At 39.7% G+C, this 142,732-nt stretch overlaps 4 protein-coding genes across 4 annotated transcripts; 2 read left to right on the top strand and 2 right to left on the bottom strand.

Annotated features, from left to right (window-relative positions):
* Window positions 1–23,240: 23,240 nt before the first annotated feature.
* GAN (gigaxonin) lies at window positions 23,241–52,586 on the bottom strand. The gene is made up of 11 exons (XM_062586403.1): window positions 52,420–52,586; window positions 39,997–40,111; window positions 38,810–39,160; window positions 38,119–38,336; window positions 36,967–37,088; window positions 36,397–36,509; window positions 35,199–35,348; window positions 33,929–34,065; window positions 33,222–33,350; window positions 25,905–26,014; window positions 23,241–25,096 (listed from the first exon to the last, which is right to left on the bottom strand). Exons 1-11 carry the CDS (start codon window positions 52,584–52,586, stop codon window positions 24,915–24,917), a joined length of 1,794 nt encoding a protein of 597 aa, XP_062442387.1. The 3' UTR covers window positions 23,241–24,914.
* A 2,471-nt stretch (window positions 52,587–55,057) lies between these two features.
* On the bottom strand, window positions 55,058–72,811 carry BCO1 (beta-carotene oxygenase 1). Its single transcript, XM_062586670.1, has 11 exons — window positions 72,688–72,811; window positions 69,582–69,710; window positions 67,753–67,882; window positions 66,463–66,610; window positions 65,384–65,531; window positions 64,131–64,351; window positions 63,073–63,330; window positions 61,448–61,550; window positions 60,259–60,353; window positions 57,878–57,989; window positions 55,058–57,170 (listed from the first exon to the last, which is right to left on the bottom strand). The coding sequence occupies exons 1-11, from the start codon at window positions 72,749–72,751 to the stop codon at window positions 56,998–57,000; spliced, it is 1,581 nt and encodes a 526-aa protein (XP_062442654.1). The 5' UTR covers window positions 72,752–72,811; the 3' UTR covers window positions 55,058–56,997.
* A 10,838-nt stretch (window positions 72,812–83,649) lies between these two features.
* Window positions 83,650–125,981, top strand: LOC134146436 (polycystin-1-like protein 2). The gene is made up of 43 exons (XM_062586858.1): window positions 83,650–84,103; window positions 84,656–84,820; window positions 88,257–88,442; window positions 89,269–89,379; window positions 89,807–89,954; window positions 90,627–90,862; window positions 91,529–91,933; window positions 92,800–92,898; window positions 93,660–93,709; window positions 94,482–94,599; window positions 95,275–95,482; window positions 96,218–96,338; window positions 96,925–97,066; window positions 97,555–97,755; window positions 97,969–98,114; window positions 98,957–99,151; window positions 100,439–100,564; window positions 101,586–101,768; window positions 103,369–103,493; window positions 104,293–104,419; window positions 105,574–105,708; window positions 106,444–106,669; window positions 107,077–107,270; window positions 107,715–107,945; window positions 108,635–108,736; window positions 108,951–109,129; window positions 109,656–109,802; window positions 110,328–110,527; window positions 110,672–110,898; window positions 111,489–111,705; window positions 112,304–112,532; window positions 113,325–113,556; window positions 114,005–114,101; window positions 115,602–115,742; window positions 116,418–116,603; window positions 117,522–117,849; window positions 118,869–119,002; window positions 119,909–120,036; window positions 120,377–120,537; window positions 121,962–122,172; window positions 123,631–123,732; window positions 124,852–124,983; window positions 125,871–125,981. The coding sequence occupies exons 1-43, from the start codon at window positions 83,650–83,652 to the stop codon at window positions 125,979–125,981; spliced, it is 7,596 nt and encodes a 2,531-aa protein (XP_062442842.1).
* A 651-nt stretch (window positions 125,982–126,632) lies between these two features.
* GCSH (glycine cleavage system protein H) lies at window positions 126,633–133,474 on the top strand. Its single transcript, XM_062586796.1, has 5 exons — window positions 126,633–126,771; window positions 130,122–130,201; window positions 130,965–131,028; window positions 132,595–132,726; window positions 133,345–133,474. Exons 1-5 carry the CDS (start codon window positions 126,642–126,644, stop codon window positions 133,440–133,442), a joined length of 504 nt encoding a protein of 167 aa, XP_062442780.1. The 5' UTR covers window positions 126,633–126,641; the 3' UTR covers window positions 133,443–133,474.
* The last annotated feature ends 9,258 nt before the right edge of the window (window positions 133,475–142,732 follow it).

Genomic DNA, 142,732 nt, shown 5'->3' with positions numbered 1-142,732 from the left:
TGATGTACTGTGCAGGAAGGGGCAAGTAGAGCTAATAGAATTGGTTTAACAGGGAACATTCAAAGGCATCATATCACACAAATGACAATTCAGTATAAGCGTACTGAAGATTTAGGTGAATCCCACAGTTCAGCATCGTTTATGGCGATCGCAGTTAGCTTCGCAGTAAGTGGGGGGTAACCAAGTACCAGTCATGACTGAATTGCAGCATTTCCTAACGCTGCCCACCCCAAGGACCGTGAGCATTCAGGGAGAAGCATGTTCGACACACCAGGAACTCTGTTCTGGGAATAATTCTTGACATGAAAGTGCACAAGAAATACAGTGTTCTGTTTCCTAAACCGCACAGGATGCAACCCACTGGGAAGGAAGCCATTTCAAGGTCAGAGAACCAGCTCGGTGTTAATGGATTTGAGCACCTGTAAACGAATATCCAAAGGAGAGTTATTGCAATCATGGCAGGCTCCTTAGTTTGTTTTCATATTTTTAAGAAAGTAAAAAAGAAGGCAGGGACTACCCAGAGCAATCAGAAGTCAGAGTTTAGGGATGCAATTCCTGGAATCACTCATTGCTTGGGAACAGGGAACGATTTTGGGAAAAACTGCTATGCCGTTTTCACACTGATGTCGGTTGTGGAAGCAGATGGGTTAACACTTGGTACGCAGCAGCGTTTGCCATTTCTTAGGTCAGGCCAATTAGTCCGAAACAGTGAATAAAGAGGTAGCACCTTTAATTGCTGCTGCTGCCACTGCTTTTCCAAAATACTCTCCTATGGGCATTGAAGTGTCGTTTTTCTTCATCCACCAGCAAAACTGCAGCCTTAACCCATCTGCCTGTCTCTCTGTGTGTGCATCTGGGTAATTAAATAAACGCTTCTGGGTGTTGATTTACGTCATTGTATTTCTATATAAGCCTGTCTCTGCGAGCAGGGTGGTGGTTGTCCGTGAGCGTGCATTGCTTGTGGTGTGTGCATGTGTGTGTCTGCTCCTGTGTGTGCCCGAATGTGGTTTTGTTTAAAAAAAAATCCCTAGAAAAAGCAGACATTTCATGATGTTGTTAGTTAAAACCAAAGAAAGGAAGGAGGAGACAGTAAGGGATAATTTACTGAGAAAAAGGGGTAGATTTGGCTACAGTTAATGATCTTCCTCAGTGTGGGAGATGGGGGAGTTTATTCCACACATCAAAATGTCCCAAGAGGGGATCATATAGATCATGCTGGAAGAGATGGAAACAGTAAATTATCTAAAGGCTGACAAAGCAACGGAGCCAGACGTAACTGGATCCTGAAGGATGAAAGCAGGGAGGGAAAACCCAAGGTATGCCTGAGATTCCCTTGGAAACTGTAATAGAGGTAGGGAAAATGATTTCTAAGCCATATCAGTGAGATAGATCTTTAGAATATTGGATTAACTTTGAAGCTGCAACCCCCTTCCAGCTGCAGAGCCAGCTTGCAGGGAAGAGGTATTCTGAGTCAGAAAACAGAACAAAAGAATGGTTGAAATCCAAGTAAGTGCAAAGTTTCCCAGCTTTCCAGCAGCCATTGAAAATAAAGTCTTACTAATGGCCCAGGAACATCTTTCTAACATGAGTCTCCTCCAACCAGCAGCAAAAGAGCTCCTACTCATTTTCCAGCTCCATTGCCCACACCCCTTTGCACAGGTAAAGCTTTGCAGATTGATTTGCTGCATTAAATAAGTGTGGGCCCAGCTCCCCCCGACCCTTGCTGCACTGCTCGGCCAGTTCGAGGGCAGCATGAACAACCAGACGCAGGGGCACCCACGCCTGTAAGCACGAGGCAACAGCAGTGCCCAGAGCCTGGGTATAAGACATGTTCCATTTTGAGCAAGAAAAAGATAATTCATATTTTGGAAGCTGGTACACATCCTAAATAGCTAACTACAGAGTTTTCTGCACCTATTCAACAGATGTGTCTGGATACACCAGAAGGCATAAATTTTTGTTGCTGGCAGCCAGGTTTTCAAAGGACAGCAATTCTGCTTACACCTAACTTGCATCGGTACTTGTTAACCAGATGCTGTGCTGTGAACACAAAACTGCATGTGGAGGTGCTGGGTCCTCAGTGGCATTTTGGCTGTGATCCGATGGCTGGGAAGTACCTGGGACACCTTCTATATATCCTCTATTTGCAGAGGGACTCACCGACTCTTCTACTCAATACAGCTCTTCTCGATCACACCATTACCTACAAGCAACATCAGCTATGGCTGTCACGTGCATTTCTGAGGTGAGGTTAAAAAAAAAATGAAGAACTGAGGTCTTGGATCCTGCATACAGTTCTTGAAAAACTGCTTGATGAAAACATTTACTGCAGCAAAATAAGCACGCCCCGGTGCAAATAAAGAAAAACGTGACTCCAACCCCGAGCCAGCCGGTGATTTACAAACTAGCTCCTCTACAGCAGCTCGCACTAACACAACCCCTGGATGGTTACGTCCATGCTGATTCTTTCTAGGACAGTTCCCAGGTAAGTGTCCCCTAGCCTGACGCGCGGAAGCAGCAGCCCCGCGCGGTGCCGGGCGCGCAGCCGCGGTGCGAGGCCACCAGGCCGTTCCCGGCCCCTCGTCCCCCGCGTTATGCCGTGCTGATGTGTCATCCGGAGCTATTGTTTTTAACAGGAAGCAAGTTTGGCCGCCTCCGTAATTTAGACCGTGGGCAATAAGCAGGGGTGTGGTGTGCAGAGCAAACAACGCCGGATTAGCAGCCCTCTGCGCTTCTGCACAAGGTCTCAGCGCGGCCGGGACCCGCAGGATCTCGCCCCGCGTTGGCTACGGCTTCTCCTCGTGACCACGGCCAAGGGTCGGAGACCTGTCTGTCCCCCGGCTTTTAAACTAGGGATCAAAGACAAAACAGGCCCTCTCTGACAGACCTTTCCAAGCTATGCATCTTGAAATGAGATTATGAGAGAAAATTAAGAACAGTCTTCTCCTTTCAATAGGTCTTTAAAAACAATAAGCAGGCTTTACTGTAAATTCATTTATTTACCCTCTGCACGCCAATTCCCAAGCTGATATCTCCTGTGCGTACCAGAGATATATATAGCTCTAAATGTGGCAAGAACACAGAAAGATTTTATTCATTTTGCATAAGGACAGCAACTTTTTTTTTTTTTTTTTTTTTTCCCTCCAGGAAGAAGCCACATCAGAGAAGCAGTTAAAGAAATACAATGGAGTAAATAAAATCCAAATCATATTTAGCTCATAGGAGGTGACAAATATTAGTCAGGTTGACTACTGCCTAACTGGAAGTCAGTTGGATACCATGGTTAAAATCAGTACAAAAATACAGAAAATACAAGAGAGAGCATGTATTCAAGATGACCAGCTAAAAAACATTTTGTTGTTTATTACCAGGATTTTTTAAAGCTTGTTCTGAACATAAGCAATGTAAGCTACCTTACGTAAGTACCTAAGTACCTTTAGATACGAAAGGTATCTAAAGCCAAAGCCTGGCCTGCGTTCCTCTGAAATTGCCTATGCCATCTGATGTGCATCTCCAGAACAGCTGGAAACATCCCTTGCCTTGGCTATCTCACACACTGATGGTAGGACTCTTAATGACAAAGACAAAAATCCTGAGCCCCGTCCTGCCAGATGATGCCCTCCGGGTGCTCCAGCCTTGGCCCTGCTGTACTTGGTGGCAGCCACCATGGAGCTGGTCTCCACAGCAGCAGGCGCTGGGAGGGCAGCCTGGACAGAGCAGGTGTTAGCAGAGGAGCCCTGGAGCTAAGTTTCCTTTTAAAAACCAAAACCTGTGACATATTGGCCAGAATCACTGAGACCTAGACGTCAGTGCAGCAGTGTGTATTAGCCCAGGAGTCAGCTCAAAGACAAGGATGAGGTAGACATAGATGTTCAAATCCCTGGACCCAGACATCCTTCTGAATGTAAGACTTCATATGCAGCGCTGAGCTTTGCAGTGATGCCCTAGATCTATCCTGTAATCAAACACATTTTAATTCACTCATAAGGCAGAAGTGCCTCCTCTCACCAAGCTCTCCCTTCACAGCTCTTCTTCTGGGTCATCCCTGCCCACAGGGCAAATCAGTGCTGAACGAGGGTCATCTCCATTCCCAAGCAGCAGCGAATCCACCCACCCTGCCTGCAGACAGTAAGGAGAGCTGGCTGTTTGAGAGGGAGAAAGCAAGAGACAGATTTTCTAACCTATTTTTGACAGCTTTTCTTTAAGGAAGCCACAGAATCTCTCACGCTTAGGCAATTGATAAAATTGCCTCCTTTGTTCAGCAGCAGAGCAGAAAGGACATCTAACCAGAACGACTGGAACACAACTTCAAGAGTTATTAAAATTTGCAAGCATTTGCAGTCACTTAAGTGCACTCTATCAAATGAACATATAATTATCAAATGATTCTCCACCTCTCCTTGGTTATTGGGGTTAAGTGAAAGCAAGGGATTACACTGCACACCTGAGAAAAAAGCATGTAGAAAGCAGCTCGAGATCCATTAGAACTTGCTGTACTAACAGAGCTGTCTGCAGTCACGAGTTCCTTCTCCAAGACCATGAACAGCGTAAAGTGCTTGAGGGGACTCCTTGTTTGCCTAGTGACAGATTTGGGATGAGATTTTGGTTACAAGCAGTGCGTGATCACCACTGGAGCACCTCTTCCCTGCTATACACACACACACACACACACACACACACACAAATGTTGTGATCATCCTGTGTGCTTTTACAAAAGAAGAGTGACCTACAAAACCCCAGCATTTTGTATCTCGAGTGGCGGGCCAACGCAACCTACATAACGAGTCATTGGGAAACAGAAGTATCAGGCTCCTGGGATCTCCTCCTCAGCACAGACCTGCAAATACACCGGCATAATTTGCATTCCACAGCTTGCCTTGCAGAAGCTGTAGATGAAAATCAGGCTTGGCACGTCTGGGATAACTGAGCAACGTTCAGCTGCTGAGCAATGACCCAGCTGGGAAACCACATACCTGTCCAAATTCAAGTGGGCAAGTCACTTTGAGCAAGATAGTTACTTGCCAGCCCGGGGAGGCTAGCGCAAGATAAACTAAGGTCTGAACGCACAGCGCATAATCTACTCCAAACACGGGCAGCGCAAACAGCCCGGCTGCTCTCCGAGCACTGGATGGAGCTTGCCCCCGTGCTCCAGCGTGTGGCTTTTCAGCCGTAGCAGGCGCAAGCAGCTGGGGAGGGGGCTGCATGATTATAAGGAAAGCTACACTGAATTTGGGAGCAGAGAGCATGGCCAAAGCACTTTTCACAGAAACCTCAGTGGGAGCACCAAGCTGCAGCTTGGGACGAAGGAAGCGTGGACCTGTCTCCTAGCTTAGTGCCTCTGCAGCAGAGGACGGGACACAACCTCTGGCTCCTTTTAGGTCTCAGGACACAAATCACAGCTGCCCCTTCCTTATTCCCGCAAGGCACGTACCTGCGTGAGGCTGCTGGCTCCTTCTCCAGCATGACAACAGTGAAGAGCTTAAGGGAAGCATTTTGGGGGTTCACTAATGGTGACCCTGAGCTACAGCTTTTTTTTTTTTTTTTTTTTTTTTTTTTTTTTTTTTAAGGAAAAAAGATGGGGGAGGAGGGAGAAACAGGCCAGGGTCTAGGCAGAGAGGCAGCGACCCGGACAGCCAGCAACGCTAACAACTCCGACGAGACTTCCCCATCCCCAGCAGCCGCATGACCGGAGTGCTCATACCGAAAGACCGTTGGGGAAGTGAGACCTGGCACAGCGTGCAAACAGCGCTCGACCGGCCGCGCTGCAGCAGGGGCTGCGCTACGCCTCCGAGCGAGGAGGTGGCGGAGGACAGCGCGGAGGCTCAGGCTATGCCACACAACCTCCTGGCGGCTGAGTGCTCTAGTCCCTGCTCTGGCTTTCACAGTGTCCTCAACATCGTGAGCCCATGAATTTTTGGAAGACACCAGGACTGCTGCGTGCCTCGGGGGATCCCCGCTGCACTGCACGAGGGGGCCCTCCGAGCCTCTGCCATCCAGCAACAAAACCGGCATTCAGGCACAGTTCATCTCCTGCGGCGAGGGGAGGTTTGCCTGCAGTTTGCATAACTCACTTTGGGTGAGAAGCCTCCGAGGAGGGTCTGGGATATTTGTTACAATCTAGCCTTGCAAATGCAAATTGAATTGCGTGAACCTACTGAAGCGGCTCGCTTAAACATGTAGGGGCAGGGACGCAGGCTCCCTCGAGGAAGCAGAAGCACCTCGAACACAGGGGTATGTACCCAAGGCTCGTGTCCGCAGAGAACGCTGCACAGTTTCCGCTGAGAAGTAGAAGAGGATTAAGATGACCAAAAGAGCAACGACAGCGAGGAGGGAGGGCCAACGTGCTGGAACAGCTTCGTCTCGTTCACATCTCCTCCTCCCAGCAATGTCACTGGGTATTGAAGCATTAAGGGCGAGATCTCCTTGTGTTGTCCTGGGGCCTGCGGGAACACAAGATACTTGTCTGCCCCTACAGCCAGGGACAAATATTGGAGCAGGAATAGTGCAAAAAATTGTGCTTATCTCACCAAAGAAGTCAGCAGGCTTTTCCAAACGCAAGTAGCTGAAGACAAAGCCCTTTTGGTCCCAAAGTTACCAGTGCTCTGTACTGGTGGCATTTTCTCCCTTCCCCTAGTCCACACCTGGACTTGGTGCCCCCCCAAAACACGTCCGGAGCTCTCACAGGTACTCGCAGAGCCTGCTGGCAAGGGGTGACAGCCCGACAGTCGTTACTGACGGACGCCTCCGGCCACCAGCCTGTGACATGGCAGCTCTGTTTTCTCCTGTCTAGAAATAGGCAATAGGCTGGAGTACATCCTCCGAAGCACGAGCCAACTTTGAAGTCAGGAGATCAGGGCACAGCCTTGAATGACTTTCTGGTACCCGGAAAAACCTCTCTCTCTGGCTTGCCAATAGCTGCAGATAAAGCGCAGAGAAAAGCAGGGACCAGAACTGGGGGCACCAAGAACCAATTTGTAGTCCTCCTTGCTGGTCCGTTTGTCTCCACCTCGGCCGCTTTTCTAATAACGGCTCAGCAGCGCTGTCACCGCCGACTCCGCTGCGCACAGCTCGGTCCCGATCACGGGCCAGTGGGCTGCTCTCCGCCAGGCCAAGCACGAACAGCAATGGACTGCGGTGAGCAGGGACTTTTAGATGCTGTTCTGGCATCGAAAAATAATATTCTCCAGACAGAACCACTAGCTTTGTGATATTTTTTGGTGCTTAGAAGATTTAAGCTACCAAGACTTCAACTTAAAAGAAAAAAAAAGTTTGTGTAGCAAAAGCAGATAGAACATACGTAAAGATTTGAAAGCAAGGAGAGAAAAGGGCAGAACCTGAGATGAAGACTTGTGTTGTTGCCAGGGTTCAAGAGTTTCACAGAAATTAGGTAGCCTCTGGTTACAGGATGATTTTGCTTTTATACCTTTTAAACCTCAAGTTCTTAGAAGTTTTCAGTTGTAGAAAAATGTAAGAAAATGGTAAGAGCTTGAGCTCCACAATGCAACTCAAAACTTCTGATATTTACGAATATTTTCAATTTATTTTTAGGGTATATTTGTGATTTTGGCGACACTCCTGATTTACTGAGACTGCAGTGCAGAAACACTAAATCTACTTTGTGCTTTGGGCAAACCACTTAATCATTCTATGATTCATGGCATCCAGTGCTAAGAGAAGAGTCTATTATGTTAAACTTATCACATATGCAAGCTTTGTTTTGCCAATCAGGACTGTGCCAGGAAAGTGCAAATACCAAAAGATTATAGGCAATGGTACCGGGTGTAGCAATAAGGATGATCTTGATAATTATGTACCTCCGAGAGAGAAGAGAAACTTGTTTTGACTTGCAAATGGAATAAACCTGTCATAGCTGTGATAGGAGTCACCTCGACTGGCAAGAACTAGTTTTTTTTCAAGTCTCTTTAATAAACTGGTACCGTAGGGGCGAGGTGGAAGAACCCAGGAGAAGCTCTGCTGAGCATGCGCTCCCTTTACCCTCCACATTTTCAGATTTCTTGACCTGTTCTGCTTTTGAGCTAGTGTCGTTCTAGGTCCAAACATTGCTTCCTCGTTTAGCTGTCTGCTACACTCACACTGGCTCTCAGCGAAGTCAGACCAATGATTTCACAAATAACAAGCACAGTTGTAAATGTGTTTAACTGGGGCCTTAATCTGCATCCTCAGTGCTGCTTACACGTGCAGAACCCAGGGTCACCCCCCAAATCCACTTTACAGTAATATTTATATCACTATTCACTATATCACTATATCACAATATTTATATGTTGGAAATAAGGTGTGATTTAGCCAAGGATATTACATGGAAGATTCTCTCCTTCCAGATGTTCTCTAAGAAGTAGCACAGGGATGGACATCATGATGGCTCTCCCCCCATTATTCTAATAATAGAGCAAAAACCAAAAAGCACCTCTCATCTCAAAGCAGGGGCTGAGGCACTGCCATTTTAATCACGTCAGCCCCGATGAACAGGTTCGGTTAAGGAAAAAGAGCCCTGAAACTGGAGCGGGCAGTTGATAGTAAACAGTAGGAAAATATTACATTTCTGTTTGTGTCAGTCATCAGGTTAATACCTGCCGGATATAAAACGACATTCAGCACGGAAAAGTAGGGAAACATTGAAAATGTTGCGCTGAGCAGCGGTACGTTTGGTTCTGAAGCTGAGCTGAACGCAGCCACGTCTCTAACTCACAAAAAGTATCACGGGCACCTACTGCCGTTACCGCACCAAGCCGTAAGGAGCGCAGGGACCTAACCTGAGCTCAGTCTAACCTGAGCCAACGTGCCGCAGCCGACGGGTTCGTTTCAGAATGTTCTTCCTCAGCCCTTTCCTGGTCTCATTTCTTAACATGTGGGTTACACAATTATTCAGCTGCAAACCAGTTTTTTTCATTTTAGCTTGCACAACCTTCCTGTTCTCTTTAAAAGCATACAAGGTAGGTTTTTTTTGCTGTTGTTGTTGTTGTTCTTAATACTTTCATTGAAATAATAAGATGATGATGGAAAATTCCAGGGAGCAGTTACAAAAACGAGAGGGCCGGATTACTGCGCATCAAAGGGAAGCCGCATTTGCTAACTGCTCCATTTTACATGCGTGTGATTCACCGCCCTCTTCACGAAAATGGAAAAATGATTTAGGAATTGCTCAGGTCCCAACAAAAATAAACTAATACGAACAACCTAATTTCCATGAAAACGGGCCGGTCTCCAAAGCATCTGCCAGGACCAGACAACATTGTGTTCTCAGCTTCCCTTTGCTGGCTCTTCAAAGCAGGTAGAGCCAGAAACGCTCCTGCGCCTCCCGGCAAGCTTTAAGATGTGGTATGAGGCTGTCACAGCTAAGGGAATTCCACGTTTCTCCCTGAATATTTCATGCTATTACAGCGAAAAGAGCAGCACAGACGTAGCCGAGACTTCGGCGCTGTCCCAGTTTGGGGAACCGAGAGCGCTATTAAAAGCGACACGAGAGCAGCTACGATCCAGCTGCCGATCAGCCAGATCACCGAAATGCCGTCCGCAAGCGGGAAGGCGTCAGCCGGCGCGACGTCCGGGCCCTCGGGGTGCCTGGAGCGCCTGCCCGCAGCGCCTTCCCCGGGCGCTGCTAAACCTCAGCGAAGAAAAAACCAACCCAGGGCAGGAGCAGGCAGCAGGGAGGGAGGAATCGGGGGACGACGACGGGAGAGCCCGGAGGGGCGGGAGGAGGTCTCGGTCTCGCACAAAACCTGTCTCGCCCGTCCCGCAGCGGCCAACGCCGAGCCGCCGTCGCGAGCGGGCGTCCCTCGGCCGCGGGCAGGGAGGGAGCCAAGCGCAACCGCCTGCGCCGAGCTGCCGCGCGCCCGGGCACGGCGGGGCAGAGCCCGCGGCCGCCCGGCTCCGAAACGGCGGCTGCAGGGGCGCCCGCTGCGCGCGGCCGAGGGGAACGTATCCGGCCTCCTTCTGATCAAAGCAACTAAGTCAAAAAGCAGCCAAATATCGCAGCCGCCTGACGCACGGCTCGCTCCAGAGGCGGGAGGGTGGGGTGGAGGAGCGGGAGGGGAATCTGCTTTGCTCTTCAAGACAGAGGACATCAAAGCTGCCCTGAAAATTTAAGAGCCGCTGGACAGACTCTTAATATATTAATAAAAAGCAAAACATGGATCAGTTTCAAAGTGCTCTTTCCCGAACACAGGAGGGGTAAACACGTTGCATGCAATGGAAAAACACTGCACGGCTGGCATTTAATATTTTTTACCTGTGACCCTGGACTGATGTCTATTTAACTCCCTGGTTTAATCTGACAACATGTCTCAGCAAGAAAAACCCTTTCAGGGTTTGGAAAGAAGTTGGAAAAAACTAAAGTCATGCTCAACACTTCCCCTTCCCTGGAGAGATAGGAGTGCTGCTTGCCCTTTCCTGACGATAAGCATATCCTGGTGGTTAAAAATATATCTGCTCTTACCGTAAGTTCTCCATTAGCCAGCTCCTTCAGCCCAGCCCACAGTGTTGGGGTTCACGATTCCTCAGAGGCTCCATGTGACCGAGCCTGGCCTGCACGAGTCCAAATACGCTGGAGAAAAAGCAAAAAATAACAGCGCTGATGCTGTTGCCGTTGGCTTCACCTGGAACAGCGTTGAGATCTGTCCAATGGCAGCAACAACACCCATCCCAAGCTACTTTGTTCCCTCCCCAGGACCCCACGGACTCGACATTAATTTTCACTCCAGCTTTACAGCAGCTTCTAAACAAAAAGTAAAGGATCGTATGGAATTCTGCACAGCGGCGTTGTTTCAGTTAATTCCCCCATTTCCAGTTATCACTCCGCCAAAGGGCTGAATTTGCAACGCAGTAGAAAGACAGGCTCATCGCTGGATTTGGGGGGCCAGGATCAATTACCTGTTCGGCCAAAGGCTATGGCTGCTGCCCGGATTCTCCGCTTTTCCACATCTCCTTCTTTCTTTTCTTCACCTGGGAAAATCAGCCTGGTGAAAGCCCATCCTGATGCCAGAAGCCTGTGAAGGACATGATACCTCCTCTCGCTGAGCAGGATCGGCCCCTGGGAAGAGCCTGTCTCAGCAAACCAGAGGCTGCTCCATGCATCCAGAAACCTTCACACCAGCAAACCTTCACCAGCCACATCATCTCGCTTTGCACCTTCCTGCCAAGAGAAAGCTGGAGAGACACTGCTTGCTCAGGCTGGAGCAGAAGTCCTGCCACCAGCTGCTCCAGGCCAACAGTGGGCAATCGGCTCTGCAATTCCTTGTGGCACAGACATCGCTGGAGTCACAAGCCCTACTGCAGACATTCAGTACGCAGCCTTGGCAAACATCTTGCAGCCAAAGAGGGCCAGGGACACCTTGCTCCTAGCAACATGCATGGAGAGCCTCAGCTGAAAGTTCTCTTGGTTTACGGAACTGTGCATAATTTATTTTATGATATTTTAGAAAAAAAAATAAGAGGGAAAAGAGGAAGAAAAGGAAACTTCAGGTTGTATCTCCTCTGCGGACAAAAGGTAAAGGAAACCAAGCAGCAGCCCTTTTCCCTTTCTGTTAGAATTCCAGGCTGTGGAATAAAGATAAATCCAAATGCAACCTCCCCTCTTTGTTTCCAGTGCTCAGTGAGACAGGAGAGATATGGCAGAGCCTATCTACGCAGCAATAACCATAGGAACACCAGCAACAAAGGTAAATCAACACTGGATTCCCTATCATCAAGCTCATGTTTGCACTGGAGGCCTCAGGCTCCGTCACCAAGTTGGCTAGCAGTTCAAGGCCTGGGTTTCACTTTGGTATGGCTTTTGCACCAATCAATGCAAAAGTTTTTATTGAATAAATATCCACCATCCCCTCCTGCTCCCAACATTTGCTTTAAAATATGCACACTGAGTTCACACACCTGGTTTTGGCTCTGTTTTGAAGCTGCAGCATTGCCTTCCCACCTCACGCTCCTCACCCAAACTAGCCTAAAACCTCTGCTTTTCTCAGCCTCCTGCCTCATGTCTGGCCTTGCCTCAACATCCTTTTATTTAGGAGAAAGCAGAGCGCTCGTGGTGAAATCATGCACCTTCCTGAAGGTCAAGAGCACAGGACTACTGCAGCGGCCACGCTTACCGCTGTGGTCATGCTCCCTGCTGTAACCACCAGCCCCCGCATCACTCCCACAAGTAGACGCAGCCTTTACTCTGCCCCTTCTCCATCAGCAGCGGCAGCAAGGGCAGCAGTGACAGCTAAACCAGTAACGGGACACGCATGGCACCAAGGAAGCACGCTGCCCAATTTGAGTTGCAGCTACTTGCTATCTTAAAAAAGCCCAGATCTTCGGACTTGCAGGGGTTGTGTGTGCACGCCATAGTGCAGCACTCGAGGGTTGCCAAAGAGCTGGCAGCCCTGGAATGAGCTATTTGGACCTGCCCTTGGGAGCAGTTATGCTTCGAGTACTTTTTTTTTTCCTCGTTTTTAAAGGTCACACGAAAGCAGCAGTATTTGGGAGGAGGACTAACAGACGTGACTGCAGCGGGGAGCGGAGACCTTGAAGCGACCATTTGGGGTTCTCGGAAGCCCTCCAAGCTTTTACAGATGAACAGGAGCTTCTTCCCACTTCGTTTCTCCCGAGGTGCCGTCACGGCTCGCCTGCAACACGGCTTTAGTGCCAGGCAGAGCGGAGCGGGCTGCTCCCGCCTCCCTTGATTTCCCTCGCCTTTCCTCCTTTATTTCCTTTGGGTTTTCCCCTTTGATTAAACTTCTGGCATGTAGGTACGTTTAATAATAAAACAGAAAACCCTTGGGATATGGTATTTATAAAGTCTACTACATTTTTTCATTCTTAATAAGACCTTGAGAGAAAGTCTCAAGCTACGTTCTTCCTTCTTTTTAAAATAGAAAGGAAAGTCATAAGAAGCAGTTACCAAGTTTTCAAACCATCAGTGTTTTATTTGGTTAGTTTATTAAACATCTTTAAGACAATTAATTTTGGTCTGTACCCTTCTATAAAATAATTCAAGTTCTCAACAAACCTCCAATACATAAAGCAAAGTTACTTTACCATACGCAAATTTCAGATCAAAATACAACACTCTGTTTTCTTACACTTATAAAACCCGGTCAAATACAAACGACATTAAAAAAGATAAAACACTTTCACTGATCCTTGGTACAATATTACAGCACAATTTGCACAGTGGCAACTAAGTCCCCAAAGCACAATTTCAAATACTTTTAAAAAGGGAACCTCCCTTTACTCACCCAACATTACACTGAACATGTAAACAAAGCAAGTGCTACTTAATCCAGGAAAAGTCTCATGTCCCTTTTTGTATCATGCATGAGCCACAAAACAATTCTGCAAGAGAGGTTACCAACAAGCAACCAAGCAGTTTTCTGCTTTGCTGTTACAATTTTGTGTAGGATTACTCCATGAAAATAAATGGATGGAGGTGGACCAGACTCTGCACTGGGCAATTTATGGCAACTAAAGCAGACCAAGAAATGTTTTTTTCTAATCCTAGATCACAAAGCTCTTATTTTTTTCCCCCCTATGGGTACAATCTGAATAACCATCTCTTTCTTCACTTTCAAGGTATCTAATCTAGTCACAGAGTGTTTTCAGTTGTTAAGAGTTTGTTCCACTGCAAAACCCAGTGTTTCGGCAGTAGGTCACAAAGTGCCATTAAAATTGCATGTTTTTCTTCAATTGTGAGAATATACAGTAGCATGCAATGTTAATCTGTTACTACGCCTAAGAGCTGCACTTCGGCTGCCCTATGACTGATGTGGGATCTCCTACTAAATAAAAACGGCAAACAAAATTAAAATCCATACATAAGATGATAAAACCAAAGTGGCAGTTGACAAACGCTCTTGGGGAGGTTTCTACTCAGCAAGACTTACAGTAACACCTCGAGAGAGAAGTAAAGTCACAGCAATAGAAGGTCTCACTGATCAAACCCAGGTTCTGCTTTGCATAGGCAGCCAAGGCAATTGCACACACTGATGGAAAAGTGCAACTAAAAGCGTATTTTAGCCTGCAGTTCTGCAAACTCCATCTTGGCTTTTTCCCCTCTTCTCAGAACACCAACTCGGCTTCCAACTCAACTGTAAGTTCAACTACTTCAGTTTCAGCTAGCGTGAGAATGCGCACAGAATTAAATGGAAAAATATAACAGTTCTAACTTCTCTGCCCTCCTCCCCCCAAACTCATGTGGTATCCACTACGTTATCATACCTATTCTGGAATTTGTATCTGCTAACATTAGCACTGTCTTGATCAACTGAAGGAGATATTGCATACTGCACAAGTAGTATATATTTAAGTTATGCTTGAGTGTAAACAATATAGGATGGAAAAAATAAGTTTAAAAACACCCTAGTGAGGTACAGCAAAAACCTAATTTGCTAATTTAGGTATTTTAAGTGCAATACTTAACCACACACTGCCCTTTTCAAAAAAAAAAAAAAAAAAAAAAAACTCTCTCCATAGTTAAGCTACACTACTGTGATTATTCCCTGTAAAGCTACATACCCATACTATCACTCACTACATTGGCTTTATACATATATTTGTGGGGGGAAAATAATCTACAGGGTTAATTAAAATCTTCATAGTATTCAAAAGGAATGATAGTAAAGGGATCAACCATGGAAAATGTGGTAATATACATTTTAAAAATATTACCAATAATTTGTAACACAAAACAGCAAGTACATTTTGAAAAATGCATAGAAACCCTGTCAATACAAAAATCCCCACTAAAATTACAGAACTAAACATTTTTAATTTTATGTGCTTTTTTCTATAAAGGCCACTTTGACGTACAAATACAAAAGAATTTATATATTTTTTTCCAAAATAAATAATCTGTTTCTCAATTAAAAATACTGAATACGGAAGCATAACGAACTTCCCACATGCCAACAGCTCATCTGGGCTGGCTACTTCCAAAAAAGAAAATCTCCAAATATTTTTAATAAACAAAAGGAATCAAAGACACCTTCAGACTTAGTTCTGCCGCGAGGAGGCCGGGGTTAGGAACGGGATAGCCTGAACCCTTCGCACCGTACGAGCGAGGGAGCGATACACAGACATCTGAAGAGAGATTTGCTGTTCACATCCCGCATCTCGCACTAAAATCCCTTTTCAAGTCAGGTAAATTAATCAACGATAACCTGAATTAAGAAAGGCAAAACAGTAAACAGATTTAGGAAAAAGAAGCAGGTCCAAGCGAGGTCCAAAAGGGGGTTGTTTAAATGCCAATATAAGCAAACCGCTCGAACGAACGCACGCGAACGCGGTGAAGGAGGCAGGTGGTGGCAGACCAGGAGAGAGGAGCTACGCACAGGATGCGGAGCCGGGGGAAATAACGCATGGATTTTACTAGTATTTAACCGGGGAAAGACGACGAGCTCACAAAGACAGAACAAACTTCACTAAGGAAAACGAAGCAGAGGGAGAACGAAGAACCCTTAGCAGCGGCCGGGACCGCGCGGGCGCTCGTCTCCGGAGCGCGGCGGAAGCAACACGAACGCCGGCGCGCGAGCAGCGGAAGCGAAGACTTCGGCCGCACTCGAGACGGCAAGAACGTGCTTTACCGTCGGCACCAGGCACACGGCTGAACCCAACGTCCACCCGGAGGCACCCAGCCAAAACCTGAGGAGCCTCAGGCCCTCGGCGCCGAGGGAACCACGCAAGCGGATTCGCGGCGGCCAGGGCGGACGTGCCCCGGGCGGCACGTCCCTCACGGCGAGCACACCAACCGCACCGCGCCGCGGGGCGAAGAGCGCGGACAACAGCGGGCGAGACTCAGCCCGGGTGCAAGATGCAGAGGAGGGCAGAGCATCTCACGCGAGGAAACAGCATTTCTTTCTTTCGGAGGCAAGACGATCTCTCTGGCGCCGGCGGCCAGCCCCTGCGGATCGCTACTTACTAAGCAACGACCGGGATGCCAGTCTGAAACCGTGGAATTAGCTAATTGCTACAGCTCCCTGGTTTATGCCTTACATTTATGCACGGTTCATACAGTACTTGCTACACTTAAAGTTGACAGGAGCTGCTACCTAGTATTTTAGGCAAAAATTTCCACATAGCATATTTCTTGTTTTGCCTTTGCAAACAAAACCAGAAAAAAGGCAGCTGTTTCCCACCTCATTCTGGATCATAAGGCCTTTTACAGTTAGGAAGCTTCCTTATAAAGAAAAAAAAAAACATTTTTCATTACGTACTGAATTCTCAAAAAAACAGCACAAACCATGAGCTGGTTATCAGCTTGCATTGTTATTTTAATAATTCAAGCACAGTGTAAGGAATCAAAAAATGTCAAAATAGCACCTTTAGGAGCAGGAAAAAAGCCAAGCAGTTTCTTGTTTTATTCTTCAAGCTGTGCAAAACCTGTATTCTTGAAGGTCTCAAAGAAATGGAGAAAAGTATGATCTCAGATCTAGAAGGCAAGTATGTATTTGGATAGCTTTTCTGTGCAGATGTGTAACAGGGAACTCCACACACAGAGTCCCGATTAGACATTACACAAATCACTGAGGCTCTCTACTGAGATAACGGGTCAAGTTCACATGAAAAAGCAATGCAGAGCAGGGAGAAGACTTTTTTTTTTAAAAGACATTTTCCAACTTAAAAATTATCCAGACAGTCTTTCAATTGCTTCTTTCATTTAGAAGTGTAGCAGTTGCGTTCAAGCAATACAAAAGTTTTATTTTTTTACAGCAGCTGCAGGTCAACCTTGGCTTTTCCTCTAGAAACATGCATTTAAAATGAAATTAAAGTAAACCGTCCTTGAACAATGGCATCACTCTGCCTCGCTTCTTGTTTGGTTTTAGTGTTTTATTGAAGGACAAAACACAGTTTAAAAAAAAATAGATGAAAGGGGTAAGTGGCTGAGAACAGGGGCTTTCCTCCATAGACAGAAAGGCAAAGTCTTCCAGCCACAAACAAAACCCACGCAGGGGAGACTACTACATGTGCTGTACATAGGGGATTCCTTACATCTGTTCAGCTGATCTCTAACCTGCCACATTAGTTTTATAAGCTTGATGAAAAGTCGTTTCACCATCCATTGAGCACTCTCCCTACGTATGTCAAGCACAACTAAAGGATGCAAAGCCATGGGGAAAGCTAGCGCATGGGAAGATCAGATTCAAGGCAGACTTCCTCAAACCACAGTGGTTCTTCCTTGGATCCTATCGCACATGGAAAGCTATGGATTCAGAAGCAAGTTTGGGGCAGGAGTTGTGTTAACAGCACTGTTAGCAAAAGAGGCTGAGAGCGCTGGGGTAGTTCAGCCTGCAAAAGAGAAAGTTCAGAGAGGTCTTCTCAACACGCATAAAGATAGGGGACAGTAAGGAGGCCGAGGCCAGACTTCTCAGCAGTGCCAAGAAACCGGAGGAGACACAATGGGCACAAACCAAAACACAGAAAGTTCTGTCTGAATAAAAGACTTTTGGGGTTCCCCCCCAGCTTTTTTTAAACTGTGCAGGTGGTTGAACACTGGAGCAGGTTGCTCAGAGAGGTAGCAGAGTCTCCATCCATGAAGCTGGATCATCCAACCAGATGATCTCCAGCCGTTCCTACCAACCCCAACTAGTCTGGGATTCAGTGAAAATGATAAAAGCAAAGAACAAAACAAGTGAGGGTGGGAGGCAGTGGGATGTGGTGGGGTACGCCCACCAAGCTGCATCTTTGGTTCCCCAGGGTTGTGACAAGTGTTGCAGGGCACAGTTCTCAACCACTGGCTTGAGACGCTCCTCTGGCAACACCCCCACCACTTCCAAGTGGCAAGGGCAGCAGAAGTGGCAGCAATTACACCAGCTCTGTGCCAAAACGAACAGCCTCCTGCCCCATCAGATGTACAGAGCAAGGCTGTATGCAGCATAAGGAGAATCTTGTCCTTTTACTGATAATTTTCCTCCCCTCTAACACAGCAAAATTAATGCTACCTTTTAGAAGACCACCAGAATACAGCTTAAATCAATTAAGCTAAGCTATCAACATAACACTTACAATATATTGCAAAATAAAACACAAACTCTTAAAGTTTCTGCTACAATAATCAGTTATTAGATTTGGGAATTTAGGGAAGGAGGAAAAAATCCACAAGCCTGGCTTTGACTTAAGCTTCCTCTACCTCTTCACCCTCCAAGCAAGCAAAAGCTGGAACAAATCCCCAATTTCTGTAACATCCAAAAGACTCTTTGACTGATTAACAGTCACCACCAAAATTTATGACCAGGTCCAGCAGAGTTTATGAGAAGGTGCCTAAGAGGGCACTCCTTGGCCTCCTTTCAGAACAAAACATTAATGAGAGACTTTAAAGAACATGTCTAACTTGACCACCTGACCAGATACCTGTTCTTGTTCTAATAAATAGACTGCTTTTTTAAAAATTAAAAATAACAGAACAAGTAACAAAAATGTATTTTTCAGTTAATATGGGTAGATTAATAAAGCAGACACAGGCTAGCAGAAGCTTTAACACACAAGATCATTAAGTTGAGGGAAAAAAAAAATCAAAGAACTGTCAATGATGATTTTTGTAGCATGCTGCCTATTGCATACAGAAATGTAGACTTTCCAGAATAGCCCTTGCTTTTATCAGGTGTAATATTCTTCCAGAGTTGATTTTTCCTATTCTGAAATTAGGTAAAAGTGCTAGTATGCTAACAGAATTTGCAGACATGAAATTATACCTGCAAAAACAGCCCACTGCAGAGCCTGCTTAAGTGATATCCAACAAGCTCTGATGAGGTTTAAAAAGTACAGATGAAAGAAACTGCCCTTGACAGAAAGAGAAGATATATTACCTGGAAAGGAGAAAGGAGAGAAGACAAGGGAAAAAAAAAATCAAGGGCATCCAGTGGCAATTCAGAAGCCAGAGTATTAAAAAAAAATCATGTTTTATCAATAAAATAATAGACATTATTTATATTGAGGATGTATCTTCCTATCTTATTGTTATAAAATCCATCAGCTTTTACAAGGGCTCAGTATATTCTCATTTCATTACGTAATTTCAAGGGCACTAGTAAGCAATTGCATCGAGCACGTCCACTTACTGAAGCACTCTAGCAGGTATGTGTCATTCATATGAAACCCTGCAAAAATACTGGGCAACAACACTTAATCTAGTGCATGGAAAAGTTTCAACCTTCAAGCTCATTTTTCTAGCCATTTCAATAAATTATTTCACATAACCTTCAAATATTAATCCTAAATAAATCTTACCCTGTACATATTATGGTTACTTTTATAATAAGCAGCTATCTAGAATAAGCTATTTTAAGATATTCTGAAAAATCTTTAGTTCTTATTGCCAACAAATTTATAATATATTACCTGTTGGTAGCAGCTTAAAGTTTAATTCCTCCATTACATTAAATCCATTTTAGCAGATGTTTATTTAGTTAGGCACTTAGAAAGGTTTTTATCTATTCTTTCAGCTTATCTGTAATCAAAAATTTAAAGGAATTGATTACTCAAGTACAATAGTAGTTAAATTACAGACAGTCATGCAGGACACGGCCGATCTAGAGCTGTCACTTCAAAGCCTGGCTGCAATACTTCTTACAGTAAGAAATTTCTCAAGAACTACCCCAGAGCTAGAGAGCACAGAGACGCATACTCAGGATGCTCAACCTATCGATAAGTTTCAGAGCATGTGGATGTGACCTCTAAAGAAAAAAGGAAAGAGTGGTGCTTCACCTGAATCTGCCTGGCTTTGCAGCCGTATCACCTTTTATCGGGTTGACTTCCCACTCTTAAGAGATTAGCGCGCTCCCTTTTTCCTTTCAAAAGTGGTATGCCACAGAAACACAGATCCTACTGATGCAGCTTTTAACTGCAACAGCAAGTACAGAAGAACAACAGAAAAGGGCAAACATCTGAAGGCTACAGTAGTCATGCCTGACTTACAGGCTGTAACTCACCCTATCTCAACATCAAAAGAAAAAAAAACTAACCTAGAATCAGTAGCTTCTAACTGCAGAACAAACACCTACATAATGAACAGCCTAGGAGAAGTTGTTTAAACACTCCAAAGAGTTATGAGAAACAAAGCCCTGATGCTTACATCAGAGGCAGAAAGGATCCATACCCTAAATTAAACAATACTCCTTGGAAAGCCTCCCTGTGAGGGGCACAAAAATATATCAAAGTTACTGTCTTAACTACGCCTGTGTCCCTGGTCTTATTCACATTTCCTGAGACATCTCTCTCCTTCTGCAGATAAGAATAGTTCAAATGAACTGCACTTTATCTAAATATTTATAACTTTAAATATTGAAAACTATCATCAGCTGCCATTTATTATATGCTTGCATGGCACTAGTGTGCTAATAAAGAGCAAAGTGTCTGTATGCATCACATGGAGTGATGTTTCAAGGCAGCTGTGAAGAGTAACACAAACCTGCAGAAGAATATTAAATCAAAAATCCAAAACAAAAGCAAAGACGATATGGAAAGATTTACAGTGATTTAAGCAGCATTCATTTAAAGAACCACCACTACTCTTTTCAGAACACAGTGAATTTTAAGCACCTCTGTATTTTAACAGAAGAGTTAAATCATTGTTACATATAGAGGAAAACATAAGTTTGGCACTTGTAACAGCTCTTGCTTGTTATTGCATCCCGCACTTTGCGTGGCAAATGTGTATTATCAAAAAAAAAAAACATTCAGACTGTACAAAGACAGTATTTATGCAACTGACTTAAAAAACCGTCAATCAAAATGGGCAAAAAAACCCCCAAATCCTAAAGCCCTCACTTTTGTTCTTGTGCATTTACCAGTCATGCAGGGACAAGAAAATATTGCAAAGAGAAAATTCAGCTGCCTGGTGTTTTCCAGAAGAGGAATTTATAAAGAAAGCCAGGCATTTCAGCAGCTTTGATGAAAATGCTCCTATTTTCAGCAATAATTTTGATTCAGAAGGTAAACTGCATGAGTTTTGTGCCATCAAAAGCAAAAGGGATAGAGCTTGCCTGCAATGGTTAGCAAGCCGATTTGGTAAATCTGCATTCATTTTCAGATTTACCACTTCTCTGGTATAATCTCCTATCAGCTTGGGTTCAGTTCAAAGACAAGGGGCCCTCAAAGCTACTGCAAGTCACTTGACCAGGAACACTCAAGTTAAAACAGCATTTTCACAATAAGTAAAACTTGAGGAATAGCTGATAAAACATTTAAAGACAGACCAACCAACCTCACTGTGGTCTAACAAAACAAAAAGCTCTACAGGACGTCCCTTCCTCAGGGCTAGAAAAAGCAAAGCAGATGTGAGTCTGAAGTCCAGGCCAACACTGAACACTCAGCAGCACAAGTCTCTCAACTCAGGTTGGTCAAGGCACAGACACCAAGCCCACTGCATGTCTCTTCCAGTTCTGGTAGGACCCCTGGAATGAAACCTAAAAGTTTCGTTTCATGAGTATTTTTGTGCATTATACTTCTACTTCCGTTTTGAGAAGCACAGCAGTAATTACCTTCTGTGCAAAGGAGCTACAAGACTACACATGTAAAACAAGCACGGAGGACACTGTTGTGTCTGTATGATATTTTCCATTTGTAAGGCTAATTTTTTCCTTTATCCTTAAGTTCACAATTTTCTTTTCCCAAAGTCATCTGTGGCACATATAGAAAGGAAGAAAGGAAGGAAAAAAAATCAATTTTTTGCAGAAATTATGGTTAGAACTGGAGTGAGGTGGGGGAAGAGAGGCTCCACTACTGCCATCTTCTAGGCCCCATGTGCGCAAAGCGAGCGGCTCTCAAGTGATAAACACACTGGCCTCAAGAACTTCTTTCAACGCCATGGTGACCCCATGGTCCCTAACTAGGTAAACCTCTGTTTCTAAATCCTGCTTCAAACTAGGAGGGAACCAAAACCTGATTATTTCACTTCCTAAAAAGGTGTGCTCATCACTGGGATCGTGGATTAAGAGCTGGACAGAGACAGATGTACGCTCACCAGACCCTAAAAGGTGCATCCCTTCTTTCCCACACACAACTACAAGCTAGGCTAGATCATCCCCATAGACAAAGCAGTCTGAGGACCATCTCCTACCTAGGCTGCAACATAAGAAGGGGTCAGAGCAACCCAGCAATATGGAGATGCAGATAGTTTCCTCCCAGCTCCTCGGCAGCAGCGCAGGCTCACTGATGGTATGCTGCCACCCAAAGGCAGCAGTGTGGCCTCCCATCCTGCTCTACTGCTTCACGTTCATCTCCCTCTGCCCTGACCCTCACGTTCCCATCCTCGCACCAGCTCTCTGGGAGCTGATGCAGCTCATCAGCTCTGACAAAAACCCTCCGCACAAAACCCCAAGTCCCCAGACTCTAAGCAACTTCAAGCTCTAGCAGAGTTAGGCAGGTAGTCGAGCAAGGCAGAGTCTAGAATCACTGATTAATCCATACTGGAAATCTGGTTCAACTCCTTGCTTTAAGCAGGACCAAGGAAGTCAATTTTGAGACTGAATGAGTACTAAACCTTCAACTTACATACCCGAAACTTAAGATGATAGTGTCTCTGGAGACTTGCTCCCAATCTCCAATCTTGAAAGCAAGCTATAGGAGTATATGCATGCTATGAAATTAAACCTGCAACTTTTCCAAGTGACAAGATTTAAGCTTCTTGGTCAAGTCTGAGTGCATTAGCAACACACTCCAATTACCAGCAGATTTTTATTTTATTTTTTTTTTTAAAGAAAACCTACCCCTAATCCTACTTGAAGTGTAAACATTTAGTTCACTAACTTTAACTGCAAAACACTGCTAATGTATAGATAATTTGTTATTATGTGCATTTATTATTTAGTTTTCCTGGATGCTGAATGCCCTCAAATGTCCTGGGGAGCTACAAGGACTTGGAGATAGCAGCCTGCAATATTTTAAACAACATTTTCAGAAGTTTTTAAGCTACTTAGAAAATTAAGCTCAAAAGTGAGATAGATACTTGGAAATATTTAATCCAGTCACTTTTGAACATGGGATTTCAGCACTTACTTAGTGAAAAAAAAAAAATCAATGCAAAATTTTCAAAAAAGGGATGTTTTACAGATAAGCTAACAGCACTTGAGATTTATTTCACAAGACAGCTGAAGGTAGAAATTCACATTTCTGTAGTAAAGCACTATATATAAATTTAAAATCTTAAGACATATATACACATCAAGTTTACTGCAATGCATAAACATATATAATTTCTAATATACCAACTAATATAGGTCAGAAAACTGATGTATATAGTTCAAGTCTTGCAGCACTTCAGCATTACAAAAAAATAATAAATAAATAGTGGTCAGTGGGTTAGCTGCTGCCCCCTTCCGACCTCACCCAGCTCAGAACCAGGGTAATTCTAGCTAGGAATCAGCATTATGGAAGGATTATGAGCAGGAGTAAGTTTTAGAATGTCTCTTAAAGGAATATTTAAATATCATTATTTTGTGCTAATGTGGAATTGTATCTCAGCAGATCAATAATGATTCAATGAAAGCGACAAACATTTACACTAACAAAACTGAGGGCAAAAATTAGCTTCTAAGGTCCACAAAGTTGCAGAATGGAAAGTACTACATGTGATTATAATACTGGTAATATAAAGTCTCTTTTTTCTGATGGGCACGAGATTTCGATTCTATTTCCATCTCATTTTCTTTTTTTTAATAAATATGTTATATCCCACCTATCACAAACAACAACAAAGCAAGAAGTGAGGTAAAATGTTCTACCAGCCGATCTTTACTATAAGTCAATTAAATATCACTACTGATGCAAACAAGACTTAAGAAATAAAACGCAAGATGCTAAATTCTTCACTACAACCACACCATAAAACCCCACTTTCAAAGTTAAACAGTAGTAAACAAGACTTTGTACCTTAGCATAGAAATCATTAGTAAACCAGCTTTTGATCCCAATTTAAAGTTGCTGTACAATTTTCCTTAATTGATGGTCCAAAAATCATGTTTTCTGAAAAACAAATATATCGTTGTCACATGCCACCTTTGTTCTAATAAAGATAAAATCCTACAACCCTCAGTCTTAAAAACTCTACTCTTAGCAAATCATCTGACGTAAAAAGGAACACAACCTACTTTAATTTGTCAAGTTTTGTTGCCTTTTACCAAGAGCAGCAATTGTCGTGAACCTTTCCAATTACTTTTACTTCAAGAAAATAGCCTCCAAAATCCAAAGAAATGCATGCCACCCATCTGTACACCAGTGCGTCAGGCTATTCAAATGACAGCATAGAAAAGAGTTTACTTATCTGTAGTGTATTGTATCTGTTTTAGATTAGTCCATTTTAAATATATTAAAAATATTCTTAGGAATGAAAACATTGCAAATGAATGAAAAACATATGTACACCTCCACCATTTTTAGGCACAGACCTTATCTTTTAAGGAAGGACTAGAAATAAATGGTGCAACAACCAACATCTCCTATTGCATTACAGTCAAACAACAGTCTTTGCAGTATACCAGAGAGGTTGGTTTTCATATAGCTTCTGTGCATTATAGCTATCCAGTCCAAAATTGCACATTTATTCTTTGCATTTCCCCCAAGGGGAACTGATATTTAAATCCTTTTCGCTTTCAATAAACTTCGTCAAAGGAATACCGATTCCCACCAGTTTCAGACACAAAGAAACTCCTTCGACAACACAGTTTAAACTAAATGGTTAGGGCTGAAGGTGTTTCCTTATCTCATTTTTATATCTCTTCTTTAATGTATACGTAGAGTTATTTGTCCCCAAAACATGAACTGAGACTCAAGCTTTTTAAGCATTTAAAACAAAAACAGTTACCATACCAAAGCACAGCATACAGTGTAAGTTTCAGTTGCAATTTCTCAGCTTTTCCTTTATATAGAGCTATATTATGGTGGACTGTGTGGAATTCTTCCAGTCTCCTCCACTTCCGGCACAGGAATCATGGAGAATGTACACGAATGCGGAATAATCCTTGTTGAAGCTGCAGTCGAAAGAGTTTGCAGTTTGCAATCCGCAAAGCCGCGCAGCCGGTACGGCGAAGGTCTGACTGAAGCAGTGGCTTAGTGCGCTGCCAGGTTCCCGTGCTTCTTTTAAATTCTCTAACATAGTCATAGTTTGTACCTAAACACACAAAGAATGAAAAAAAATATTTAAAGCATACTGTAGCTACCAGCACATTTAACCTCTAGTAAGGCAAACACTTATTACTAGAGCAAACTAGAGCACACACACTATCTCAAATCAATTTTTGGATATATTGTTGAAGCTATTTTCAAAAGAAAACAGGTGTTTCTTATCTACTAAAAAACACTAGATTTTGAATTTGCTTTTTCATATTTTGTAGAAAGCCCCATATACATACACACACATATATCCATGTATAGCCATGAAAGCAAGTAGAGTCTTTCAAACATTTCCTACAGTATGTGGCCTGCACTGAAAGCTATGAGGGAGGAGAACTGAATACATGTGTAAGTACACCTGTGTATGACTGGGACTGAGAGTCAAGAGCTGCTATCATCTTTGTGCAAGCCACAGAATAACACCTACAAAATACAGAACCAGCTGCTCACCATTGAGAAGGTGGGAGAAACAACCACAGTCACTAACTTTTTTTCCTTACATTTAAACAAACGCAATACTACACTGTTCATCTCAATGTTTTTTCTCCTCTCCTTTGTAGTACTAATCAAAGACAGACTTACAATACTGGACTTTTTCAAAAAAAAAAAATCAATGTACAAAACATATGTGCACATTTCTGTAGATCTAGCGTACCTCCCCTCAGGACAACAGCACTGGAACAAAATATAGTTCAGAATTACAAAGAATTAAAGTCTTAGCCTTTAATTTCAAAAATCATTGGCACCAAGTATTTAAAAGACTCAAAGACAACAAGCAACAGGAAATTAATAGTTCTAATTCTAACCTGTATCAAGATCTCCAATCACATAAATGCTGGCTCCAATAGGCACAGCTCCATACACGAAAGAAGAGCTAGTTGGGATACATAAGTTCTGGTCGTTCAGATAAATCCACCTGTAAAAATAAAGTAGGATTTTCATATGTTATCTTTTATTGGATACAAAAAAAAAATCCATATTCTTATTCCAGCTGTCCTCTTTGAACAAAAAGCAGAGCATACAAGTTAATTTTCTATGTAAAAGTTGGGAATGTTGTCTAGCTGATCAGGCCTTTTAGCCAGTAAAAACAAATAGTACTGCTATTTGGAAAGTTTAGGATACTTTATTTTGAGGTTACTTTATTTCAGAATTGGTCCACTCATCTGTGTAATCTATCTGGAATAAATTTTTCTTGCAGCCACCCAGTATGCTCTTCTGGAGGCCACTGGGCATACAGGAGTGCCTTTTCTGCAATAGCTGTGACAGTCAATTTTCCCTACAGGGAAAGTTTTAGGCAATTTTGTCTTAAAATCAGTATAGCCATAAAAGCATAGAAATCTTAATAGTACATAGCAGGGGAAATAACACGTTGCTATAGCAAGGCCTTATTATTAAGCAGTGCCTTCCCCCATATAATTCCCTGACTTCTTTAATTGTATTTTGTCAGAGACAAGAAATCCCATGTGCAGAGAAAGAATGCAGCACTTGGCAATACTTAATTTTAAGCAAGGGCTAGAAGATTGAAACTTTGTGTTAAGGGATTTGAGGAAAGAAAAGAAAAAGTCCATTCTTTAGAACTGAAGCAGAACTTCCCAGCCGCATATCAGACTCTTTTCAGTTGCTTCCTAGCTCCTACTGAAATCTTAAAAATCCCTTATGTTCACTTTAGAGATGCCTCCATTTCAGCACTAAATCAGCTTGATCTTCCCACAGAGTGAAAAACAGTTTTCCATGTTGAAGCCCTTGGAAACCAGCTAAGTATGCATTTATCATCCCTGTGTGAGTCATTTTATAAAGACGGCCCATTTATCTAGATGTGTCAGTGTCCTCCTTATGGCTTTGAAACAAATTTCTGCAGACTGCTGCTGCACTTCTGCAGATGTTTGCATAGTTACTATTTACAGACCTTTAAGACATAAAATCAAAACCATTTTAGGTGACCCCTCCTGGAGGGGGTCCAATATTTTAATAATATACAGAGAATAGAGAAATTTGAAAAACCTTTTATAAGTGTCACATGTATTTTCATTGCCATACCTGGTTAATTTGAGGAAAAAGTTAGGAAATACCCTCAAGAAAACTGCTGACCCTTGAAAATCCTGTATCATCTTAATGCATGACTCAGAAATAAGCCTCTTTTCTGACACTGAAGGAGATGTTGATACATAGCCATTATCTTGGAGAGATCAATTTTTAAAGGCCAAATTAGAGGATAAGCTGTCAGCCGCTTTGTCAGTGCTACACAGGGAAGGATCAGGAGTCTGCAGAAAGCACGAGAACGCACGTAGCTGCTGCAGAGAACAAAAGATGAACTAACAATGGGGAAAGAGAGTCTTCTGTAGTCATTCAGAAAGTCTGTTACATGCTAAAGCGTGTTTTGCTGTGTATCATCAGCTTTTTCCCCTTCCTGGGGGAAGGGGACACAGTCAATACTTTCACTGCATCCCAGCACCACCAAATTACCTGCATTTAGTTGAATAAATGGCAAAGAGGAAGAGGGGAAAAAAAACAGGACCCTATCAGAGAAGAAAAAAAGCACGGAATAAGACGAGTGTGCCGAGCTTCAGCACACAGCACAGTGAGGAGTTGTCACACTGAAGATCAAAACCTGTTTCTTACTCTGAGGAGCTGGAAATCATATGAACTTTGGGAGTTTGCCTGCACTAGATACTCATGGATTCAGAGTTTAAACGAACAGAAACACAGCTCAAGACCCAGGCACTTTGTTACTGCATATCAAGAAGAGAAAAAAATCAAAGCATCTGTAGTTGCTTGTGAAAATTTCATTCTCAATCTTTCTCAGCACATACGCTTTAAGAACAGCCCCAACTTTTCAGGAATGCTTACAGCGGTTTTAGCAGTTAAAACTCGGAAGGAACAAAGACAGGAAGGGCGAGGGGTCACGTTTCATCAGAGCTTGACTGCGCTCCAGCTTAATGTGGGCTGATCATTTGCCTACTGCTTGAGCAGTATGGAAAAAACACATGACGACAAGAAAGCTGGAGTCTTCAGGAATTTGAAAGCTCTTTCCGCAGCACAGCTGTCCTGCACGCTTCCCTGGGATGGCTCTACCAGAATGAACTTGAGAAGAACAGAGGAGGTGGCACATTCCTTTGTAACCACAGACAGAAATGGTCAATATGAAACCGAAATGGGCCTCCTCTGAAATCAGAGGGGGGAAGAATCCCTAATTTTTCTTGTTTTGAAGTGGTATAAAGTAAAAATCCATCCAAAGAACTACAATAAGCAAGATAGTAACTGTTTTACTTTCACATGAGAAGTAAACCAGAGAGGCAGCATAGAAGAACCAGCCTATTTCGGACACATCACCTTAAGTTCATACCAGCTGTGTCAAAGCCTACAAATGAATGGAAATCTTTTGAGTGGTCCTCCTACTGACATGCTACCAGACAGCCAGCTTGTTTTCTCATTGCATTTGCATAGGTAGCATTTCCTTTGGATGAGGTTCCTGTGCACTGCATGGTAGCATCTCTGTAGTTACAAATACTATGCTACAAGATCATTTAACTTACTATTTACATACTGTTTAGAGAGTTTCTGTGGTGTTCCAGTAGCAAAGAGAATTATTTTAAGTGGTGTTTAGCAAGTACTGCTCCTGAACAAGCATCTCATTTCTTCTCTCCCCCCCCAAAAACAAAACAAAACAAAAAAAAAAAAAACAAAAAAACCAATATGCTGCAAAATTTGGTAAGTGATTTTGAACCAGGAGCTAGTAGAAAGAAGGTCTACCCCACATTTACAGAACACCAGTGAAATGCGGCAGTAGCTCTATTCAAGGACAGAGCGTCACCAGTAGTTTTATCATGCATTTACAAAAATCCTACAGGCAATTTGTACTCTATTAGGGATTTCCAAATATCCAAACTGAAAAGAAAAAAAGCATGTACAGACATCATCCAGCTGTCCACACATCTATGTGAAATGCAAAGGCATGTCATATGTTATAAACTCTGGCTGAAAGACTAAGCCAAGGAGATCTTCAACACATACTTAAGGCTTCCTGTTTTCTATGGACTAAGCAAATATTGGATCACTGAGCCAAGATCACCCTTTTGCTGTCCTTGTCTCCCCCTTTCCACTTTTTTTTTTTTTTTTTTTTTTTTTAAGAATAATTCTTAGCTTGATGACTACTTTAAAACCAGGAGGTAACGTACACAAAGTTTAATCCATAGCCACTGAAGAATGTGCATCCTGAAAACTTGCATTAATTGAAAAAAAATCAGATACAGATCATTTCAATTTTATGAGAATTATTTACTGTATTATCTGTCCACATTTCATGTATATGCTGGTATTATGACTCATTTTGTTAATTACTTTTTATGGTGCAGTTTAACAAAAGTCTCAATGTTTATTATTAAAATAGCGTGAAGTTCTTTGCATCTTCCTCATCTTCAAAAACATCTGTGCCATGGTTAAGGATAACAATTCCAAAAAGACTACACTGTGAAATATTCTGGAATAAACTACTATCAGACTGAATTATGTTAAACAAATTAAGCTTCAGTTCTTTAATCCAATCCAAAGGATGTTTATGCTGTTTTGTATAAATTAATATATTTCTACATCAATATCAGTATAAATACTTATACACTAAGTAAAACCTGTAACTTCAGTTCTTTGTTCTAGACATCCCAGAGTTCACAGTGCTAAATTCTGCATTTTCAAGCAACAAGATCTAGAGATTAGAGTGTCACAGAACTGTAAGGCACATGCACGATCTTCATCTTTGTTTTTTTTTTTATATATACAAATGCACTACTATACATAATTGTAAACTAACAAGATCCGATGGCTGAACTCCGTACAAAAAATTCTGTTCAAGAAAATGAACAGTCCCAAAGTTTCTTATAGGCAGCTAAAAAAAAAATATATAGGCTGAAAAAGTCTGCAGTTCATTATGAACACAATTATGCAGTACTTGGTAAGTTATCAATGCAAAAGAGTAAGTTAGAAAAACAATGCACACAGAAAATCCACTGTGGAGTTTGTTTTGTGAGCCTTTCTGGATGGATATATGCTGGATGTATACTGTGCTTTTGGCCCAGTGGTACTAAACAATCTAACATACTGCTCCTTTCCACAAATCTTCTCTTTTAACCCAGTACTTCAGACTTTTGCCAATCATATGCACATGCACTATCAACGTGTTATTTCAGCTTCAATTAGATGGTTCCATTATCATTCTTTTCCTTAACTAGAAAAAAAAAAAGATCATATTCTTTAGAATCTCAGGTGCTTATTTGCTTCATGTACTATCTGACTTTTTGTAGTTCTCTTCAAAGCAAGAGGAAATTAGTGTTACTTGTACCAGAAACTTACTGAGGAAGCAAACAAAATGTCTAGTAATGAATTAAGCACCTAAAAACTGCCTAATATTAATTTAAGATGAAGAATCAATCTTTGTATATATCATATTAACCATGCATATTGAAAAGGTATTATCCACTTGTAAAAAAGTTTATAGCATCACTTATGCTTTATTCAGAGCTGAGCAATGATGCATTGGTGACCCTGCTGAGCAGGGAGGCTGGGCTGGATGATCTCCAGAGGTCCCTTCCAACCTTACTGATTCTATGATTCTATGATTGCAGAGCACACTCAATGCAAGTAGAATTACTTAACTACTCAGTTGCCCCTGCCCCAGCATTTAGCATATGATATTCACAGATTTGAGATGCATATTATTTTGAGTAAAGGGTGAAAGCTAAATAAAGTGATTTAATTTGTACTCTGTTATTTCTGAATCAGTTTAAGAAATAAGAGTCATGTTTTTCAGAAACAGTCACCTTGCCCTCATTTGATGCTCCCAGCCCACTACTATAATCAAATTATGACACTTTCCCATCTCAGTCTTAGTGCAAAGAAAAAGAGTACCATCATGAGAACAGAAAGAATTTTGTCTTGATATTGGCAGGGGAATATTTTGTAGTGAGTTCCCTTTTGGGATTATTTTCCCTCCTCCCCAAGGAGGTACAACTGCTCAGGTTTCAAAATCACCATCATGGCTGGGGTGTTCTGCTTGCACAGATGTATCTAAAATAATCTGAAACTCAGGATAATTGTTAGTCCTCCTGAGTAAGAGCTAACACTATCAAACAACATGGTAACACAGCACCCTCTTCTGGTAACTAATACCACTTCAGGAGCTGAAACCAGTGGACCTTCAAAAACATAAAAATGGGAGTTATAAAGCCAGAGTATCAGCATTACCAGAGACAAAGCCTGGATATCTCAGCAGCCCTCAACACATGCTTCCTCCAGTCCGTAGAGTCAGATTACTTGCCTCCATCTCACCTTCCTCTGTGCCAGCACAATTCACAGGCCATTCACATGCTATACAGGGTGCTACATTTCAATAAAAACAGTTACCTATCTTAAATTTGCATCTATCAACAGGTGTCAGGGGAGGAAAAAGAGGCACCAACCCAAGACCAATTGGTCTGGTATATTTAAGGAAGATTGACAGTTGTAGGGAAAGAAATATGACACCTCCAAAAATACCAATACCATGATTTTTACCACCATTCAAGAGCTGAAGCAATTGCATTTGTAGTATATCTTTACATGAATCTAGGAACACCTCTAGGATGCCACCAAGTTAAAAAAAGTAATTATATTCGAAATACTGCCAGCTACACAACTGCATTGCAGGCAGTAGGTGGCAGTGAGAACTCACTGACATCAAGGCTGGGACTTTCAAACTTCTGCTAAATTACACTTTAGGAAAGATTAATCTGTAGCAACCAAGGAGACTAGAAATTTACAGCCACTGGTAAGAATCTTGAGCTATATACCACCTTTCAAAAAACACAGCCAGTCTGGAAATATTTCAAGCAAATCAATTAGAAACAGCAACTGGGATGCAGGGAAGCATTTCCTGCCAGAACTCTTTCCTTCTGGGAGAACTGTTGTCCAGAAGTTTATTTGCTTTAGTATTTCTCCACATCCCCAAAGGATGAGAAATCACTATAGAACATGAGGAACAATAAGCTATCTTATCTGCCTGCTTCCTCTAGTCACATTGAAAGAAGCTGGAGGAGAAGAGATACTCTTCAATTACAGCTGTTTATTTTTGACACTACTTGGAACAGAGAAGATTTTCATACAGAAATTGAAGTCTCTTTACAACCACATCTTATGAGAAAATCATATCATAAACTTACACCCTATTTTCAGGTGCTTTCATAAAGATCGGTCATATATTGGTCTTTATTTTGTAAAACAAACATTGATCTCCTTCACTGTCAACAATCCTTGAAATATCTGACAGCAAAGTCTTATTTCAATGTAGTTTATAAATAAAGACATCCAATTTATAGTTACACTCAGGAAGAAAGCTTGGGAGGTATCAAAGCTTGTTTATTAGGCCTGGAAAATAAGCCAAACTACATGCAAAAATTTGTCTAATATAAATTATGTTTCAAATAGTTACCACATGTATTAAAATCCACCTTAGGCTTTATTACAAGAGCCAGGAGATAACAAATGTCATGAGAAACAGATTCAAAGCAAACACAAGGAGATTAGCCATGCACAGTGTGTAGAGATAACTGAGGAATGCACAGCACCCACAGCATCATTCCTATGACAAAAGCCTACATGGATTCAAACAGCCATCACATGAGTGCTAGGAACAGAAATCCATGAAACAGCTTTGTTCCAGCAGCTCTAGCTCAGGAGCTACCTAAGCTGCAAGTCTCTTGGAACAGGCTTGGATCAGAGGGAAGTATTGCTATATGTTCTTACACTTCTCCACAAGCATGAGTAAAGGGTGGGTGACAGCAGTGTTGTGAACTTCAGAAAACTGCAGAGCACAGGGGAAGAGCCAGACAAACCACTTTTAGAGTCACTGTTTTCCTCCCGTTCAGGGACAGACAGGATGTGTGACAGGGCCACCATGGAAAGTCAAGAGCCTAGCACAATGCCTTAGAGGCACAGTATGACCCAGTAGGGGTGTTAAAAGGTAAAATGAGCAGTAGAGATGCACAGTAAAGGTCTAATACGCCTTTAAGTGTTTTATATGCTTTTCAGTGGAGGTGAAACGGTCAGATCAGTATCTAAATTATGTATCTCCTATGTTAATAGCTGCAGCTAGTTACCTTTTAAACTCATCGTGATAGAATTCAGATTTGCATGTCACCATCTCACTGGCTTGACTGTCATCACGACTTCTGACTCCGCCAAACACGTAAAGCTCAGAGGCAACTCCGCAGGCTACTGCACCAAATCTGAGAAGCCAAATCAGAAAACAAACCTGTAAAGTATCTGAACCATTCTACATAACCTTTTGAACTTTCTCCATTCTGGGCAGCTTACATATTCAACAACATTAGATGAGTCACAGATATGAACTCTAAGCTAGACCATGCAAAAGAATGGAACAATAAGCATTTATCTGTGGACAAAATTTTGACATTTCACTTGAACTACAATTTTCAGTTTTTGTTCTGCATCAGGGCAGTATTCCTTGTAACATCAGGATGTATTTAAAACTCTGACACATTACTCAGCCACATCTTGGCATTCCCGTGACTCGGAAAGACATGGTGAAACTCAAGTAGTCCTTAACAGAGATCTTAAGTATCCTTCAGAGAAGCAAAGACTTCTCTCCTTACCAGAGGACCAGCACTTCAGCATTAAGAACTGTACAGGTTATCAAGTATACACTGATACAACACTAATGACAGCAACAATAAACTTTTTTTAAAAAGTAAAAATAAGTCTTTAAGTACACTTTTCTAACTGTTTTGGAAGGTTCTAACTGAATATATTCTTTTAATCTAGATTTATTTCCATTTTCACCCACCTTCTCTCTTTTAGAGGACAGATTGCTGTCCATTGCTGAGTCCGAGGGTCATAACATTCCACAGATTCAAAGAGTTTTCCATAGGAGCCTCCACCCATTGCATAGATTTTCTTCTTCATAGCTGCATAGCAGCCAATCTTGAATGAAGGAGGGGGGGGGGGGAAAATACACCTAAAGTTGCACGTAATATCAAGAACTCAAAACTAAAGAATCTTGTTTAAAGTGTTAAGTGTCAGAAAAATCTTGTCAGGAAGCCTAATCAAAATAAATAAAACAATCTAAGTAATAAGGCAGAGAAGAGGAGAAGAGTCTTAATTAAGTTCATAATCATATTGTAAATAGAATTTTTAAGCAAAGAACAGTCTCTAAGCACAAGGGCAGAGGTGGGGGAAGGTTAGTTCAGATTTCTTTACCAGGTTTCTCTTTCAATTCAGAAAGAAATGAGCTTAAAACTGCTCCTTTTAACTGGCTAACCAACATAGGCTTTACACTAGTGACTACCACTCTGAACATTAGGTCATTTATTATCAAACCAAAGGGAAGAAGACATAATAAAACTAGATTAAAGTATTGCTCATGTTGTGCAATGCTGTTACAGTTCAAATTGCACAATGTTGTCTTCAGTTTAATTTCTCTTTATCATCTGCTCTGTGACAAGTCTCCAAAAAACTCTGGCTGCATAAAAATTTCTTTTCATTTTCTCTGCAGTGAACAGCAATGAAATCAACTATACAGCCTTAAATCATTAGTTCTTTAAATGTTTACTTGTCTGTCAGTGTAGATGCAACATTTTTTCCTTAACATTTATTTTTGCTTCTGAAGAAGCAGCAAAGCAATCAAGAGCCATTCAGAGTGAGATAGGAGGACAACAAAAGTTGAACAAGCACTGAGAAGACTAGAAGTATCTTCCTTCTGCCACTTCAGGACTTAGCACTATAGACTGATCTCTGGGAGGAGGAGGGGGGTAGTCATTAAAAAAAAAAAAAAAAAAAAAATCCTAGTGGTAGTTTAAAACTTGGGCGGGGTAAAACGAGGAGCAAGGCAGAAAGTGAGAGCGGGGCTCGGACTTCCACACCGCATCGCGCACAACACTGCCCGTGAAAATTGTAAGCAGCAGTTATGTATTGCTACAAAGCTGCTCTCTTTCATCTCAATTTGAACAGTATTTGTTGCAGTTTTTACTAGAAACAAAGGGTCAAAATCTACATTGGCCTTAACTGTTTAACAATAAATAATGCTATAAAATATGATCATGCAATGCAGTTCTTACCTTTCTAACCATGGTCAAGTCTGGCTGCTTGGTCCAGGTCCGCTTATAAATATCATAACTCTCCATAGAGATTAGTTCCCTTTCACCATCCTCACCTCCCAGAATATACAGAATTCCATCAATTTCTACCACTCCAAAATTATGTCGTGCCTAAGGAATAAAGTCAACATTGTACTGATTTATTTACAACAGCAACTATGTTTTACCATCTTTTTTTACCATCTTTTTTTTTTTTTTTACCATCTGCATCTTATCTGCAGCATTGCTGAGACTCCACCTTTTTTGTTTAAAAAGAAAAAAAAGCAGCATCTAGAAATTTTTAAAATGTTATTCTAAAGAAAATAGAATTCAAACAGATGAAATAGCAAAACCAAAAGCAACCACACAGAAATCCAGAAGCAGTGCTTGGCTGCGTTTCAGTTTTGCATAGTACTGGTCTACTAGATGAAGCTGCTGCTGTCAAAATTTGGACCCATAATTCTGCAGAAAGGCACCTCTACTACTTTACAGTGTAGGAGCACATCACTCACAGTCTTAATCATAGCTAATAGGAAAAACAATGCATCATAAAGAAAACCCATAGTTGTAGTTAAATGCAAGTTCAGCCCTATGCCAACAACTGTCTTAGCTGAAGAAAAACTACAGTTCATTAAAAACCTACATTGATTTAAGAAAATAAAACAAGGTACATTAAAGGATATATGCTTACATATAATAAACTGTTACTGGAATGCAAACATGAAAAGGAAAACATCAGTTCAAAAAATTAAATATAAATGACTGTACAAGCCAAATTCTGTAGTCCTCTGTCCACTTCTGCTTAGTCCACCCCCTAATTATGTATTATATACGTAATTCTCTTATACATAACACAGAGGGGAAATATGTATACTTTTTTTAAAAAGGTCAGTATACAGAAAACATTAAGGACACTACATGATCAATTCAACATGTAATTCACAAAATTCTGTAGTTCAGCTTTACAGCTAGCTCTTGTCCAATAGGAAGTATTTTCTACATCCTATATTCATCATTGGACCAAAAGCAAATATAAGAAATAAAGAGAAGGCAGTCTGCACCATGATTTTGAATGAATAAGATGCAAATGACTGGAGGCTCAGAATAAAATTTTGCAGAAGCAATCGAACATTTTGCCAAAGTGAAAAATTAAATCTCAAGAGTTAGATAGTGATCTTGCCTCGTTCATTGGTGGCAGGGAACTCCACGAATTGGAATCTGGATCATACTTCTCTCCAGAGCTTAGCGTTGCCTTGTTTTCATCCTGACCACCAAGCACAAATAAAAATCCTTCTGTAAAAACAAAATACGTGATCTTAAAAACAGGATTCATACCTGTGCACTCAGCAAGACCACAAGACCTGTTAGCTGCACCTTAGAATTCATTAAGAGACTCAGATTGGTCACAGGTCAAACTCTGGACTGGAGGAGGTAAAGCTCCAGTCTATCACTGCAGAGAGAGAGTTCAACAAATTCAGTGATGTAGCAACTAACTACATCTTACTTAATACATAAAATGTTCCTGGAGAGACAAACATAGTAGACTCCTGCAAAATACGGAACTTATTTTATAACGTTCAGATGCAAGAGATTATCACAGAATAAAGCAGCATTCTCGGCAGACAAATCAGCAAGAAATAACCCCAATGTCATTAATCTCGAGGAAAAAAATTATGAAGTGTATCTCAGATTTGGAGGTATTGGCAGATTTCCACACTATTGGCCTTACAAACACAAGGTTCCCCTTTACCTGCTGACAATACTCCATGGTTGATCCGTGGAATACTCATAGGAGCAAGTTCAATCCAGAGCTGCCTGTTGGGATCGTAAAGAGGACACATGCACCGCATCACTGAGGTGGGTTTCCTTGACCTGAATGCAGGAAGGGAAGGTGGAAGGAAAAAAAGGAGTACATAGAGAAACAGACATAAATTTACTAGTTAATTGTTAGCACCTTCGCCTGAAATACACATGATTTAATACACATTCATAAAATGTAGCACTTCCCTGGTAAAGAGGAGTTTTAATAAGTTTGCCCTGCAGGTTAAACATGCATAAATGTAATTGTGTACAGTTTGGAGACATAAAAAGCAGGTGCACCTCATTCTTACTGTATCTGTCCATAATATAAAATTTTTAAATGACGAACTTCCAATGAATTAAAAAGCATTGATATAGCATATTAGTGATCTTTGTAAAATGATACACAAACTGAATTGCAAAGTTATTTGAATCTTATTGCAGTCTCTAAAGAAGAGACATTGAATGCTAAATTCACTTAAAGATAGGACAAACCTCTCCGCTGTACCGCAAGAGATATTCAAGAAAATAACAGAATTATTCTGTGGAATAGGACTTTTCACCTGGCATCTCAGATGCACCAATAAATACTTATCTTTGGAACTAGACTTATCATAAACAAAACAGTTAAAGCAAAAGACATGCTCATTATTTTTAAGATTTTTTTTATATATAGATTGATGAAACTAAAGATCTGAAAACAATGTTGTGCTTATTTTGGATAAAATCTATTCAGTTAAAAAAAACAGCTAACACTCCCTGAATAAAATGAATCTCTCTAAGTAAAAAGTCTTAAAAATAAAATTAGGTTTAGATCCATAGCATCTATATATTTTACATGTATGAAGCACCATGAAAGGTTTAGTTTTTAAGATTAAAAACCATAAGTTGAATTTGAGAAAACTGTTAAAAATAACTATTGCTGAATCATTCAAAAGTATTTTAGTTGTTTGAACAACTTAAACATTCAAAGGATAAAGCAGCAAGTATAGGAACATTAGATGCATATATACTCTTCACATTGTGTTTTCAGACACGCTGCGAATGCTAGCTGCTTACATTTTACCATCTGCTACGGCCTGCAATGCCACTCAATACTTACACCCTTTCTTCTCCCCCGACAGTCACTATACACTCGGAGTAACCCCTGGGCTTGAAGGAGGCCAGCATCGCCTCTCCCTGCTGCGGGGGCGTGAGGGGAATATTGTTGCATTCTTTGACGATCTCCCGTACCAGCGGTTCACTCATCATCTGCTCGCGTAAATATGCTGCATCTAAGCCTGAAACCCACACTGCTGACATAACATCCTTCATGTGAACCTGCAGAATGGGATAAATGGAAGAAAATTGCCAACACTCCACAAAACAGCAGTCATACATACAGAAATTTCTGCATCAATCAAAACTAGAAGAACTTGAAGAGTAGTGTTGGTATATGGAAGTAATACTAAGATCTACATCACAATGTTAAGAAAACAGATGAAGTTTTCAAAGTTTCACTGAAGAGGTACTACTTGCTTTCTCTACAAAAACAAGATGATACCATCAATGCCGGAAAAAAGAAGAATTTTTGCTTAATGTCTATTAAAAGACATCACAAGTATAGCAGATAGTACATCCCAGTTTTCATGCTTTTACTGCCACCTCATCTGCATTTCTGACAAAATTCAATTAATTCTGTGAATTCAGGGCTGCAATAGCAGCCCTGAAAGACATCTGTTCAAAACTCCTGCCAATTAGAATACGTGTAGTTATTTGAGTCGTATTCAAAAAACGAACTCTGATATCCTTACCTTTCTTGATTCTGCATCATGAGAAATCCACCTGATCACTGCTTCAAAGACGTATCTTTCATTTCCCACATTGAGCTTTTCCATTGACAGCACTTCTTTCAGTTTTTTTGGAGTCAGTTCCAAGAATTCTTCTGTGTTGCTGACATCTCTAAAGTGAGTTTCCAGATACTCTGAGGCAAGGTAGTGAACATGATGCAAACAATAGTGTAGTGCAAAGTCCCGAATCCCAATACAGTTCTCAGCAGCTATACAACCTTCTAAAAACTCACAGCAGAGAGCTTTTAAATCTGTAAGCAGCAGGAGATCAGCTGCCTGTACCACATCTTGGATAGTTTCTTCATTTAGCCTGATCTGCAAGAATTAATTTAGAAGTTACAGCTACTATCACTCATTGATACATGAGATATCCACATTTATAACATGCATTCTCAGTGGCTGAAAAAGGAGTATTAATGCTAGTATCTATTTCTCGTAAATTTTATATAATTACTGCACATTTATAAGTGAATAGAGGACTGGAAAGGCATTAATTTAACAAAAGGTATTTGCAGAACTTTGTCCCTGAAGGAACAATGAAATTACTAATCTAATTGAGAATCTAAGATGAATTTTGGGGAGGAAAAAGATTCAGAACTCACCTGCCTTTTCTTTTTCTGCTGAAAGTTAAACTAATTCAGCAATCTCAATCTGTCTCCACACCAATGTTAATCCCCACTAAAACTAGCAGAACAAGATCAACTCGGACTGAAAGGCATGCTGTCACTAACGAGAGGCCAAAAAATTGGACATTACGGGGTCAGTAAGGAAGGATGCCTAGTGTCGTAAAACATGCAAGTTCACTGATGGGGTCTTAATCTCCCTTGCTAGCAACCCAGTTATCTTTTATTATCCTAAAAGACTGCATGTTTTAAATTAGGTTACTGGAGACATTCAGTTTAAAACAAGCATTTGACAATAAATCTTTTAAAGGTCTTCCCCTACTCTATCATAAAAACAGAGAAAGGGTTCCTGGAGTGCTTACTGCCTCTTTTTCATATGCAAAGCTGGAGTGTTATTTACTGTTTTACAGAAAAAAAATTATCAAAGTTTTAAGGCAAGATTCTCAGATTCATCTTTCTAGACAGTAGTGTAAAAATTTTATTTTGCTGAAAATTTTCATTTCAGTCTACTTCTTTTTAATACCATACCTGCCCACTGAAGATGTAATCTAGAATCTCTTTCATGGTATCAACAGATATCCCTTCAAGTTCAATCTTGTAAGTTGAGCCATCATCCTTTGGAGGATTATAGTTCAATTTTGTTCTGAGGAAGGGAAAAAAAAAGCTTAAAAAAAAAGAGCTCATGACCTGGGCATAGCACTTTTTTTCTTTAGAAAACAGCAAGAAAGCTGCAGATCACTTTAGCCATAACAGATCTGTTAAAACCCTGCAACATAACTTGAAAATTCTCTCTTGATTTAGGACAAAAAAGCTGCATTTACAGTCTCTAACATTGCTCATCACATTTCCAGACTGAACAATTACATGAGCCTTGCAAACTTTTCTTGGCATCAAAGAGCCAAAGTAATTTTTTCCTGGCTTATTCATCATCATCGGCATTCATAAACTTCAGTCAGAAGTTAGTCACAGAGTACTGCTGATGGATGAAATGTAGGGATCTGCTCTGGTAATAATGAGCCCCCCCCCCCCAAAAAAAAAAAACACTTTACCAAAAAAATCATTATCATGAGCAGATGCGATCAGAATCTACACTGGCAGCATAGATATTTTGCTTGCATTACCATTTTGTGTAGTTTATGATGTTATCAGCCTATCATTTGATCTGGCCACAACCAAACTATGCTCACCGTTCTAGGAAACGGACTATATTCTGCTGAATCAAGCTTTAAATATTCATCTAAACCATTGGATACTGTACTTATGAGCCATTAAACAAAAATATGTAACATGAACAGTTTGATGTTCTTTTGAACAGAATGAAGGACAACTGGAGAGAAAGAGACGGGGAAACAACGCCGCAGCAGCAGAGCTGCCTTTCCACCCATCACACTAGCACAGGCACTTTCCTAGGAAAGAGTACTCCAAGTGTTCAGAGAAGAACATCCCCCGATCCAGTAAAAACAGCCACCAGGGCCAAGAGATGATAATCTTGAACATTTGCTTTCACACTTTAAGGAACTAAGAACATAACATAAAAGGACCAGAAAACTTGGTTCCACTGCCTGATTATATCACTGCATGTGAAAAGCAGTGGCTTAGCTAAGCTGCAAATGTCTTACTTTGTCACTGCTGTCCGCTACCCTTACTCACAATGAGTAAGGGCATAAATATGATTTACCCAAGAGCTAGATTCTGCTTCACTTACTCAGAATAAATTAGTTTCTCACAAAGATACTATTCCCGTTAAATAATACCCTAATCTAGAGCAAGCAAAGTGTGAATAATCATGGTAATTTTAGCCCCTCAGTCAGTCATATTTGTGGAGTTGTTTTCTCATAGCTTTTCTAAGCTGCCAAAGATCCATCTCCAGTTATCCGGACACTCTCAGATTTAACACTATTCCGATTTATGCATATGACTAAGCTGTCTGGAGCTAAGCTGAAGCACCTAGCACAAGTTACACAAGTAGCAGTATTAACAACAATATAATTGACTCAGTAAGTTTTTTTTCCCCTAACACTTGGAAGATTAAAGACATTCTGTACGGCTTACAGCAAAGCACAGGCTACTCCAACAGAAACGGATCCGTGACTTGTCAGCTTAGAGGTTTTCAACTGACAAGATAGTTCCAGCAATACTGTCCAACTTGTATCAGCTCGCTCCATCCTCCCTCGAGTGCTAGGGCAGAGCATGAGGAATACGTACGCTTCTCATGCCTGCGAGCTCCAAACGAACGCACACACATGCGCACAAGCATGTCCTGGACGCTAATACTGCTTTGATTTAATCACTGTGTCTTTACACAGATTTTTCAAGTCTAGCCAAACAATTTCTCTCAATTTTGTGTGTGCCAGTTAAGAGTTCTGGGTTCATCCCTTTCAGCACAGGCTACGTGTTTCCTGGAATTAAATTGCATTTTCTGTTACTTTAGCAAACATTCTCAGAATCTGCAACATCCTTCCGGGAATCACCGGGGGGTGGGAGGGAGGTACAGTGAGCTGGGATCCGACCGGACAGGGGCCGAGCCCCAGCAGCACCTGCAAAGAACCTGGAATTTCAATGCACTGTTGGTTCGAAGCCAGACGCAGGGCATAGAACAAACAAGCTGCATGACAGCACTAATGGGGAGATTAGCGTGAGGACTGGCACTGTTTATCATTTGCTTTCATCTCAGCATCACCTGCACACACCCAAGCTAAATCACCTCCTTGCATGGACTTTAAGCAGGGACACCTCCTAGAAACAAGCAAGTGTTGTTCACAGTTTTGAGCCTAACCAGTTATCAGCCTAGCTGCCCTACTTGCTGTGTATTATTTGAGGCCACAATTGTTTATCTGAACGAGGGTGGGAGGAAAGCACCGATGTCAACCAAAAAATACAAACACTTAGTAGAAAAAATATTCACATTACACAAATGCATCTTGGCTAGTTTCAAACCGAACTTTGTTCCTACAACCTGTCCTGAGAAACGGCAGCTATTGGTCACCTATCGGTCACACAGCTTTAACATAAAGGTTACTAGATTCTCTCTTTCGATAGAGATTTCCAGACCACAGCACAAGAAGCATTCCCCAAAGGCAGCTGGAGACACTCCTTGCAGCTTAAATCGGCGCTACAAGACAGCTGCAGGCTGATGGGAGCAGAGGAGAGAAGAAAAAACAACACAAAACAAGGTTAAAAAAAGGGAATGCATTATAATAGCTTTAGGGCTGAGGAAGGCTAAAAAAAGGTTAAGAAAGATTAAGAGAAAATTGTGAGTCCAGTGTGGAAGTGTTTCATAAGAGAGGAGGAGGAAGGAGTGTGTATGTAAGAAGAGAAAGGAGACGCTGCCTCTTGCATCACCCGGCAGCACCCGCTTCCACGCCCCACCAGCAAACTGAAGTTTGGGCATCCTTGTTGTAATACAAGCAACAGAGAAGAAAGTTTCCAAACATGTTTGTTCCCAGGTCGGAAGAAACGGGAGCAGACAGCAGGTCACGAAGACCTGGTTTGACTGTAGTTCTCCAGCACATTCCACTTTGGAAGAAAAGCTTTAAACCTAAACAGGGCTTTTTGACCTCCCTTCCCTCCCAGAAAGGGAAATTTTTTTCCCTGTTCTGCTCTTCCCTGCAGTGATTTACTCAGACTACGATTTCCACGGCCAAAACCTGGAAGTGGAAATCAAACTGACACACAGAGATCTGCCCAACTGCAGGACAACTGCTTCCAACACTGGCACCAGAGCTTCTCCCTCTGCACAGCACTTCAACTACTCCAAGCATGTTTTAAGTTGCCAAACCACAGGAGAAAAGGCTGCCTCGCTCTTCCTTAACACAGAAGAAAGATGAGAACATCCAGAATTAGAAGGAAAAAGAACCTTACAGCCAACTAGAAACGTTATTACCTGGGAGCAGAGTGCAGCTGACTGTAAGAGATGTAGACACAGCTGGGAAGAGCTGGAGAGAGGAAAACAAGCAAACCCTCAAAATTCCTTCGTCCTGTTTTCTTAGGTCACTTAATTTTCAGCAGCTTTACTCTATACTTTAAGCACTTTAGAAATGTGTTTTCACTTTTACAATTAAAAAGATTACCACCATAAGAAAAATTTGCTTCTGATTTACACAGGAACATAAATCAAAATGTTCTACAAACACTGCCTGAGAATTATGAAATCTCTTACATATGTCAGGAAAACAGCTTGGCCATATACCAGTCATGAAAACAGCTGTGGTATTATACACACACATTTAGAATCTGCTCTTCCACCTTACTTAAGGAATACAATCTTATGAGTCATCTGAAATGTCACTGCATAAGGCAGCATGAAGGAACAAATGCACTAGCTCTTCTGTAAAGGTAAGTAATAGTCTGAGCAAGGCAGATCATTAAAGTGAAAATAAGGGCTTAAGAATAAGCTTTGATACTGCTAGGAATCACAGTTCACATCTAGCAGTATAAAACTAGTCACAGAACAGATTCAAATCTTAAAAAAATTAAACTGTTCACAGTTCTTTGTCACATTAAGTTGCACTGCCAACCTGTTTTTTTTAAATACACTAAAAAAAAATATGCAAGCAAAGCCCATTCAGAAAGGAGCCTTGTGCCTGAAAACTTGTTTTTCTTATCTTTTACAGCTGATCTCAAAAGGGGAGGGGGGAATAAAAAAAAATAAAATGAAAGACAAAAGAGAGGAGTCAGATACCATATATAAGGTTTGCTTTCCCACCTGAGTGAGATAGAGACTTTAAAGGTAAAACTATTCCCACAGAATTCTATCTTATTTGCAAACTGTTATGGAAAGATAACCCAATGTATTTCTAAAGCAGTGACATAAGAAAATAGCAGTATAGTTCCTGGAATGCTTTAATCCTTAGAGTGCTGGTATATTTGTACCTAATCAGGTAAAGAAAACATCTGCCAAGATTACACCCTCATGAAAGAGCATATTCCAGACCACATTCACCTCAAGTAAGTTTGCAATATTTACAGTCAACAGTAATCAGAAAACGTGGGAAAAACAGCCAGTTGCTTTGTTTTGATGCTTTAAAATGAAAAAAAAAAAAAAAAAAAAAGGTTAAATAAATCAACTTTCTGCACTGCAATGATGCAAAAGCAGCCAACAATGCAGTTTCACTGATCTACTTATAAAGCTGTAGTACAACGTCAGAAACAAAACTTCCAGAGACAAGAGGGAAATAGCTTTGTTTTGGAAAGACAGTTCCTTCCAAAAGGCACAATTTTGCTCCAGAAGGACTAACCGTACGGCCGGTGTATGCTGGAAAAGCCTTGCCAATACTGCTACGTTAGTAAATCTTAGGACTGAAGCAGCAAAACAATCCTTCCAAGCCAAGTAATACAGTCATTTTGCCAATATATTCTTTGTCTGCACCACTATTTTGGCCTTTTCAAGAGAGCATTTTAAAAAGAAGTCACACCTCTAACCAAAGTTACCAGCAAAGACATGCACTGAGACTAAAACATGCTCACAGCTGTGACTCAGGCCCAAGGTAGAACGGGAACACCAAAAACACCACGTCAGTATTTTAACTTTTTGCATCAATAAGGAGAAAACTTTAAAATTCTGGTTTCAATGTTAATACCATCAACTTAGTCCCCTTCTAATTTGAGCTTCCCACGTGGGCTCATGAGACTTATGAGTCTGCCTTTCTACCTGCAACACTTCTCTTTCCCCAAGACTGGTCCTTCTGCATGCAAATAATAATAATAAACATTATTAAGTAGGTCAGACAAAAACATGATGCAGCAGTTCACCCCACCCTCCCCCCTCCTCCAAAAAGACATTTTACAACCAAATCAGAAGGTTTTCTTTGAGGTCGCACCCTGGCCTTCAGCAGCAGGCATAAAAGGCTGCCTTCACCACACCCTATAAAGAGTGCCAGCTTTCAGATTATTTTGGCTATACCTCTCTTTTTAAGATTATCTGTAACTGTAACTTCAGGTCTCAAGGCTAAACAGTCCACAGCTCAGCATAAAAAAATGGAAAATTCATCTTGCTTTGTTTAAGAGGAACAATGACGAGGAACAACTTAGTTTTCAATAGACAGAAAAATCACGAGTCAGCCAAAATTTTAAGTCGGCCACAGCAGAAAAAAAGAACGAAGCGGTTCCTTCCAGAGCAGCAGAGGGTGGGTGTCCAGGGCTCAGGGGCTTTGCTCGATGAAGAGCTTGTTTACCCTGAAAATCTGAAGGGACTCGATTACACTGATCTCATCCAGAGCTAGATTCTAATCTAAGTGAGAGATCTACTCCCAACCAGCATGTCTTGCCTAAACATGCGAGTTGGCCATAAGTAGACAGAACACACATCCAACTAACATGGTCTCCATGAAGGGACTCCTAGAGCTTCTAAGCAACTGTAGGCACTGCTTAAATTTATGGTTTTTTTGCCAACTTAAGAAAAAAATAGAATTTTAAAAAAAAAAAAAAAAAAACAGTAGCAGGTAAGATTACAAACAAGCCACAAGCAAGCAACGTGGAGGAGCTGGCTGCTGGGCACCCATGGCTTAAGCCAGACACCTGCCTGCTGCAAAACGCAAAGCCTGTACCTGCAGCTGATGGGAGCCGATTCAGCTATCCCGTCACACGGAGCACAGATTCACGACGTGCTTTCTTATATAAGAAACACCTTTTACATCACGACACTTCTGAGACAGTTTTGTAGCTGTACCTTGTTATATAAGGAACGGCTTCTGAAACACGACATTTCTGTGCTGTTGACTTTGGAAAGGGTTTGTTTTGTTTAACATCTAACAGCCCTTTTCCTTAGCAGGCAGCAAGCTAGCTAATGTGAAGCACTGGTCAAGGCATCTTCTCAGTAAGCTAAATCAATGTGACACTTGTGACATTTTTGTGCTTCATAGGATGCTCAAGTTCACTCACTAAATAGATGATTCATCAGACTTTCACTCCATGTCAGCTGAAAATTATAAGCTATTTTCTACTAACAGTGCTATTATATGTTGGACCCATGACTTCCTTAGAAGAGAGAGGGAAGGCATTTCTGGAATACAGCTTTAAATCAAGAACTGAACATCATCTTATTTAAAATATGTTCTCTGTCAAGTTAGTTCTGCTTTTAAATTTATTAAAATGCTTTCTTAAAAGGAACTAGTACAGCAACACACCCACGCTTGTTAAATCTGCAATTAAAAATATTAAAGAATATAGTGTCATGTAGCATCTCTAATAACCTAAACATTTCTGACTTACTGAAATCATATTTGGAAAGCATCAATGAACTTGCTACACAAACTTTGTTTTATCAGGTCTTTATACCTCATCCTGTTCTTATAGCATATAGAAGAAAAGCACATCAGAGTTTTCCTCAATTGCTGGCAAGAAAGAAGCGGAACGCCTAAAATCAAAGCACGTGCATAATACTGGAGGACAGTCAGAAGAAGTAACAAGCACTGTGTTTCTGTGTGAACCCAACCGAGGAAAGCACCAAACTAAACACATGTCGAGTTGGAAAACTGAGGTCTGCAAGATCGCAGGGAAAAGTGCAGACAGCCAAGAAAAACGAAACAGGAGTATGGTTTTCACCAGCACAAGAATGAGCCAAGAGTCTACAATTCAGCGTACTAGATGTGTCCATAAACAATAACACTTGTATTAGGCAGCTTAAAGTTGCTCAGGTGGTATAAACCAACATGCCTCAAGACATAAAACAGTCACCAGGTACCTGGCATTAGGAACTTACTTCCTTGACAGGCAACAAATAATTTCAGAGCTGTCCACGACAGTGGTGTTTTGTTCCTTTTCTTGGCTACATTAAGTAGTGGCAAAGACAAAATACGGGAGATAAAGGACATTCACTTGACAGCGCGCAGGCAGCACCATGCTAGCGGGACTGAGGGGTAGACCTTCACACCACAGATGAAACAGAAGCCTGAACAAGTAGAGAGTCAAGAAGAGATGAACTCTGTAAGGCCATCAAACATGTAATTCTTGCATTTGCTAGTCCTCATTCGCAGCTAGGACCAACGCGTGCAAAACGGATTCAACCAACCAAACGCCCAGACGGCTCAGCTCTCCACATCCCTTTCCTCAGGCAAATCAGCACCTCCAGAACAGCACTGTTCCAGCCACAAAATACTCCCAAGTATGCAAAAATATATATATATAATAATAGAAATGCCCTTTTGATAATAAAGATTTTTCCAAACAAGGCAATTGACACAGGCGTAAAGGCTACCTAGAGAGTATCAATTACCCAGACATCCCAAAAATCTCCATTCCGCCACACCTCTTTCCACCTCAGCTTGCCTCTCAAAGCACACAGGTACCAAACCGTGCATCTTCAGAGCCCAGCCACCTCGCTTCATCTCACAAGTCCTCTGGCGTAGCCAAGATGCCCCAATTTCCCCTTCTCCCCGAGTCGGACACATGGAAGCAGCCCAGATGCATTTGCTTTCTGTTCTGAGCTGGGCAAGAGCCTTTTTGCTTCCTTCAGGCCATCTTCTCGGGACTTGTTAGAACAGGAATATAATTAACAACAACTCATGAAAGCCTAGTAGAGCACTTTTTAAACCCCTATCATAAGCTCCCAACAAACCCTTGCCGTTGTTGCCCCTGTTACTAGCTCAGACCTAACACACATTGAAGCACTTCTCCTGAGTTACGCCACATGCACAGTGTTTCTGGACCCAGCTACTACTTGGATTTACTGCTTCTCAAAGTGATAGAGACTTAAAGAGTGACTAATTCGGATAGGGCTAAAGCATCACCGGTGACACTTCAGTTTCATGGGGAAAACGTTCCCTATTTAAAAAACAGCTTTAAAATGAAAATCTGGCCTGCTGGTTTGTCCAAACTTCATACAAGGGTTTGAACTGTCACAACAACCCGTGCAGTTCACAAGAAACAGGCACAAATTTCTCCTAAGAAATTGTGAACATGGTACGGCTTTAAATCTCCAGGATGAGACAGTCACTACAACCTCTTGCTCTGGAGGCATGCAGGGACGCGAAGAGCAGACCGACAGAAAGGCAGGGCAGACGCGTGTCTTTGACCTGAAAGGAGCACAGAACAGTTCAGCTAAATCGCTTGAGAAAACAAGGTCCCGATTACCAAAGTACCTCCTCACTTTAACAGCAGTTTGTCAGTGATTTCAGTATTAGTCACAAACAGACAGAGCTCTGGAACACCGTTTAAAGAGTCTGTTTGTAAACACCAGCATAAGTTGAACAAATGGGTAGCGGGAAACAAGCAGCAGAAGCAACTAGCACATGTTGACTTCTACCTCTGGCTTGTTACCCCTGTCAGATGGGGCTGTCACAGGACAAAAACTACCCACTGGTCAATTTTTTTTTTTTTTTTTTAAGTAAATGGGAAAAAAGTGAACTTAATTTTGCATTTTCCAGGTAAGCATAATAGAGCCCCCACCCAAAAGACAGAAGAAAATATGGTAGTAGAGCCTTTACTAAGTTAGAAGAGCCTCACAGAATATATGCATTGCATACACACATCCATCTGTAACCTGTTCATGCATAGGTGTGTAAATAAAACATGCTGACATAACAAAAAACACATTAATTTCAAACACCGCAGTGAAGCAGAACAAAGCAATCACTGTGTAAAAGCATTAAGTCTAAGATTTTGGGTTCAAGCATTCTCCTTGTTAAAACAGTTCTGAGCTCTCTGCTATATAGACTGGCAGGCAGGATGCTACCAGACTATTGAGAGCCACAAGCTTCAGCTGGCCCCAAACTATTCATGCTAGACAGCGACAGATCTGTTCGGAGGCAAACATTTGCTCCTACTGTTGAGGATACCAGGAATACTTAGACCAAATCAATCCTATAAAAGGTTTGTGGATATATGCTGCTACTTATGCCAAACTCCCCAGCAGAAACATAGTGTGTCCTGCCAAAAGCAGACTTACACCAGTGTAATTTGTACTAGGTTCACGAATGAAGTAAGTTCAAACCAACAGAAACACAGCTTGGGCAGTAAAACTGTCTGCATTGAGGATACTGGCAGGACAAAAACTGTTTGGGGGTAGAAAAAAAAAAGTGCAAACTTCTGGCTGATTCATTGCAACGTAGAAAACCCACAGGCTAAGCTGGCGCCAATTTAACTTGTCTGGGACACACAGCAATATCCCGTTGAGCGAAACCACACTTTGTCTTAGGGCAGCATTTTCATTTGGGATTCTCCTTTTCTCAGGCTCAGGAACAGACCACAAGATGTTAGAGATACACATGGAGATTGCTGGGTTTTTTAAGTGGCAGGATTTGCTCCAGGGGCACACGAAGGGATTAGATAAGCCTGCACGGACAGGGCAGTTCTGCGGGAATTCGCACAGCCGCCCAAGACCTCGCTGCCCTCACAGCTGCACGGGACTGGGCATCAAGCAGTGGAGGCTAGACCTCAAGAATCAAACTACCATAAAAATTTAAGTTTACTGCTACCACAGACAGCAAATCTATTCATAAATTCAGTAGTTTTTTTCTGTACTTGCAGAAGCTAGCCTACGGAAGGAAGGGACAGATGGGACCTGCAACGCTAGTAAGACTGCCCCATGCTGCTGCTTCATCTTCACATCCTCCCTCCTCTTCCCTCAGAATCTGCCATTTTCGAGCTCCGTGGATAACCCAGCTGCCAAATAACTAGAGCGAAACCACATCACTGTAATTTAAAAGTGACAGAGTCACAACCAGTCAGCCAAACAACTTCCATGCAAAACTAAGAACAGGGAGCGCGCCTCCCTCTGCAGCTACACAAATCCCTCAGCGCAGGCTCTGCTCACACCCAAGCCGCCCCCTCAGAAAATCCCATGCTTATTTTCCCACTCACACCCTATATTCAGTATTCATGCAAACCCCACAGGGCTTCTCAACGTGCCCACCAACTTGCCCCTAGTCAGGGCACGTAAAGACAGAGCGCCAACTAATCCCGCCACTGCCTCGCTGCTAAGCGTACATTTCCCATATCCACTCATTTTTCCACCCAGTAATATTTCTGATACTAGTTACTAGACTTTCTGAGCTTTATATTGGAATTTTCAAATGAAAGCAACCTAAATCAATCAACACTTGGAGACTTAGACTCTGGTACCAAAGCATGCTTTGCAGTCATCTAGCCTTCAAATACCTTTAAGGCAAGATTCACAAGTCTCCTCTAACAACTTTTTTACATAAAAAAAAATAAATAAATCACTTTATTAAAAGAAATTCAAAAGAAACAGGACTAAATATTTGCAGAAACTAGGGACAGGCTAAAGGTGATTTTTGTCTCTAACAAGAGCCACTGAAATGTTAATTTTGACTTAGAAACTTAATTTTCCCATACTGGCAACCTACCTGACCAATTCTATCCAATAGGAAGAGCAGCTGGAATAAGAGAGAGATCCTGGAGTGGTAGAAAGAAGGGAGACAAGCAGCACAGGTGAAAATTAGGCTCTGCAAAGGTTAGGCAAGACAGATGTGTTTCTTAATGCACCACAGAAAAAAATGGTATGTGTTATTTATGGTTTACTACCTATTGCAAGCCCAAGGAGAAAAGATGAGTAAGCTTAAAAAAAGGGTATTTATATAGTAATACATGTAACCTACATTCACACATAGTTAATGAGTTCCTTGATGGGATCTGAACCTCAACAATTTTAAGTTTAAAACAACCACAACTTTAATGACTGTTTTGCTGTTAATGTAGTTATGCCTGGTGCTCTGACTCTTCCCTGGACACTTTATTAGCCCATGTTTCCCAGTGCATTTTTCAGAGAGGAATGACAAAATGTAATACTTAAAGATGAAACTCTAATTAAAGGATACCACAAATTATTCTACAGAAAAGATCTTTTTTCAGAGAGTATCCCTTTTCATAGCAAAAGGCTGCACAGTTTATGTAAAACCATGCGATAATTAGAGTAGCATTTTTTTCCCCAAGAATATGACCTCTTTCCATCTAAACCAAACCTTTCTTCTCAGCCGAGAAGCCTTTGTTAGGACACTAACTTCAGATATGACACAGGGTCATCTAAAGTACTCATAATGATGATCAAGAAGCTAGAAAACATCCTGGCATTTTGAAGAGTATTGGATCAACTGCTCGTATTTATTTCACCCTCATGTCTCCAATTAGCCCTTCGCTACGGTCTTCCATAACTGCTTCTGAAGACAAGAGTGGAAAAAATGACTATCAGCACCTCAGCTCTTTGGTGTCATTTGGCAAATTCTTGCTGCTCTTCTAGTTTTGGTAAATTTTATTTTACTCCTCAGCCCTCCTAGCCAATGCATAATGCTAGTCTGTGTACTACGGAAAAAAACAGGCCCTTAGATTTTAAGTTAAAAGATCAGAAAACTGTTCCTTTAAGTCTGTCCTTTCCTGACATCCAGTTAAAAGTTAATCTCCAGCTTCACATTCTAGTCATTCTTTATCTTCATACCTTAAGAACGCTGAAGCTCTACAACCACCACAACTACAGTCATCGCCCAAAAATATCGTCCTGCCTGGGAGAGCGCAGAATCACGAGGCTGAAGCCTGCTCCAGCCTCACGACAGTCCTAAGCTCCCGCGAAACTGCGCGGTCTGCTCCTGCTTCACCCGCTAAGGCGAGATGCGCGCCTCCAGCGCCCGCGGACGGCGGGGCTGCTACGAAAGGAGAAAAAAGGGAGACCCGAGCCCCCCCAGCACCACGGAATTCACCCCCAGGCGCCCCCCGCGGCCTCTCACGCGCGTCCTACGAGGATCTTCCCGCCGGGATGCGCCGCTCCCGCCCCGCGCCCTCGGCGCCCTCGCTGCCGGGCGCCCGAGGGAAGGGGACAGCGCTGCCGGGCGCCAGCCCGGGCCGCCTCGGACACCCGGCGGGCGGCCCGGCCGGGGCAGCGCTCGGGCCCGCGCTGCGGCGCGCCGCTCGGCCGGCCAGGGCCCGCGGAGGCCCGCACGCACCGCACGAGCCCGACGCGGGCGCCCCGCTGCCCGCCGCCTCCGGCCGCGCCGGGCCCCGCACCTGATGTAGGGGCTGGCGGCCGCCAGGATGTTCTTCTGCACGGGGATCTCCTCGCCCTCGAGCACCAGGTGCGCGTCGCAGAAGCGGCTCTCCTCGCGGAAGGAGCTGAGGGCGCGCAGCAGCCGCGCCGGGTGCTGCGGGTCCGACACGGCGCTCGGCCCCGACATGCTGCCGCCCCGCTCCGCGCTGCGCCCGCGCGCCGCGCCCGCCGCTGACGTCATCTCCCCGCGCGCCGGGCGGGGCCGCGCCGCCCCGGGGGAGGGGCGCGCGCGTGCGCGTGCGCGCGGGGCGGCGGGGCGCGCGGCGGGCGCGAGCGCGCTTCCGGCCAGCGGCGCGTGCGGGGTCGCTGCCCCCCCCCCTTCCCCCCCCACTCGTGTTCGAGGGCTAAATGCGGGGGGGATGCGGTGAAGCGAGGCGCGTCTGCGCAGTGCGGGCTGGGCCCCGCCGGCGGCCAATAACGCCCTTTTCGGGCAAAAAGAAGAAAAACAACAACTCTAAAAGGGCCGTTCCCAAGAGCTCCGGCCGCGCGTTTGACGTGCGCGTCGTTGCTGATCCCGCCTGGTCCTTCTTTAGCAGCAGCCAGTATTTAAGTAGTGAAAGTGTGAGTTTGCACCAAGTGAAAGCGCTGCAGAAGCCGTGGCTTCGCCGTGGCTTCGCCGTGGCTTCGCCGTGGCTTCAGTCGGCCTTGCGGCCGGGCGGCGGCAAAGCGGAGCGCGCCGCGGGCCCGGCCTGGGCTGAAAGCGGCCCGCCCTGGGTTTCGCCGTTCGTGGAGCGCCCCGTTGCGAGGGGACATGGCTGTTTCCGCTGGGAGGACAGCGTTTCCTGAGGGCCTGGTCCGGTCTACCCGCAGCAGATAGCACGCTTCTGTCACTGGCGCTTCGGTAAATCGGTGACATCTTCAAAGCACGACATTGAGAAACATCTATCTGAAACGGGGAAAACTTAACTCTGCGTTCTGTGGTTCACCCTAACACAGGTTGAGAGTGTCTCCAAATAGTTTTACCACTGGAAAAATCAGAATAAAGGTATCTGGAAGTGTCAGCACGGGGAAGAGAAATGAACGTGTTTGCAAAGGCAACGTGGTGGTCGCAGAAGCGGGCACGGTGCCCTGCCCCAGGTGGAGGTTTCCCTGGGCGCCTGCCCACGGCGGCCGCGGCAGGTCCGAACTCTGCCGAAGGAGGTTGCTTTCGAAGGCGGCGCATAGCCCGTGCGAGGCGGCCTTTGGCGTTCGCCCTTGCTTAGGGGCTCTGCAGGCAGGAGAGGAGAGGGGCGCCGAGAGGAGCGCCGTGCGCCAGGCTTGTTGCGCGGCTTTGACCGAGTGTTTTAGGAGAAACGGTGAATGTGCTTCACACCCTGGCATGACGGAAGGCATGAAACCAGACTAACTCCCGTGAAACACCAGCAGCGCGTGGCTGGCATAACACAACATACCCGTTTAAACGTATTAGAAGGCCACTTCTCCTGGCCGGGTTGTAATTATGGTCAATGCCCTCCGTCTGCGTAGGTATGGCAGAATGAGGAAGAGCAGAAGAGATCAGAGCTCTCCTTGAGCGTAATGAAAGCAGAGACTGCTCTGCATCTTGCACTGCTGGCAAAAGCTGTGTTCTGCCTGTTGTTATAAATACTTTTGTAATTGCAAGCTCAAGGGAGTAGTGGTTTAAGCTCTTGTGAAAGCTGTCATTGAGCAACCTGGTTATTTAAAAAGAAATGGCTTGTTTCGGTGCCTCCTGCACAGACTATTAAGTAGGAAAGCACGGTTGTATTTCCTTTATTATTATTATTATTCTATATGTATATATATTTAGTAAATAGGTCAAATTAATTGATTTCTGCTCCTTCTGTGTATGTAGGGCAATGAGACAAGGGAATGAGACAGATAATTTCCACTTTGACAGAACAAATTAATTATTATTTTTGGTTATTTGCTCCATTTAATGGAACCTGTTGATTAAAAACAAACAAAACACACTGGTACCAGCTAGAAGGTCATTTGTAATATCTTTGAAGTAATTATATGTATACAAACCTATGACCTGATTTTGTTGCTCAACGCTTTCCTGTTTTTTTGTATCTATTGAAGCTATTTATCCATACTATTTCTATTTGCAGTCACTGCATCTAGATTGTTTTCTGTGCCATTACAGTAACTCCACTGGTTTCACAGCGCTAATTTATGACTTTAATTGGTGCAAAAGACAGCTCAAACCCTTCTGTCCCTCAACATTTCATTCATAGTGAAGGATGTCAGGGAAGCACGGCAAATGAGAGACTCGCTACCATCTGTCGTGTTGCTACAACAGAAAAAAACACAAGCCTTGCAGCCACTTAGCAAAACTTACAGGCATGCCCCCCTGGGTACGTCAGCCTAGAAATGATACTGTGGATTACTGTCTTCTCCTTAAATGTTTCATCGGGCTGCTATTGCAGCTGCTGAGAACATTCTCCAACAAATTTGTGATTAACCGTACTTACGGTCTGGACCACGTTGTTTCTGGCGCAGTAGGACCTGGATTGAATAATTAGATTGGCAAATCTAGATTTACATCACTGTTCCTTTTTTTTTCAGGCTGATAACAAACATACTAATCACACCCTGTGTAATTTTGACCAAGTGAATATGGCACACTTTGTTTTTTAAATAAACTTTAAAAAATAATACCACAAACAAGCTCTTATAGTTTATTTTCTAAATGAACATAACATATTTGCTTTCTTAGATGTTAGATAACAAATCTGATTTATTTTTATGATGGACATTCCCATATTATGTCATTTCTGCCCAATGTGAATTAGCTCCTCAGAAGCCAAATATCTCCTCTATCCAAACTCAGGCAGATTAAAAAAAGAACAGCCCCAGAGCTGATGTCCTTCAGTTGGTACTTTCCCAATGTCAGAAATCATTCTTCCATTTTAGCCCTGCTTCTATGTTATTTATAAAAAATAGAATTAAATTTCTTTTTTAGGTGACAAATTTCTCTTAAATAGTAGTGGCAATATGCCTTGAAAACATCAAAAGTGACTATTTCTGCAGACACATTTTGCTGAAGTGTTTATTTCCATTTTATGGAATATATAAATATTTAAACATCCTAAACTGTCCTTAAACTGTCCTTAAACTCTAGATTCTAGATTCAGACCATGGTGACATTTTCTACATTAAAAATAGGCCGTATATTCTTTATACTTACAAACTGTAAAGATGTAAGCAGAGAAAGGGAGGTACAGTTGTTACAGTGCAAGCAAGAACTGTGGGAGATGCTGGTTCAATTTCTGCTCTGCCCTAAACATTTTATGCAATCATGAACAAGTCACCAAAGGCCAGATTCTCATCTGATGGGTACACAGTAAGTGACAATGGTTGCATTCTGTTTTCTACCTGTAAAAAACAGCAAGTAGCAGAGACACCAGGATGATGGATATATTGAACCCAAATCATGTGATGATACATACAGCCCAAATGAACACCGAGCATGGATAGCTAGTTTTCTTCAACAGTAAAAGTATCTAAAATAGGAAAAAAACAACTTAAAGAACAAGAGCTGTCATTTAAAGCAAAATCCATGCCCCAAATTCCAAAACAGCAGACTGTAGTTTTAGCTACTGAGTGGTTCAGATAAGGTCTAATTTAAGTCTTTCGCTCTCTTACCTAAACAATTTGTTGAACGTGTATATTTAAGTTATGCTAGAAATAGACTCTTCTCATTCATATGCATATTGTTATTAACAAAGAGACAAAAAGACAATTAACAATATTAATAAATATTACCTTCTATTTATCTTTTAGACAGTGTAATCATCTAATTACTTTAAATGTCATATCAGATACTCTCCCCAGGCAAAACTGATTTAAATACAAACTGTTTATAATACTAGGACTCAATACTGCTAAAGTGTTAACTTAATGCTACATAAAACCGTATATTCTATTTCAAGTTATTTATTTTTGTCATCATAAAAAGGAAAAATTATACCATAAAACTATTAGTAAAGCAGATTTTGTAGGCTATAAATTGATGTAGCACCTTAGTATAATACTTAACTTTGGTTATAGTGGAGTTTAAGAAATCAAGCACCAACAAAATGCTTTGCCATGAATTATTAGTATCATAGCAGATAGTTTACTTTGAGGTTTTCTCTGGCAGTGGAGAACTTTCACCAGGATCTGCAGTCTTGAGACAATCCAAAAAAATTACAGGAGCTGCAGACAACATGACTCATGCCATATATCATACTATAAATACAGTACTCCATTTGCTGCAAAAAAAATATATTCTACTGAAATGAAAAATTTCTTTTTAACTTTCTCTCCTATTCCCTGCTCCGCAAATTTTACACAACATTAGCACTTTTCAAAATACTGATGACTCTTTTTTTGGAATAGTTATGGACCAATTGTGCATATCATTATTGTAATAAAAGTTATTTCTATCTCTTATAAGATATTATATATAGTTATTTAGGAGATTATATATAGTAATTTTTTGTCAGAAGATAAGTTTGTCCTGAATGGTGAAAGGCAGATTATTCCACATTCAGTAAAAAAGTTGTCTCAGGCCATATGATAGGATAAACAGCATTTTACTCAGTCTCAGTCTTCACGTGTTTCTCTGGTATAAAGATTCCATGCAGGTCCAGATGCATTTCTGCATTTACTGTGGCTCGACCCAATTCTTTAAATGTTTTAGCATCCAAAACAAGTAGGAAGGGTGTTTTGTTTGGATCAGACATCACAATACAGGTCAAAACAATACCTGTAACATAAAAATGAAGAATTAGAAGGACATACTAGTTAAATTGAACAGAAAAGATAACAGTATCTGGAAAAAAAATCTTGTTTCCTAAGAGTTTTAGGATACAAACTCGAAGTGCCTACTGGATGAAGTCTTGACAGAGTGCTGAAGAACTCATCAGTGGTTCTCTTCTGTGTCCTTTTCTCATCTGTCTACAGTTCATTAGGAAGGAAAGAAGCAAACAAACCCTGAACTGTGTTCCCAGCAATTTTGTTGGCAGCTGAGTTGTGAAGCTTGGGGCACGTCCCTTCAGCTCTTTGTCATCTACCGTTGCAGGGAGTCACCCCAGAACAGAACCGGATAGAGACGACAGGGATGCTTGCAGTGCTGCTTCATGTTCTGAGCTCTAACACTGCCTTCCTAAAGCTCCAGCTTCTCTAACTGCTTGATAAATACCAGCCCCAAGTAGCTATCTGAGGAGTCCTGAGCAGTGCTGTTTTTATTGTTTATAGCTAGCTTGGGAGTTTACTCAAGTTGATTTCTGGTCTACGGGTTGTGTTGTTTTTTGTCTGCAGGAGTAAAATAGTTCGTGCTAGTTTCAATCTCACTGCAGAAACATCAATCACTGAACCAACTTGCTTGTTATAACTGACAACAACAAAACTTCTAAGATTTAATGTAAAAATTAAATGTAACCCCAACTTTTGAAATGTTTTCCTTTTCTTTACCATCATCCTCTTCTTTCGCATCAGGGCTGGGAACAAAAAGGGGCTCAGATGGCCAGCAATGGTCTTCTCCCCAGTGGAGCGTTTCCTTTGTCTGGACATGAAATTTTACAATCTAAATCATTGTGACCAAAGGAAAAAAAAAAAAAAAACAGTAAACCAGTGGTTTATTCCAAAGGTACAACAGGAACAGAGTGCTAGCATGGGGGATCAATGCTAGGAGTTAAGGAGCAACAAGGCATGTGGCATCACAAGAAGGAAACATCTGGAAAATGTTAAACTTCAGAATCATATTTAATGGCTGCATAATCTCAAAATCTTACTTTTATTTTATAGAGATTGTTCTACTATAAAGGTCTTAAAAGAGGCATTGATACTATTTTATTATATTATAATCGGACCTTTCATTTATGGACTTTAAGTATTTTAGAAATACTAGCAGACCATGAGAGAATCCTGTATCATTAGTAACTAACACCCTCACTAAAGAGAGGAAGTGCACAAGGCACAGAACATTTAAGTGACTTGCCCCAATTCACTACAATTCTGTAGTAAAACGGGGAACAGGATTTAAACCTTCCAATTTCTAATCCTGTAAATTATTTTCCTTTTGTTGTTACCTCAGTGTTTATCAACACTGAGGTTTTGTTAAGTAGAGGATACATACAGAGCAAAAGCTCTTAATAGTGATGTGTAAAGACAAAACCAATGAGGCAAGAATTCCACATAGATACTGGTATTAACAGAAGGAACTGAGCACAGATTTTGATCTCTTTAATGGGCCAGCTGCCTGACCAAACCAATTTCCACTGGGAAGACAAGGCATTTTCAGTTCATTTCTGTTACAGCCTTCTCTCTACCCATCCAGATGCAGTTCTATTCTTTTCCCCTCTGAACTTTAATCAGAAGAATACTTCCATACAAAAATTGAAGTATTCAAATTAATTTCAACCCATGGAAGAATCTGAATTTTCTCCTCTAACTAAGACAACAGCCATTTCCCTGATAACCGTTACCATCATACATGGTTGTTGCTGTGCTTGCATTCATGGAAAAAAAACCTTCTAACACCAATTTTGATTATATTTAAGTCAAGCAGGGATTATCTGTACTGGAAATCACAAACTTGCAGATTTGCTTGAGCTATTGTCAAATGTGCTGCAATAAATTTTCTTGCATCATATAGAAATCCAGCTTTATTTCATAATCAGTTGTGATAATTATACACAAGAAGCAACCGTGAACTCAATTTTACTCTGCCTTATAGTCACTTCTCATGGAACAATAATTATTAAGTGCAAGTTTGTCTCTACAATACTCTTACCTTCAGTTAATAATGCACTGCATATTAATCTAGTTAATAATACATTGCATATTAATCTGTTAGTACTCTAAGCTGTCTCTTGAAAAGCTGGCATCATGCATACAGAAATGATGCATTTGCTTTCCTCTAATCCACAACTAGTTCTCTAGCAAAAGATAACACTTTCTAAAAAATGAGATAATTCTTTTTTAGTTGGGTTTCCTAAAGGAAACAGAAAACTTATTTAATACAGATGTATGTCTGTCTAGTACTCCTGTTCCTTTCTACTACTCTTTCCTTGGTGGCTTTTGACACAGTAACAGAAGCTCAGCCCTATTTAGCAGAGAAGTGGAGGTCTCAGAAACCATTGTATGTATTCCAACAGCCTTTGTGGAAATATGAAAGTGGGTAAGGAAGCCTGAGTTTATTAGTGCTTCTTGAGGGAAATGGTGCAACATGAGCTTACTCTTATTAGAATTTCAACAATTCATACTTCTCTTCATGTGAATAACCCAGCAATGGGAAAAGCCTTGATGGAAACTCACGCACTACTGAATGCCAGAGAATCCAATTTCAAGACACTTCGTAAGACAGCAGTCTTCATTTGCTCTGCTACTTATGGAACTACGTGTTTTAACAAAATGTTCCAGATTTTAAGCTAATAAAATTAAGAAAAAATGTCTTATACTGGCTGATAGTTTGACCCAGTGAGACTATTTAGTTTGGCCCAGTGAGGTTGTTTTCAGTCATATAGTTAAGGTAACATGTATGTCCAACTTTTCATCCTCCTGCTTTCAAGTGCTAAATTTATGAATACAGTATTTAACTGCACTGTTGTCCTGTAGAAGCTTTAACTTGTTAAAAAAAAAGGGAGGGGGTTGTTTCTAGTACAGTTGTGTTCAGAGGAGAACCAAGATTTAGCAGTTTCTGGCCAGAGACCCACACAATTTTAATTTGCATATATTACTGCAGATTAGGATATATTTGGGGCCAGACTGATAAAGCAGGTTCTACTATAACTGCTTAAATTAGATTTGTGTTCTATAAATATAGTTCCTGGCTTTATAAACGTTAATTGTACCTTTGTAGGAACAGGACTCCACTGGACTTCTGTTGCAAAGACGTATTTGTATTTCTTGCCATTATAGTCATAGTTGATGCGAGGCAGTTCTATCCCTGGGTAAAATAAAACTCAAGACTTAGAAACACAAGGGAAAAGAAAAAGATTAATTGCATATTTATGTATGACAATCTTCAGGAAATGTTGTCCTACGAAATACTTTAGCAGCATTTAAAATAGGTGTTGAACAGATTTGGTATGTATTTCTAAAAAGCTGAAGATGGATATTAACGCAGCATGATTAAGCTTGGGTTGTGACTTCAAAAAATGCATTCTTAAGGATTCATTATACTAGAAATTATGAGTACTATATTTCATTTTTTCATAAATACATGAGATTACTGTTTTCATATATACATGAGATTACAACTTCAAAAAAAAGCTTAAAATCCACTTTCAAAGGCAGTCTTTATAAAATACAGCACATCATAACTGAAGTTACTCTTTATAACAGGTAGATTTAACTGAAGTTACTCTTTATAGTAGGTAGATTTGCAAGCCATATTAATGGTTATAAGATCAAAGTTGGGATCCTATATCAATACAAAATTGATTTAATTTCAAACATGTCAACAATTTCACCTTTGATAAACATCTGAGAGATGAATTCCTTGAACTTCATTCATTCAAGACTACTAGGATGATCAAAGTTCTGGGATTTTTTTTTCGTAATCAGTATTTGCCATATCCGTGACATTCTTTGCAATTTGTCCTCCTTTTGGCTTTGCAGTCATCAGTTAGAATAGAGAGATCTCAACAATTTGCATGCTTAAGATCTCTGTCTTTGACGCAATGATATTTTAAACTTTTTAAATATAAGTGTTTCTAGAACTGGCGCACCATTATCAATGTCAGTATCAATAATTCATTTATGCCCCAAATTACGATCTTGATTTCTGCATTCTGCCTGTGAATCTTTCCTGAACTACTGTGCAAATCCAGGGTCTTATATTATTGGATAGACTCAATGGAAGGAAGTAATGGAAGAGGAGAAAGACATCATCAAAATCTACACAAAATATATTATTTAAAAGTTTCATTTCTTTTAGTTTTAAGAAGATCTTACATATGCCAAACAGCTATTAGACAGTATTAGAATGCACCTATGTGTAAGAGGATATATTTGAGAATTGTTTAATGAATGTCTCACCTTCACATAATATTTCAGGCTGGCAATAGATGCTGCCATCTTTTTCTTTTACAGCAGTTGCAGTAGATGGAAGTGTGACTAAATTAGAACCTACTTCTGCATCCTGAAAAAGACATATGCTGAAAACCTAATGTGTTTTTAAGAATATGCTTCTAATATAGATTTTTCATGAGGTTTGATATTAATATCTACATTTTGAGGATTAAACAAATAATACAGCTTCAAGAAGTTGCTTCTTAATGGCATTTACACTGTAACATTAGACTTTGACCATTTCATTAGAAATCTTGTTCTATGATTTTAACAGGGCGTAGCTTAATCATTTTGAATCACTGTGATCCTTTACAAAGGTTTATGTGGACATGGCTAAAAAACACAATAAATGGATTACATAGTTTGTGAATTTAATTTATGAAGGTGGGTTTAAAGGAGTCGAGTCAGATATCAAATTCACACTAAAAGTCATCAGAAGTTATGCTTTTGCACCTGCTACAAGATCAAATGCAAAAAATAGGTGGTACACATTCCTGTTTTCAGTTTGCCAATATCTCACTCTAGTAATATTCTAAGTAAGCACAATATGAGGTAGACAGCGTATGTAATAAAGTGATGCTATTTTATATTGCTAAAATGAGTAAACACCAGTATTTCTTTTAAAGAAAAGCTACATTCATAGCTTGAATAGTACTTTCTCAGTACACTGTCACTGAATACTTAAGATTGCAGTGTAAGTTGGATATTTGGTGTGATACAACACATTGTCTGACATTGTTACATGATTGTTTTTGAGACATTAACAAAAGCAAGATTCTAGGAAATAGTAAGAAAAAGTATTATCCATTCCAAATGCATCAGGCAGAAACTTGCCAAAGTTGCTGGGCAATATAAATTTTTCCTGGCAAACAATGATGTAAAGTGATGTTTTAAATTAAACTGAGAGATAAGATCTTTCCTCTTGCTGGTAGATCTCACATTTAAATGAAATCTTCTAATTTTAATGAAGCTATTGCAACAGTTGGGAGTGTGAGTACATTTTATACAGGTTTCCAGTAAAGTGGAAGAGACCGATTACTCAAAACCTCATGCATGCCTTGCCAATCAACATCCAAGGTGATATATCTGCTCATATTTGATAGATAAGATCTTTCCTCTCGCTGGTAGATCTCACATTTAAATGAAATCTTCTAATTTTAATGAAGCTATTGCAACAGTTGGGAGTGTGAGTACATTTTATACAGGTTTCCAGTAAAGTGGAAGAGACCGATTACTCAAAACCTCATGCATGCCTTGCCAATCAACATCCAAGGTGATATATCTGCTCATATTTGATAGAATTTTACAAATAATCCCACTGATAAGAAAATTATATATGCTAAAAATATATATGCTAAAATATTCTCCATCACGGAAAATATCAGAACCTAGATCCACGTAACGCTATGTCTAACTGTTCAATGCCATTTCTCACAAAAAGCAAACAAAACTCCTACATACTTTGTGAACATGTTATTTTCAAAGAATCAGAAATTTGCACACAAGAACTGACAATAAATAATTCACCCATTACATTAATGTATTTTAAATTACTGATCGAAGAATGGATAAAAAAGCCATTTTCTTTCTACCTTGTCATACTGCAGAGGAACAACAAATCTCTTGCAGGTTGGCACAGAGGTAAGCTTGGTGTTTTCTTCAAAGTCTTTATTTAAGTTTTTTAAATAGAACGTATCATACAGGCTATTGTCTGCATAGGCAATAACATCAAAAATAATATGGCCATCTTCTTCATAAGCATTAACATGGTGATAAAGCACCATAGCATCAGTATAAAACTTGGTGGACACATCCTTTTTGGTCTTCTTGTCTACAAAGTGAAACCAAGTCTGAAATACAGCAAACAAACTGATGTTTAAAACCATTCATGAGCAACAAATAGTTACTTCATAGAATTTTTATTCTACTACAAGTCGTCTATGATCTAGTGCATTGTTTGTTTCTACTGAAGCTTGTTAAGAATTCAGGATTTGCTACTAGAAGACAAGAGATACTAACTTAAAGACCAAAAAATGTAGGAATGTAGAAAAAATGTAAAATGAGTTTAAAGCACTTCTTCACCTTCTTGTGTTTGGGCTGGTCTGAGGATTGAAGTTTTGCACTAAAACTTGGAAAATTCCCAGCCTGCTTTTAAGCTGCATCATTCTGCCTCAGGCCAGAGTCTTTGCATGCTCTCCACTGGTACCCTCCGCCCCAACATGCCCTATGTATTGATAGCCATAGCATGTGGAAATAAGGTCCTCAGAAAGCAGTTTTCTTCTTCAGTTTCCACAATGAAAGACCATCGTTTTGTTGGATCCAGGGAATTCCACCAACCTGGCTTTTCTATCTGATACCATGGATCTAGAGCAGATCTTATCCACACTATTTTCTGTCTTGGCCAAATAATGCCAAATAGTATTGTCTTTCTCAAGCACTTCAGAATCAGGCATTTATTTGTGAAATTTCTGGATATGGGGATAGTATTCAAAAACATACAATTTCTAAAAACAAAAAAAAGTACAGCATGAAAGTGAGGGATTGAAGAAAAAAGTGGGATTACTGAAATTAATGAACCAGATGAAAGTCAGAACAGAGTGAAAGCGTTTATTGGCCTGGCTAGCTCCGTTGTCAGCATTAGAAAAAGTACCTTATCTTCCTTATGATAGGCAAGGCAGGAAGCCCAGCTCACACCTCGGATATAAGCAGTTGCCATTTTGACAATATCTAGTTTGAGTGGCAGCTCTATGAAGACAATATAATTTTCTGTGATTCCAAAGCTGTGGTAGTAACTTGGATGTAGAAGAGAGCGAGAAGGAATGGAGCACATCACTTCCAAGTGTTTAAAACAAGATTTCTTCTTTTCTTTTTCTGAACATAAACAATAAAAATAAAGTATTTATACTAAATTGCAAGCAAGTAGTTGTGCTTGTGTTACTCCCACATATGGAGGATATTCTTTCAGTTGTCTGCCTTTTCCCATTATGAACATGTCCCTTTCCCTCTTGCAGAATTAGCAGCAAAGTTTGGTCTGAATGAAGCCAGTAAGATCACAGCACCATACGCATTTAGACAGAGACCTCACGCCTCAGTATTTGATTCCATTGGCTACTGTCTTCAGAAATTCCAACACAGAGGATAAAGTTGTTCAATTAAATTAGCATTTTTCCAAGGGACTCAAATGGCCCATGGGTGTGAACTTTTTGTTAAAAGATGTCCATATTTGATCTCTATTGACTGTCTTTCAGCCCCAGATAGAAAGGCTTAATGATGAACTTATCTTTCAACTATGAAAGACCTCTTGATCATTCAGGCAAGAGGACAGACATCATATTAGCAGCTGTTGTTAAACCAAGAAAGTTAAAGAATTGTGTTGTAGGGAAAAGAGCAAGTGATCTGCTGTGTGAAAAAAATAACAGTATTTCAGCAAGGCCTAGCATAGGCCAGGTTAGTAAGGAATGAACTCTAAATCAGGTATTATTAGGTATTATGCTTCCCTATTATTGCAGTATCAGCATTTTAAAGCATTTTTATTTATAAAGAAGAAGTAAAATTTACGACCTCCAATTATAAGATACTGCCTGATAGAGAAAAGTGTTTCTGTTCATCCTCCATCAACACATCACAATACAGGGTGGAAAGCTACAAATGGAGACAAACTCTTTTAAAAGCAGTGTTCTTCCTAATGAAATAGCCTGCTTATGTAGTACTTAATAGGAACATTTCTAACAGCAATTGCCCAGACAAGCTAAGCAGTTAAATTCATTAAGCTCACACTAGGTTAACATTAGGAAAATAAACACAATCGATTTTTAGAAGACTTGTATCACAACCTCTCAAGAGGAAGAAAAGAAGAAATTGCTAACGAGCTTCTAAGAAATATTGATAGCAGTCCTGTCTTACCTGGCACAGACGAAGGAATCTTAAATAAAATGTATTTTGTCTTTCCTTTATCAACTATGGAAGTACCCATGTTGAGAACATTTCCAGCACTGTCATAGTGCGGGTGAGAAGTTGCCACATTTACAGCTACATATTTGCTATAGTCAACCTGGCAAATGACATAACAGGAGGTATTAGAGATAGCTAAGGAAAAATATTGAACACCACAGGTAACACTATGCAGTCCACTAGCTTTCTAGTTCTGGTCAGCCTTCTGTTGGTGCCCCACATTCAAAAAGGCTCGAAGTTTAAACATTTAAGTCAAATGACTTAAGCAGCCACTCAGATGATTTCCTAATTTAAGGCTAGGACAAGTTATAGAATCTGAATTACATTCATCTCTCCCTTCTAGCTCTGTAACACAACAGAGGGATTGGCTAAAGAAGTTACTCTGCAAATGCCCATTCCATCCTGAATGCAATTTATTCAATAGGGCTGTGAGTCTAGCAATTTTCTAGAATAAAAAGATTTCTTTTCTCTCTAAGGCTTGGAATTTTACTCAAACTGTACTTCTTGCTAGAAAAAAAAAAATCAATGCGTATTTTAATATGTCAAGATTTGCTTTTAATAATTAAGTAATGTCTTGCATAAGGTACTTGAAAAGTAGTGATATAATTGACCTACTGAATTTATTGTTAATCACTCGGTTTGTTATAACGGTAACTATAGGAGCATAAAAATGAGAATAATCCAAAATAATCAGATGTCTGTCATAAGCACGAGATATGGCATTATGCCTGCAACTTTGTGAGATTATGTACAAATGAAATTGCCAAAAGCCCGGCTTTTCCCTCACCTGCCTGAGATTTATACTTTGAACAGCGTAAAGTACGTGTGAACTCGTAACTCCTTCAAAGATCGATATCTCTACTGTCCCACTTTACCATGATTTCAAAAAAGTTGACTACGTCAGCAGCGAAATAGTAGAAGAAAAGTATCTTTCCAATTTTGTGTTCAGCCAATGTTCAAGAGGCCTTACGAGTCAGTCTGAAATTGTACTCATTAGCACATAAGGAACTACAACCGGCAGTCATTTATACCTTCTCTAGTGTCTCCAGAGTCTGTGGATTAATTTTCCTAATGAAGTTAGTCTCACTGGTAGCATAAAAATCATCCCCAGTTTTCATAATGTTGATCAGGCAGTTGTCTGTGAACTCAGGAATGGTGTGGGACAAGTAACAGAAAGCCCTGTACAAAGGCAAATTTTGAATTGGTTCGTTAGTCCTTTGGAGAAGCAGAAGTTTTACTAGTTGGTACCCTGTACCAAGCAGCAGTCACCGTGGGCAGTGTGGGCTGGGCACAGTGGCAGGGTAAGGGAGCTGTGTCCATCCCTTCCCCGCTGAAATCTCTTCTGGCCCCTCTTACACTCTCCCATGCAAAGGGCTGGGGTGGAGGTGATGGACATCCTGAACAACCCTAGCCTGCACTATGACCAAGGACATGCAGGTGACCGCTTTTCCATGCACACATGGGCAGCCACATCCAGTCCTGCCGTCAGCTGTGAGATATTTAACAAGGATGGACTAATTACACACTCGTCTGTGCAAACATTTTGAGAACTGGCCTAACAGTTTCTACCTAAAAGCTAGTGGTTTTTTCAGATATGCTTTCACAATGGATTCATATACTCCTTTATGGTATATTTTTGTTCCTAGTGTTACTCCTTATCACAGTTATGATTTCATATGATTTCTCATACATACGCTCTAATCATTTCTAAAGGTCTGAAAGAAACTACTGCAATGACCCCAAGTGTTTCTGATTTTGAACATAACATTACTTCAGATACCTGTGAGTGCAGTTCTTCAAAGCACTGCAAACGTCTACAGAAACAACTGAGATTTTTCATCACTTTCTTTTTTTTGGTAAAAATGGACTTTTAAAAATTAAGAAATTTCTTTGTTTTTTTCAGTTATGGATGATTTTCTTCCTTTTGCTGAGTAAACTTTGCACTTATTCCTTCCCTGTCTCTTCATCTTTTCCTTCCTTTCTTACTGCTTCTCCAAAAGTTTAGTATTTATAAAATTTTGCGAAACACTTAAAAAGGAAAATATTTGCTTTTCCAAAATTACAACAAAATTTACTTGCAATACTGAATAAAAAAGGACAAAATCATTGATCAAATCGATCAAAAATATTTGTCTTAGAATAGACCATATAATGCCTGGTTCTGTCTGCGATTCAGAGAGATAAGATATCTCTTGGCCTCATCACTGTTCGGCAATTGAAAGTTTACCATATAAACTTACTATTTGTAAGTATATGCAGAAGGTAAATAGAAAGATATCTGTGTTGGAGAGAGAAGTAGATAGGAAAAAAGCATTGCTTACTTGGCAAATATGTTTTTGCATGGATCTGGATAAGCCATAGTTCCAAACTCAGACACCACGATTCTGTTTGCTTCTACATTGCAATTGTATGTATCACTTCGGAGATATTTACTTCTGTAGTAAACTTCACCTGACAAAGGCCAAACAGGTTTCAGTCACATTTCACAGTGAGTTCTTCAGAGCATTAGCACAGACAAAGTCAGAGAAGGAATTTCTCTACCAGATGTCCTTCAGCTAAGGAAAAGCTGCAGTAAAGCAAGCTCCGCTGTGCCCCTGAATCCCTGTTTTTTAAGGCTTCTTCCGCTCTGGAACCCAGCACTGTGCTTGTGGCTGCTGAGTCAGATAAGCCAATACTTCAGTTTGTCCAGCTTCCTTGTTTGGTTTAGGGAAATGCAACATCCTGACAGTTCAGATAACAAAATGACTGGTCATTTCTTTATAGGTTATTTTTTTAAGGACATAGCGCTGCATAGGCAAGTACTTCCTGCAGCTTCATTAAATGCCCTCTACCACAGAAATGGAAATGGAAAAATAAACACTAGTAATGGAGGATGGCAGGAGTAAAACACAGTTCCTGTATACACAGCGTATATACAGGTATATACTTTTTTCAACAAGAATCACAATGTAAAACATCCTGCCTCACACTGAAAGAGATGAAAGACAAAAAATGCTTTAACTGAAAAATTTACAGAAAATGATATTGTTTTGGATAGAGGAGATGTCGGTTTTCCCTCCATGAGGCTGTCAAGTAGGAGGACTGCTCATAAGGGTGCTACGAATACATAAGTGAGGTTTGGTTTGTGAAGTGACACAGTGGCCTGGTTTCTCTCCTGGTAATTGTTAGAGCTCCAGTCAAATCCCAGAAGAGGAATGCTGGTCTGCCTGAACACAAAACTAGGTTGTTCATCCACAGTTGGAAAACCTCGGTATATTATGGTACTTCTGGCTGATGTGGTTTAAAACAAAGGAGGTTTTTCTGCTCTAGGTGCAAAGAAAAGGCTACCCTGCTGTGACTGCTCAGAGATGGCTGAAGGCTATTCTGCAATCCAGACAGTGTTGAACTTTGGCACTCCAGGGAAAAGGGTAACATAATGTATCTCAGATAACAGCACTGGAGAGGTGCTCCTTTTGCTAGTGAGAGTGATGTGTGAGTGAATGGTTAGAGACACTCTCCCCAAAGCAAGTTACCCCCTCACACACTCCACTGCACAGATGAGAGGCAAGAATTAGCTGCGGGATGCAGTGCACTGCTGGAGCAGCAAATCTTACCCTCATTTAGCATAGACAGTCAGCTGTGGTCTGGCTTGCATGACTTACTTGCATGACCTGAAGCTGGCCTTAAAAGAAGTAACTGTTTCAGAAAGGATTACTCCTGCATCACGATCTGGCCCATTGAACATCCACAGCACTTTCTGTACCATCTCCTTTCATGACAGGAGAGAAAAGCTGTAGTTGGAAGACAGGGATGTTTCTGAGAGATCCTGATACCCAACAGCTGCCGTTCTGTAATGGTCACTTGGAGTGACTGGACATCTGAAGCAAATTAGAGCACCTCCAGAATCTGGTGACATAGGAAGTTCATTTATAGCCCCTTTGGACATTCCTCTCCTGAGGTGTGCACAGTCCTTCCCTCTCAGAAAGAAGATACATGAAAATGCTCGCCTATCTCGACTGGCAACTCTGGCAGACTAATCAGCCAAATAGAGCCTACATGTCTTATTTTTTGACCAAAAAACATTTTAATGATAATAAAACTCAAATCCAAACTAGCAACATAAGACACCAAGACGTGGGTTATTAAAGTTTTTTAATGTGCAGCAACTTACCATTTTTAAATGTAAAGCTATGCAGCAGAGCCAGGCCATCAAACCAGTGGTTATATTTCATGTCTCCTATCATGTGCATCCCTGGGCCATTTCGGAGAAGTGTCCCTTGCAACCAAGTAGGCAATTCACCTATAAACAAAAAGGATATAATAGTATTTATTCATTTAGGTGATGAACATGCTATAGGACAATTTTCCAAAGCACACAGACTTTACATAGGCAGACAGACTATGGCTGTTAAGTCAAGATTTTTAAGAGCATATAGTGATTTTAGAGTTTTGGCTAACTAAAATATGACCTGCTCAAAAACATGGCACGAGTAATATTCTATATGAAGAATATGAGATCGCTGAAATGTCATTTGCTAAATATCGGGAAGTAAATAGAGCTAGATCTTTTTTTTTCTGAACTCAATAATCCATTTAAACCCTTTTACTCATACCAGGAAAAGCTGCGGCTTATCAGAAATAAATATATTTTATAGGTTATATGACTTGCATTGGCCTTCAATACATCACTTTAAACTTTAGGCTAAATGAATTCCAGTAACAATTTCATTAATCAAATTATACAACATAATGTAGTTTCATTTTGGCAGTGCTTTTGTGACACTAATTTTATTGCTGGTGTTTCAAACAGAAATAAAGGATAGAAAATACTGAAAATATGTAAGTCCTCACAAGGTTTGAATACAAAACATTCCTCATCAAATTCCTACAAGAAATAAATTAAGTTACCATTTGACACACACAGTAACAAAATTCAAAGAATATCATTAGGCTTGCAAAGCTGCAAAAATTAAATATTGAGCAACTTTTGCCTATTTATATGCCTTAAAATACAAGTGCTTCATTTCTTGTCACTTCTCTTTCTACAGTTTTCTGTTATTTGCAAATAGAACACTGTAATCTCTGCTATTTCTCCAACACTACAGGTAACTGCAATGTAGTGAGTGTGGTCTTTTGTGCTCCTACCAATGCTATTTATGACTGTAAATCCGTGCAATACACATGAACCGCTGGTCATGTCCCAGCAAACCTTTATGTTTGTGCTATTGCTTAATTTGGGCTGACTACATGTGGTCTTGCTGCAACCATTCTTTCCTATCACTCAGCAAAAATATAATACTTCTGCTTCATTTGAAGTCCTGTATACTGGCAGAATTTGAACCCAGTAAAACTGTCCTCTGTTTAGGGGCATATCATTTGAAAAAAGCAGGTATTTCTGCAATTCAAAGAGTATCTTGCAGGACCTGAGGCTAAAAATTGAATGCAGATTATTTCTCTGTATCAGAATAAAGATCAATCATAGAATCATAGAATCAGTAAGGTTGGAAGGGACCTCAGGAGATCATCTAAGAAGTTCCGGGACAGGCCAATAAAACAATTCACTAGGAGACATAAATAGGGAAGAAAGTCTCCCTGTGCACAGGAGATTTGGTGCAGCTTCTGAAACTTCTGGTGTAATTTTTACACCAGAATTTTTTTACTCTTCAGTGTAATTTTTGGCATTAAAAAAAAAGTAGGATAAAAAGCATGGTGCAAAGTGGCATTTAGTAAACGTTTCAGATGAAAATTCATTTCCGCAGCAATTAAGGATTTAAGAACTTCTGTAAATCACACTGGGTACTGATCAGCATCTTAATGCACTTATAGCTTTAAAAGTCTGGGCCTAGTATCTTTTTGCCTTAGACTTTTATGTAAAGTAGCAATAATGATACTTTTCTGTACTGCCTAAGGTCACAAAAGTGACACAACAAAATCCCTAAATATTTGGAAGATCATTAGCTACGATAGCAACGGAGCTGTCTCATACAATAACATGGATATACAAGGCTTAGGGAAGCAAGAGTTAAACTATGACTGACGTTAGCAGTATGAGGTCCTATTTGCATGTACATATTGAATAATAAACCAGCCAAAATACTGGCAGAGCGCAGAGCTAGCTAAATATTTACAGAGATCAAGCTTCCCTTTGGTTTTCAAAATTGGTAAATGGTGAATCGTCATTAGGGAGGAAAGAGTTCTTTGTAAAATTTATTTAATTTCTGAAATATGCAGTCTTTGCTGGAATAAACCATTCTTCTATACAGATCAGATATGATAGATGGTTTTGGTCAAAAATAATTCCAAATGTTACAATACTAAGTTTTCTCCTGGAGTGAAAAATTTCAGAGAGGCAGAAAAACACCCCAAATTAAAAAACAAACAAAAAAAACCCATTCTGTCTGACTTGAAACAAAATCTTTTCAAAATCAGCAACCAAACTGAACAACAAAGTCATGCAAGTTGTAATTGTTGTCCTTCCAGTTTCCTACTTGGGAAGTGACTTTAAAATTGATGCTATTTCATGGTCTATATGTCAAACAAAACGCAGCATATATTTGTTCTCAATAGGGGGAGCACAAATAAAAATAGGGGTTCTCAATAAGAAATCTCTCCTTTAACTATTTTTCTGGCAATTTGTCTTTAAAAAATACTCTTTGCCTCCCCTTTCTGTAAGATAAAAAAGCAACGAAAGTAGTAAGCAATGTAATGCATCCCTAGAAGGGGCACTTTAAATCATCTCCCTGGAGGATACCTGCATTTTTTTTTTTACAGATTACCTTCTGAACTGTCTTCTAAGAGAACACTGTGGCATCAGTTACTGCTGCTTTTCTGTTTAGATTTACTATCGCTAAAAAGTTCCAGTTTTACCGATGCTTTCCAGGAAGCATGGAAGAATGTGCTCAGCTGAAAGAGCAAACAGAGAGGGTAGTGAAGGGTTACAGAAAGGAGAAACCGAAACTCTGAACAGAGCTTGGGGGAGGAGGTGTCACCAGATTAAATCCCTAGACTTAGTCCCTGGCCACCAACTTCAGTGAATCCTTTTCAAACAGACTTTCTGGAAAAGTAAACAGAAATTCCCATAAAGTGAAAAAAACTCCCACAGTTAGGGGCACAAATAAGATCAGAGAGCTCAATCCTTTAAACAAAATTCACTTAGTTTTTTCACTTTCTCAGCTTCCCTTTTCAGTGTTGCCTTGAGTGAAAAGGCGCTTCAATATTTACACATTTGAAAACACCAAAGTACTAACACGCATTAGAACAGATTTTCTTTCACTTACCTTGCACCTCAGCTTTTATGGGCTCTGGATGCTCTTCTTTATTTCTACCAAATATTGTCTCCATTGCTCATGTAATTAAAATGTTTCCGTGTCCCCTGCCCAGCTGCTCCTGCTGTCCTAGTGGTCCCCTCCCGTCTGGGCTAAGAACAGCTCTTTCCTGTTACATATAAGGATAAGGTCAAAGTGCACTTCTAGCTCCTGGCGGGTGGCTTATAGGTTGACAATTTATAACAGCCGATCTTTAATCCCGTACACATACACTATAATTCTTGCACTTTCTCATTAAAATTAACTCTTTCACTGTTTCAAAAGAAGAGCAAGAAAAATGTAACTCAGTTGCCTTTTTTGCTCAAAATAAGCCTATTTCAAGCAGTCACGCACACCCAAGGAGTCAGGAAGAACGAATCTGAAACCTCACCTTCAGCATTTCAGATAATTTTCGTATATTGTTTAGGGGTGCTTGCCTCATTTAGCAGACAGGGAGAGAAATGTAAAAGAAATCTCTGCACACTGAACTGGGCTTTTGGGGAGTGACGAACATTTCAGAGCAGGGTCTCATCCTCTCCTTTCCATCCTGTGGAAATTTAAACTGTTTTTTTCTGTGAACTAACGAAATACCGTCATTGAACAGTCATATCTGCTTTATTTCGTTATAGACAAGCTGTTTTAGAGTGGCGCATTTTGAGTTAAACATCTTTTCACATATAAACACTGTAACATATTCTCCCATATACGACCTGAAGGCACAGAGAACCTAATTATCAGCGCTTTGGAGTCTGTATGTAAGCAAGGCAGGGATCATTAAAAATAAGGGGGATTTTTAACTTCACTGCTTTTGTTTCAAGATAAGTTACTTAACTGAGTTCAATGTTGTTAGTTTTAAAATCCTCTAGGGAAAGAATTATTTCAATATAAAGCATGTGATTGCAGAGCAAATCATAGGGTCCACTGAACATGAAGGATAAAAAGATTCTTTGCACAGTTATATATTACACAATTTTATGTGAGGCTGCCCGAAAATCTGTGGGTTTTTTTTTTCAGCTAAATCACTGTTGTTCCCAAAATGTTTTAACATCGCTTCTTAAAGGTGACTGATCTTTTATACATAGACCTATTTATTATATCTAAAACACAATTTATGTTACATATGACTGCTGTGACTCACTTGCTACACAGATATTTCGCTCCTTTCTTCCTTACCTATTGTCTGTTTGATGGCTTATCTTCCCCTTGGGAGAGCTTCAAAACAGGATGCATTTTTCTCTATTTGGAAATACTGACAGAAGCAGGAGATAACAAAAATAAGGAATCAGATAAAAAAGAAAATATATGGATTCTGCTAGAGTCTGTAATACTGACAACGAAACAGCAGGATTGATCCAGGATGAATATTAAGGCTGAAAGAGATGGAGGGGTTAAATTTCACATAGGTACACATACACAGATATATAGAAATATATATTCATAAATATGCACATCTATATACATATATATATATATACACGCACATATATACATGTATGTATATATACACGTATGTAGAGGTTTTGGAAACACAGAGTCAAGTAAGGGATTTTTAAGCAATACCAGAGCCTGAAGAGGGTCTGGCAAGAAAGCTAAGTCATCTGATTCTTATTTCCACTGAGCAATGGAGACATTTTCTCTATCCATGATGTTCTGCTTTGCCTTAACATGTTATTTTCAGTGTATTGTCATCCACTGACATGACCATGGCTCTTACCGCTGCAGTTTTAATTATTTGGTCTGTGCTTCCCTAACATAGAATTCTGTGCGTGGTCTAATTTGTAGCAGCAATAAGCAGATTTCCAAACAGAAAGCAGGCAACAGAAAATGTTACTTAAAAACACTTTTGCCTTTCTTCACCATGACTGTCCATTTAGCTTAGGTTTCATCCAAGATAAGATCACTGGAAACCTTGCTAAAAGATGTTTGAATGGAAGAACAAGGAGCTACAAGTTGATATCCATCAACTTTTGAAATCAACCCAAACATATTTCAGACATCTATGCACTTAACGTTTGGACCCTTATTTTATAAAACTTAACGAAGAAAGCCTTGCAAAGTTCATTTCTCCTGCTTGTCATGGAAAAATACTTTATTTACCAGAAAAATATGTGTCATTTTTTGTTTTCATTGGGGTAATGACTGGTAAGCATCTTAGTAAGATATAGAGATTAATTTTCTTGCTAACTGGGTAGCTTTCCCCTTTTATGTTGAAATGGAGCAGTATCAAAATGTTTATTTACAACAGTAAGTTTTAACTACCAGAGGAAGTGGATATGAACAGGTGACATTTCTATTTAAATTACTTCACAAAGTGTCTTCTCCCTCTGTAAAAACACTTGTTTGCTGGGAGAGCACATGGAGAGAACATAGAACTCTATGTTCTAGAGAAAACACAGAGAGAAAATAGAAGGAATCTTTTCTACTCCCGCTATTCATTTAATTTACTTTGATATTCCCTAAGAAAAGGAGTTCAGTTTTGCCAACAGGATCCTCCCAATCTGATCATGTTCCTATTAATATTTTCATATCTACATTTTGCCTTTGGCTCAGACTTTCTGTACAGGACAATACAAAGAAAAGGGAACTAGGCCTACAGGAAATACATCCTTTTCTGGATTTAGGGGAGACTATCAGCACCTCTCTGATCTTGGGTTTACCAGGCACATTATAATTCCTATGTATAATGTTTAACAAAACATTACAAACTTATGGAGAATGTTCTGTGTGTATGAAGAATAGACCATGTTCTACAGGGCTTGATTTTTGCCATGTTAGTGAAGCCATACAATTGAGTAGTTCGCAATGAAGAAAAGAAGAGAGAACAGACCTATTCACAATTTCAGAGCGAGGAAGGAAAAGATCATGGCTGTAAGAGGAAATCATGAATGTAGTCAAAGGCATCTATCAGTCTTACTGCAGAAGTACTTACATTAGGAAAACAGGATATACAGTCTAGTAGTAGTAGTCCTTTCTTGCTGTTCTGTGCCCAAAAAAGGGTATAGAGAGGAGACTCATATCTTGTAGCCACTGAAACTTTCACACAGAATCACAGAATGGGTGATTTCAAATGCAAGAACTCATTTTCACGAGCTTAATGGAACACAAAAGGCAGACTCATGTTTCATGGTAGTACCCTGCTAGCTGCGTGACAGTTTCTTTACACTGTACCCTTCATGACTCTTCCTAGTGTGGGATTTTGAAAACAAAAGCCTTAATGAAAAGATTCAATCTCATGGTTTGAAAAGCCTCTCCAGATAATTGACCTCATTTACAGAACCTATCCAGCAGTGAAGGGGCATGAAGACATCTCCAGAGCATAGCGTTGCCCTGCTCAGCCTTGGTCTGGTTGCATCCTGTGGCCATGCAAGGCTGGCGATGACATTTAGGGTGCCATCTCTATGATTAGATCTTGGATTCCACTAAAAATCTTCTTAAGTCAGACACATCATCCATTTTCTAGTTTCCTAAATGTAACAGCTGAGTGGAAGCCACCTAGTCAGATGTATTCAGCCACCATTCTATGGGAGGTAGCTAAATGCTGGATAAAATGTTTATGGTTTTGGTTTGATTCAGTGCATAAAGATGTCAAACAAGCACCAAAATATGGAAAGAAAAGAAAAAAAAATATTGCTTTTTTTTCCTCAAGAAATAGCCAGCCATTCTAGTTCTAATAAGAACATGAGATATAAGCTTGAAAAGCTCAGGCATAAAACCTCTCAAAGTCCAAAATCTCTTGTCAGCAGCAGCCGTTCTGTTGTTAAAAAAAGATTCATTCCACTCTTGCTAGACAATGAAAACAAAATTTCCCAAGGCAGAGTAGCTTTAAGAGTCTTATCGCTTTATTGTAAAATTGTAATCAGGTCTGCTTTCGGTGTATATAAACATATATTTTGCACAGCTCTAAATAGCGATTATTTAAGCTTTTGTTATAATGATAATGTAATTGCCATGTGTCTACCTTTCTATTTTTTGTTTATCTATACAAGAAGCAGATTATTGCCTTATGAAGTAGAGAAAGAACAATACTATTCCTTATCCCTGTATTGAAATAGAAGTACTTATTTCATTTACTTTAATCTCAACTTGTCTATTATAAAATTCAAGTTATAATTCAAACTTGTTAACTAACGACAAATTATCTCAATATGATTTTAAAGCTGTGCTAAGTGCTTTTAACTATCGTAATCTGTTATTACCACATAAAACAAATAAGAACATAGACTAATTCTTGCTGAAATTATACTGATTGCTATCTCACTGTACAAGGCCATATGAGCTCTAACCTTTACCTTTGTTAAATATGGTCTTATTGACATGATCCCCTTTCAGAAGAAATATAGTCAGCATCACTATGTATGAATAATTTTCTTGTGCCGTCCAAGTACAACTACATATACAAATGATTAATACAGTTTGTTCAAATTAAATAATGATAATTTCAATACATTATCAGGTTTTCAGTATGGTTTGAAATCAAAATAATTTTTGGGAGGTTTTAATATGGTTTTGTATAATATGTAATAATGCTGTCATTTTGTGTACAGAAATCACCAGAAATAATGACTTGATCATTTAAATAAAAATATGATTTAACTTAGACTGAATATTAAGTACTCAGGCACAAAACTGCTGCTCCACCCACAACAGTATCTAACCAGACTGCGCTCGCCCAGTCATCACAATGTCCAAACATGTAAACGCCCAAACATTTAAACACGAGACATTCAAACAGTACCCACACAAACCTCCTCCTCATAAGGCTTATATAACCTTACCTGCAGCTTTCAGCATCACCAGACTATTTGCTTGTTTTAATATTTAATGTGCTATACAGTCAGCAACATGTTTCCATATGGGCACGGTGAAAATATGGAGGTAACCATTAAGTTGCATGACTGAGGCAGTAAAAATGGTATTACAAACACTGACGGTAAGACAAATTAATGTTGTTCTACATTATTGTACCTTTTAGCCTATTGCACATCTTTGGTAGAATATGAAAGGAAAACTAAAAAGAACTGTTTTCAGTGAGGTGGCACCTGACTACAGGTTGTTTAACACAAAGGCAGACAGCTGAATTTCCGATCTTCTCATTACAGGGACAGTGAAGCTGACCTCCTTTGTAATGTACTTTAAAATCTATTGATGAGAGACACTGTTTAAGGGATAGGTATTGTTTTTATTAATGGGAACAATCTGTAATCCAGTTTTGTTTTTTGTTTTCCTGTCCTCTAAGCTCAGAAATACTTCATAATAAGCAGAAGAAAAACACATAACAAAACTCAATAAAAAAACAAGAGGTGAAAGCTGGATTGCCTTCTAAGGTTGACCAGTCCTACACTTAGGGAAATCAGGAGCGACTGCAGAGACACCACTGGAGTTGTGGCGGCTGTGGGTTCAGACTCACGCAATTTTTTTCCTCACTGTATAGTCTAGGAACAGCTCAGTCCATATGCTATCTAACAGTAGTTAATGTTTCACTCAAATAGGGTACCTTGAATCCATAGCATAGTTCTCTTATTAAGATATTAAGGTAATGGCACATCTAAATTGTGCCACTTAGTCAGCCGTGATGATAAGAACACATGAGGTGTCAGCAGATGTTTCAGGCAGCTCTGCTATTTTATGTGCGAGTTCAAGGCTGACGCTAGCCATCAATAACAGGCTCCATTAATGTTGTAGTCTCACGTGGCACACTTTTTGTCTCCTTCCCAATAGTCAGAGTTCATTTGTGGGAAGCAGTAATACATAGGAACCGGCTGGGGAAGGGGGACATATTAAGGCATGAGCCATATGGCAATTGAAGAGACTTAAGCAATAAGCCAAAAGGCAATATTAGATATTTCCAAAAAGACAGTTCCTATGGGAAGATCCTCTGGGACTTATCCAGGCAACATCTGTGCTAGAATGTAACCATACCCATTCTATAAACAGAAGTTATGTCCAACCCAGCAACTCCTGAATGTAATCCTACATCTCAACCTCCTCATCCCAGGCATGGATGTCTAAACTAATTGTGCCCTATAAAGATAAGCCATCCGGCCAGAATGTTTTCCTTGTTTTTCTGAATAAGATAACATCTCAACTGCACCTTGGCAGGGCTCACTGGCTAAGTTCACTATGTTGCCACATGGAAAATTAGATATTAGAACAACAACAAAAAACAGCTCTTTGAGTCAGCAAATAGCTGGGTCTCACTATCAGGACAGGCAACCTAGGACAGCAGCTAGGAAGGAAGTGTGATCATGATCCATCTTCTTGAACCAATTGACAGATGGCCTCTTCTAAAGCCATCTGTAGAGCTGGAAGAAGTAGCTGTAGCTAGGGGCATTTCGCCATCCCATTCCAGAAAGTCTACTCAGTACTCACTATTTCTGACCTATTTGGGTAATAATGAATTGAACTTTTCAAGAGAGAGTTCTTCACACAGCAGAAGTGCATGTGACCCATTAAAATGGACCACTCACAATCTTGTCTCAGGTCACTGATACCTGAAAATCATCTTTTTTTCTACTTCAAGGCCTAAGTAATGTAAACCAATTTTCAATTTATATGAATGTTCAACTTAGAGAACAGAGGTATATTTGTATTTCTGATAAAATCTATACATAGCATTCAGTAATGTTTAGGAATGTAAAGATGATAATATCCTCCTGTAGAGAGTAAATTTACTTGCTGTCCTCAAAGCAAATGAACAAAAGCCAAAATGAATGAGGTTGCAATTTCTTCCTTCCCATTGGTAGCTCTTCACTTCCTTAACTCTCTGTTACTTTCTGGCCTGTGTTAGAACACTGTAAAGCTATTTGCTTGTGCTGCAATGACTCTTTGAAGCACAGGACGTTACTAGGCTGCCGTGATGAGGGTACAAATCAGGACCATGCTGAAGTTAGTGAAGGTAAAGTGCATCTCCTCGTTTGTACCAAGCTCTCTGAAAGCCCAGTGAAACGCTGGAACTGGATTTCCTCAGGTCTGGCAGGTGAAAGTTGAGAAATAGGAGAAACTTAGAAAAAAGCTGTTTTCTCCTAATACTAGCAGTTGGCCACGGAGAGATTTGCAGTTGGATTCAGGGTAGCTTGAGCTATAGCTATAGAGCTATTGATTATGTTGAATAAGAATGCAGGCTTGCATTTTTCACAAATATTCTCCAGTGCTGGGTGCCTAATATGGAGTACGAAGGGCTGATTTTCAAAGGTATCAAGGTAAGCCTACTGCATCTATATAAGTTAGATAACCATAGCATGTTTTCACCACCTTGAGCTACAAAAATTTAGGCATATAAAACTGAGCATTCTAAATGGCATATAATTTATAAATACAAGCTTAGTTTTTTAAAAAATATGTAGTGATTATGAGTACATCGAGATGAAGCTACCAAAGCTGAGATGGTTTTAAAGGCTTCTATTTTGGGGAGTGATGAATATTACCTAGAAGGTTCTCTTAAGAAACTCAATAGTTCTTTTTTTCTTTTTTTTTTTAACATCTATTTATTTTTAACAAAATAGGTTTCAGACTTCTTTCACCTCACCTGCCTCTACTTCCAACAACAAAAAATATTAATAAACCTTGAAGGATCCCTTTGGGAATTCATCATTGTCTTTTGTGATATTTTATATAGCACAATGCTTTTCCAAAGAAACTTTTTCTTGATGGTCACCACCTGGTGTAATTCACAAGGACAAGTTAGGAATCTGTAAGAAATCTGTGGGGCCCCCTAAAAACTTTTCTGACAAAAAATGAAAGACTTATTCCAACACACGCAAGAGAGCTCACAGACAAAGAGTTATTCATAGCTTTATCGCAGCTTGGAGTGAGGGTGTGAAAATATTAAGAGAGCTTTGTCACTGATTTCTAGTCAAAGCTTGCAAAACAATTGCTTTAGCAATTCATTTTAGCTGGTGAACATGCTTTAGTTTAAATCACTGGGACATAATATGTGCTGAAAGGGTGGCTGCTGCATCAGCCTTTCAGGCAAGCAGTTATAACTGACCAAGGACTAACAAGTCTTGGCTATAAGTGAAAAGCTCACAGTTCCTTAAAAACAATGCCTGTATACTGGGTTTTCTTCTGTGGGTCTGTCCAAGTTCCTTAGAACTATGCAAAAGGCAAATACAAAGTAGCAAGTGAATGGATTCTGTGAATCCCAAATCCATATAACTGACATTACACTTAACACTTCCCCAAAGTCCCTGGAGTGGCTCTGCGATACCCGCTGCGGGCAGTTTCACTCCCCTGGGCGTAGAGACAGGCACAGCTTTCTGTATCTGCAGGGACCCCCTTGAGACAAGGAGAGGTTTCATTAAGCATTTCCATGACTCCCTTTGGAAGCATATAAGCTGAGACTATACAGCAACGCGCACCATTTTCCTTCTTGCTCACTAGCGTATGTGACTATTTAAATAACTTCTGAAACGATTTAAATTATTTAAATTACCTCAGCCAGCTGCACAAAGGTGAATAGTGAAAAAAAATTATACCGTGAATTTTCTATACTGACTTCTAGCATAAGAAAGCTATTAAAACACAAAAGTGTTTCTGTTGAAGAAGAATGCAAAAAGTATGTTTTCTACAAAATGTTAAATTCAAGGAGCACTGTTTATTTGAAATCAAGCCATTTTCAGTAATGACTGAATAGGTTTTCAGTATTTTCTCGCTTCCTGAGGATTCTACTTGCTAATTTTGATGCTTTTAAAATAGTATTTTCTTTTCTGAAAATGCTTTTCTCTTCTTGCGGTAACTAGTAGAATAAACTGATCGACAGCTTTAGTGACACTAAATTGTGTGAACTCAACAAACTGTAAAAGAGAGAAACTATCTTTCTTCCATTCTGTATCTGCTGTAGACAGTTGAAGAGTTACTTATAGCAACCGTAGATTAGGAAAAAAATTCACACTGCTGTAGAAATTGCTAACAGTGGACTCACTTGGAGATCTTGGCATTATTTGTAGACATTTCCAAACATTAGTTGTTCTTTTTTGGGGCCTGTTTCAAAATCCATCAAAGCCGAAGACAAGACTTCCATTAATTTCAATGGCTTTGGAGCAGATCCACAGATCCTGTGGCACCTCCAGCTCTGGCATTTTTAGCAGTACGCTCATGCAGTCAAATTCCCCAGTTGCCAAGAGAGAACTGAAAGATGTACAGAATCCATCTATCACAAATGCAAATGTCAATGTCACCTGAAATCCACAGTTCTGTGTTACTGAGAAGATCCATATAAGTACAGCCTCCTTCATACCTTTGTTTTCAGAAACAAGATATGCTTCTCATAACTATAAGGACAAAAAGGTAGGGCTGGCTGCCAGCTTCTTCAAAGCCAGGCAGGTCAGCATAGCCCACAGAGAAGCAAGCACTCCAAAGGTAATGTCATGAAAATATACAGTGGCTGAGTAATTGAACAAAATTAGCTCTTAGAGCTTTCAGCTCTAAGTTTTGTAATAGCTTGAATATAACACGGTTGAGTTGGGGGGGTCCTAAACTGAAACCTATGAAGTTTTGTATGCAGCCCAAAAGAGACTCCTAATCTGTGGACATCCTCGACAGATACAGCTGATAGTCTGCTCCAAAACAGCAGATTCCATATTAAAACAAACAAAGCTCCTGAAAGTCCTGAGCATACTCTTGCTTTACCCAGCTGAGCAAGATGACCATGAACTGGAAGTCTAGAACGGTCTTGGGACAGATCATTCTTAAGTGCTTACTGGATGCATTGTACATACTTTACCTTGCAGGAAAGCTTTAAGGAGTTAGACTAGAGCAGTAACAGAGGCTGGCATATTGTGCAATATGTGCATTACCTTCAGATCCATAGTATAATACAGTTGGCATTTCTGCAATGAAGCAATTCAGCTAAAATCATTGCTTCCTGCATCTCTGTGATGCAGTAGCTGGCCCACTCTGATCTCATCTAAATATAAGTGTGTGTTCTTTCAGTGTCAGGTTATGGTGGTATAAATTAATAATAATAGCATCAAATTCAGTAGTTACAATAAGGACAGGAGGATCACAGTAGCTAAAGATCCTTATTTGTACCATGTCTCTGCTGATCCAATGGCCTGGTAAACCTGACGGGTATTTTTTGCAAGGAAGCTCAGAAGCATTTAGCGGTTTCAACTCCTAAATGTTGCTGGGCTGGCTTCCCAAAGTCCATTAGCAGCTTTTGGAGTGAGCACATAGGGCTCCCAGGCAGTTCAGATGATCAGGGCAGAACTTTCATCTTTTTTAAATGACTATTTTGAACTTTATACTTCTCTTGTACCTCCTGGCAAGTATAAATAATGTAGTGCTATACAGTTCAGCAGCTTAACTTTAAAGGGATGACAGGAGCATTTCACATAGGGTATGGAATTCTAAACAGACACAACACTTCGAAATGAAGTTTACTTGGGAAAGCTGAGATTAACCTGGCTATGTGTAAACAGATGGGCAGGATGAATTTGATACAATAATTATAGGCATTACATTAGCATCCAAAAGAAGCAACTCAGATAATTATATTGAAACAATAATAATTATTAAAAATAAAGCAATCCAAAACATTTAGAAGAATCTAGAGAACCACTACTTGTCTCCTCATCTCATGACTCCTGTGTTTCTGAATTCTCATTTTCCTCATTCTCCTCTTACCTCTTACTCTTACTATTATGTTTCACTGTTATTGTTGTAAAGACCTCCAGCTTTAATGTTCACACAATGACTCGTTTGATGGGTGAGCTTTATCTCACTTTCCCATGTGTGCAGTAGCAACATATATCAACTTTATCTTTTCTGCTCATGAGGAAAATAATATTCTAATGGCCTCTCTGCAAGCTGACTTCTTTTGAATGAAATGTTTATACAATGGGCCTCACAATAGCTATTCGCAGTGACTTAACATCAACACCTGGCATGTGTATCCTCAGACGCAATCACTGTTATATATTAGAAGCAATCTGTTCCATGTTCTATTGCTGCTATTGTTGCAAGCAGCAAAGAGAAAGGAGAAATATTGATGACATGACAAGGATGACATCTCAAGCCTTTGAATATAGCAGCAAAAAGAGTGGTGAAGCAATAAGCAAGACCAGTGCCATGCAGGGCACTGAGCTGAGAATGTGGCTTGGGATTGCAGTTCTAATTTCTCTTGCTGTATGCTGGACTGTGGAAGAAGCAACTGTTGAGGAAGGCATCCTTTGCTCAAAGTACCAGATAGCTTTCAACCATTCATGCTATGAGTTTGTTAGACTCCAGCGCACCTTCACCAGTGCCCAAAGCTGGTGCGAGAGAGGAGGGGGGCACCTTGTCTTTATTGAAAATGAGGAAACGCAAGAGTTCTTGAAAAAACATATCTCTGAAGACCAGGAATGGTGGATAGGATTGATCTCAAACTCCTTGCTGAATGAAACTACTGATGGTAGGTGATTTTGAAATCATATCATATTTAATACTGTATCAGCATATGATGCTTAACCTGACGAAAAATAGAATCAACCCTTCCATAGGTAGCTGCTGAAAAGTCATTGTCTTTTGTTGCTATAATTTCAGATTTATATTAAGATGTTTTAAATGGCTGCTCCACTTCCCTGTTGTATGTTGTCGTGCTTTCCACTGGGTCTTGTGGTTGTGTGAACAAATGATGACTTAGATCGTCTTGCTAATCAGGGGAAAAAAGTGTGCTGGGTTAAATCTATAGTTCATGAGCAAGCTGAGCCAATTCATCACATTATCAAGTTGTAAGGTCTGCTGCAAGGGAAATGGTGGAATCTTGAGGTTGAGAGCACAGGGGGAAGTGGCAATGTCTGAGTTAGTGTTTTATCAGGTTAAACGTAAAATTAAATTAAAGACATTTTTCATTATCCAGACAAACTACCTCTGCACAGGTGCAGTCAAAGGCTGCTCTGCAGGCTCTGACTCTTGTGTTGCTATGGAAAGTAAACATTCAGGACATGATTCACTTTGTTTGCAGGTTCAATGATTTGGCTGGACACTTCAAATATAAGCTACAGTAACTGGTATGCAGATCAGCCATCTCACTTCTCATCCACATGCGGGTACATCCTGAAGAATGCCAAGTATCAGTGGGGTATGACTGAAAATTGCAGCCAGGAATTCGACTTCATTTGTGAGTTTGGTAAGATACAAAGCAGCTGGAACTGAGAAGTGAACACACTGTGTTCACAGCTGTGCATAAATTGTTTCTTTCAAAGTTGCTGTGAGGTAACTGCAATAAAGCTTCTTAAAAGCGAACAAGCAAAAATCCATAAAACCCAACAGGTGCTACTATTCTCGTTTGCTGATGTAAGATCAGATTCAAAGAAAGGAAAAACCCTGAAATCACTGGGAGCTGTAGCTGTGCAGCATCTGGATTTGAGGCTAAATCTAAATCTGGAGCAGTCCATGTCTATATGATATACACAACCTAGTTAGTTAAAGCTAATTTGAATAGTGCATAACAGCATAGTTGCAAAAATAATCTGCCACAACTCACTGATACCTAAGATAGATAGGACTGGATGTCTGCCCTGTAAACATACCCGTAATCACAAATACGGATCGAGACCCTCAAAATATTTTCCATTTGTAACTGAAGCAGAAACACAGCCAGGCTTCCAGAGACACCACTCGTTGTAGCCCCGAGTAACAAGAAGTTAGAGTTAGTCCTTTTTTCTTCATCCATCAGATGGAGTTTAAGGGCTTCACCAGGAAAACAGACAGGAACCTGCTTTTCCTGATGGCATTTTAGCAGCTAGACAGAATAACTAGAGACATTGTGTTCCAGTGTTGTAACAGAGGTCCCTTAAATCCCTGGCTTGGAACAAACAGTCCTGGAAAGGAATGCTGGCAGTATCATCCCATTCAACACGCAGATATGAGGGGAATTTGTGTTCCTCACACTTTGCACGTAAGCTAAGCATTTTAATCTGTAACTAGAACTAAGGTCACAAGTATTTGAAGGCAAGTCTGGCTGTAGATTCATTAATACAAAGTCTTTGAGTCCAGTATGCATGTAGAGGTTACCACAAGCCCTAGCACTGCCCTGGTCCAGTACTATATCACTCCTGACATAATAAGTTGTTCCATAATCAGCAGAACTAATAAAGTTCTGTTTCCTGCCTTGATTTTCTGTTCCACAGCCCCTCCCTATCCTCCTCCTTAGCACTGCCTGCTCACTCCCATATCCCCTGCACTTCCTGCCTCGCCAACACTTGCTCTCCCTGAGCTCCCTCCCATGTGGCTCTGTAGCTGGTTCAGAGCGACAGCTGTACACATTGGCCAGCTGCATCCTACATTATGAAACAGATAAGGATTGGGTTATCCCTACTATTCCTACTCCTTATAGAGACATTAAAATATCTCTCTCTCTCTTCTATCCAGCTATTAATTTTCACTAAATTTTAGGGTGTTTTGAGGTCTATATCCATACATCAAGTTTAGTTGAAGGTGACTAATAGAGTTAAAATAATTGGGAGAGAGAAAATTAGCAAACAGCACCATCTTCTAATCTCACTTCACTTATAAAAACAGACTAAAATAATTTTTCCATTACAACCACAGCAGACAACTCTCTGTTTCTAACAAAGCTATCATCTGTTACCATAGGATCTGACTTAAAGCCTATTAAATTAAAAGAGAGTTTGCATTAATGAGCAATAATGTCCTTTGCTACACCCATCATCCCATTACACAGGAAAATGAGAATAAATGGAGAAAATTATAGCCTTGTTTTCAATATCTACAGCCCATGTCCTTTAATAAGCACACACATTTCAGCGCTAGACTCCTGTTTCTTTTATTTGTTTTGCATCCAATGAACTTAAGCTAACATTCCAGAAAACCAGGGACAATGTTTTCATTCATTTCTTTGGACACTGAAGGTTCATGCAACCTGACAGTGCTTCAGGTTGTTCTTCTGTAAAATGGGCACAATGATACTTAGCACTTTCACACACAGCTACTGTGGGCTTGGTTTCAATCTGAGTTTGAAACTTCAGATGAGATGTACAGTTCAACTCCAAATGGTATTACTATTTGAACTGAATCTGTCTCTGATTACTGGTAACCTTGTCTACTTCATCATCTAAGGTGTGTATATGTGCCCAAACAAGTAACCAGACAGAAAATGTTTCGTCTTCATCCTTTCTTTGGCTCTCTATCATAGAATTATTTGTTTCTCTCTTCAAGTAAGAACTTCCCTTACTTCAGTTCACTGTTCCTTAGTATTTCGGCTCCACCATTTGGTTGGACATTTGGTGCTCTTTAGGTTAGTGCTTCTATTGTAGTAAAAATACACATGTTGAACCAGGGTTTGCACACAGGCATATAAACCAGGTTTTGTACATTTTTCCATGTAAAAATTGCTGAGAGAGCAACTACTACGGGAACCCTCTATACAAAAAAAAAAACCAAAAAATGCATGAGATAATAGCCTGTATTAGAATTCAACAACAAATTATTTTCCAAGCTTATTTAGAGAACTCTAATCTGTAAACTGATCATGCTATGGTTACAGCCAGGCTTAGATTTAGCCTTTAAATAACAATAGCACACAATTACGGCAGTGTGCACACATTGGCACACATCTAGGTACTTAAGAGGAATGATCAATTGGAGGACAATGTATTTAAACCTGGGACAACTGAAACAAAAACATTCTTCTGCAACACTTTCCTGTGCGAGTGGTTTTTTGCATCCTCCTCTTCAGAGTAATAAATATCCTGATTACTTCAGGGTACTACGAATTCTGAAAGATAATTAACTGTCTCAGATTAATCAAAGAATGAGGTTTGCATTTAGAGATATGACCTTACTCATTTGAGCAGTTCTGCTGAATGAAATCAGTTGAATATTGGTGTCCCTGTAGCAGGAATGAGATCAGGTCCCGTATTTAACATGCAAACCCTTCTCTAGAGCAGTTATGTGAATACCATGGAGATCATATACTGCCACAGGGCTCTTTTTGAAGTTATGAAAAGCTTTAAACTTTTCAGTACTGCATATCAAACACTAAATGTTTTCCACAGAAATATGTTCAATTTTTTACATTAAGATATTTTTGTTTTAACAAAAATGTTCTCACATTTTTAAGGCAGTAGAAACCATAAGTACATTCTTTTGGGATTTCAAAAATGGAAAAATATTTGATTCAGTGTTCTTTTTTCTATTTTCGTTATTGTTTATTGAAAGAGGGATAAAAGGAAACAAGAAAGAAAAAAGAAAAATAGTAACATACCAGAGAACTGCAGCATAATTTTTTGGAAATTCAAAAATTTTAAGTATTTCAAGCTCATTACAAGAAAACAAACAAAAAGCCTGAGAAATCTCGCCTTGTTTTCTTTGTCATATATATATATAAATATATATATATGTATTTTTTAAAAAATACTTAAGCTTAGCTCTAGTTGAGTCCCACCTTCAAGAAATGGCTTTAGTCTCACATCTTGATAATTAATAGGTTATGATCAGCTTCCCTGGAGATGCTATGCACAAATCTAGTAACCATGGAGGAGGAAGGGGCAGATGCCTCAGCTATATATCCTCATTTTAATGAAATCTTTTCCCCCTATTAGAATCTGGCCAGAGCATTGCTTGCAATAATTACAATGCCACTGTACAGTGTGGATCAGGAGAAGTTATTCAAATTGGAGAGAGTTTCTATGGACGGAAGACCCCTCACTACTGCGTATTGGAGACACCTCTCCAGTATGATATGGATGAAGACTGTACCTGGATCAGTGTCAAAGATGAGGTAGCAGGTAATATCTTGTTGCGTTGCTTGTCAGAAGCATAGAGTAAGCATCAAATTTCCTGCTCCCTAAAATACTTTATCTTGCTTTATTTCAGTAGAGTCAGTGAGTGGGAAAGTGGGTTATGCCTGAGATGAAGGGGGTTGCAAAGAACTTCTTACATGCAGGAGGTTCCCACAGGAGGCTGAATAGAAAGGAGGGACTTTGTGGGGAGCAAAGCAATTCAGAAGAAAGAGGGGATGCATAGGAGCAAATGGAGCATAAGGGCATACCTAGCTCCTCTCCTAATATGAAGAAAATATGTAGATACACTGATTCCCTGATGAATACAACAGATGGGTTGGAGATGGACCAGCACACATGCAAACCATGCATACAAACCTAACCTCTAATAAAGAGGAGTGAGAAGGTTGGCACCCAGAGAGTTTCTGTGGGGACAAGTGGGCAGGAGGGAGCTGCCATCTCCTGCAGCGTGTTGAGTCTCATCCTGCAAGAGCTACAGGGCTCCATTGCCTGTCAATCTAAACCTTGATTATAGCCTGTCCCTATAGTGATTCCTTGGGTTTCCAGCTGAAGTTAAACCAAACACATGACTTCCTCATTTTTTTACCCTCTCTAATTCAGCTGTATTCCTATGGAGTGGAATGGTGCTGAGGAAAAGCAGGCAGTCAGCAACACAATAAAGTAAAAGTGCTATGGGAGTTGGTTTAGATATCGGTGACAAGATACGGCCCCTCCCCACCCCTTTTTATTTCTGTAATCATCTTTTCTCTGAGCTGTTTTGTCAGTCAAAGACAACAAACACCAGTGCATCTAAGATGGTCCTTCCTTCCAGGACAGTGTCATGGTCTCCAGGCCTGCCAGGTGGCAGCAGATGGCACTTTCTTTGGAGATCCTTGTCCAGCATCTGGAAGCTATTTATTTATTCAGTACCACTGCAAGGAAGGTAAGTGGTGGGGGCTGTCAACACAAAAGCTTGTTCTACACTTTGCAGTAGCACTGTGACCACTACAAATTATCTTCAAAATAGCTGGTCCATCCTAAAGCAAGAAGCTGGAAGAACAGTCCTCTGGAGAAGGTGACCACTAAATATATTCAGGACACAAAAATGTAGCCTCTCAGTCCTAGGTGACAGCTCCACAGGGTTTTTGATAAAGCTACAAAGCTGTGAAATTCAGACACATGAAATTATGTTCCAACAAGAATCCTGACCAGTACTTATGGAGAAGAATTGCCACTAATGTATTCAAATTGGCAGCAGTGTCAGCTCTGTTTTGGAGAAGGCCAGCTCTCAACAATATACAAAAATTAATTTAATTATGCAAGAAATGTAGACAAACAATGACATCGAACTCTGGCATTACATTTTACAGGTCTGCAGCTGGCTGTAACAAATACATGCCTTGTCTTTGAAAATATCACAATCACTTTGAATTGGATGCTCTCTCCATACTCTGGCAATCTTTCATGCATCCTTAACACTGGAGATGGACACACTATTGATCCTTACTACCCTCCAATGTAAGATATATCTTTTATTTATCAGTAGATGAGTAAGTTTCACTGCCTGCATTTCTTCGAATGCTTCAGTTCTCTTAAATGAGATTTTAAAAATTAATTAGATTAAGAACAGATCATATATACAAGACAGTTGGATTTTGCAGAAATTCATTCTGAAATTAATACACAATTTTATATCAAGCTGTCAACAATATTCTTTCTTCTGCTTACTGTAACAAGTGATTCCTGTTTCTCACTAATGGAATTTAATACAGGTCCTAAATGCACAAAATTATTGAAAAACTTTCAATAATTGACAAAGAAATGGGCAAGCATTACTTTTCTCAGTTTAAAGAATATTTTTATATTTGATAACATTTAAAATAAGATAATGGAATTATATTATTATGGGTGTTATTTGTTTTATATTAATTCAATTAAAATTTTTTTTGCTGTTTATAAACATCAGATTTTGTATTATCCTAGTGCTCAGAAAGAAAGTATATGAATCTTACCTGTCTACTAATGGAATCCTGATTGACTGAACTAAAAAAAATAAGTAAAGAGTAGAAGGAATGAAAAACAAAAGTAGTAATGTACTACAAATAGTAGACATTCTGTGACCACTGTTATCACATAGTGCTAAAGACTTCTCAAGACAGTCTTCTGCAACAAGTTCTCTTTGTATCCTAGGCTGGTCAGCAATGTCACGCACAGATATTCATCTCCTGGAGAGTTTACTGTTTTTGTGGAATGCACAACCAGTGAATGGCATGTGACAGCTCAGAAACGGGTGACTGTTCAGGATAAGAGGGATCAACTTAGCATTACTGGGTGCTATAGCCAGTACGAATCTGGGAACAGCTCTCACTGCCGGACACTGTATGGAGAGTTGTTATGGATTCAAGTAGAACTCAATGGAGGAGAGGGTAATTATTCTGCATGTTTAAATGGCAGACTAAATATTATGCTATGCATAAGAAAAACAAATTTTTATGTCACAAAACAGTATCTTTTCTAGCAAATGCTTTCCCTGCAGCTGTTTCAATCCTGCAACTGAATGCTCCGAGCCTTATTGGAAGGGGTTCTTTCTCAGAGCTGTTACAGCACTTGACATGAGCATAAACCCTTTTTCCCTCTGCACAAAGCTGACAAAGCATGAGCATAACTTTAATCATGTAAATCCACATGAAGCCAGTAGGATTATTTCCATATTTGAAGTTAAGCATCTGCAGAAATGCTTCACTGAACGAGAGCAAGATGATTCCACACTGAGCAGGTCATATTTGCTGACATGTATTTAGTTCTCACTTCAAGCTCTAGGAATCCACATACATGCTTAAAAGATAAAATTCAGTAGCACATGTTTGAATTCTCTTGACTGCCTTAAGATTCCCATCAGGAAATACATGTGATAGACTTTCATAGGGAGCCCAGAGGGACACAAAAGCAGATGAAGCAAATCTATTCAAAGCAACTGCATTGCCGCAGTGTTCTTCTAACCCCTTTATAAATACCTGAATGTTGAACAAAACAGCTAGAATTGGATGGCCTGTTAGGCAAGCTGTGAGAAATTCTGAATTGTCTTTTTCCAGGTAATGAAGTGACCTACGTTATACTAGCAGATAACATGACACTCACTGAATCCAGTGCAAAGGAAGGAATTGTTCCTCACAATCTGACACTCAGCTGTACCTCTCAAGAGCTCCTGGGTCCAGGGATACATCAGCTGGAAATCCGAGCATCCAGCAACACAACCACATCAGAGATCTCCAACAGCGTTGCTGTTCACTTAATTGAGCCAATATCTGGTCTTCAGGCTAAATTAGCTTCTCACACTCTGGAGTTGGGGGAGAATTTAGAGATAAATGTCTCTGTGTCTCATGGAGCCCCAGAGAAACTGAAGTTTGAGGTTGTGGGATCTAATGAAACACACTCTCATGAGGAAGACAGCTCTCATGGGGAGCCTCAAACATACAGCATACCTGTGTACTTTGAAGGTACAGCATGCTGACATCTTCTGTCTTTCTAACACAGATAAATGTGTAGAGGAGTTCATATATTCCATCACAGCACCCCTGACTGGGGGGCAATAACTTAGAGCTGAATTTGGTAACTTTTTTAACTGCTCAAATTTGATCTGCAGGAGAGTATGGACAGAACAGTCTTATTGACTTATAACCAATATAAAAGAATTAAAATGCCAAATTGTTCTTCCTAAAGAGACCAAAAGTGAGGCTTCTCCTGAATTTTGCAGTAAGAAAGACAAAGTGAGCAGAGTTCATTTTTTTCATGGCCACACCCCTAATTTGAGTACAAATGATGATATCTTCCTGAATCACAGTGTTTTCCTCATGTTTATTCGTTTGTGCATAATTTCCAGTTTATACTGCCCTGCATTTTACACTGCAGTAATGAATGATCTGAGTTCATTAATGCATGCAGATGACAAAGAAAAGGGGAGCTCCCTTCCCATCTGTGCATCTCTCCAACATGTAGTTTTTGCTGAACTTACAAATATGCTTTATAGTTATTTTTCTTTATGACTATTAAGAAATCAAGGTTTTTAACACATCAAATTTAATATATGGGATTAGAGAGATTCTCCTTAAGAGCTAATTCAGTGGCAAAGCATTAAAAAGTTTTCCTCTAATGAACTATTCAAATTTCATGCCAAAGCTGGAGCAACAGAAGCTAATTATTATTTCATTTTATTTTTCATTCCTAGAAAAGCCTTTCAGTGGCAGTAAATTCATCAAACCAAATAACTTAAAAGGAAAGAATAGGATTTTCTTTATGAATTGGATTTTATGTCCCAAACAGGATGGTGCACTGTTATTTCTAATTGACTATGTATCTTCTCTAGGTACTTTCCTAGTAAAAGTGGTGGCCATGAATGCTTTCTCAAACATGAGCATGGATATTGGGCTCATCAATGTGCTGGCAAATACTTCCCTTAAAGAAGGTAATTGCATTATCCTGACAGTATGATTTTTGACCACATAAGTCATGTTCTGCAATCAGAGCATTTTGTGGAGTGTTTAGTGTTTATGGTTTGCATCTAGTAATTGCTTTCCTTCCAGCAACAGCTCTAAAAGCTTTTGTGGAGGCTTGTTTCTAATGAAGGCATCTTCATGGATTTGAACTGGTCATAAATCAGCATCACACTATATATGTTACATACTACATACATATGTAACATACATATGTTACATACTACACATTTGCTATTTGTCCTAGAAATAATTAGTGAAGTTTGCAGCCTGAGACATAGCTATGAAATAATGGAATATCTGCATCACAATAATCACATAATTTGCTGTCAGTAGATGCTTCTAGATGGCTCACTCTTACATTTACAATAGCAGATTATACCACAAATAAAGTTACTTATTAATCCTATTGAGACATTTCCAGTGCTTCCCTCAACTTTGCTTTGTACATCAATTGAACTCCATCACCATCTGTTCATTTATTTTGATTTATACTATTATGATGGAAGAATTAGGATCATCCTTATAGTATGTTACTAGCTTGTTGTTACAGTTTTATCTATTTTAACAAGACTATTTATCACAACTCAAGAGTCTGATTCTTACAGCTCTCCCTTTCAGATTGACTGTAGTCAAATCCTGAGTGTTTATGTCATGCCCCTGTGTCACTGAGGACTGTCTGAGAGCTCTATAGGTAGCACTAAAGCATTCTGATCTTTTTTGTACTAAACAGATTCTGCAAAGCTAAAAGGCAGCACCAAAACAAATACCCAAGAGACAAATGTAAGTATTATTTAAAGTTTTTACTTTAAAATTGAAATGCTGAGAAATTCTTCTTGGTGGTAGAAGTGCTGCATTAAGTATTTATAAGAAGTATTTGTGACATACTGCATTATGGACTTTATTTTCTGTGCCACAGAATTGCTAGATTTAATTAAATTGTAGAATTGCTAGATATAATATTTTGTTATGATCCTGAAGATCTAGTTTTTAACTATAACTATAGCAGACAGATGTCTGTTATACGAGATGTCCTACTTCAAAAGAAGATGTCATGATTTATAGACTGGCTGTAAGACTGCATTACATCAAAGGAATATCAGCCTAATTCAGAACAGGGTTCATAACAATTTGTTGCGCAAAATGACAAATTCAGTTAAATTATTCTCTTTGTCTACAGCTGTAATGTATCTAATTCTGACCAAAAAAGTGATTTACTAGAAGACAAATTATTTTACATTGTTTAAAAGTCTCAGTCTAAAAACATAAAATTAGTGGAAATTAGGTTTCTAAGTACCTGCATTAGTTTTGAAAAGGAGAGTTGGGCTACTAAGCCACTTATGAGTTTGGGAATATTTTGCCATATATTTGTCTGTGCCATCTGCTTCTATTCGCATATTACCTATGGTCAAGGAAGTATCATTTAAACTGCATGTAGCTCTGCATACAGTGACTTAGGGCATAAACTTTTAGACTTTCTTAGTTACAAAGAAGTAAGATATATATGTGTTTATACATGCTACTGTCTTAACTGGAACATTTACTTATTATTTAGGATCACAAAAGAAAAAACAAAATCTATATTAAACCAAGTCGTCATGTGGATCCTTTCACAACTGTTACACTTGGCTGGCCAGACAACAATGATAATTCTAGTTTCCTCTGGTCCTGTGGTACGTGCAGTTCCTAAAGCTTTTCCATCAATTACTGCTTGCTGAGTGACAAACTCATTGTCATGTCAGATCAGGTGGTGAAAATCTGAGTAAAGGATAGTTTAATCTCTGCCTGGCATTAAAAAAGTTTGCTGCTCACTGTAAAGGAATAATGTCCCTCTACTTCACTCTGGTTTAACAACCAGCTATTTATGGTATATAATATATATGTGGCATAGCATATATATATGTGTGTGTGTGTATATATATATGGCATACATGTAATATATCATAGTTCACAGTGTTATCTTCTCCTAGCTTTCAATTTCTCCAGGTCTGCCTGTCCTAAGCCCTCGCTCTCATTGCCAAAAACTAATCCCAAGTGATTTAAATAGTTAGGCATTTGCAAGGAACGTGCAATTATTAGCAATAATTGGCATCAAACATGACACAAAAGCATTTATAGCTGAGAACTAGATTGGGATTCAGGACATCCATGTTCTGTCCCCATCTTTATCCCTAACCTCATAGGTTACTTTGAAGAAGTCAGTCTGAACTCTGGTTACCCACTCTGTAAATTGGGCAAAGGAAATTTGTTTGCTCTGTAAAGCTCTTCGAAAGCTATGAGAGGTAGGACCTTTATGAGAGACACAGAATGTTATGAATAATCTAATTATAAAGGAAATGTTTGCACAGGAGCTTGCTGGCCTGAGTGGAATGAATGCGTGCAGCAACAGATAATCCTAATCAATCAAACCGAAATGCAGATCCCACCTTCCTGCCTTCCTCCTCCAAAGTCAGCAGTGACTGTGAGAGTTACAGTCCAAAATCATGGAAGTGAAGAGAGGCAAGATGAGCAATGTCTGTATGTGACTGCAAAACAAGAATTGCAACTAGAAATCAGGTCTGATTTTAAACCATAGTATTCATTATTTAATATTATTATTGCAAAATCCTAGTGCAGGGCTGCAATTATCATTAATAATAACGTTAATAAAGTGATAATTTACTGATCATTGTAAATATATAGATTCCTTACCAACATAGGAATTAAAAAACAAAATGGGACTTGGTGTATCTCGAAGTCCAGACTCCTGCTAACGCAGACAAATAAAGAACATAACCCTTTTGTAAACTGAAAAATGTTCTTCTCAAAATCAATTATTTTTTTTCACCTTACTACTTCCTTTCAGTGCTGGTGATTTACAGATGTGAATCTAAATGACATGATTGGTATAAAAGCCCTAAGATATGTCTGATATTCCTACTGGACACCCATATACACCTTACTGCCTCAAAAAAAAACTGGTCTTTGAGAGTTTAGTGCCTCACGGCATTTCACTGATCCAATAATATAATCAATCCAGAAGTCAAATAGTAGTACCTTTCAGCTGAGAGCCTGAATCAGTTTTGGAACACAAATAATTTAATGGTTGTGGGCCTCAGTCACTGTTGAAAATGGACTAAAGGTTGCTAAATTCCTTGCTTTAAAATTAAATATTTTTCTATTTGCATGCCACTTGTCTCATGTCCCAGGGCTTGTGCAGATTTTCATCAAATGAGAGTAAAACAATCTGCATCATGTACCATGACATTTCATACAGTTACTACTCATAATTGCTATCTTACCTCTTTACAGGTGTGAGGCAAATTGCAAGCCAGTGAATGCTAGCAAGGAAGTTGTTTTGAGTGTCTCTGGACAGAAGGATTCGCAGGCAGTATATTATAACTGGTATTTAGATAACACATTCCAAACCAAGGTAAGTGCATTGTATGAAATACTGCACAAACGAAAATAAGCAGCCAGCCAGAGGGAAAGCCATGTGGCCTCAGAGCAGTACTTTGTCACATTGCTTGGAAATAAAGCTTTGGTAATAAAAAGGAAAACTGAGGTGAGGGGGTGCCAGGTTTTGGGAGGGTTATAACAGAAGGCACCTAATTGACACCTCACTCCTGACAGTGAAATGTCTCCCCACAGCCATGGTAAAGGATTATTTAACTTGCAGCTAGTACTGGTGATTGTATATGTACAGATAGGAATGCAAATGCACACATGCTTTTTATATAGATTTTTATCTGTATGTCTTAGGTTTCTAATCAAGTACCTATAATAAATATTCATGTGAACTAACTGATATCCCATCAATATACTGTTCATTCTCCCAGGGCAGTATGTCTAACCACACAACTATAGCGAAATAGAGAAACAGAGGCAAAAGCTCTGTCAATGTTGAACAGAATCTTGTTCACCATATTGCTTGCAGATTTGGTGAAATGTCTAACTTGAAATTGCAACAGAAATCACAGCAAGTAGCCTCTACTGAAATCTTCTATCTGATTTTCTAGCCCATACCCCTCCCTCCAGTCTGTAGCCTGACTGGGTTCCGGCAGAGCTCTTTGAATTTGCTTCAGAGCAACAGATCCATGTTGACAATGAACAGCTCTTTCTTGCAGACACATGGAGAAGCTTTCCAGATTAAAGTAACAGGTAGGGGCAAGCAGGGGTTTTCAGACTCCTGCCATCCTGACATCACAGGGGGCATTACACGGATAGAGCCTCGCTGACAAACAAGAAGTTAAATTATTCCGTAAGTTGAGTGCTGTTATGTTACATGTGGGGTTCTTTAAAATCAGTAAGAGCTAAGTTTATTGTGGGCTGCTGTGCATTAAGACAAATGCAATTACCGTAATCCAGACTGCTAATAATTTTGTTAAGGCTCATTTGGAAATGATGTTATGCTAAAACTTGATGGAATAATACAGCTTTACTTCATAAAGCTAACTGCCATGTTGTCTAGTAGTTTTTTTCCCACTATGGCTTATTCAGCAACGGGATTTCATTTCTGATTAGGCCCATACTGATGTCTCTGGTGCCTGAACAAACAGCACCATTACTAGAATAGGTAACATTAATGTCTGAAGAGCAGCGCTCCCACGGGATGATTATTTCTGACGTTCTGCTTCCCGAATTCCCAGCAATGAGTCAGCGTGGATACGGCGAGGAGACATACCTTGTCAGCACGGTGCCTCCGCCCTCGATCCCCAAATGTGCTGTGTCTCCCAAGGAGGGATCAGTGCTCACCACTTTCACAGTCTCCTGCAGCACTTCTTCCTTAGTGGATCCATGCCAATCCAGTCGTAGCAGGCAGCTCACATACTGCTTTTATCTGAAACCAAGTAAGTCCGGAGGTGAACTGTTCGACCAACTGCTTCTCTACGTTTCTAGCAAGCGCTGTTACTGCCTCTAGCAAGAGCAAAGGCACAGCCTGCTTTCACTCCTCGGACAGGCTAATAACGGGTCAATTAATCAGGCCTGCACGGAGCAAGCATACTCACAGAGAATAGATAACTCCATCTGTCTCATACGTAACTCCATCTTTCTTATTTCAGATTCTCTCCTGCACTGTGGCCCAGATCCTGAACTCTTCCCAGTTTATCTACCACTTGGAGAAGAGGAAAATAATTTCATTTTACATATGACAATTACTGTTAGCAACAACTTTGGTGATACCGTTCAAACTAATGCTTCAGTGAAGGTATGCAGTAAAATTACTTTCTTTCAAGGTGTCTCAAATTGATCCTTAAACCGCGATTCACTTTCAGAACCTCCTGTTTTATACTTTTACTTCCCTGTGGCTGTGCCATAATTACCATTTTTCCTGTCCAGGACTACACTCTGTGAAATCCAGACTCTTTCGCTGTTCTTTTGTCGAGGACAGAATTTAAAAAGATGATCTATTTGGACACTGGGCAGCATAAGCTATATTTAGTAAGTCTGGAGTTACTCTCTGTGGGCTGAAAGAACTCCCGGCTACCGTCCCAGTTTCCCGGTAATGGGATCCTTATTAGCCACCAACAATCGATGTATTTCTGCTTCACGCTCAGAAGAGCTGCTCGTCACTGTGCTGCTTTTAATGGCAATCCATGCAGTGAGGTTTGAAAAATGTAGGATTGAATAAGGCTCTGTTTCTTCTCTTGCACAAATTTGCCAGTCAAGTAGATGAAAACAGAGTCATCTTAAAAAGATGACAGTTTTTCATAGATTGAATTGGAATTGAGCTATTTTCCTATATTTGGACATTTTTAGAGATGATTGATTGTATCCAAGAAGGCAAACATCAATCTAAAAGCTGGGAACAATAGCATGAGTCTGGTCCAAAGGCATAAATCAGTGACACCAGTTCTTAGGCAGGAGACCCAAAAGGAGATCAGAGATGCCTGGAAAATTTAACTGAAAATAAACCGTCAAAAACTGGGGAACACAAATGAGTTTTCTGTCCAGCTCCAGCTAGGCTATCAGTAAGATGATCTGGAAGCTGTGCAAAGGTGATTATAACAGCCCTGGCAATGTTAGGGGCATATCTGATTTCTCCATCAGGTTGGACATGCAGACATGATCAACGGGAACCTGACCCTGCAGACCATTGTATCTGAGAAGGCAAACATCATTCTCAAAGATGGAAACAACAGCATGAGTCTCTTCCAGCTGTATAAGTCAGTGACTTCAGTCCTTAATCAGGAGACCCAACAGGAAAGTCTTAACATATCTTTACAGACAGACACACGAAAAGAGGTCAGCCAGACACTTGTTTTCTTGCACTACAGTGTAATATAATGCACTCTTCATATTCTTTGACAGCTCTTGAGGAATAGCAAGCTCCTGTATCACCTCCTGAAAAAAACAGAGGTTTCAAGTTCCTATTCTGTCTCAGTGTTTGGCACAGGTTTCAGGTATTTTTCGCTACTTGCCCAAGCAAATGATTTTCCTTACAATCCATCTGTAAAAGATTTCTTTCTCAATTGTTATTCTATTATTTTATCCCATGGTCACTAGCTTTATTGCATTTACACTGAGACTGATGGAATACAAACAGTCTTTAGTATGACTAAAGATGTTTAAAAATTGTGAAATATCTCCCATCACCATATGAAATCTTTCAGATACGAGAGTGCCTCTTCTGGAATTCGCTGCAATTTCCTTAAAATTGACTTAGCATGAGAGTGTCATGACTTTTTGTTCAGTTATCACAGCAATCATTTGTAGGGTGTTTGTGGGGCCTTCTAGTGGATGAAGGTGTAGCTGGCAGCTGGAGTAGGGAATTGGGGACTGGTATTCCTGTGTTATGTTCCCTTAATGAGTTACTCAGTGATTGCATGGCCCGACAAAAAGTCAGAATTTGACTCTGCAAACCCCTACAATCCATTCAGATCAACAGAATAAATCCTTTAACATTATTAACCAAAATTAAGAGATTAAACTAATTTGGATAGTATTTTTAAACCAGAAGTTAACCTGATTTTCCACAAACAATTTAAATGTAGCTAGAATGGCCTTTTCTGTGGGAGAAATATCCTATATAAGTTTCTGCAAAAGTACTAGATGGCAAGTAACTTTGTTCTTTTCAGTTATGAGCTTCTGTTTCAGTTTTAAGCTTTAATTTGTACAGTGCTTTGAGTACCCCAGATGAAAAGATCTAGAGAAATGTAATGTATCCTTCAATTAAGATTCATTATTTGAGTAAAATCAATCACACATGGCTCTGTTTCTTTGGAGGTGGCATTTATACAGTAATTCACATACACAAGTACAAATTCTCTCAAACAACTCTCCCAGCTGTTAATAGATGTTAAGTGTATAAATTCTCTGAGTTGGGAGGTAACATAATAGTCGTGATTTTACAGTAACTAAGGGAACTGGCATCTTGTTAGTAGAGCTAATATTAGTTCAAATGATCCTTGTTGTGAAGTATTATTCTACTTCACAATTTACAGCAAACTAGGCTTTCAATGTGTAGCACTACTTACACAGTCATAATTGGCGTCTTATTCCTTTGCCTAATTATCCCTTTTTTGTCCCAAGCTCCGAGGGCTGATGCTGACAACTCTGTCTGCTGTTAACGTAACATCAGTGCAAACTGCTCTTAAGATGTCAGAAGTATTGAAAGAAATCACTTACAGGAGTGAAGAGCTGTCTGTCTCAGCACAGGTAAGAAGAAATTAACCTCGGATCTCCTTACACAAATGGCACAGACTCTACTGCATCCCACTGACCTTGGAAGAGTGTCAATGCTTTACAGCTACCTGTTCTTTACTCAGTTTTTAAACCATACCAGCCTGTGTGTTGTGACCAGAAGGGAATGCATTTTCACTGTTTGGAGTGAAAGAATCTGGACTCACAGAGTCACTACAATCCAGACTGTGACCGGCTGGCCAGATACATTCTGTGACACAATTTCTAGTAAGAGGCATGCTAGACATACAGTTTATGTCTGATTTCTGTCTTACACAATTGAGCCAGACAATGTTTTGGGAGCACTTCAGCAGTGTGTGGTTAACTTCGGCAAGACAAGGAAATTGCTCAGATTCTCCATGCACTCTACATTGAGGCTGCTAAGAAATTGCAGATTGTAGGAATGAGCATGTCCAAGCTTGCAATAAATTTGCTTGGCTTCCTTATCACCTTAGGCTAAAAGCTTTCACAGTCCCAAAGCAATCAACGGCCGCATTTGGGCACAAAAGAAAAATCATAGATTCCTCTTTCTCTGGCATTTAGCATAGCACAAGGCCAAAGGTATTACTTGATGATGATCTAATATGCTTTGTGAAAAATAAGATTGAAATGCACTTGACAATACATTTTTTGGATTCAGCATCAAATAGAATAACTTAATTTATTACATTATTGTAACATCTAAACTGTATCTTAGCCAGGTGTTTGACAGATAAACTTCCTTCAGATGTTATTCATTTTCTTTACAGATTGCGTCTGTAGAGACAGGATGGACTTTTCAAGTCAATATTTCATGTTAGTATACCATCTTTAGTACCTCATCTTTACTGATGTTTGAGAAGCACAAATGATTATAATTAAAACAGCTTTGACCACAAAAAGTCCCATCAGTTTACTTATGTTTTAATATTCAGTAAGAGCCTTAATGAGATCGTGTGTCACTTCTGTCATTTGTAGCACCAATACACATAAACTTTTTGCCTTATTTCCCATGCAGGTAGAAGCCAGTAATACTCTAAAAGATGTCAGTGCTTCGTTGCTTACTGTAAACACAGAGGAGAGCAGAGATGATCAGAAGCGAAAGGATGCAGTCAGCTATCTATTTAATGCAGTTAGCAATGTGCTTAAAGCTTCTATACAAAGTAGAGCTGTGAATACTTCAATGCCAGAGGCAGAACAGGTAATTTTGGTTTGGTCCAATTTCTAGTGGGCTCTGTATGAATATTTGCCTGCTTCAGAAGATTTTTAAGAGTTCTGCTGCCTCTCATATTTTTAAATTGACACTGGATGGGGTTTATTGTGATGCCATAATGGAGTTAAATTGAATATCAAAGTAAACTTCTCCCTGGTTAGTCCTGTTGGACTGAACAGTCTGCTGATGAAAATCATAGAATGACAGAATCAGTAAGGTTGGAAGAGACCTCTGGAGATCATCTAGTCCAACCTCCCTGCTCAACAGGGTCACCTAGAGCATGTTAGACAGGGTTGCATCCAGGCGGGCCTTGAATCTCTCCAGAGAAGGAGACTCCACAGCCTCTCTGGGCAACCTGTCCCAGTGCTCTGTCACTCTCACAGGGAAGAAATTCCCCCTCACGGTCAGGCAGAACTTCCTGCGGTTCAGTTTGTGCCCATTGCCTCTTGTCCTGTCACATGGGAAGACTGAGAAGAGTTTGTCCCCGTCCCCTTGACACCCTCCCTTCAGGTACTTGTACACATTGGTAAGATCCCCCCTCAGTCTTCTCTTCCCCAGGCTGAAGAGGCCCAGCTCTCGCAGCCGTTCCTCATAGGGCAGCTGCTCCAGCCCTCTGATCATCCTCGTAGCCCTACGCTGCACTCTGTCCAGTAGCTCCATGTCTCTCTTGTACTGGGGAGCCCACAACTGGACACAGTACTTAAGATGAGGCCTCACCAGGGCTAAGTAGGAATGCCAGAAGCCTCTTAAGATTTTTTACATTTAAAGCTGAACAGGGCAGAGCGCTGGAGAACACAGAATCAGTGTAAAGCATCTAATGGATGATAAGCTGACTGACTGTAATAAGATCTTTTCTAGGTGTGATTCTACCCTTACAGATCAAGGAAGCCACAGGTACTCAATATTCACAATTGGTTCCACTACTCCAAATGTGAAATCAGCTCCCATTGCTATTCAAACTTTTTCAGAAATCATGTTCTGGTTTTCTCTTCAGAATTATTTAATGTGTTTATTTTGTCTTATCCTGTCCTATTTATCACAGTTGCCTTTGTGTGCTTCCTGTGCTGAAGATTCTTTAGCTTTCATAAACTGTAGAGCATGATATAAATCTAATCTGAGAGAAAAGGTTATGAACTGTTAGAAGTCCTCCAGGAAAACACACTAATAATACAAAATTTATAAGCAGTTAGGTCTTGCTTTTGCAAGTAACTAAACATCAACATCTAAAGCTAAAGGTCATTAATGTACACAAGTGCATGCACATTTTGCACAAAATTGATGTTATGTTTGTAGTTCTTCAAATTTCAATGTGTAGGAGTTTTAAATGTTAGAAATCTTTTTACTGGAAGATGTATTTATTTGTTGTCTGTAATGTTTCCATGAGAATTACAGAAATGGAATTGTTTATGAGAATAACTTTCTTTGCGAGTAACAAGCACATCACTGAGTATGCCAGCTTTACAAGAAACAGTAAAAACTAGTGTTAGCTCATAAAACAAGGTAAAAGCAAATAATGTGAAATTTGCTAATTCCAAGGAGCTTTGTTACAAGTTTCCTCCTCAGTAAGTTTTCCATCCTCCTTTTCCAGAGTTCAGTGTCATACCAGCTCTTGAATACAGTTGAAAATTTGCAGAGTGCCCTTCTGTTTGGGAAAGAACCAGATGATAAACCAATGGTCCTTACCGCCCCTTCTGCCACAATGTATATAAACAGGTAATAATAATAATAATGTTTCAGTGATGACCTTCTGCCTAAATGCCTAATAGTTCCTCAGATTTTCCCCAAATATTCTTTACATTGTCATTAAATGGAGCACACAAAGACTGTAGCATAATGACAACTTCAACAGTACAATGAGGCTGCAATTACTGATTGCAAGAACACCTTTGACTCCAGTTAACTTCAATAAAGCCGTCTTAGAAATTCTCATGCTGTGTCATCTCTGACAAGAGAAGAATTTACTACTATTCCTGCATGAGGCAGTAGCCACTTACCTTTGAAAGCATGAAAAACTCATGTCATTCCAGTTAAGGTATTTTTCTTTTACAAGTTGCCAATACTGACATGTTACATAGAATTGTAACCAGCTTGGCAGGAGCAAACATAATCATGAGGAGCCTGAGAAACATTCTCTTATAATCATCCCTAAATTGTTCACCAGAACCTGACTCTCATCTACATTTAACTGCACGTAAAAATCAAGAGCTTGTTCATGGAGACCAGGTACATCTTTCACATAAATACATCTAAATAGGTAAGACTTAAAATCCAGATATGCCCATTCTGCCTCTTTTTTGATGATTCTGTGCTAGTGTTTTGTGTATTACTACATCAGGGACAGATAATATATTAAGCATTTACTGGCAGTGTTAGAAATAATCTACTAGACAAGTTATACTTAGGAAGTGAGGAAGCATGTTCTCTAGATATAAAATCTATATTTTTAATGCTTTTTTCTGTCTTCATATCTTTTTGTTTTGTTTTGCTTTTGTCTAATTGTAACTGTGGACAGATTACAAACAGAAAGCATGGATGAGATATTCATCAACATCTCCAGTTCCAGTTCTGCCAGCTTTACTCTCCCACCTGCTTCCTCCCTTAGTCTTTCAGGATTTGACGATGAAACAGTGGATATAAGGGCAAGTAAACAGCTGTTACCTGCTTTGATCTGACCTGCAATTTACTTCCGTGGTCCAGTGTTTTTACAATCTCTTCTCCTTTCGCAGTGAATACACAAACACACAAGTCAGCCCTCCAGTTATGCCAACAAATTCATTTTAAATTTTTTTTTGTCACAGAAGTCTTCGCTTTTCTTAATTACATGAGTTTGGTTCAACAAGCTGATGGGGACTGAAGGCTTAAATTCCTCATCCCATCAATCCCTCACATACATTCTTGATTCACACTTGCACAGCTAGAGAAGGCGATGGAATCAATAACTTTAAATCCACTTGCCATTTGTTCACATCTATTGCTCTGAAAAAGACGCAACAGCTCAGAGTCCATATCATCATTAAATTCAACAAGCAGCTGTCCTTTTTCCTCCCAGCTAGAAATGAATCAGTTTGAGGGACTCAAATCCTGCAGGAGACAGAAGGCCTGTGAGTCTTTTGATAATAATGTTATGTATGTCCCTCATCTGAATTAGGATGCTGTTTTTTCCCCTCAGAATAATAGATCGCATATTATTATGATATTTTTATAATACATTTTCTAAAGGCCTCTCAGATTGATTTGACACTTCAAGGAACTCCTACATGCACCTGTAAAACATAGTTTTTTCCACTGTGTCCTGCCTTTTCCAGCTCTGCTAAGACATGCCCAGAGCCTATTGAAATCAGTGGAAATGCAATCATTGTCTTACCTGAGTGTTAGGAGAGGCTCCGGGTGCCTTTCATTGTACTAATGACTCTGACATACTCTTCTGTGCATTTCAAACATAATAGAAGAAAATTTTAGTTCCTAATTCCAAGTGCCACTGTTCAGCTTTGATGAACTCACTTCATCGGAGACTTACACAATTGCATTTTGATCTGATGTCTAAAAGGCAAAAGGATTACAATGAATGGAAAGCAATAATCATTGGTGTACACATAACATATACCACAGTAAAAATCACTTTCAAGGATTATATTTGGTCTGCTACAGAGATATGGGCAGCTTCATATATGAATCTGGATACAGACTTCTTTTAAGTTGAGTACTGTTTGGGCCTGTATTCAACAATTTAGAATGTGAATATAATGAAATATTAACAATAGCTCAGAGTTGATTGTTAATGTCTTGCTAATAGATGGTGAGCTTTGCAGTGAATCCCTTTTTCTCCAGTGACGCCAGTTTTGATGTCAGTGGAACAGTGGGAGGTCTAAGTCTTACTGGTTTGGATGGCTTGATTATACCAGTCAGCAATCTCAAAGAAAACATTGAGGTAAACTGCAAACTTCCTATCCCTCTCCCTTTCTTTCCTGTGTTCTTCCTTTGTAAATAAACTGTAATTTTTGTTATCTTGGGTGTGATGATTGTAATGGCCATATTGTGTTTGTTACCACGTATAATGGGATCATGGTGCAAGTATTTGTGTTGGAATGATCTGTGTGGTTTGAAGAATAAAATAACAAACAGTTCCGTCTTTTTTTAAAAAATGGGTATCTTACTCTTCATTTAGATGGATGTGAGAATGCTAATGGTTATGGAAAATGACTATAAATTATGGTCATCCTGAAGCAGAATGTAATGTCTGATTTGATCATCTAGCAAACTGTATGTTCATATTAGTACTGATGGGCTTCCTAGCCCATGTATAAACTGACATCTAAATGATTCATAGATGAAGTTCACACAACCAGTGTTTCAATTATAATCAATTATAGTTATAATCTCACCTCTTAGATCATAAGCACACCAAAGATCACAAAATTTGTGGTGAGTCTGTATAGATTTGAAATAGACTTTTCAGAGATTATTTGAAAGAATTAAGAAAATCCACTCATGAAACAAAAATTCATTAGAGAAGCCTATCTAGGATAAGTAGCCAATGTTGCTGGCCACGCTTTCCCTATGTTGTGAAAAAAGATCCTCTGGCATGTGGCTTTATTGTGCTCGTAGATAACAGAAATAAGGTGTTCTGCCGTATTCAAAGCTGTATCTTTCTGTTTAAAAATAGATTTTGCTACCAAGGCTTTCAGCAGCTCAGGAAGACAGGATTCTTTTGAATCTAGGCAATGTTAGTGCTTTCCAAGTCAATGTCACTTCAGAAAATACATCTATAGTGATCCACCTGGAATCTGAACAAGACATTCAACTAATACTCTACTTAGGATATGGTTATCATCCAAATGAAACTAACTATGATATGAAAAACCACTTGTTCTGTAAGAAGACTACAGGAGGTAAGACAAGTTGCTAGTGACCTTGTTCATTCTGGGTTTATGGGCTCAAAAGACCAAGCCATACCTACACTCATGATCCATAGCAAGTTAAGGGCACTCCCATAATACAGAGTGCTCACCCACAAATTTGCAGGGCTAGCACGTGCACTTTGCAACGTGAGCCCTGACCACGAGTTTAGGAAAGCTAGAAAGAAACTGCTCAAGGGAGTTTCAATCTGCCATGCTCTAATATTCAGTGTTTACTAACAGGAGCAAAGAGTGTGATGTTTTGAACAATGAGTAGCTAAAGATTATTTGACACCTGTTTCATTTTGTCAGTTCATTTATTTGTTTATATGCAATAGAGCCATATACTTCCAAATTAACATTTCTTTATACACACTGAAGCTCAAATATTTATGTTCAAGGTGAGGAAAATGCCTGGGTTCTTAGTCCAGAAGAACTCTTTTTCAGAGAGGGCACTTATTATTTCATGGTTTTACAAGATATGGGAATGGATTCTACAGTCAATGACAGGCTAACTATAGCTGTCACTTCCTTCGCATCCCGCTGTGTATTTTGGGATGAGCACCAGGGGAACTGGAATAGCTATGGATGTCATGTAAGTAGAGAGAAACAAAACAATGTTATAATAATGTTTATATAATACACTTCAAAACCAGCTCTTATGATCACAGCATTGTAGTAAAATAACAGGTTTGAACTGAGACCATAACGTAAATTCATTTTGAAATGTTTTAATAAAATCAAGAAGTGAAGTTCAATCCAATATAAAATGACATTTCTACTACTTTCTTGGGATATGTTTCCATGTAAGAAGAAACAGAACCATTCTGACAAGGCTGTACTGTATAATAATGTCTATTTCTAGCGAGATAGCAAAATGAATATTCCCTATTGGAACTTGAGCAATTCTTTCCTATATAGCAATTCTCACCACTAACTGATAAATCTCAGTAGTCTCTTTAGTTTGCATGGTAAGTTATCTAACACTCTGAAGCCAAATATCCAGAATGTTTTATCAGGAAACTTTTCTGGTTTTCAGGTTGGACCAAAAACAAATCCTAGAAGCACACAGTGCCTCTGCAATCATCTGACCTTCTTTGGGAGCTCCTTCTTCATCATACCCAATGCCATTGACGTCAGCAAAACTGTAGAGCTATTTGGTACATTTGTGGACAATCCTGTGGTGGTGACAACTGTAGGATGTATCTTTCTGGTGTATGTGCTTGTAGTTATTTGGGCTCGAAGGAAAGACATCCAGGATGATGCCAAAGTAAGTCTTCAGATAAAGACTGAATGTATTTAGATCAATTCCTGCTTTGCCTGGCCTTCTCTCTGGAGGACATGTTATTCCAAGCACTTAGGCCAGACAATAGCCCATCCTTCTGTAAGCTGAAGCCCCAAATGACATGAGGTCCGAGAGCTGGTGTGAATGTTCCAACGTCACTCTCAGCATGTTTCTTAGAATATTCATAAATCCTCAGCTATCAGTGAGTTGCTTACGTTAAGCTTTGAAAATGAGACTATAATAAAACTGAATTTGCTTTGATACTCAGAGTCCCCAAACTTTGTTCATTTCTTTGTCTTTCTGCCTACCTTGCTTCTAGGCGTAGCTTAAAATATTTTTTTTCTCCTGGGGAAAATTTGAACAGAAGTGAAAAGGCTGATTTTATTTAAATTTTCTTTAGAAATTTCAGCTTTGATTTTTTTTTGGTTTTTTTACTGAAAAAAAAACATCTGGGAAATACAGATTTTTGTGTGTGTGTGTGCAGTATGTCATTAACCATCATAAAACTGTTTTAATAGGAAGTCTTCAACCAACCCTACTCCCTTTCCTTTTACTCTATGTTTCCTGGTAAGTATATGTACTGTTCACAAGATGAAAAATTCCTGTCCACAGCATTAAGGCAGCCATACTTACCAAACTGCTAACCCATTGCTTGTATTCACCTCACTCCGCAGGTGAAAATCACAGTACTGGAAGACAATGACCACTTTGCTCAGTATCGTTATCTTGTGACAGTTTTTACAGGGCACCGCCGAGGGGCAGCCACAACCTCCAAGGTACTTAAGGAACTGTGCATAATACAGCTTATGTATGCATTAATAGAATTTAATGAAAAATGAAGCAGTATAGACTAGTAAACAGGATGGCTCAGATGCAACTTCTAAGCCAGAAAGTCCTTAAATTTGATGAATCTATAGAGAGTATGTCAGAATATGTCACACACAGAATTCTGAGATGTGCTGGTCTTCAGTCTGTCCTTCTATTCTCCAGGTGACACTCACCCTCTACGGACTGGAAGGAGAGAGTGAGCCACACCATCTAACTGATCCTGATACACCAGTCTTTGAACGTGGAGGAGTGGATGTTTTCCTACTCTGTACTCTCTTCCCTCTTGGGGAACTGCAGAGTATTAGACTATGGCATGATAATTCAGGGCACAGTCCATCCTGGTAAGTGTATGCAGGGAAATTAACTAAAGAGCCACAAAAATATTTTTTATAATGATAACATTTTTCCTTTTCAAGTGCATAACAAAATTATCCTTTTCACAATTCTAGAAAGGAAGGAAGTGTTAGTTTCTCTTTTTTACAGATGAATAGATCAAATCATAATTTAAACTGCAGGACCAGAAATGCCTCTCATATACTGTGTCCAGTATATATCCCTGCTATATCCTCATTCTGTGCTGGGACAAAACTTCTGTCAGTACTCCCAAAACATACTACAGAAGCTATGGAGTGAAATCCAGGCACAATGATCAGATGGGAGAATGGTAACATCCTCTGGATTAGGTCACCAGTCTGAGTACTAGTATTTTGGGGCTCACTGCAGGGTGGGGGGAAGTGTTCAATGCCTTACAGTTTAGACACAACCAAAGAAGCCAAAGGCCAGAGTTTGTCCTCCATATTCTTGTTGAGCCCTGAATTTCATACCACTCAGTAACATGTGAACGTGCCCTGTACGTTTTTCCTATAGGTATGTGAATCGAGTGTTGGTCCACGACCTAGCATGGGACCAGAAATGGTACTTCCTCTGTAACTCTTGGTTAGCCATTGATATTGGAGAATGTGTCCTTGATAAAGTGTTCCCAGTAGCTACAGAACAGGACATGAAGCAGTTCAGGTAAATACTCCTGCTTTACAGACTTTTTAGCTCCTGAGAGTAATCAGTTTGAAAAACAAGTATGCAAAACAGATGAAACCCCTAGGCTAAAATGAAAACAAGGGAGGCCTTTCCCTTGACTTCAAAGGGTCTGGACAAGGAGAAGAGGAAGGATGTTTAGCTAAGTCTAATTGTTGCCTTAATGGTAATACCACAGTGGAAATGCTAGTATTAAAAAAGGATAGTCTGACAAGATCTACAAAAACCCAAGCATCTTATCTTCTCTTATATGTTATTTCCCTTAAAATTTATACAAAAACTGCTTATGATTAGGTTTTCCTCCATGGTGTGGCTAAAAGGAAAGGATATAAGTAGTTTATATGACTATTTCATGCAAATCAAGCCATGATACTTGATAATTTCCAATAGTTATTATTTCTTCTGATAGTGCCTAGAGGCACCAACAGGTCAGCACCCCAAACTACAGCTTTATTATTCCTTCTGCTTTCTAAGCCATCCCCTTGATTTCTCCCTCCTCTTTCACAGCAATCTGTTTTTCATGAAGACCTCCAAGGGTTTCCAAGATGGACACATCTGGTACTCAGTTTTCAACCGCTCCCCACGAAGCTCCTTCACAAGAGCCCAGCGTGTGTCATGCTGCTTCTCACTGCTGCTCTGCACCATGCTGACTAGCATAATGTTCTGGGGAGTGCCAAAGGATCCAGCAGAGCAAAAAATGGACTTGGGTAATATCCTAATCATTGCTTGGGCAGGGAAATAGACTGCAGAATCTAGAAGCAGGACAGTTAACAAATGAAATTTTTCATAAGAGAGAGATCTGATGATTCCTGGGGTTATTCTCACTCCTCCTCTTTGTTTGATCTTGAAAGGTAAGATCGAGTTCACATGGCAGGAGGTGATGATAGGCTTTGAGAGCTCCCTCCTCATGTTCCCCATCAACCTGCTCATTGTGCAAATCTTCAGGAATATACGATCTCGGCCTGCCACACAGGGGAAAGAGAAGAAGCCAGGCAAATGCGGTCGTGTGTCCCCAAGCCTACCTCCCACACGTCAGGTCACCCAAGCTGTCTCACTCACTCCAGAGGCTGTGATAAAGGCAAGTCCTTGTGGCTGCTCCCCAAAGCGCTCTGCACTGCCCTCTGCTGCCACACACCACCTATCTGCAGCGTAAGAGCAAAAATCTTTCCTGTCAGATGCCCTTCAGATTGGCCACAATTACAAGTGAAGGATGCACTGGTGCAAAGCACTCAGTTATGCATCTACATGGCAGTGGGAGGGAGGAACTGGCTAGAGGCATCCACCTTCAGGTTATATTCCTCCTGCAGAGGACCTCCTGACGTCAGCAAGATCTGCCTATGTACATCTCAGGTCCTTGCACGATCACGGACCAAAATCGCTGTGCTCAATGGTTGAAAGCAAGCATTAAGCAGGACAGTGAAGATAAAAGATACCATAGTCCCTATCTTCCTCATCTTAGGTCCTTAGTTAGGTAAACCACCTATCTGAATCCTGAAAGCTGTCCTGCTAAATTGAAATCAGCCTGTCACAACCAGCCTTATAGGACGTGCTATCTCCATTCTTGAGACTTCAGCATCCTGTGCACTCCCAACCAGTGATGTCTTCAGATCACATAAGGTTTGCACTCTGCAGGCAGAGTCACTGCCATGTTGCTGCTGTCTTTTCTAGGACATAAGGAGAATTGCCAACTCACTGTTTAAAGTCCTGAAGACTCCATCACTCACCTCAGTATCAGATCTTGGAAAATCAACTAACATCAACACCCTTTTGGCATTGGTTGAGGACATCATCTGCCAGCAGAACAGAACTAGACATGAGTTTAATGATGAGAGTAAAAAGAAGGATGACCCTGTAATTGTCACAATAGGTGCTGTAGATATACACGGTAAGTAACACAATGTGACAGTCCTGCTGAAACTTGTGCTGTGAAAATGATGATGACCACTGGATGTGATGACCCAAGCTCTTCTTATATTCTATCTTAAAGGCAATTAAGTGAAGATACCATGAAATCTTTATTTCCTATGCTGTAGAATAAAATGTTAGCTACCAGCCTGGCTTGGGAGAAGGATCAGTATCTAACAGCATCAAGACTCTCAAATATGAGTTGCTTCACATCATTTTGTCCTTTGCTTCTTTCTTGCTAAATCTGTGGTTTTGATCCTTTCAGTCTGATTCTTAACTTAGGCATTGATCTATTTTCAATTAAACAATAGTAGATGAGTGAACAACCCACTGATTTCATTAAGACTTGCATTTGGCTTTTCCAGTGAGTATAACAAGCCACAAATCGCACAGGCAGACTATAAACAACATTGCACTTGATCTCATCTGACTTCTGTATTAAGGTTTTAAGACCTCTGTCTTACTAAATTCCCAGTTCCCTCCTGGTATGTCCAGCCTGTCCCTGCATAAGAGCATTAAAGCTCCATTATCAAAGCTGCATTTACAGCTATGCTGATTTTTTTTTTATTTACTTGCAGAAAAAACAAGAAGCCCAACTCCAGAGAAGGGAATGTGTGAGCGACTGAGATACAATGACTATAACCGCTGTTTGTATATGCAGCTCCAGCATGTAGAGATGGAGCTGGAACTACTGGGGCCTCATAAGTTTCAGATGCCTCAGAGTTATACACAAGCTGTTCGGCAGGTTCAGCACATGAAGAACCTCCTGGAGAGCCGGATCTGCTCATCAGCATCCATTAGTGAGAGGTAACCTAGTTCTCATCTCATTTTCAGTAAAAGTAAATTCAGGTCATGAACTCAAAACTGGCCAGGATGATGGAGCTCAAAGTAATTACTACTTAAAACTTGCTGGGTAAGCATTACTATAGCTGTAGAAGCATGTCTTATTATTATACTATAGCAGGAGCAACAAAGAAATTTCAATGCATTGTGTACTGCACACAAAAGCAATAAAGACAGCTCATCACTCTGTCATTTTTGTCTCCAAAATTGAATGTTACAGTACAGTGTCACATTACAGCAAAACACTGAAGGTAATCACTGAGATCTAAAGCCTTGGGAGGGCTCTAAAAACACATGGATAAAGAAAAATTAATGAGCAGACAAAAATATCTCAGAAAAATCTGATCATTAAGTTGGAAGTACTGAAAACATCACAAATAATTATCTCTCTGGTCTTTATGGTAATCACAAGGGATGTATCCAGCAGCTAAAATGCACTTTTTTTTTTTTTTTTTTTTGTCAGCATTTCTACTGGAAGTTCAATTATGCATGAATTGAGGACAAAATACACCCATCATATTTGTTTTCATTTTAGCTGATGTCTGGACACTCCCCCATTTTGCTCTCTGTACCTTTTGCTATCTATATATCCTTAATAATTGCATTAGTTAAAATAATTAAAAATATTTTAGTTGAGATTTTAAATTGTAATATGTTGCCTGTGTTGCCGATTGCACCTGAAGACTGTGATTTTGTTCATTGGCTCCTATTCCACTGCAGAAGTCTTTTTTTTTTCTCTTCTGGTTGACTCTCAAGGTGGTCTCTTACTCCAAGCTCATCTGGTGATGGCAAGAAAGGCTCTTCTTCCAAGGGGCTGCCCTGGTGGTTTGCATTCATTGCTTGGTTCCTTGTAGCAGCCACCAGTGGTGTATCTGGGTTCTTTACTATGCTCTACGGGCTTCATTATGGCAAGGAGAACTCCATCAAGTGGCTGATCTCCATGGCCATTTCCTTCTTTGAAAGTCTTTTCATCACACAGCCCTTAAAGGTGAGATCCTCAAAAGTACAACTACTGGCTAATAAGGACTCATTCTGCCACCACGTCAGGAAAAGTGATGCGTGTTTTAAAGAACCACAGGACTTGTAAAACAAGAAATTGTTGCCCTTAAAACAAGAGCTAGCAGCTATAATACGGTGTTGTGATGTCTTTTGCTTGCATTAATTCCTGTGGTTTCATCTCCCCTTCTTTTGCCAGAGATGGGTAAGTGATGAGGTTTCTGACCAGGGAAGATGTTTCATATGGCAAAAATTGCTTAGTGAGTTGGGCCCTGGGACTGCTTACTGTTCTCTTGTTCAGATGCTTCAGCTGCACAAGTGCAATATAGTCAAAGCTCAGTTCTTCTGCCTGGTCTGTAGTGCCTAGATTCAAAGGGATCTAGCATGAGCTTCTTTATGAGAAACAGGCATGCAGTGAGTCTATAGCTAATTCTTTCCAGGTGTTGGGATTTGCTGCTTTTTTCGCTCTGGTTATGAAGAAGGTGGAGCAGGAAGATGAAGAAAACACAGCCATTGATGGGTCCTTATCTGCCCCAGGTGTGTACAAGTTAGAAATGATTAAAGATAGTGACGTATTCTCTGATATTTTGGAGTGTTCTATGCACAAATATGTGAAGTCAACTCAGCAATTCACTAGTTATCTTTATATACCTGAATCTTACCTGAAGATAGCAGAAATCTCTGGAATACACAGGTGCTATGACTACATGCCCACCCATTAACATTTCCAAGGTCAGCATGAAAGTGGGGACAAAGCTAAATAATTAATTTTGTGCCAGTCAGAGAGGAATATGAGTGAAGATATCCCTTCAGCTCTACATCAGAAGAATCAGTACGGGTTGGGAAATATTCCTAGAAGAGCAATGAAGGGGAGAATGACCACTGTATGTCTAGGTAGGATATATTTTGCAGACTACTTAATGAAAAAGACCACAAGATGAAAAAGATAAAGGAGAAAACATTCCAGATCAAAAGAATAATACCTCCTTGTTTATCTTTTTCTGTATTTTTTTACCTCTGCAAATATGTATACATGCACACTTCTACCAAGTTGTGAGATTGCTCTTGTTATTGGAGGACCTACCTGCTCCTAGGATACTGGTATCTGACTTCTTCCTTCCCCCATCACTGGCTTGCTGAAGTCAGGAAAGAACAATCATTTTCCTATACTGATTCATATAAGATGAGGAACTGTGAAAGTCTTCTGGTAGCTCAGCAACTACATTTCAGTCTGCCAATGTTTGAGGAACATCTAGGGAAAAATATAAATAAAATGCAGCAAACTGAAAACATTAACATCAAATTTAGTTAATTAGTGCTATAAATATGCAGAAGTCATCCTTAAATATTTTAGCTCTCCTATCAGACATAAGGAAAAACAGATTTACAGGGAGACCTATTTAAGCAGACATCTCTGTTTTCACAGGATATCTATTCAACAACCTGGTGAAAATAAACATGTAGTACAGTGCAAAATGTTGCACTCTCACCCAATATGGTAGATCTTTATCTAACAAGCATGTCTAAAACTCAACTTCTGTTATAAGGAAATTTACCACTTCTTTAAGTCTTACGATATGAAAGCTCTCAGTTTTCCAATTTATAGTATTATACAGCCAATCAACTATCACAATTATCTGTATTACTATTCCCATTAATCAAATAGTGGGTACTGCAATCACAATCATGTCTAAAAAAAAGTTTACAGTGACAAACAGGAGTCCTAGGCTACAGCGAAGAGTGCTGTTCAACAGTTTTCTCCCTGATCAGTCACAAGCTCTGAATATATCATTTTTTTAGATGCTCAGCCTAGGCTGAGCAACAGGAAGAGAGGGACACCCGGGCTACAGGGTTACAGCCTGAACCTGCCATACTGTGTGAACTGCTTCCCTCACCATCGTTACCTTACTCTCCTGATGGCTTAAGTCATGTTCCCTATCTTCATAAGAGAAAGTATTAATATTTCCTTACAATATCAAAGCAAATGAAAAGCAGGATATATTGAAGGATTCTAGGTTTTCCTGCTCTCACTCACAGGTGATTCAAATCCTCTCTTTGGAGCCCGACGGGATAGCAGAAGCAACATCTACCAGCCACCTCCTGCAACAGATGTTGAGAAAATGAAAATCAGCTATATGAAGGAGCAAAAAGCATTTGCCCTCATCAGAGAAATCCTGGGTATTAGCCATCGTTAATTATCTTCTTGTTTTATCTGTATCAATATTTTTACAGCAGTGAAAATATTGTTCTCCTAGTTAAAAATGAAGTAGTGTATCTTTTGCTTTCTTCTAGCCATTAGGGTGTGGAGGTGCAGTCAGTGCAGTTTGAGCTGAAAGGGAATAGAAATGTTAGCTGGAGATAAAAGTGTAGCTAAGGCTGGATTTTATGGTAAGGAAACAGACTACAAAAATGTGAGAGGCTAAAGAAAAAATAGAAAGGGCAAAAGGAGGAGGTCAATGCTTAAAAGGTGGAATCAAAACAGCAATTGGAGGGCATCTTTCTAAAAGCAAAAATTTTCTACAGATAATGACTTACTCTTCAGTCTCACTTACTCTAAAAGCAATGGAAAAAACTACTTTAACTTCACTTGAAACAAAGTCAGACTAGTAGTTCCATTTAGAGCCTTTGTTGGTGGTGGTGTTCAGCCAACTTGCCCACTTATTTTCTTGATCACTACTCATACTCCAAATCTAATATGCCTAAAATTCAGCACTTTGAAGTATCTTGTGTAAATTCATTAACAGTAGTTGGAGTCTTACACAATGTCTCTTTAACCTAATAATTGGTGACAGCAGTACTAACAGCAGTATTAATTCTGAGCTTCCGTATGCTGTTTCTTCTTGTCTTTTCTAGTCTATCTGGGATTTTTATGGATGCTGCTATTGGTTGCCTATGGGCAGAGAGATCCCAATTCCTACTACTTAAACAAGCACATTGAGAACAGCTTTACAGATGGATTCCAGGATGTTTATAGTTACCAGGATTTTTTCACATGGGCAAAAACTACCTTAGTCAAAAATCTTTATGGATCATATAAAGGTACAGAGACTGTGTTCATATCAAATTGCTTCACCTTAGCTTGCCAGAATCTGAAACATTATATTTTATACTTATCTCCAATTTGCACAGGCATATTGGATTGGAGGAGGGGATTATGAGTGTATAATGCTAATGTGGATTTATGAATCCTAGTAGACAACAACAATCGATCTATACTTCTACACTGCCTAACCATTATGTGCATGGTTGACTGGCTGCAGTACATTGTGCACTGAAACATAATAACCAAGTTAACCTCTGATATGATTCCACCAGCCCAACCCCAAGTTTAATGTGGCCTGATATTTTAATTATCTTTAATATAATACACAAGTTTGGCATTGTAATTTTACATTTTTTACATTTTATGTTACTCATTACAGGCATTCAGATATATACCTCAGAGCTTACATGAGCTTCTTTCTGCATTAAAAAAGAATGGTAGATAGATGGCACTATAAAGCTTTTCTTCAGGAGAGCTGTTTGTGTCATGGCTTAGGTCACAGTGAAAGCAAATTTCAGAACATCACCATGTTTCTCTCTAGCCATATCCAGTACTAAGAACAGCCTACATTTAAAAGCAAATATTAAAATGCATTAACACAGTAGGCACTAGCCTACTGTGAACACAGGCTGCACACAGCCGCTCTGCTGTGTGACTCTAAGCAAGTAAATTTTCTCCTGCAGATCTCAGTTTCCTCCTCTATAAAATACAGATTGATAATGATACTGAACTTTGTGAATGGATCTATGGACGTCATCTAAGAACTCAGTTCGAATCAGGACAAGGGCTTAATTTTCATTTACTTACGGTGTTGTGGGGTTTTTTAACAGAAGCTATACCAAAACAATAAATGATATGAAAAATTTTAGTAGTAGTTTTGCCATACTGTGGCTTTTTTTCCATCTCCTGTTTAGGATTCATTACAGATGGCAATTCCAAACTGGTGGGTAGTGCCCGAATTCGCCAAGTAAGAGTGAAAGGAGACACCTGCCCCATTGCTCCCAAACTCCAGCGTGTGATTCGGGAATGCCATGCCCCATATACGTTACAAACAGAAGATACATCAGATTATGGGGAGCACTGGAACACCTCAGCCTTTGATAACTCCTCTGACCTGCGCTCAGCATGGCAGTATCAGAGTCAGTCCAAACTAAGAGGGCACCCAATCTGGGGCAAACTGGCCGTCTACAGAGGAGGAGGATATGTGATTCATCTGGGAACAGAGCCTAAGAATGCCTCCAGGTATCCTGTGTACTAAAGTAAATTATTAGTGAATCTGTTGTAGTATGAATGCTACTCTTTTCTCTACCTTATTTAGAGATGCTATCTGAAATTAATCCTAGTTTTGCTACTGAGGATTATATCTGGATATTATAGATATTATTGTGGTGGCTTCAGTGCAATTTATATTCTTATTGCCTTGCTCCATTTTAGGAAATAATCAGGGTCCAAAATTAGAATCTGTTTTACTAACTTACATATGTGGATTTCTAATTTACAGAAATACATAATGTTGGAAAACTAATAAATCCGTCCTAACAGTGCAGTATTATTCCAGTGCTGGATCTAGTCTAGCTTTTGCTGTCTAAAGTAGTGAATTTTCAGAGGGGATGTCAAAGGTAGTAAGAAAATAATTTAGCCTAAATCTTTCTCTTTTTTCAGATCACAGTAAGATCTCTGAAGCTTCTTTATCTCCCTCTTTAGTGTTTATACTCCCCAGATCCTTGCAGATAGTTTTGTATCCACTTTCTAGTCATCATTAAAGGAGGAAAATGAGAGAAATATTCCTGAAAAAAATTTCCTCTGTGTTAATATGAATAGTAGCAGTAAAAGTGAAATAACAGGAAATGAGGTCTTGAAATCCAGGACTTAAAAGAACTTGGCTGATAAAGGACCAGAGGTAAATGAGCAGCAAGAAGTACCCCACAGGGCTGGAGTTCCAAACTTGCAGGTAATTTACATGTTTTTTGGAGATAGGTATACAGGAACTGATACGAGGTAAATGAGTCAGTTACCTGAAATATTGCAATTTTAGCATTGACCAATATCAAGTATCTGATTCTCCAGAAGAGGCAAAAAGAAACTTAGCACCTAGACTAATAATGCAAATATCCTCTCTCTTCCTTAGATTTCACAGACCAGAGGTCCTCTGGAATGTCTGGTTTGCCTTTTCTCTGTGATAATGTCCAAACTCCTACCCTCTGTGTAATGCTGTTTCTCTCCTGAATGGATTAGATGACTGGCTGTATACTTTTTGACAGAATTCTCCAGTACCTTTTCACCAACGTCTGGCTAGACACCTTTACAAGAGCTGTGTTCATTGAATTTACAGTCTACAATGCCAACGTGAATCTCTTCTGCATTATAAGTCTGATGTTCGAAACAAATGCTTTAGGTGAGAGCCTTTTTTAACTTACACATTTCAGAAGAAAGCAAGCAACGCATCTACAGATTGGATATTTACATGCTGTCAGTGCTTACCAAGTTCTTGATTCAACAAACAGAAGTGTGCTAATAACTCTAATAATGGCAGAATCAATAAAAAAATTACAAACCATTTCGAAGTTGAGGTAGTGCCACAGTAATACAGACCATAACGGCATATATCATGTTTGCTCATGCTGTAGTCATCTGGTGCTGAAGAAAGAACAGTACTGAAACTGAATCTCTAAAAGGTACACAACAGGAACAAGAAAATTTGATTCCTAATTATTTCAGCTAATCAACACAGTATTAAGACAAAAAAGCACAAATAATAGAATCTGTCTTTTTTGTTCTAGAAACTTATAAAATGCGGCCATGTAATCATTGTATTATGTTATATAGGCACAACAGAGAGACTAGTAGAACTAGATTCATGCTTGAATAGCCTACAAAAAGTTTAATCTGAACAGTAGCCTTCCTCAGGTTTGTCGCAGTATTGCAAAATATCCCAACCAGACCACAGAACTGAGCTAATTTTCTTTTTAGAATGAGATTCAAATTTAAATCTCCAGATCCTACTGTTGCATGTTTGCATTTGCAGTCAAACTAAACTCAGCTCTACTGGGATTACTATTATAAAAGAGAGTACTAGCACTCCAAAAACCATTGACTGGCTGAATTTCTATTTGAGGAAAATTTGAAAGAACACTTCTAAGGCTACTTACACAGTCAATGTAACTCTTAGTCTGATAGCTTGATTCAGGCTCACATTGAAGTGAATGTGAGTATAGGGGTTTTACTGGTGAAGTAAGTTGTTTGAATGTAAACAGAAAGATGTAATTATTACAGCACTGAGGTAAATACCATTATTTTTTAGGGGCCTTCTTCACAAGTGCAGAGCTGCAAAGTATCCGGCTTTACCCATACACCAGCAGTCTCCACATCTTTGTCATTGCAGCAGAAGTAATTTATTTCTTCTTTATTGTCTACTACATGGTAGTACAGGTGAGATCCAATGGGAACTTCTGGTGCCAGGTATCGTATTGCTTCTGGTTCTGATCTCATTTACAAATACTTCAAGTTGGTACTTGACTTCAATAGTGCTGCTGCTGACTTGCCCCAATGGGAGATCTGAATTAGACACTGTATCTTTATTAAAACATAGGAAGGCACATTTTATTTGACAGGAATGCTTCTTTTGAGAAAGAAAATTATAAATCAGTGCAAGATGTAGTTATATGGATGTGCAGTAATCTGTTTCACTGCAGAAGGGACAGCCCTAGTCTTTAGAGGTGTACTGCATAATACGGAGTTGGAGACTGGAACAGCAAAACTGTTTTCACAGGGAAAACTTATGAAGAGTCTGAAATGGAGATACTTCCACAGCAAGTGGAATCTCCTGGAGCTGGCCATTATATTGATTAGCTGGAGTGCCCTGTCAGTGTTTGTGAAGCGGACAATCCTAGGGGCCCGAGACATCAGCTACTACCAGGAACACAAAGAGGAGTAAGTATTAATGCTAGCTAGTCCGTCCTTCGTCAGTGCTACTAATGCAGAAACAGATCACTTTTCCTAGACAGCAGCTTGTCTGTGCTAGGTGATGTTAGCCCATGTATCTATATTCATGAAGTGTGTAAGCATTTCAGGGCTTGCATGTGTGTCAGCAACAGGATTTTCTGTTTTGCTGTAACAAAACATATTGCTTTAACAAAATCTAACAGACTTGAGCACCAAGTCTCCTAGCCTACTGCTAGTGCCCTAGCTGCATCACCCTCTTCTGAATCAACAAGTCTTTCTGCTACAGGACACGCGGCCTGATGGCACATCATCTGCCTCACTCTTTGTTGTAGGTAACCATTCTGTAGAGGACAGCAATGGCTTATTTTATACAGAATGGAAAACAATAACATTGTTTAAAAAATACAGTCAAACAGGAAAGAGATTAAAGATAATTTACATAGGAAGGGGCCTCTGCTACAATCCTTTGCTTTAGTGTTAGATCAGGTTGTTCAGGGCCTCATTTGGGTTGAGTTTCAAGTTTCTCCAAGGATACTTAGCTTAAATTCCACAGCCTCTCTGGAATTTAATTACATTCCACCATTTAATTACTGTCATGGTTAAAAAAAATGGGGGGGTAGGTTTTTCGTATATAATTGGAATTTCTTTTGCTGTAATTTGTGACTACTACCCCTTGTCCTTTTGCTGTGCACCGCAAGAAGTGTCTGATTCCATCCTCTCTATAACTATCCACTAAGTAGCTGAGGACATCAATTAGACTGCAATCCTTAGCTTTCTTTTCTCCAGGCTGAGCAAACCTATCTATCTCCCTCATCCCCCTCTCATATGCCCTATACTCCAACCCCTGACTCTCTTAGCAGCCCTCCACTGGACTCACTCCATTTGTCCATGTCTCTTTCACTTGGGGACCCAAAATTGGACTCACTATTGCAGATGCAGCCTTACAAGTGCTGAATGAGAGGACAGAATAATCACTTCCTTTCACCTGATGGCTATGTTCTTGCTCATGTAGCATGTATACATCATACATGTATATGTCATAAGTCACACTAGCATTACAGTTTTTTAAAGCTTTTTGTGGTCACCTCTGTCATAAAAAAAAAAAAAAAAAAAAAAAAAAAAAAAAGGATAGCTGTCTTTAACCTGTGACTAACTGAAAAACAGTAGCATTTGGGTTATACCCTCGATCCTCTCTCAGCTCTGGCCAATGCTGATAAAAAAATGTACCATGTATTACTGACCTTTTGTTTGCACACAGCAGGAAGTACAGAAAGGAACATTCAAGCAAGAGCTCAAGTTAGCCCTACACCGAAAACAAGTCCAGAGCGATTGACTTTTCCAGTATACTCATTCATGCAGTTCAAAGGCCTCTATGTGCATTGTTTAATAAATCTTTTCTTTTTTCCTTACAGCTGCGTAAGCTTTAATGAAACAGCAAGAGCTGATGCAGTTCTTGGCTACCTGATTGCTTTCCTAGTACTTCTCTCCACAGTAAAACTGTGGCATCTACTGAGGCTCAACCCCAAACTAAGCATGATCACTTCAACCCTAAGGAGGGCCTGGGGTGATATCTCTGGATTCATCACTGTTATTGCAATCATGTTCCTAGCCTATTCCATTGCCGTGAGTATCACTGTGGTTTCTGTTGTTTGCAGTCTGCATCAAGGTACTTGCAGATTGAATGACTTGTTCTTGAATGGTGAAAGCAATATGAGTCGGAAATCTAAAACTAAATAAAGCTGTCTGTCTAAATCTTAAGTTAGCAGCTTGATGGCTGCAATATACTGCCTGAAGTCTGATTCTTCAATATAAGTGAAAGATAAGCTAAAATATCCACTTGTCTGTTCTTTGCAATTTAAAATTCTGAATGTGTAATAGTTGTGATAAAGAGCAAAGTATAGGGAAACTCATTTTCTGGATAAAGCTCAAATCAAAGAAAGCATATGAAGTGCCATTTTCAGTTTGGCTGCTTTTTAAGTGGGAAATAATTATTTTTCCACCTATTATGGGAATTATGCAAATAAACTATTATGTAAATAAACTGTTCTTTTTCCTTCTCATGAGATTAAGGAATTATTTGACTGCAGCTATTTGTATATATTTACTATTTATCTGAAATGTTTCGTGTAAATCTTCTGGCAGAGGGATGTGGGAAATTCAGCACATCTCAGTTGCTATTGTGGAAAACTTTAGTGGAAACCCTCTAAACCAGATCAAACCTGTAATGTGAAGGGTAGTTTTGTGACAAATAGAACCCGCTGCACCTTATTCCTGCCTGACTTCATGTTCCTAATCTGTCACTTCTCCATCACTGACACTCTAGCAACTGAACAGCTTTAGGCACTGATGGCCAAAAATTTAACATGTAAAGTTAGTGGTAAGATTTTGTGTGGATCAGTTCCATTGCCCAGCCTGCTGTCACATCATGCAAGTGCTGGAGTAGTGAAAGAGGGAGGCAGGAATATGTATGTAGGGACCAAAGAAAAAGTGAGACTGCAGCAGCCTCCATTTAAATTAGCTTAGGTTATTGTTAAGCTGTGTCCTGGGGTTACAGACATATGTAGGCCCACAAGATATAAATGAAGAAAATAACTCCTTGGTTGCTGAGTGCAAAGAAGCAAGCTACATGTTTGAAATGGTGAGTGGACTGTGCACTCGTAGGCAAGTGTTTTTAACTGTGATGAATTTAGTCAATTATGCAGAGATAAATCTGCTGCGTGGGAGATGGACTAAATTACTTTCATGATTTTGTCATGCCTTTGCAGTTCTTTTAAATATCTAGTGGCAAGCTGAGCAGGCATAAGACATTCACACATCCAAGAGATAAAAGAGAAGGGTTATAGTTACAGTTGTAGCACATTCAGGAAGTGCGAATCTAATTCTTACCTTTAGCCCAGTGTTCTTCTATGACCTTGTCAGGTGTTTTCCCTGATTGCATACCAAAAAAAAAACCACCCTAAAGACACTTCACGTGACTCCAATGATAAACTAGGAGAGCTTTCTCTGTGTATAACAGTCACTAGCTACGTTTGCAGCAAGTACTCTGACTATGATGCAAGGTATGTCTTCTTTCCCCTGCAGACAAACCTGATATTTGGCTGGAAGCTCTACTCTTACAAAACCCTTTTTGATTCAGCAGAGACAATGGTCAGTCTTCAGCTAGGAATCTTCAACTATGAGGAGGTACCATCTCTAACTTTGAGAAGTTTATTTCTATCATTAGCATCTCAGATATCCAATCATCAATATGCTTTGAACTAGCAAATGGAAAGACTTTCAATTAGTGCTAGACATCTAATTTTGCAAGTTCTAAAGCCTCCTAAAGCAGATACCCTTTCTCATCAAAACAGAAAAGAACATTAGATGAAATACATCTCATGTCCCATTCTGAACATCAGTACACTCATAATTAAACTGTCATTGAGAGAACTAGTTGCTTTCATTTTAACTAGTTGCTTACAGACTGCTGGAAAGGTCTGAAGCAATTTCCTTAGAAAACTATGGGCAGAAATGCAAGTGACGTTCCGCATTTGTTCTAAATATTGACTCATCGCCTTCTCAAGAAAGGCTAGGTCTTCCGCAACAAAGAACTTTGTTACATTTATTTTTATTATTCTTGACCTTTTAAGTTCTTTCAAATGTTACAATATCCTTCAGACAAATATTTGCAGCTTAAACTAGTTTTCAGACATCTCTGACTGTGAAGTCCATCCTGGTGGATTTTTTTTATACCATGGATTCAACAGGGATGTTTTTCACTTTTACATCCCACTCATGTTGCTAATCATGAAAATATATTCCTGTACTATAGCTTACATGAAAATGAGGTTTTTTAATTTCTATACAATCCTTAGTTGGTGTGTGTCTGTGACGATATGACAGGGGTTCTTTGTAAAGATATTACTAAGTAAAAGCACATAGAAATCTCATCTATACTTTGATAGCTGAAGCATGATGGAGCTTAAGCTGTTTGTTCTGTGGATAAACAAATCTCCAGGATTGCCAGCTTTAACACAAAACTTTCACACTATTATGCTGACATGCATTAAAAAAAAGATTGTCCATATTTATATATCATATACATAAAAATACTCTATTGTTTGTACTATACTGTATCAAAGTATGAAAATGACTAAAGGAGAAAAATATGTGTATAAATATATATAAATATATTATATATTAATAATTTATTAGCTCCAAGGATTTTCAAACTGACAAACTCCTTTTTTAGTGTTAAGCTGCTTATATGTATACTCTTTTGTTATAACCAAAATATGATGCGTTATCTTATTAATACTACAGGTCTTGGACTACAATCCAATTTTAGGCTCCTTCTTAATTGGATCCTGCATCATTTTCATGACATTTGTGGTGCTGAATTTGTTCATTTCAGTGATTCTGGTTGCTTTCAGTGAGGAGCAGAAGCATTACCAGGTGTGTTCATCTAAGCTCTTCTGCTGTTTTTTAACATTTCTTGTGCAGTGTGTACGTACACATGACTTAGGCGTTTCACCAGCTGACGAAATGCATGTAAACCCTGTCCGCTCTTAAGAAGTCAACATTTATGCATAAAGAACACTTCAGACTCTGCAGATTCACACTGTCCATTTCCATTCAGATGGGTCTGTGTTCAGAGTTAGTACCAAATCTTATTTGTAGTCTATATTATGTTCACATACTAAATCCAGAAAAAAAAAAAAAAAACAACAACAACAACCTTGGACTCGTATCCTAGCTTCATCTAAATTAGTGCCAAAACTACTAGCATCTTCATGAGGACTATACAGCTCCCTTTTAAAATCGCTGTAAGCATCTGACCCTTTCAAGTTATTGATAGCATGGTGTGAAATCCAGCTTAGCGCTTCGTCACTGACCAAAAATCCTTAATGAATACTTTACTTTGTAAACGAAGTTAAGGGAGAAGAAAGCAAATGAAATGACCAATAGAAAATAAGATATGCTTGTCCTTCTCATTTGTGGTATCTAGAAATGAGGGGCTGCTAGTTATATATACCACTAGTTGTATGGCAGTTAGCTAGTGAACTCCAGGCTCCAGTGGCAAGATTTCCACAGGCTTTGACAGAGTCAAAATTTCTTCTATTATGTACATATTCACCTACAGGCTATCTGGGACTCTCATCTTGATAAAAAATATTTGTGTGATGTTCTGCTTTGGCAGATATTCACCCTCTGCTTAGAGTGACATTTGGCTCACTTCATGTCAAGTGCAGATTTTCTCTTGTAACTTTTCTGGTTTCAGCAGAGACTATAGGTTTCTAGTCTGTGTGTCCTAGCAACTTTTTTCTGTTATATTCTTTCAGGCTTCAGAAGAAGAGGAGATTGTTGATCTAATGCTAATGAAACTTTTCAGTTTCTTTGGGATTAAATGCAAGAAGGAAGAGAAGCCAATCACTAATGGTCAGCTGGAATAACGTATCAACAATAAATTGGTAACCATAATGAAAAACTGCTTTGTTCATGGATGAACGAGTTTACTTTTTGACTATCAGCTGCAGTGGCTAGATTTAGTGGCTTCTGACTAAAATGCTGTCCTTTCAAGAGCTGCGCCATTCAACCAATAAACTTTTGCTGCCTGATGCTATTATGGTGTACTAGCTGAAAAGTAATACTAAATCTAAAATAAAATGTCCCCAAGTGCATACTTCCTGTAGACTTAGCATCTGTATTTAATAGACACCAAGCATTTGTTGCACTGTTTGGCTAACACCAACAGCTGTCAGTGAGGCGCCATCAAAAGACGGCATCCAGTTACCGATCCGCGACTCAAACTTCTGCAGAGGACTTAAAACGCCACGTTCGCCGGCGGCAGGCTGCAGGCGAGCCGGAACTCCGCCCCGCGCCGCGCAGCGGCACCCGCAAGGGCGGCGCGAGCCCCGCCCGCCGCCGCCGCCCCGCCCCCCGCGGCCGCCGCCCCGCCCCCCGCGGCCGCCGCCCCGCCCCCCGCGGCCGCCGCCCCGCCCCCCGCGGCCGCCCCCGCCCCGCCCCGCCCCCCGTCACCACCGCCCCCGCCCCGCCCCCGCGGCGCCGCGCGGCGCCGCCCGCCGCCGCCCGCGCGAGGGCGCCCGGCAAAGATGGCGTGGGGAGCGCTGCGGCGGGTCGCGCCCGCCTTGGCGCCGCGCCTCTGGCCGCCCGCGCTGCGGCCGCGGGGGCCGCAGGTGCTCGCGGCCCGGAGGCTCGCGACCAGCTCGCTGCTGCTGTCGGGTGAGTCGCGCGTGGCGCCGTTTGCAGCGGTGCGGCGCGGCGCGGCGCGGGGCGCTCGTCCCGCCGGGCGCGGAGCGGCCGGTCCGGAGCGGGCCGCAGGGTGCGGGCTCCCCGGCGTGCCTGGGGCCGGCTGTGCCGCGGGGGAGGGGGCCCCCGCCGCCGCCGCCGCCATGCGGAGCTCCTGGGGCTTCCCGCGCGGGGGGCTCGCTGGGCTGCGGGAGCGGGGCGGGCGCGGCGCTGCGCGCCGCCAGGGCCGAGGCGGGCGCGCGGGGGCCGCTGCTGCCGGGGCGCGGAGCTGAGCGGCCGCGGAGGGCGCCTGCGGCGCAGCCTGCAGCCGAGCGGCTGTGCTGCAGCTGCTGCCCAAGTCACTGCCTGCATCTGTTCGCTAACCGGGAGTCAGTACTAACACACCTCAGAAATTTGTGACGGGAGATGAGTTCTTAAGTGACTTCGCTGTCCTGTGTGCAGTGTCATATGAAAGTGTAAAAGTCTGCCGGCCAGGCCCCAGCGGCATGGGCAGAGCTTTGTATGCAAAGGTACTTTATATCGACACACGTGGTTTAGCCGTCCTGTGCAGACAGGAGCCACCTAACAGAGGGGATTTGGGAGCTCCAGTGCAGCTCCAGTGAACTACTCCGCTCTCATTCTGAGCAGTTAGGATTACAGCAGGCCGTAGCCAGAGCGGCCGCGCGAGGATGAATGGGCTCTGCTGGCTCATCCAGACTAGCGGGACGCGCGCAGGGCTTGTCTGTGGGAGAACTGGAGCGCGGCCCCGCAAGATGGCTGAGCCCGTGTAGCGGATCCCGTGGCTGAAAGGGACAGTTGCTCTCTTCCTGTTTTTGGTAGCGCAGTTTCATCTATCCTTTGTTTTGGTGCTGATGCTCCTCTGATTCCTCATCCCATGAGGAGCTGGTTCGCTTCCCTGAATTGCCACACCACTGACCTCATCACCAAGCTGCAGTTTTAGCTTTCAAAGCTGATCTGACTGCTGCCGTCCTTCCCTCCTGCTGTGGCCCCAGCCAGAACCTTCACTGAGCAGGCTGAGTAAGGAGAAAATGGAGTCCATGCAAAAGTGGGTAGCTTTTTCTTGAATTAGCATGCTGAAACAGCTTGTTGATGGATTCAAAGAGTATTGTCAACAGTACAAGAGGGCAAAAACGTGTGGATGGTAAAGACAGGCCTCCAGCACTTAGAATGGTTTAGGCTGGCAGGAAATCTGAGCCAGATTTTCAGGGCCTTGGGCCTGTTCACGTTAGAGCAGCTCAGGTCAGTCTAACCAATGCCTCTGCTGTACTGTAGTATTCCGGAAAGAGAAGTGCAAAGGAGAAGGTAGAGCTGGAGAAGAGGAGGAGAATATACTATAAAAGTTCACCCTTTAACCTAGACTCCTGCTGCCTTTGCAAGTGAAAGAAATATTTTTGTTATTAGCAAATCAGATGAATCAAGAGCTAAATATTTTTACTACTGTAATTGTTTAATAAGCCCATCATTTTCTATAGCTATAACTGGAAGGTAATAACATAACTCATACCTTTGTTTTAGGCAGAGAGGAAACATTTTGTATGCCTGTTTGTAGAGGTGTGAGTTTCCCTTTACTCTTCTGGTATATCTTTATGAAATATTTAACAGAGGGGGAGCTACATTAAATGAAGATCTGAATTTAGAATCCACTAGTTGAACTGAAAACAAAGTCATGTTGGAGTTGATGAAGTTAGAGTAAATTCAGCTGCCCTTCTGAAAAAGAATACTTACAGAAGGGATTTGGTATGCTTTGACATCTCATATTAGTTTAATCTGATTTATTTAATGTGCTGATTGCATAAATTCAAAGTTCAAATTTTAAGATTACTTATTAACTCTCTCTAATTTGGCCTTGGATTTATTTACAGTGTATGTTACATGGTTAGAATTTTTCTTATGTGCTCTTCTAACAGTCTACTTTGTTCTAAATTAAACCTGAAATCTTCTGTCCTTCTTTCTCTTTTTCTAATCTTGCTTTTAAATGGATCTTATACAATATTATTATTCTACATAAAAAGGTACTGGCTGGCTTCCTTGTGATATACACACATAGCATTCACTTTGGGTTTGAAATTCCTCATCATTATCTGTTTTCATGGTTCATTGCTCATTTCCAATGACATTGCTATTATCCATGGATTTAGTGTCTTGACCTAAAATGATTTACAAGATACTTGGTTTCCTCTGTTCATTAGAATATGTCATAAGAAATTTATGTAGATTTAAATAATGCTAGCTGAAATCTCTGCTTTTTCTGATTGCTACTGCATGGAAAATAAACATGCAAAATATTTTGAGTAAAATACAAATATTAAGGATACTCTGAAAAGTCAAGTTTAGTTTCTCTAAGGAGGCTCAGAAGTCCATCTTAGAGGAGAAGCCCAAGAAGAAAATTTTGGAGCTAAAAGGAAGGTTCAGCTGCACTGATGTGGCACATAGGAAGTTCAGTTTATGAAGTTATCTTCTCCAGGTTCTGTAATCTCCCTTGTCTGATTGGACTAGTGCAACAAGTGAAGACTAGAACGAAAGCAAAAAAAATGGAAAGAAGGAATCTTAGTGGAAACACTACAAAGGATCTTAAATATGCTTGTTTTAAGAACAACATAGTAGTTCACCTGAATCATTTTATAGTAACAGTATTAACAGAGAGCAAATTCTCTTAGGTAATAGTTACCTGTATGAGTGGCATTATTAATTTGCTCAATATTGACTGGCCTTAATTTTACATAAATCTGTGCCAACATTAAACAAGTGAGAAACAGACCTTACAGAAAATATTAGCAGGAGGGAGGGCGATCAGCCACTTAAAATGCCTAGGTTGCAGCTCTTCACTGCAAATAATGGCTCTATTTAAGTATGCAGTACCTTGAATGAGATTTTGGAATGGTCACATTTTTCCAACATGTCTTTAACACTGTTCTTGTTAATAATAATAAAGGGGTTGGCAGAAATAATCACTGAATAGGTTGGAAAAGCCACTAGGCTATCATGGAGATGAGTAGCTGTAGGTAAAATACACGTATGCACTTTTGATTTATACTTCTGTGAACTAGAACTACTCCTTTTGCTCCTGTACTGTATCAGTCTTTGTGATTACACAGGAACTAATAATGCTATCAGCAATACCCTTAGTGAGCTTCTGTTGTGCCGCTGAAGATGTCATGAATGCCTTATTTTCCAGGGAAAACAGACAAAAAACTAACCTCATAAAAAAAAAAAAAAAAAAAAAAAAAAAAAAAAAAGCAGGGCTTAAACCTGCAAAAGTATTATTATATCTCAGCAAGCAACATGTCATGTAATTCTGAAATACCAAGTTTGTTTCATTTTAGCCCGCAAATTTACAGACAAGCATGAATGGATATCAGTTGAAAATGGTATCGGAACAGTAGGAATCAGCAATTTTGCACAGGTACTGATTTTTTTCTTTCTTTTTTTTTTTTCTTTTCCTCCTACCTAAGCCTGTGATATTAACTTACATATACCTGCTCTTGTCCTTGCTTTGGATAGGTACTGGGTTTTTTATATAATTATTATTTTAATAGCATATGCAATACACTGAGATTTTGGACTTAGAGCTATCATATTGTTTATAAACTTAATGCTGCTTCGGCATTCTTTGATAAATTCTTAATCACTTCAGATGAAGCCTATGGAGAGCATATAACCATACAGTTATATGAAGAGGTTGCCATGTACTTTTCAGGCCAAATTCCACTTGAACTTGAATGTTATGGAACTCTTCTGGCTAAAGAACAACTGTGAATTGAAGTACGATGTAGCATATATGTCTTAATCTATGATAATAGCGGTCAGTGGTTCTCTAAGAAGACCAGCAGATATTTTCCCATCCTGCCTGAAGAACTCTCTATATAATCCCTATCGCTCAGCCTTAGGATTATCAATACTATAATAGATAAACAGTAATTTGTCACCTGGGGCATGATTTTCATTACATTTTCAGAGATTGGGGTTTTTTAACCAAAAAAAACCCAAAGTGACTTCCATTATGAACGTGTAATCCTTAAAAAGAATGAGAACTGAAGTGGGAGACAGGTGGCAAGAGAGGGGGGAGAAAACTTGAATACTCCATTAGTTCTGGAGTTACTATATCAAATATCTCTTACATACAGTTTCTTTAATGTATGCTTTAATTTATTTGTTTTTCTTTTAAGGAAGCATTAGGAGATGTTGTTTATTGTAGTCTTCCAGAGGTTGGGACCAAGTTGAATAAACATGGTAAGTTCAGCTATAGTTTCTAATGAAATAATCATTATACTTATCCCACTCAGCCTTTGCAAAGTTGAATTTTATGAATTAATTTTTTTTTGTTAATACCATTATACATCTTCTGGACGCAAAATTAATTCAGGTATTTCTAAGATAGCAGCTTTATTTTCAGACTCTTAACTGTCAGATAAAACTAAATAATCTTAGGCCATGCGTAACAGCAGAGACAATCTACCTTTTAAACTGTGAAGACATTTATTTAAAAACTAAATACTTGAAATACGTTTTTATAGTAATTCTATTTATACTCTGGTTTTAAAATACACTTTTTTATGCTTTGATTTCAACTCCTTGCTAGGTTTTAGGCAAGCTTATCTGTGATTCTGCAACTATGCATTTCATGAATTGCAATGTAAGAAACAGTAAGGTTTAATTGATATCAAGCTCTCATTTTTTTGTAAACATACAAACTCATTAATTTTTGGTATCAACTGCAGTGATAGGTTGTTTTACCCATTAGGAACTTAGAAATTGTTACACTCTTAATCATGCAGTTATGTAACTTTATATGTTATAGAAGAGTGAGCATTAGCAAGTAGAAAGGAAAAGTCTATTTTGTATTTATATGGAGCACTTATCATTAGCTTGAGATGTTGCAGAACAAGAATATAAATTTGCTGAGGTAAAATGTCAGGCCTTTCTTTTGACATCTTTCTTGTGTAATGGGTCCCCATAGAACTGTTTCAGCCAAATCTGTATGTTGGTTTGAATAGTGAATGTTACACAAAAGCTCTTCCTGTTTAGGGCTTTAATTAACCAACTTGTAGTTTTATTTTATCAGAAGGAATTTCATTTCCATTTAGTTCTTGCTTTCCTACCAGTTCTAGCCTTAATCTAATTCCAGGTCTTCTCTGATTCCTTGTGCTCATGCCTAACTGTCTTCTGACTGCACCACGTTCCTCCAGCCTGTCTTGCTTCTCTGTGGTTTAGAGTTACTCTGATTAATGTTGCCTCAGGCACCGTTTTCATAACTGCATATAAAATACAAAAAAAAAAAGGAAGGACAGCTGGATGGTTCCAGTGTGGTACTCCTAAACACTAATGTGTATTTTCCAATGAGTGTAAATGATATTTGATAGCATTTCCAAAAAAAGCCCTGAGACTTCTGAAACTATGGCTGCATCTGTTTTGTAGCCAACTTATACAGAGAAAGGTTTTAGTAGTACATAGAAGGCCCATTTAGACCGGTTGCAGCAAGAGCTGGATCATGCTGTAGGGTTTTAACTAAAGGACCAGACAAATATAAGACATATCCATCCCTTCTGTATTAGCCAGATACTATTATAGTAGCCAGTATTTTACAAGTTCCCTAAAATAATTGAGGAGCATAAACTTCAAATTTAGTACTTCTGATCACTGTCATACTGTTGATGACTTCAGCCTCTTTGAAAGTTTCCTTGTTCAATATTAAGGCACTACTTTTATTGGCCAGGTCATCATCAGAGTATCTGTCTACAAAACTAAATCATTTCATATATTCCTCCTAGGAGCATTAAATCATATTCTATGTTTCAGATGAGTTTGGAGCACTGGAAAGTGTGAAAGCCGCTAGTGAACTCTATTCTCCTCTCACTGGAGAAGTGACTGAAATTAATGCTGCCCTTGCAGAAAATCCAGGGCTTGTCAATAAATCTTGTTATCAAGATGGTAAGATGTCATTTTTATCTTTCAATAAAGGATACTGTCTGGATCCTGACAGTGTTGCTTGCTCTCACAGGTAGATATGTGGCTTTTAATTCTTCAAGTTTAATGGTGTGGAGGCTTAAAATTGAATGTATTGAATATAGCTCAAGCCCAATAAAACTTATAGCATGAAAGCATTATTGCAGTCTTGTCCTTGCTGCCAACTTCTTTGTAATGTTTTCTTTTTAGTCATGGATTGAGCTTGAATTTAGTTTTATTTCCCTTCATTGCATTTTAATTTTTTATCCTGTAACATCTCAAGATACTGGAGGGATAGGGTCGGGTGTTTTTCCTCTCTCTAAATAGTATTTCTTTAATGCTGCTGTCAGAGACAATACTACTTTAGCTAACTGGTCTGACTCGGACCATTTCTTGTAACATTTCTTGTAACAGACATTTTTTCAAGTATCTAAACATTACTTTACTGGTATAAGACAGTGAAGTCCTGCTGATTCTACCACAGTGTTACAGAATTTGTATGGGGAATTTTTATGAGGGAGTATTTTTCTAAGGAAGTAACATGAATCTCTCTTTCTAGTAGGATATTAGCAACTGTGTTTCTTTCTAATTTCTTAATTACAGGTTGGCTTATAAAGATGACTGTGGAAAACCCCACTGAACTTGATGAACTGATGAATGAAGATGCTTATGAGAGATACATAAAATCTATTGAGGACTGAGCTGGAATACTGAAATAAACCCTTATAAAATATTTCAGTGTAGTTTGTCATAAATCAGTGGAAAAAAATCAATTTGGGCAACCTGAAAAATGTATCACTTTTCACATACAAGATAAGTAATTGCAGTGCTAAAATGTTTAACATCTGCAAACTGACTAGGGCTTTTTCTTAATCTAAATTGCCTCATTTATGTAACTTTGAGACTTCCAACCTATGCTATTTTAGAAAGCAAAAAATATATTTGTTAAACTAGGTACCTCCCAAGAGTCATTTGACAATCCAATTTAATATACAACAGCCTTAGTATATTAACATGGTAACTCTGTAATAGGCACATGACTTATTGTGAACTACAGCTTTCCCTATTTTTTTTATACTCCTAAGATAGTGGAAAAGCAGTGTCTCCCTAACCTTTTAATATTTTTCCTAATTATAGTTACCAAGATGATACCAAAAAGGAGAAGCTATTCAAACTACCTCTCTGATTTTTACACGTTGTACTACTTCACAGATCTAGAATCCCGTATGTTTTCCCTCTTCACTTTATTATGTAATCAAATAGTTAAGCCCTTACAAAGGTATAGTCCTTGTCTTCTGACTTACTGTCTTAGTATGCAAAACTCACACAATGATACAGTTTATCAGGGTTCTCAAGTGGATGGTTTAGACTGTATTTCTTGTCTAGACTAAGCAAACACTATGTATGTCACAAGTAATTAAGAAATTTTACCTCTTGTGCTTAGCAATTGTGGTGATCTCAGAAGAGCAGTCTTAAAAACTCTGTGATCAGTAATACTTTGGTTTATAATTTAAACCTATATGCCTATCTCTAGGAAGAAGTATGTGCGCTGCTGCCATGAGGACATAATGGGAATAAACTGAAACTTTCATTTCCTAAACCAGTAAACTAAAGCAGCTGACTCCGTTACACTTAACCTTTAATGAATTCACAAATATGCATTCAAATTTGATGTGACATCTAAGGGCAGGGCTAAGTTGTGCAGACTAACATTTGGGGAAAATCCAAGAGTTCAACAGAGCTCTAAACTAAAGCTTTTGTCCCCTATTTTACAATAGTGGTTTTAAGTAACCACAAAACAACAGGAGCATAAATGAAGCGTATTTAAGTTGATCTAAGAGGAAACAGGAATGTTTAATCCATATAAGAAGACAAAGGTAGGGTTATAATTTCTTTGGAAGTTACTTTGATACTGCAGCCATTCTAGATGGGCTGAAATATACCACAGGTTATACAGGAACTTCTTTTTAAAACTTTGTAATATATAAAAATGTAGGCCCTATTTTAAGATCTGAAAGGATGTTAAAACAATTCATGTTTTTTTTTTTTTTGAAATCTGAAGATCTAAAGCTTTCCTAAACAAGTCTCAGGTGAACCCCTTGCCAACAGACAGACCACTCTATGTCTAAGACAAGACTCTCTCTTCTTACAAATTTGAACTGGAAAGTGATTAAGAAGAAAGTGTGTGTTTGGTTGTTCTAGAGGAGTCCTGTCTTGGCAATGGTGGATAAGCAAAAAGCTCAAGTAAACCTGAATTAAGTGCTTTAATAATGGTGAGTACTTAACCATTATTCACAGCATCATGAAGTATTCCTGACAGACCTTTGACAACAGTCAAGGCCTGGAGACATGGAATTTTGATCCTTGTCTCTGTTACAGACTCCATGTTAGTTTTGGTCTTTAACTGCCCTGTGCACCTTCTGAAAGGAAATTTTCATTCAAATTAGAATGAGTGCAGGCTAATGAACATAGGAATGCATGAAAATGTTTCAGGTTGTTGTTTCTTCAGCTCTACTCTCTTCATCTTCACAAGGGAGTAATTAATGATATGCCCTTCATTTGCTGCCATATATGACCTTTTTTGGATTTCCCTTTAAGGTTAGTCTGGAGCATTGTAAAGCATTATGTACATTTGCGTTGAAAATATTTGTATTCTTTCCTTTTGATCAATGAAATATGAAAGAGTCACTCCTGTAAATCCCTAAGGAACTAATCACATAACTTGAGAAATAGTAGAAACTGGAAAGTCTGGTCTCTCCCTCAAATTTTGCCCTCATCTGTGTATTAGTAGAGTTTATAAGATACACATGAGCATGAATAAATGACAACTTTCTGGAGAAGCCATCTGAAGCAGAATTCCACCTTTCTTTTATGCCAAACAGTTGGAGAAGGGATGTCCTTTTGTTTAAGGAAGAGGACCACAAACCTCTCTGTTCCTGGCTCTTTTAGAGTTTGCTATGACCTTGAAGTGATTTATTAAATCTCCCAGTACTACTGCAATCAGGAGCAGCGATACGTAGGTGCCTTTCTTCTTGCTGAGGGCTTAGATCTTAGATGTTCTGAGATGTTCTTAGATGTTCTGAGATCTGAGATGCTTAGATCTTAGATCCTTAGTTCTGCAACTATTTAGACCGAAGGGCATCTATTGAAGTGAGTATTGTTTTCATATCTTTGTATAAGCTACCTAATTGCCTGAACTACATTACAAAAGGAAATTATTCACCTGTGTTTGATACATACTACCCAGGTAGGACTCCTAGACCTCAAGCAATCCCCCAGTTTCACTAAACTCATCAGAAGCAAACTTCAGGCAGATCAATGCATACTGATTCAAGCCAGACTCTGCAAGAGCGAGAATGCAAAACAAACTTACCAACGTGAATCCATAATGAAGACTTTTAATAGAATCATCAAAGAGATGGAGTGAATATGTATCAGTTTTGGACTATGACATACTTGATTATAAACACTTTTGTATAAATTGGCGGGGGTGGGGGTTGTTTGACAGTATGTGCTCCTGTAGAAAATGAATAAAAGAGATGATTTTTCACAATAAAAACACTGTCTCTGGCCTCAAGTCGTGATTCTGAGGGGAGACATATAAAGTATCTTTAACAAAGAAGCTTGAGAACTTAAAAATTAGTGGATGCTAATAGACTGAGTAGGGAGATTGGTTTTATAGCAACTTAAAATTTCCATGTTTCTCCTAAAAGCAGTAATTAAGTCTCTATCTCATAGGGGTTAACTGCATCATCACCTTACCTCTTGTCAACATCTCTTTTCTGCTCCACAAATACCACCCCCCCTTTTTATTTCAAATTATCTAGGTGAATAATACAAGCTAAACTTTAAGCTACACTTTTCAATTCATACTCAGTTTTGAGGATTTTTATCTATTTCAAACCTGAAAGCATTGCACACCTAATATTTTGTCTGTTTTCCAACCAATAAAATACTTCCTCTCCCTATGAATCTTGACACATCATGTATATAACAAAGATTATGTATTGTTATTTATAGGGAAAAAAAAACAATGGTATGCAACTGAAAGAACAGAAATACAGAAATAGTAACAAAGGAAAATGGACCACCTGCAGTGCATATTTTGGAGAAGAGAAAGAAAAAAAATAACAATGCTACATGATTAATCAATAACATGAGTTCAGCGAGGGTGGAGTGCGCCAAGCTGTCAAATGGTAACATACAGATTTAAATCACTCCAAGTTGAAAAAGAAACCATCATATACTTCCAACACACGGTGGCACTCAAAACATTAACGATGATAGCAGTACAGTGGAAAGAGAGAGAGGACTGGGAAGAGAAGTCAACCCACTTTTCCGCTTCAGCAGTTTTTTTCTCTAAAAGGCACTGCATTGACGACTGAGCTTCAGTGTCATTTAATTTCCTAAATCAACTTCAAGACCAGAAAAAAATTAAACTTATATTGCTTGTCTGAAAATGTTTAAGAATCACTCCTCCCAGAACTACATGTAACAAAACAATTCACTGCAACCTCATTTTATCAGCTTGCTTCTCCCTTGGTCTCCTTTTCCTGTTTCCTGCAGCCTGTATAACACTGTCAGCTTGTCAAGGTAGGGATTTGACAAGGAGAGAGGTGGCATCTAAAATTTTACCAAATTCTAAGAATAGTGCTATCCACTACATCAAGAAGAGTCTTTTAATTAATCCAGCAGGGATTCATTGGGAGCTTTGGCAAACATATTAGTCCACCGAAGTAACAGGCAAATTTGCTTTTAACATTAATGGAAGCTGAATCAGTCTTAGAGAGACTGCAAAATTCACCCAAAGAACAGAGGACCACTTTTACAGAGAACAGCGATGTATTCTAATGTGGTGAAATGCAAATCAGTTAATGGAAAACTGAACATCTTTTGGAATGCCATTCCTAGGTAATTAGACCTCATGGATATAAGAGAATTTGGAAAGCACTTTGAGCAAGACACAGGGCCTTATCGATGTAAATTACCAGCAAGGTATGCTGTAGATGGTATGAGCTGGAGACAAAATTGAAAGCAGCCTAGATTGCCTAGGAGTGCCCTGAATGCATTTTCTTTACTGTCTCCACATATTTCAGACAGTATCCTAGCATAAAGCATTGGCAGGGATATTTAGTCAGGGGTATTTGAACCGGTTAGTCTCCTCTCCCTGATAAAGGATAATTCAGTCATCTGATCTATTTTAATGCAATACTAATGTTCTACATCCTCTGCTATTAGCCTGTTTTGTAATTTGTTTATAGTGTTTAATTATTTATACTATTGGATGTATTTCACTCAGAGATCCATTTTAATGGAGGTACAGCACTTTAACCTTTCTCTAACCATGAAAAACAATCCACAAAGTAGAAGGACAAGGCTGCACTTCTTAGAACACGAGTGTGTTCCTTCTGTCAGTTATTACTCCCTCTCTTCTTCACTGCAGGTGTCTGATCAGGAGAAAATGACTGAGAATTAAATATTCTTGGCAATATGACAACCCCTTAACTTGTGTCCCAATTGGCAGAGCAAAGTAGAGCAAAAACTGACAAAACTGCTCTAATATCACCACTGCCTACCTTTCTTTTTGCTTTCATGCATGATCCTCAGCAACAACTGAAATGCTTTTGTCAGCTTTTTATTACACTACAGGGAATTTCTTAAATCAGACTGATAAACATGTTCACACAATAAAGACAAAAATTCAGGATTTTTTTTTCTACTCTCCCATTATCTTCCATAGGTTCATCTCCACTAGTAGGTATATCATTGTGTTTATACACACATTCTGCTCTCTCCTGCCATAAATTATGATTTTATTATGTAAGTATCACTGGTTATGTCAATCACAGGTACCATCAGCAGAGTGCAGTTGCAGCAAAGAATCTAAAGCAATTATATAAAATGCAAGTGCATCTCTTCCACAGTTACTGCCTTTTCTCTGGATTCTGCCTGCTGGAGGGGAAAGGCATGGAGATGAAAGGGAGCAAGAAGATGGGTTCAGGAAGACCACGAAGATGGGATGAAGCTCAGTTGGTACAATGAAAGTAGAGTACTTAACGCTCGAAAAGATCCCTTTTCCTTCACCTGCAAAGACTGGCTCAGGAATAAACTGAAAAAGGAAGACCTCATAACTAACTGAGTAAAGTTTTTCCATTTCTACCCAGACCAAATTAAAGAAACCTACATCACCCCAGCTGTGTAGTAACATACCCTATGGATTATGACTTGGTTGGGAGTAATTGCACAAATGCTTCCAATGCACTGACGTAGCAAAGAGGTAACTGATAGACAAAATGCTCCAGCTGCTCTTTCTCTACCACCTGCTTTTTGGACACAGGCCTCTGCTTCTGTGTGATTTACAGAAGTACTATTTCAGATAGAGAATAGAACAGTCTCACATGAGAATGATGTAAAACTACGCCTTTTTTTCCATTTAAGAACACTGTCATGTTGTTATAATCTTAAACCAGAGTTGTCACCTTTCAACTTCAGAACTATTCATAACTGCAGTTCTAAATTCAAAGTAGAGGCCTTAGCAAAGAGAACAGGAATATTACATTCTAGTATTCTGATTATTATACTCTAACATATATACAGTGGTACCTTAAGGAAACAGATCTAGATTCTATATTTTATGTGAGCTAAGAGTTTGCTTTTAGTCAAAAAGATTAGCTTCACATTTAATCAGAAAACATTCCTTGGGGGAGGGAAGAAATCTGGGGTTATATTTTATTTGATTTGCCTTTCCAAAGACGTCAAGAACAGTAATAACAATATACAGACAACTAAGCAGACATTTCTGTAAGAATATAGTAAAACAAGTTATGTTGTACAGAAAAATAAGTCATACAAAATATATGAGAACAGATATGTAACTTTCATTCTCCCTATGATTATGTAGCTATCTATCATATAGAAGGGCTAAAAAGTTTACTCAGCAAAAAGCTGACATCTGTTCATGACACTGTAAGATAAGGTGCTATCTACTAGAAGACTGAAACCTAATGCTTTATAAGAATTCAAGAAACAAGTATTCTGAGCCCAGCAATTGACAAGGAAAGACTTTTTATAAGAGCCTAAGATTCGCTTACTAATATCTAGATAGCTTCAGTTCTCTATCACCATCACCAGGGGAGAAAGTATGTGTTGATTAGAGAGAGAATACTACTGTTGAAACTGCTCAGTATACATGGGACTTAGAAAGCTTCCTCCTTCAGCACTGGATAATTTAAATTTTTTACGATAGAGCAAACAAAAACACAGTTCTCATGCATCTCACAAATCCCCCCCCCCCCAATGACAGCCACTCCCTCCAAGAAAGATTTAATCCTGTACCTTCTAGTACCTACAACTGGCTTTTGGCAGCTACACATTGAAACTGTAAAGAGAACGCTCCAATTGTTGCTAGCTACTGTAATGATGTAAAACTGGGACAGAGTAAAACCACAAGCAGTTAAAATACAGACATCCTGTTCTGAACTACAGAACACTATACTGGCTATGTCTGTAAACTGCGTTAAAGACACAAGACTACAAAACTAACTACATACATTTACACCAACCAAAAATCTCATCTGATCTTGAGTAACAGTTATACTTAACATTACTTTCAACAAATCAGAAGACCAGATTTCCAAAATAACTCACCATACATCAGCTTCCATAGAAGACACTCTTAATGGAGACTATTTGAAGACAACTCAATTTCAAAACCTGGCCCAAAGGTTAAATACTTGCCTTCAGATGTTAAGGTACATCACCTAATATATTCCTATGTGTACTACGGATAAATCAGAACTTTTTTTTTAGAATTGCCAACCAAAAGGAACTCACGTTTATTCAGTTAAAATAGGTTCATATTTACGACACAATCAATTTTCATCATTCATCTTTAATGACAGATAGAAGCTACAGGTTTATAAATATATATTTTCCAAAGTTGTGACAACCAGTGACTAGATATAATTTTAGTGGAAAATAGTCTGAAATACAGTAAGGCTGGACAAATCACAAGGCATTATTACAAAAAGTTGATTCTGAACTTTTGGTGACATTGTATTATTTTTTACAAACATTAAACACTTTTTAGCGTGGTATAAACACTGCAGAGGAAACAACCAAAAGCAGCTTACCAGTTCAGGTTAAAGTTAAGAAACAACTTTTTTTAAAAAAACAAAGTCAAAGTAAATCAAAGCAACAACAATGACAAAAATCTGCATGTTACAGAACATTGTCTTGAACAGGCAATATCACTGAGAAAAATAATTTGTTTAACACTATAGGAGAAAAGTTAGGTTGGTTTAAATCATTTCAAGAATAGTTAATCTTCTATCACAGTAGTCAGTTTCCCTGCACTACAGCATGGATTCCAACCCAGACGCAAGTAGGTTTTTGCATTCAAGTAGAGCCCATTTCATATCAAGCTATACCTTGGCCGTCTTAAAACGCAGGAACTTCATGGGAGGGTCCACCTCCATCTAGAATTACAGATTTTATACAAACATCCATTATACCACAGTTTAGAAAATGGACTTGAGAGTAATCCCAATGAATTTCCATTCAACTACTTGAGCGCAATTTTGAAAACAAATATATAAGCTTTGTCAATTTAAAACTGTAATACAATTCAGCTTATTTCTATGATATGGAGATGAGTATAAAACTCACAGAAATAACACAACAAAATTTTTCTTTCTGGAAGGTAAAAGAGTAGGGACTTGTGTTGCGCATGAGACAATCCAATTTTATGAGTTATTATTTTGTTACTATTGTTCAAAGGAGAATGATTATGACTTTGTGAAGTCAGACTAGACAAAAAAGAGCCTAAAAAAATATAATTTGTCTATTTAAGACAAATTTTCCCTACTGATGCATTTAACAAAATATTCTATACACAACACACAGATACAGAAACTTTAACCATTGAAATTAATCCCTACAAAAACAAGTGTACCGCAATATTGCATAGAAAAAAATCCCTGGTATAAATATGCTTGCACTGGAGACTAGGACTTCTTGCCTTCCTTATCAAATCAAAGCACAAAAATTTTTAAAAAGCACATTTCACAGTTTTATGACATTTTTCTTAACAATATTCTTTGGAATTACTAGTGTATGTGTTAAGCATATTTTTATTTTGCGTGCTATTGTTTAATATTAAAAGATTAAAATTCAAAGGAAAACTGCCTTCCACTTCCCTCAATAAACTGTAATGTGAAAGAATTTTCCTATGATGCATGAAAATAAAATCAGATCTTTCTCAAAAAGAGAAAGCTCAAACAAAATCACTAAGAGCTGAATGAATAGGATACTCATATAAGATAGAGTGAAGGTTTGGACCTGGATTTTCCTATAAAATAGTTTAAAAACAATGTTTGAAAGTTGAATAAAGAGTCCAGCCTCAGGAATAGCCAATGATTTCATAGTTCAGTATTCACTTTGATTGTGAAAGACCTACATTCAAGTCCATATATGAAATTAGGAAGTACTCTTCGCGCTTAGCTATTTCAGAGCAATTCTCTCATAAGCTGATCCTGAAAAAACGTTCCTATTGAAACAGATATGCTTCCTTGAACATGTTTCAATTTTGAAAAATCACCATATTACATTTAAAAAAAATCCCAATCAGCTCTGTATAAGACTATTCCTCTTTTACTTCCTAACTATTTATGTTCATAAAGCTTTAATTTCACTGTTCAAAATATTTTCATTTCAACAAGTTATGCTTTCATATTTTCAGATCATGTATATATGAAAGGCATACAGAATTACTGATGATTTGCCAAAAAGCCATGCAGGATAATTTGAAGATAGAAGTCATTTTCTTCAGATATTCCTTGCAGTGAGCACTTTAATGATACAAACTGTGCAGACAGATTAAAGCCATCCATAAGTATTAACAATATGGATTATGCAACATCAAACAAAAAAGATGGTCATGTCTACATAAATACGTTTCATAAAAAACTAGAATTTCTGGTTTCACATGGAA

Source organism: Rhea pennata, chromosome 13, assembly GCF_028389875.1.
Source record: "Rhea pennata isolate bPtePen1 chromosome 13, bPtePen1.pri, whole genome shotgun sequence".
NCBI classification, from domain to species: domain Eukaryota; kingdom Metazoa; phylum Chordata; class Aves; order Rheiformes; family Rheidae; genus Rhea; species Rhea pennata.
Note: the sequence above shows the minus strand (reverse complement) of the source record. Positions and strands in the feature narration are given on the sequence as shown.

Coding starts and splice junctions, on each gene's coding strand:
- GAN (XM_062586403.1), bottom strand. CDS start 52,586: ATGTCGGGGCCGAGCGCCGTGTCGGACCCGCAGCACCCGGCGCGGCTG. Junction 35,349..36,396: donor CCCTGCCACCAATGAACGAG/GCAAGATCACTA, acceptor TTTATTCCTTAG/GCACGACATAATTTTGGAGT. Junction 26,015..33,221: donor TATCACGATGAGTTTAAAAG/GTAACTAGCTGC, acceptor TTATTTTTACAG/GTGGATTTATCTGAACGACC.
- BCO1 (XM_062586670.1), bottom strand. CDS start 72,751: ATGGAGACAATATTTGGTAGAAATAAAGAAGAGCATCCAGAGCCCATA. Junction 69,711..72,687: donor CATAAAAGCTGAGGTGCAAG/GTAAGTGAAAGA, acceptor TTTTGTTTATAG/GTGAATTGCCTACTTGGTTG. Junction 63,331..64,130: donor CCTATCATAAGGAAGATAAG/GTACTTTTTCTA, acceptor GCTGTATTTCAG/ACTTGGTTTCACTTTGTAGA.
- LOC134146436 (XM_062586858.1), top strand. CDS start 83,650: ATGTTCTATTGCTGCTATTGTTGCAAGCAGCAAAGAGAAAGGAGAAAT. Junction 103,494..104,292: donor GCCACAATGTATATAAACAG/GTAATAATAATA, acceptor AACTGTGGACAG/ATTACAAACAGAAAGCATGG. Junction 112,533..113,324: donor TCAGCATCCATTAGTGAGAG/GTAACCTAGTTC, acceptor TTGACTCTCAAG/GTGGTCTCTTACTCCAAGCT.
- GCSH (XM_062586796.1), top strand. CDS start 126,642: ATGGCGTGGGGAGCGCTGCGGCGGGTCGCGCCCGCCTTGGCGCCGCGC. Junction 131,029..132,594: donor GACCAAGTTGAATAAACATG/GTAAGTTCAGCT, acceptor TCTATGTTTCAG/ATGAGTTTGGAGCACTGGAA. Junction 132,727..133,344: donor TAAATCTTGTTATCAAGATG/GTAAGATGTCAT, acceptor TCTTAATTACAG/GTTGGCTTATAAAGATGACT.